Source organism: Coptis chinensis, chromosome 4 (assembly GCF_015680905.1).
Source record: "Coptis chinensis isolate HL-2020 chromosome 4, ASM1568090v1, whole genome shotgun sequence".
In the NCBI taxonomy this organism is placed as follows: domain Eukaryota; kingdom Viridiplantae; phylum Streptophyta; class Magnoliopsida; order Ranunculales; family Ranunculaceae; genus Coptis; species Coptis chinensis.
This window is the reverse complement of record NC_141459.1, coordinates 68781295-68925473: the sequence shown is the minus strand read 5'-3', so window position 1 is coordinate 68925473 and position 144179 is coordinate 68781295. Positions and strand designations below refer to the sequence as shown.

Below are 144179 nucleotides of genomic sequence, written 5' to 3'. Positions count from 1 at the left end.
GTAACTTGGTGATTATTTCTCCAACTGAAGTTGGGATTTTGTCTCCATGGGGCATTAGGAATAGGATAGCTATTAATGGAGCAAACATTATCTGGTTGTGATGGTTGTTGTTCATAGGCGAGAGGACAATAGGAGTAGGGATGCTCACGACTCAAACATAAATTACATGGAATAGAGTTGACATTCATGACAGGGGTAGGCTTTTGTTGAACAGAAATAGCTTCTACCTTTTTTGTGAGGGATTCAATTAGAGTTTTAAGCTCAGGATCAGATTTAACCTCAAGCATACTGGCAGCCTTAACTGTTGAAGAAGAACTAGCGGAGCGGGGGATATCGCCACTACCCCCAGTTATTATTACACTTTCTTTGATCTTCTAAAAACCTATAAGCCTCTGAGGCTCCTTTACTGAGAAAACTACCCCTATTCATTATATCAAGGACCTCTTTGTGATGGTGTAAAAGCCCCTTGAAAAAGGCACAAACTAACGTGTCTTTCGCAAGGTTATGATGTGGACACTCTATAAGAAAATCATTGAAACGATTCCAGACCTCTGAAAAGGATTCATGAGGATTCTAGAGGAAAAAATGAATCTTGGAAAGCATTTCATCTGTCTTCAGTGGTGGGTAAAAATGTTCCATAAACAATTGAACAAGTTTGGCCCATGAGTCCACAGAATTCGGCGCTTGGGCAGTTAACCAAGATGCTGCCTTATCGGCTAGGGTGAAAGGAAACACCCTCAGTTTAATTTGTTCCACACCTACCGTAGGATAATGGAATGTGGTAAGAACTTGTTCAATCCTACGCATATGCTGATAAGGTTTTTCATGGTCTAACCCATGAAAAACTAGTAACAAATTAAATATATTCGGAGGGATTCAGAAATCCACCACTGGGTCTGCAAGAACGATGCAAGATTTCGGGCTATCGTTTAGGGCTTTGTAAAAGTTAGAGAGAGGAGTCTCTCTTTCTTCAGCCATTATTTCAGGTGTAGTGTGTGGTATACTAGATAGGTGTGTGTGTTGAAGATCACGATAGATTATGTTAGTCATTTTTTCTCTACCTGACCTTAATCTCATGCAAGGCTAAGTCCAATATTAATGAAACATGACAACAGTCAAAACAACCCTGATATGCTAGAATAAATCCTCTAACAGGAGATGCGAGGAGTGGAAGAAGAAGTACCTGAATGCCTCCTTGATTCGCTTATGAATAGCGTCTTGTATACGCGAGCTTAGTGTCTTTAACAAGTTCGAAACACTGAATAACTTGAACAAATAGAAGTTTGTACTAACTTGTGATAATCAGGCTATTCAAAAGAAGGCGTGTGGTGCGTTGAGATTTTGCCTTTCAAGGGCGCGTGTCGCGCTCTTGCCTGACTTAAAGTCCACGCACTTTAGCGCGGGGTACGCTTCAAATTTGTCTAACAAGGGCGCGTGGCACGCTCTTTGCCTTGGATGATGTCCAAGCACTTTAGCGCGTGGCGCGCTGCAAAAATAGGCCAATGAGGCGTGGGGCGCACTCAGTGTATTTCTGTGAAAAAAATCAGTTCTGAAGCAAACAACCACAGTTAGAACCAAACAAGGGTGGGTAGGTTTAATGGGATTTTGGTAGGATTAACACTACTATAGGAAATGAAACTAAACACAACTAAGATGGCAGTGGTGCCATTTGATAATAGGAAAAATGATAGTTTTACCTACGAATAAGTAATTAAACTCAAATGTAAATAAAACTAAAACTGATTTGTGCTTAATATCAAAGTTATCTACTCTCGTTATCAATGTAATATGTTTGGAGTAGAGAATTCGTTCCACTCCTAGTTTGTTTAGATGTGAAGTTTCCTAGTTCGTGTAAGCTAACAAAATCGTGAGAGTAATGGAATTGAATTTAACTATGATGGTGAATTAACAAATCAAGATGTGATAAATGAAATGACAGCAATTCAATACTAAACTGACAATATGAGAATGAATTAGGGGAATTTGATTCCACCTTGATTGGACTTAATAAACTAGCATAGAATACGTTGTAATCTTAATCTTTATGTTTTCACGTAAGGGTTGGGTATTTCTAATCCCTCATTATTCATGGTAATCTCTACCAACTAATAACTAGTATGTGAAGTAATCAAACCCATTCTCATGGTGAACAAATTACTTTCTAGAGTAGAATAGAACATTACAACTATATCTATGCTAACCAAAATCAAGTCATCATCAAAGCTTCCTCAAACCCCTCTAATGGAGGTTTTAGCCTTGATTCATTAAACTATCATTTCTAGAACAAGTCATTATTGAATAAATAACAATTACTTTATTAATCTAATTTGAATGATAGTCTAATGATTCAAAATGAATTAAAATGGGATTAAGACTAATTTAGAACTAAGATTATGAATAACTAATTATGAATTTAAAACAAACTAAAGCTAAATAAGTATTGAATTAGAAACTAAGTAACTTGAAATATAAACCAAGTATTTGATTCTAAAAACTAATTCTATGAATATCTCTAAGTAACTTAAGAGCTAAGCCTTAGTCTCTTTATATACAAGAGGCTAGATCCACAATTTCGTGCATGGGCTTAGGAGCCATGTTTTTTGCCCGAAAATTGAGCCCAAAACCTCATTACTTCAGTTCACAAAGGGGCTTTCAGTTAGAAATAACTTCAACAGCGTTTTTGTCCACTTTTGCTCCTCTGATTGGGTCTATGTTTAGACCATTAGAAAGCTCGTTTCGATCCGGTCATTTTGACATAAGGTAGGCCCAATTCCGAGGTCTGAGTCCAAAGATACAATCTTCGGAAGTTTTGCTAACTTTTGTGCGCTATTTCTGCCCACGTTGACTTTGACTTTTCAGCTTTGACTGGGCATTAAAAAGGATTTTTCTCCTTGAATCTTGGCCTTTAATCATAGAACTTCTTAGCAACCAAGCTTTAGTCCTTTATATTGCAAAAGTGACATGTTTCTTAACATATTCGACTCCAATGCCTGAAATACACAAGAACACTATAACAATACTAACTCTTACTTATTAATCACATAATTGGTCAAAAAGTAATATTGTTAAAGGGTTAAAACTACAGTTTTGGGCTCTTATCAAGTACCTTCTTTGGAAAACTCTCATGAGGCCTTAAACCACTAGGGAATTCTAGTGGTTTAAGGCCTTGTTGCATATGGTCAATGCAATCGCACTCCGCAAAACGAGATTAGTATAATGAATAAGAAATCACTCATTTGTAATCTTAGTTTTTTCTCTCATCTTTGCTTGAGGACAAACAAATTGCTATTTAGGGGTGGTGATCAGCTCCCAAATGTGCATTTTATTACCCTTATATTACTGCATTACAGCCCTTTTTACGTATAATGAAAAGACAACTCATAGCTTTTATTATATTTTTTAGGTTACAAAGTAATTCAGACCACTTATCATAAAAGCTACATCTTAGCACCAAAAATAGTCTTATTTACGCTTATTATGAAGACTCGGAGCTGCTATGAAAAAGTGTTGAAAAATTCAAAGTTACAAGTCAAATGTCAAAGACTTAAAACCAGAGAGCTGAAAGTCAAGTCCTTAACTAAGAAGACTAGAGATAGATGTCCTTGATACAAAAGAAGGTTTTCTCTAAATCTAGTTTGATCAAGAAGAAATGAAAAAGCAAAAGGAAAAACCAAAAAGGAAAAGCATAAAGCAACCTTGGTGAGGTGTCTTGATTGTAGAGAGATAGCGCAAATCAGTCTTTTGTAAAATTAGGGGTATAAGAACTCAAAAGTAGAATTAGAGAATGCACCTTGACTTATTCTAGTGTCATGTAGGAGTAGTGTAGGATTTAATTTTCAAGTCATTTACATTTAAGTTGTTTTACTTTTTGTTATTCATTTCAATCAAGTTATTTCTTTCAAGTTTGTTCTTCATTTCAATCAAGTCACTACAACAATGAGCCTTTTTGTGACATTTATAAGCGTAGCAATAGAAACCAAAAGCATTGCAAACGATCATTAGCAACGGTTTAGAAAGCGTCGATGCTTTGATGTGTCGTTGCAATTGATGCAAACAATCATATAGTACATCATGCGATAAAATTCAATTCTTCCGGGTTCTTGTTGAGTCTCTGCATTAACCTATAACAAGCTTAGAAAGATACATCAATATGTTGATACAAAATCTTGAAGTAGAAAAAGTAACAGATGAAAAGAAGGCTACTAAAAAATAATAAATGATTTATACTACCTTATCTGCTTGGGGATTTAGAAAGGACCTTGAACCACCACGGTGATTAACCTTCTTCTGCCCACGATTTGCCTTGTTTTTTGTTCTGAGTTTCTACCATAGGAAATATTTAGTTAGAAATACAATAAAAGATAATTACAAAAAATCATATAAAAGCATCTTTTTAATTTACTTTGAATTTTTCTGTTTCAAACCAATCACAAAGCAATTCCCAATCCCCTTGCACAACCCTCATATGGCTTCCGTCTACGTTGGTCATTTGGGAGACCCTTGTAATATTTGTGTAACCTGCACCTGTATTCTTTGAGGCGTTGTCCTAGATACTTATTAACAACCCTTTCTACATGTGACAGATGGATATCAATGTCAAAGCTCCTCTACAAACAAGTTATGCATGCAATACAATGTTAAAAAAAATAAATAAATAAACAATATAACTAGTAATGATATTTTATTACCATTATATGATCGTGCATCGTATTAACTTTTGACTTGAACTCCTTCTTCACCTTTCTCCAGTTAAGTGCTAGAGGTGCATACTTGCGGCAAATTATGCCAACTTCATAAGCAAATTGTTCACTCCAACTCCGTACAGGTTTTGACCTCCCTGGTGGAATCTCAATTCTCGGTTTTTTGACTTGTCCTTGCTTTATGATTGATTAAAGTTGTGTTCTTTGCTTTACCTCTTTTTTTTAGTGGGGAGTAACGGTGTTGAAGCTGTTTATAAGAAAAAATAAATAAATAAATAAATAACTCTGTCTGCCGCAAAAAGCTAAAAGTTTTACTTCTTATTTGCTTTACCTCTTCCATTTGTGCTATTTGTATGGAAAAAAAATTGTCTTACCAACACCAGGCCCGCTAGACGATCCTGCAGAAACATTGGGCCTAGACCGAGGCAGTGTACTAGAACTTGCGGTACGACCACCAGGTTCCATGACTACAAAATAATATACATGGAGAGAAAAGTTTGAAGTCACTCAATATAACCTATAATTTAGATGGACTAAAAACAAAGATGCCAATAAAAATTGATATCATACCACCAAGAGAAGCATCTGCTGATTGGGAGCTTGGCATAAACTGAGGATGAGGCTGTGCATTAGAGCTTATAGTGGTTCTTCCACTTGGGCCCATATGACTGTACAAGAAATATATACTTACCAGCAGAAAATTAAAAAATTCTTATTGAACAGAAATCATTTTTCAAGTGTAAATAGCTACATTCAATTCTCCCAAGTGTGGCCAAACAATAAAAATAAAAAAAACAATAAACAAAAAACCAAATACAAACAAGTAGATAGCAAGTCGCTACTGACATTACTGACAAGGATTTCAAAACATATAGAACACTTTAGAGAACACATAGACAATCACATTTAAACTTAATCTATGTCAGTATCATCATCAATTGATATGACTTTATCTTCTTCAGAACTACAATAGTTTAAGAGCGTATCATCTTCTTCATCAAATTCGTCATCAACAATGAAATGATCATCCATCCAGGTTCTATTTATATTGGTCAAGACCACATCCACATCAACTTCAGTTGGGATCAAATCATCCCTATTCAAAAGTACAGGTGCAAGTCCTTCCATTTGAATATTATCATTGTTACTTTCTTCAAGTGTTTGATCGTGTTGGACAATGCCATCCACTACATTCTACTCCTCTTCTTGAAATGCGACACCATGCCCTGCTACAATCTCTTCCTCTCTCAGCAACGTCATACACATTTCTAGGCTTTGCCTTCTGGACAACTTGCCAACTACCACACAGTTTAGTATCACTCACATAAAAGACTTGACCTGCTTGGGTAGCTAGCACAAATCGGTCGTCTTTGTACCAAGTTCGTGAGACATTAACACTAGTAACATGGCCATCTGTTTGTATTCCACTCCTTTCGTTGCCAACATCCCACTAATCACACTAGAAAAGATAAACTTTCTTGGAAGATAAATAGTTTAAGACTATGACATCAGTTAAAACACCATAGAAATCAATATCTTTTGATTGGTGACACCCCTCGACAACAACACCACTATTTTGTGTTTGAAGATTTACTTCTCTATCCTTCGTGTGAAACCTGATCCCATTCACACTACAACCACTATATCAAATTGCACGAGGATCAAGCCCACAAGCTAATGAATATAACTCATCAGTAGCTTCTGCTTCTGGGGAATTCTGAGATCGCAATTCATGCATCTATCAACAAAATGAACAACAATCAATAGAAAATATAATAATAATGAAAAACAGCAAGGAGGTATTTCCTGTGAAAACTTACTCGTCGTTTAAACCATTCAGGAAAATATATTTCCTGCCTCTCTTCCAAATTATGTGGACTTTGCCTAATAAGCTCTGCCCTATGTTCACTACATATAGAAAATGTTGTATATATAAGAAAATATGTTAATAATGTGTATATATTGTGTCTTACTAAAAGATGTACTTACTCAAGGTATGGTAATACTTCTTCAGAATTATTTAACACATAATAACGGGCCTTGTCATAATCTTTTAAGCTTAGGCTGATAACTTTAAAAGCCCCCAATGGTCGCACATTTTGTGAGAAAACAAGCAGCCCCGTGGGTTGTTTCTCTTGTCCACCATCAAAATTCCGTTCTTCACTGTTGAAGCGTGTTTCAATATCTTGGAGATACATGGAACAAAAAGTGAGGCATTCGTTATCAATGTATGCTTCCACAATTGAACCTTCTGGACGCGCCTTGTTTTGGACATAATGTTTTAAAGTGTGTAAAAACCTGTTTAACAAATTATATTAATTGAAGGCAAAACAAAGTATATATTAAAAGTTACAAATGATATACATGTTACCTTTCAATGGGATACATCCACCGATACTGTACAGGTCTGCCAAGTAGTGCCTCGTGTGGTAAGTGAACAACCAAGTGAACCATTACATCAAAAAATGTCGTTGAAAATATTTGTTAGAGTTTACAAAGTATCACGGTAATATCCTTCTCCATATTCTCGAGCACTTCTAACATCAGTGTCTTGCAACACAACTTTTGGAAAAAAAACACCCAACTCTATCAATGCAATTGCTACATCACTACACAAAAAACCACGTACCGTAGCTGGAAGAAGACGGTGTAAAAGCACATGGCAGTCATGGCTTTTCATTCCTGATACTTTACCCTCATTGGCATTCACACATTGAGGTATATTTGATGCATAAGCATCTGGAAATTTCACAGATTTCAGCCATTCGCAGAATGCCTTTTTATCGGTAGATGACATTGTATAGGATGTAGCCTGCATGATATACTTATTACCATTCGGAATTAGATGCAACTCCTTTCTAATAGCCAATTCAGCCAAATCTAGTCCAGCTTTAAATGAATCTTTTGTTTTACCATCAATGTTCCCAACACATTCTCACAAATGTTCTTTTCAATATGCATCAAATCAAGATTATGACGCAACTCAAGGGATGGCCAATATAGTAAATCAAAAAATACACTCTTCTTTGTCCAATTTAACTCAAACTCAGTATGCTTCCTCTTCTTGTTAATCGGATTCTTTCCAAGTTTTTGTTCCTCGACCAAATCAACTTGTGATAACATATCAACCCCATCCAAATCCTTTGGTTTTGGTCTGTTTTCAACCTTCCCGTCGAACAGATTTTTACCACGTCTTCGCCAAGAATGTCGTGGTGGCAAGAAATGACGATTGGCCATATAGCATAACTTGTGGCCATTTTTTAAATACATAGAGGCCATGTCTTTGTCACAACCTTTGGTGCTCTATTTTGCCTTTGGTGCTCCAACCAGACAAGTTTCGAAATGCAAGAAAGTCATTTATGGTCCACAATAACGCAGCATGCAACTTAAATGTTTGCTTGGTCACAACATCGTATGTCTCCACGCCATTGTCCCACAAATCTCTTAATTTATGTATTAGAGGCTGTAAATACACATCAATGTCATTTCATGGGGATTTGGGACCAGGAATAAGAAGCGACATGAAAAGGAAAGGATCTTTCATACATTTCCGAGGAGGTAAATTATAAGGCACAAGCATTACTGGCCACATGCTATAAGAGGTACTCATGTTACCAAAAGGGTTGAACCCATCACTTGCAAGGTCGAGGTGGATGATAAGAGCCCAAAACTGTAGTTTTAACCCTGTAACAGTCATACTTTTAGACCAATTATGTGAGTAATAATTAAGAGTTAACACTGATTACGTGTTTTTATGCATTTCAGGTTTCAAAGTCCATTATGTGCAGAAATGTGCCACTTTAGCGAGATAAAGGAGCAAAGGTCAGTTACTAAGTACTTCCATGATTAAAGGCCAAGATTCAAGAAGACAAAGCCTTCCTAAAGCCCGGTCAAAAGCTGAAAAGTCGACACGGGCAGAAACAGCACACAAGTCAGCAGAACTTCCGAAGGCCGTATCTTTAGACTCAGACCTCAGAATGGGGCCTACCTTATGTCAAAACGACCAGATCGGAAAGAGCTTTCCAATGGTCTAAGCCTTGATCCAATCAGAGGAGCAGAAGTGGACGAAAAGTCTGTTGAAGCCAACTGCAGCTGAAGAGACCTTTTTGGACTGAAAGAATTGGGTTTTGGGCCTGATTCTCTGGCCCAAAGCATGGCTCCAAGCCCATGCATGATTTTTGGATCTGAAAGTATAAAAACCAAAGCTTAGCTCTTTGTTAATGGTAGCTAGTTAGACCTATAACAATATAGATAATTCTAGATCTAGTTTTCAGTAGATTAATTAAGTTTTAGTTCCATTTTCAATTCTTGTTTTAGATTAAGTCTTTGAATCATTGTTCTTGATTGATTAGATAAATAAAATAGTTATTTTGTCAATTTCTATTCTTGTCATTTACATTGTGTTAGATTTGATTTCATTTATTACTTGGTATTCAATTCTTAGTTATTAATTCGATTTTAATTATTGTTTAATTTAGATTAGTAAATTTCAATTCTTTATATCATGTTTAGTTTTAATTTAATCGGAAATGATTGCGTAATGATTCTCGGCTAACCCTCCATTAGAGGGGGTTGAGAAGCCTTTATGAAAGCTTGATTCCGATTATCGTAGAGTCGTCGTAATTTCCCTTCCACTCTAGAAACGATTAGTTCACCATGAGAATGGGTTTGATCGTTCACATGCTAGTTATGAATTGGTAGGAATGCCATGTGTCATTAGGGATTAGGAAGAACCAATTGTTCTGTGAAACAGTTCAATTTGGATTACGACGATTCGTCGTTAATAGGATTAAGTCGAGTTACGGTGGAATCAATCCCCCTCTAACTCCTTATCATCGAATCAACGTAGCATTCCCATAGTTGTTCTGATAATTGACTAGTTGCATCTTGTGGGTAGTTGTATCGTAGTCTAGTTGCCCTTTTCGTAAATCTCTTATTAGACTTAGAGTAGAGTAATTAGACTTGAAAACACAACATGCGGAAGGACTAGGAGTGGAACGAATCACTCTACTCCACTATATCTCATAGGATTGAGAGTAGAATCTTTGATAAAAAATAGACTCGTAAATAAGTTTTAGTTTACTTACATTTTGAGTTCATCATTCATTTCGTAGGTAGACTATTCAATTTTATCTTTTATCAGTGGACATTGTGAGGATCATTGGAAAACCACTCATACTCCTTATCGAAATCTTTCCATGTTTTAGAATCCGCTAGGTGCTTGAATACATTCTCTTCTGGGACTCATTTTTCTTTGTGCCACCTCATATCTACAGCAGTCATCCTTGACTTAAACAACCTTTGAAGCCTTGGTTTAAGTGGGAAATAGCGTAAAACCTTATGTGGTATTTTCTTACACTTGCCTTCAAGAGCTTTATACCTCGGTTCACCATATACCGGACAACTTTGAAGATCTTTGTATTTGTCCCAGAAAAGAGCACAATCGTATTTGCATGCATGTATAGCAATATACCCAAGTCCTAGTTCTCCCATTAATGTCTTAGCCTCGTGATAGGACTTTGGCAGCATCTCACCCACAGGCAATGCAGCTTTAATCAATTCAATAATCATATCAAATGATTTGTTACTCCAACGATTAATCAATATTGCATGTCTAGTACAGAATTATCCATAGGAGTCAGTCCTCTTAAATCTTGAAGCAAGTCTTCCAACCCATCAAAACGAACTCCTTCATCACTACCAGCATCATCATAATCGTCATCGTCATCAACAAGGTGCTCTTTATAACCTTCACCATGATGGAGCCAACAAGTGTAATGCTTCTCCATTCCATGTTCAAGCAAATGATCTCTTACTTCACTAATTTTCTTGTAGTACCTATTATTGTAGATTTTACAAGGGCAAAGAGTCCTACCAGCGCTGTCTGCATGATTAGTAGCAACCACAATGAATGCCTCAACGCCTTCATTAAATTGAGTGTCAAACTGATCTGGCAGATTCATCCAACTCTTGTCCATATTTACGTGCAATAGCTATATATTGTAAGTGAAAACAATATGTTAATAGCAGTACACACACGTAAGTGGCTTCTCTCAAGAACCTTGAATTGAAAAAGACTACTTGTAAGGGACCCCCGACTCTCTAAAGGCACTAAGGTACACTAACAATTTCAATTCAGAAGGTGTTCACATCCAAAACTAGCTAAACAAAAGTCAACCAAACAAGCCAAAGGGTTCAAACAGACTAACAAATCATACAAAGTATTTATAAGTTTATCCCATTATCTCGTGTTAGCCATATAGATGATACTATCAGACGTTATCAAGTTTGATGGTGCTAAGAATATAATAATCCTAGATCAATTAACATTTCATGAGTTTGTCACAAAAAGAATGCTCAATCTTATTGTAAACATGGTAAAAAAGAAGAAAAAAAATTATAAAGTGGACCAAACTTAAGTTCATAATCAAATACTTAGATTACTTCTACACTTGCAAAATGGACAAAAAAAGTAGCAATGTCAAATTACAAATCTAGTTTTTGTCCACCAATTTAAACAATATTTTAAAAGAAAACACTAACATTCACTTCTTATTATTGCTATATATTCCAATTTATCGATACAATATGCACATACAATTATACACTCAAAAAAGGTTGTCAATAAAGTATGCACTAAATTTCCTGATTAAGTGCATATAATTCTTCTATAATACTAGGCTAAAACCACACACCCCTTCTTTTCACTCAAGCTTGATGGTGGTAAGAAAATAATAAATCCAGGTCAATTAATAATTCAAGAGATTGTCCCATATAACATGGCAAAGAAGAAGAACCCCTCCCCTTTCACTCAAGCTTGATGGTGCTAAGAAAATAATAATTCCAAGTCAATTAATAATTCAAGAGATTGCCCCATAATATGGCAAAGAAGAAGAAACACCCCTCTCTTTTCACTCAAGCTTGATGATGCTAAGAAAATAATAATTCCAGCAAGTTAATTAATAATTCAAGAGATTGTCCCAGAACATGGCAAAGAAGAAGAGAAAAAATTATAGAGTGGACCAAACTTAACTTCATAATCAAATACTTATACTACTTCTACACTTTCAAAGAGGACAAAAAAAATAGCATTGCCAAATTACATATCTAGTTTTTGTCCACCAAATTATAGACCGTAACCTTCAAGACAAGTTTCCTGAGTTGTCCCTTTATAACATATTTAACTAAAATGGTCATTTATATCGCTTCTAGATACCAATATATATTTATTATGCTTATAGATATATATATATATATTTTTTTAATTTTAAGTGAGCAAGAGTTTGCATTAATATTCAAACAAAGAATCTACCCAATTTTTTTTTTTTTTTTATAAAGTGAAGTGAATATAACTTCAAGTCTAAACTCAAAAAAATGCATTGGTCAACTAAATTCGGCTTTGATAGTAATAGGAACCCCCTACATGCACTTAATCAAATAACACATTCACAAATTTCAGGCAATGTTAAGTATCTAGCAATGGATTCTACAACACAGTTCATTTCAACAGTACAACGATATTTCTGAAAGAATAGTCAATAGCACATCAAACAAGATAACCCAAAAAATAACTTCTGGCGTGATTAGAACAAAAACCCCAAAAGTACCTTAGCTTTTCCACTAAAGAACTGTTTCATCAGTGAATTTTTCAGTTGCAACAAAGCCTTAGCTTTTCTACCTAAAGTATCTAAACAAAGTAGTATTCAGTAGACAAATAGAGCAATTGAAGTATAAACTTGAAAGTTTTTATTTTTAGATTATTGAAGAAAAAAAAAACCCAAAATTAACCAAACCCCATCTAAACAAACTCCATTAAAACAAACCCCACATTATAGCAAAATGAAGCAAACAATTCACATTAGAAAGGTCTAAATTTTCACTACCCTTTATAGATCATATTGTAGGAATCGTTATGGTTGCATCGAATGATTTACAAATCGTGAAAACCCATGCGCAGTGGAATAAAGGGTGTTCACGATTTTGTTTAGAATCATACCTTTGATCAACTATGATAACTCTGAGAATCCAAGCTCTACGAATCAGCAACCTCTTGATCTTCTATTGTATTCCTATCCTTAGAATGGATGTTGTGTGGGCAACGATCTACCAGCTCTTTCTTTCTCTCTTTGCCTCTCTTGAGCAATCACTCAATCTATATTTCGGCCAAGAGAAAAAAGGTTTCTTTATATAGGCTACAACAAGGACCATGAGGAGAAATTAGGGTTAGGTCTCCTGATGGGCTTGGGCTTCCCATGTTCGCCCAGAACACACTGCCCAAGTCTATCAACAAATGGCTTATTATACTAAAGGCCATTGTTGCACTACCACCCTAATCCCAAATTTCGTGTATTACGATTATGGGCTCCATATTATATGCTCGTTGATCTCCCGGTGTTAAGATATCGAATGCCCATTGATTAAGTCAAGTTACTGACAACTACATTAATCAACTTCTTATGTCCTTGAGTAGTACCACTCAACCTCATTGTCATGTCGGATTAAATCCACCTGCAGGATTTACATGACAATCCTTATGAGCTCCTCAAAGGGACATCATCAACCCGATTTCTTGTGGGTCACGGATTCCTTCTATAATCAACATCACACCTTAGATACAATGTCAGTACCCAATCTATCGAGTTTGTTGATTCACAAATGAATCTCACTCATTGATGATTTAAAGCAATGTACAATGCATGTAAGTGCCCGTTATTATATCCGGATTAAGAGGACAAGAATCCATAATAACAAAGGTGTTTGTTCTCTTATATAGTCAGTATAAAGAGAAACAACCTCACTTGGTCCTGTTCAATACACACAAAGAGTACTAGTGTAATCCTGTAGTCAAGACAGACTAATACCAGATTATACTACAACCGTACCAATGGTTTGTCCAAATCCATCTAGGTTGTGAATGTTTACTTATACTTTATAAGGTACTAATGATATGATCTTCTGTGTGTCACCACACACCATATCATCTACAACATAAAGTATTAGACGCATGTATATAACTAATAACATATATAATATGCATAACATTTGCCCATATGATTCTCATTCAAAATATGAAGAATTAGAGTTAATACAAAAGTAATACTTTTAGTATATAACCCTATCACATATAACCAACACTAAGAGAACAAAAAAAAAAAAAAAATAAAAAATTTAAACACCCCAAAACTGAAAACACCCAAAGCATAATTTACACTATAGCAAAACCCTAGAAGCCATAATTTGCACTATAACAAAACCCAAAATTAGTAACATTTAAAGTCATAATCAAATAATTAAAATACCTGCCAACAGGATTTCCGAGATAAAAATTGAAGAAATTTCGAGATACTTGAGCAACAATATGGAAATTTGGATAAACCTGCCAACAGGAAGAGGAGGATATTCATAAATACATAAGTTCTCAATGGAGAGAGAGAGAGAGAGAGAGAGAGAGAGAGAGAGAGAGAGAGAGACTTACTAGTGGTGTGAGACAGACTGGAAATCACAAGTTGCAACCTTTTTTTTTTTTTTTTGGTTTTTGTAGTGGTGGCGTGAGACAAACTGAAGTTTTGGTTTTGTGTTGTTTTCTTTTTCAACTTTCCTGAAAACATAAGCGCGAAATAGCTGAAAAATTAGGCGCGTTTAGTGAAAAGTTAGCGGCCAAATAACTAAAAGGGGGTCAAAAAAAGATGACAACATCTATCACCACTTACCTACAGAAGACCAGCGACATATACGAAAGCGTAGCCGATATTATAGTTGTTGCTACTCTTTATAGTGTTGCTGATAATTATTATCATTGTCGATGCTTAAAAGCGTAGTTAAATGTGGGGCCAAAAGAAAATGAAAGCATCTATAAACAATTACCTAGAGAACACCAGCGACGTATACAAGAGCGTAGCCGATGTTATAGCTGTTGCTACTCTTTATAGAGTTGCTGATAAATATTATCATTATCGATGCTTAAAAGCGTAGCTATTGAACTTTAACAAAATATAAACTATTTTCTTTAGAAAATAAAACATAGAATATCTTTACCAACCATTAAAAGCGTGGCAATTAGTCCCCCAACCACTACCAAAATTTATTTGCTACCATTAAAAGCGTCGCAGATGCTATATATCAGCAACCGTTTGAAAGCGTTGGTAATAATATGGTCGCAAAAGGTCCCATCTCTTGTAGTGAGTTATTTCTTTCAAGTTTGTGTTTCAATCATTCAATCAACAAAGTCTTTTCTAATGTTTTTCAATAAAACTAGAGTTAACAAAACAAGTCCTAAAAGCTAAGAAACCTACCCTTCTTCCTTCAAACTCCCATTCATACAAGCTCTAAACAATTTATGGCCTGGTGAACCTCAATCAAATAAACTTTGAACTTACCACAACTACAGATTCACTTTCTTTTTCAGCTTCTGTTTGTGGGCGATCTTTAGGCATAATCACTTTGTTATCAACTACTCTCCCTAAACGAAGGGTAGTGACTGCTTGTAGGTCCCTTGGTTTATATTACCATTACACCGAATACTATTTACTTCGAAGGTAGTGTTTGTTGACTTAGGATTAGGCACTACTTGACCTGGAAACATGCCTGTTTGGTTATTATTTTGGTTAGGAGACATGTCAATAACCTTTTGGTACAAAGACTGCATCATTTGCATCGTTTGTTGTAGCATGTTAGAGTTTTGATCATGCTGATCTTTCATCAAGTTGGAGTTTTGTTGCATAATTTGATTGTGTTTTTCCAACAAGGTCACTACTACTTCGTCTGTAAATGGTTTGACTGGTGGAATGGTCATAGGAGGAGGGACTAGAACTAAGGTTTGTTGAGTGCCTATGTCTTTAGGTTGATAGTTATGGGTCACGGGCACTAAACCTTTGTTCTAGTCACCTAAATCTCCTTGTCCTAGATGTTGGTTAAATTGGTGGAAGTTTGTAGTAGGTCTAATATTTTGATAATTAAAACATGGAGGTGTAGGTTGTTGTTGTTGATTATAATTAGTGTTCTGCCTCCATTGTGTGTTAGGGTTGGTGAAAGCATAATTATCTACGAGTTGTGGTAGAGGTGAACCGTAGAGTAAGGGACAAAAGAAATCGGTATGGTTGGGATTAAAACAGACATTACATGGACCAGTGTTTACGTTCATGACTGGATTGGGTTTCAGTTCTTGTTTGTTAACAGAGAGGGCATTGACCTTTCGAGCGATGGATTCAACGAGGGAGTCAAGAAATACATATCATGACACTTTCTGATTAAAAAATTAGCCGTCATTATTGGGGGTGTCATAAAAAGTCAACCAACCCGTCATTAAAGTTATGACAGGGAGTTCATAAAAGGCGTCTTAAAAGTTCCTCCCATTATGACATATATTAGTCTTTAAAACGTTATAGTAGGTAAATTTTATTATGACACCTCATATGTAACCGTCATAAATTATAGTTAGAACGGTCAAGAAATTCACAATATTTTCTAACATTTCACCTCAAAACCATCAAAAATGCCCATTGACTAGTGTGGAACCATCATTTTATGGAAGAAAAAAATCGTCAACAAATAGTTTATACTATGACAGTTCTTCTAAAACCGTTATCTAATTTTTATTTTTTTAAAAAAAAAATAATATTATTTATATTATTTTTCCTGCCAAAAATATTGCATAATAACTTGTAATTCAATTCCTAACCTGTAAACTTATTTCACCAATAAAACAACTATAAAATTCTCAAAAATAAAATTAGAACATCCACATTAACTTCAACCCCATATATTTTCAAACCATTCGAAAATACTTATTCCTTACATCAATTTATTCAACAAGAAAAAATAACAAGTTATTATCATTTATCCAACATCATTGAAAAATATTCGATATATTTCTTTGATAGCACATTCAACCAAACTAAAAATCATTATAATCAACTCCAACATCAACAAATTAAGTATTATCCATCGATCGATCGAACGTTATCAAACCTAAGAAACGAAGTAAAGAAGCATTATTAGTAAATTTGTTACTAAAAGCATGCTATTTTATATATGACATGAGAGGAACAATGCGATGGGACCTAGTTCTCACAACGGAAGGAAAAATAAATGAAAATACCTACAATGCAAATGGATTGTGGTTCAAGATATACACTAATACATTTATATATAGTACATAGTTGTCAGAGAGCTGAAAACAAAAAAGACTGACAAATGCAAGAGTCATAGCACAAATCTTTCGTAAAGCCATCCATACCTCAAGGCAAACAAAAGAAAAACAAAATACTATTTTTGTAATACATACACATACCTTTGGCTTGGCGAGATAAATCGTTTGATAAAATCAACAAACATATACGAATTTCAATAAGCTCAGCAGTGGTATAGGTGATAGTGTTGGCCAGCTCCATTAGCTACACGAGTACATTAAGTCAACAAAGAATTTAGTATGATCTACGTTTACAAGAAAGGATTACATAGATATTTTATGTCTACTACCCATTATTTTCTGCATAGACAATTTCATATATAGAATATAATAGCCATGTACTTTCCCAACAAAGGAGATCATCCCAACCTTATGAAAACTTGAAAAGAAAAATGAAAGGCCCACAATTTCTGAGCTATTAGAACACCTTACAAACAAGAGCTCTTGCTTTCTGTAAAGCATATTGCTTACTAATGAAGTAACCAAGAAATAACACAAAATAAAAATGCCGCTAGGCATCATTTTAGTTGAACACCGAAGAGAAAAAACATAGATATATGTGAAATAATGGAAATTTACAAATGGTGCAGTGCATATTGATACCTAGTGAGAACCCTAACATGAATACCAAGCTAATATGAAGCCTGCAAGCTTTACAACATTGCTTCGGCGATCTAATATTAGATTATGATGCTTCAGATATCAATGGAGACTTCTGAGAATGGCAGTAAACAATACCATGGATAATTTGATATACAAATTTCTGATGAAACAAAATCATGCTGTTAGTTACGAGGCAGTGAATAGACCTATAACATCATCCATACCAGAGTTTACTTCACTATGAAGAGACTTTACTTAACCTGTCTACCCGCACGAAATAATATTGTAAATCACATACAGCAGCATCAAAACTACAAAACAGCTAGAGTGGATATACATCTTTCAGACAATGCAATCACCATAAGAAACACTCACCTAGGAATCAACATGCCTACACAATGCAATCACCATAAGAACAATACCAAAACTGCTCAACACAAAAATAATTCATCAATCCTTCAAACACAACAATAATTTATCAATCCTTCAAACATAACAACACCAACAAATTGAACACATCGTCAATCTATTTTCATCATTTTAGAAGCAACCTTTATGATTTTACATCAAATTCAAGCAATAGATCTAAATGAGTAGCATACATCCTCATAATATAATGACATTCAAAATGATGAACTTGTCTTGCTCAAAGACTAGCTGTACCACTGGCAAGATTTTCACATCTTGAACATCGATGAGAACACTATAATGTAATTTTTTTGAAGTCACCACCATTTCTCATTTTGAAAAACAAACAATAAAACAAACATCAAACAAACTTTTATCAGTGAATCTAGTTCAACTCATTAAACTAATACACGCATAACTTACCAAATCAAGAGTCTATCTTCCGCTTTCCCACACATCACTCATAAACTATGGCATAAAAATGCTGAATTTGCTTCAAAGTCCTTACACCACCTATGGATACAAGCTGTGACCTAGTATCAGGGATAATTGTATAAATGTTTAAATTGAACCCATCCCATCATTTGGACTAGTTCTTGAAAATTTTAAAGCCAAATATCTGCAAAATAGATAACTATATCCAAATAACTTATGAACACGTTTAGTACAAAGTTTCCCTATCCATCCCCAAGTTAGGCAATTTACCCTTCCCACATTTCAACTTTTCCCAAGCCATTCACAAGGTTAACACTTTCCCATGAATATCTAACCTAAGTTGATAACACACCCGCCTCAATTGATAACTATCATACACACAAGAAACCCCAAAAAATCTAATACCAACTATAGAAACAAATCAGAGATTAGAGTTGGTGTTACAAACCGGTTCGTCATATACAAAAGAAACCAAAAAGAATATTATAATTGCAAAAGCATCAACAAGTAAACTAAAAAATAATTCAATAACTAATAATAGATACAATAATTTCATTTTTCTAAAAATCTTGACAAAGGCCACACTCTCATAGAAACAATGACATGTTATTGAACAAAACTATTCCTCTCTTTCATCCCCAAATTAAAACTACCAAAAAATCATTGAACTAAATTAAAAAAAGTAGTGTAAATTCAACGGCAATAGTAGCTAAATCATAGATTTGGGGAAAATGGGGCACCTTTAATTCAAGAAGGAGACAAGAGAAGTATGTGCAAGTCGATATCAAATAAGTCGTGACACTCCAAAATCACCATTTGTAACATGATTCCATTCCCTATGCCCTTGGATCTTTAAAAGAATCCAGCTACATAACTCTCGGTATCCTCTTTAACTACATGGTTATAGCACCCCATGAAACCAATAAACCATCAAGATGGCACCCCAAACCAACTTGAAAATGTATTGAAGCAAGTAATAGATTTAAAGAAATTGAGATAGAGATGCATACCTTGATCAATCCAACTTGAATTTTGTTCAATCCGATAAACATGTGCAATCCCGCCCATTTTAAACCGAGACCTTTCGTTGTTGCCCCCTTCGATTTCGAGAAGAAAAGGCTTCGATCCATTTTGATTCGATTCCTTAGTGTGGTGAGATCTAATCCATTGAAGAGTGCAGAGATCGAGATTTGGGAAGAAGATAGGAAGAGAACTGATCAAAGGTTTTCAAGAAGAAGACAAATGGATTAAGACTTTCTCTATTTTTTGTTTGGTTTGGTTTTTAACCGATTAAGGGTTTTCTTGACTAGGACCCGAAACCTTGAGTTGTTGACGTTTCAATTCGATTAAACACACCAACATACCCGTATGTCGCCTTGACCACTCTTGACGCTTGACTATAAAATAGAAACACTAATTTAAGGGTCCTTGAATAAAATGTTAACCAGCCAATTGTATTGACAGTTTAGAAACTATGGGAGTTATCGCGTGTGCTAGAACTGTCAAAATAATCCTTGATGCCTTTCTTACTCTCATAAAAAATAGAACTATATCAATTAATGGTTTTTTAGTAGTGAGAATTAATTAAATACCGGTTTCGCTAGAAGGAAAAAGTTAAACAATTTTTGACTTGACGTTTGCGAGAAAGAACTCATAAATTAGACACCAAACATGATACATTGATAAAAAACGTCATAGATATTTATGAAGGCTAGCCTATAACAGTCAACATTAACATCATGCGTCATAAAGTGAACGGTAAGTATACAATTGTTAGTCACAAATTTGACACATTGATAAAAAACGTCAAAGATATTTATGACGGTTAACCTATAACCGTCAATATCGAGCGTCATAAGAGTAATGGTGAGATAAAAATAATGGTGGCTTATATGGAAGTCGTCAAATAGAAAAGAAATAGTCGTCATAAAAAACCCTTTTTTTAGTAGTGATTAAAAACAATAACTAAGATTAAACAATCATAATCCTCACATAGGCTTCCACTACTAAAAAAAGGACATATTATGACAGTTGTTTTTCTTTCTATATTGACGGCTTTGTTAAAAACCGTCAAGATAAGTTTCCTAGTGAAATTATTATGACAACTATGTAAGATTATGTCGAGTATGATAGAAGTGTCAAGAAAATATGATGATTTTATGACAAATTTTCTAAAACCGTCAAGTTGACTTCTTTGTTATGACGGCTTTAGAAATTTATGACTTCACTAAGACAAGCTTCAAGAAATTTATGACACAGTTTAGGTTAACCGTCAGTAGGGGTTTGAACCCGTCGAGTTATTTGCTTTTGGGAGTCAAGCGGTCAAGCCTCTCACAGTCTCACCAGAAAAGAAAAGATAAAACACAAAAGTGCATAAAAGAATAGAATTCCCATGCACTGTGACCTCTCTTCTTGAAACCAATTTTAGTCCCTCGCCTCTGCTAGTCTCTCGAAACCCTGGATAAGCTTCCTCTACCGTATCTTTTTCTTTTCTCTTCAATGTTCGAAACCGCTTCCTAAGCCACTGGGAGTTCGCTTTTTAACCATCGGACTTGTTTTGAAAGTCATGGGAGAAGATTTTTGCTTTGCACATTTTGAGAAGAAAAATTCGATATTTCTTGAACTTATGGTAACCATGTGGGTACTTTTATTTTCATCTCTTCATCTTTGCAATCTGTTACTTAACACATTTCGATCTAAAAAGGTTTGTTTTTTGGAAGTTTTTATCAGAAATAGTTGGTCTTTTTATTGAAAATCTAGTTTCACATAAAATGTTTTGTTTCTAGTTTCAAATAAAATGTTTTGTTGCATTGTATTTGTACATGCTTAAATCAGCCATCGCGATTTTGATTCTCTGTAGTAGTTGTTGAAATGTTTTGTGGATGTGGGGGTTATGTTCTTTGCATATTAGATGTTTGATAAAAGGCTAGATGGGGTTAGATTATTTGAGAAGCACGCGTTTACTAGGTCTAGACTCTAGAGTATGTTGCACATTTACCTAATGCCTTATTTTTTGTCACATTCGCGTAAACAACGAAAGTACAATATAGTAGGCGACTTTTTTTTGATGCCGACTCAATGCTTTGGCATGCTTCAACTCTTGATAGAAGTTCGCAAAAAGAAAACTAATTTCGATAAGGCAACGCAGTAGTTATTTTATTGAAAATTATATGTTCTTGGAACCCCAAATATACATCGTTTGATCGGATATATCGAATCACACGTTTATCTTATTTGTTGGCGAGTGGTACTGAAAATCTGGAGAGTGATGTTGCTATTCCTAGTGTAGCGATGCACTTTCAGAAAAATCTGCAAAGTTAATCACAAGCAATGGTGACACCGAGATGCATAATGTTTCGTCCTTGGTAGTGATTCTCCCAAGAAGGGGAAGCATTTTCTCGATCTACCAAGAATGCATCTCATGATGGATCAATAAAGGTTGCTTCTTCTCGTCCCCAAGTCGAGAATCCTCGATGTAAGTCTTGGAAAAAGGGGTCGACCAAGAAATATCAAGTGAGAACGTTTTTTGTGAAAAACAACCCGCTTCAATCATTTTGTGATTAGTAAGTTTTTTTTTCATGTGTGGTCTTCCTTTTGTTGCATATGGCTGAGTTGTTGCACTTAATTATCCATGCTATACTTTGATTGGTTTATCATATGCCTTAAGTCTTCGCTTGCTTGATTTGACCACAAAATGCGTCAAGTCCGATCTTTTCTTGTTTTTCCGAATGTGCTGCACTGATCTTAGATAGTTAAAGTGGTCTTTATGGGGTTTGCTTAAGTTAAGGATGCATTCCAGATTCTGTAGTGGATTCAAATTTTATAGTATTGCATTAAGAGCCATTTATTCGTATGCAACTTGACTTTTGTGACTCTTATTTATGGTACTATGGCTAAACTAATAATAGTGTAAAAAAATAATCGATTGCAATTTTGATATGTGATCTTGTGAAGTAGACTAGGATATATATAGTTTATGTTTGTTGGCTATGTATACAAATGGTAGTAAATAATGTAAGTGATAAAGATGTAAAGTAGTTAACTTGGTTTCTAAAAGTTTATGATCCTTTTTCCTGAACTCCATTTAACTTCTTATTTTGTTCTAGTGGTGCCTTTTGCCAATAGTCCAAGACCACAGATCGAAGACCCCTTATACTAAAGTATATAAATAAAATATATGTGCTACACATGTTAACATAAGGACATTGTGCTTTATAAAGTGGAGGGCCCCATGAGTGTTTATCTCATGTTTAAGTAAGTTACTACACACTTACACACTTGGTGCTATTTATTCTTGCACTTAGATCCTTGTAAATTTACTTTGTTTTTTCATCCAGTGCAAGTTGGAACATAGTTAGCAAAAAAATTAAAATTGTGATCTGCTCTCATTACCTTTAGGGTGAGTTGTATTCCATTTTGCATATTCATTTCGAAGTAGTTCCAGTTAGGCATAAGAACGGATTCCATGTTTAGAAACACATTTAGGCATTTGTTTCCTTAAACTGTATTCTAAATTCCAAGGAATGGGATAACCAATCTGCAATAGTGCAATTTTAAGTGAAGATGATCAAATAGTTTGTCGTCAACATTGCTTTAAGGGTTAATTACCATGCATGGTAGCATTATTTGCATTGATGATTTTTCAATTATTTTTTTTCAGGTTTTTACTTATTCTACATATTATATAATTGATTAATTGGTTACTCTTTTTTTTCTTATAAAAACAAACTAACCCATTTGTTCCTAACTTTGTTTGTTTTAGATTCGATTGAAAGAGTCAGGCCGTGGAAAGCTTATTTAGATTCGATTGAAAGAGTCAAATGGTGGAAAACTTCTTTTGTTAGTAAGACTATGGAAAGCTCTATTTTTTTTAGTTCAGCATGTACTTTTATTTAGGATATATACATGTGGACAAATGTAATTGAATTTTAGTCATTTTTTTACTGTTATGCTATTGATAAATTCAGAAATGGAAAAGTTTTATGTCATGTTTTGGTTTAAATTATTTGCAATGCAATTCCTGGCAAATTGATTATATGAAATTTGGTAATAATATTTTTTTTAATTTTTTTTTTTTTTGAAAAATCAAGAAATTTTCATGACGTTTTTGTCATACAAGTCATAAGACAAGCTATATCTTGATGCTTTTTACCACTAACTTTTGACTGCTTTATGATAACCGTCATAAATACTTTCCATCTTATGATGGTTTTTGAGGTAATTTTTGACATTAAAAATTGATTTTTCTTAACACTTCCACTAAAACTGTCTTGGAGTTTATGACGGTTTTGGTAGACTTTTTATGACACCCCAAAGAATGACGACTATTTTTTCAATTAGAAAGTGTCATTATACATATTTCATGATGACTTAAAAGCTGTCATCAAATGTCCTTTTTTTAGTAGTGTTCATAAATCTATTTGGGAGATTTAGTCTTGTGTCATCGGATTTTCTATACTACAATAATGAAACAAAGACATAATAATAAAAGGAATTGAATTGAATTAAAAAACTAAGCTTTTATTGAGAGGTATTAATGGATGCTACACTACTAAATCTTAATTACTTAACTAAACCTAAACTAAACTAATGAGGGAGAGAGAGAGAGAGACCTAAATTATCACTAAACTAATGAGGGAGTAGCCAAGTTAGGTTTAGCCTTAATCCTCTTTATATTGGGGAAGATTAGGGTTATATTTTCGTGCATAGACTTAAAAAGGGAACTTTGGGCCTCTAATGTGAGCCCAAAGTCCATTAGGTTAAGTCTAAAGAAGCCAATGTTGCTAGAAATTACTTCAATGCCCTTTCGTCCACTTTTGCAACTTTGATCGGGGCAAGACTAGACCTATTAGAAATTTTGTTCCGAAATGGTCGTTTTGACATAATGTAGGCCTAATTCGGGCCGAGTCCAAAGATAGCTCTTTTGAAGTTCTGATAGCTTTTTGTCTTTTTTCTACCTGAATTGACTTTGACTTTCCAGGTTTGATTGGGATTGAAAATGTTTTTTTCTTTTTGATTCTTTGGCTTTAAAAACATAGAACTCTTCTAGTAATAATCTTGACTCGTTTTCCATACAAAATGACGTCTTTAAGCACATAAAAACAAACTTCAAGACACGAAATACACAAAAACACGTAAACAATACAAACTCTTATTTATTTTAAACATAATTAGCCTAAACTTAATACTATTAAGGGGTTTAAACTACAGTTTTGAGTGCTTATCATTTAGCACCCAATAATGAACCATAAACATTTACATCGAAGACTCTCTTGAAACCTTCGCTTGTGCAGTTCATGACACTTTGACCAAATTCGCCACTTATGCCAACAGTGTTGAACAAGATATCAAGTTCCCCATGTTTAGCAATGGTGGTATCAATGGCATTTCTGACATCATTTTCTTCAATAACCCCATGTTTAGCAATGGTGTTATCAATGGCATTTCTGACATCGTTTTCTTCAATAACGCCACAATGAATGAACGATACATTTTCACCCAAGCCTATCTCCTTGCAGAGTGAGTGCCCAAGGTTGTCTAAAATGTCTGCAATGGCTACTTTAGCACCATGGCTAACAAACAATCGCACTGTCTTCTCACCAATTGCCCTAGAACCACCAGTTATTAGTGTTACCTTACCTTCTAATCTGCAAAACAAGAATTCCTAGCTTTATTAGTTCTTTTTATTTAACCTTGATTTTGCAAAAAAAAACTGAAAATGCTCTATAAGCTTGCTAGCTAAAATTCATTTACACCTCACCTTTTCGCTAAGGGTGCTTGCTTTGAAATACATGCCATCTTCACCTCAATCTAGCAAGTGAAGGGGGTCTGGGCTTTGGACCAGCTCAAATGGTCTTGCATGTGTCGAGATTAGATATGGGAAATGTGTAGAAATGTGTCACTTTGGCAAGATAAAGGAGCAAGGGTTGGTTGCTAAGAAGTTATGTGATTAAAGGCCAAGATTCAAGGAGAAAAAGCCTTTATAAAGCCCGGTCAAAGCTGAAAAGTCAAAGTCAACGCGGGTAGAAACAACACACAAAAGTCAGCAGAACTTCCGAAGGCCATATCTTTGGACTCAGACCTCGGAATTGGGCCTACCTTATGTCAAAACGACCGGCTCGGAAAGATATTTCCAATGGTCCAAGCCTTGACTCAATCCAAGGAACAAAAGTGGACGAAAAGTTTGCTGAAGTCAAATCTGATTAGGAAGGGGTGGGGATTGGATTTGAAGAATTGGGTTTTGGGCTCGATTTTTTCAAAACCCCAAAACATGGCTCCTCAGCCCATGCATGAAAATGTGGATCCTGTCTCCTCCATTTCAACACACAAGACTTAACTCTTAAGCATAAATTAGTTTTAGGTAGCAAGTAGCCATGAGAGATAGTTTTTTAGATCTAGATTTAGACTCTATTAATTAATTAGTTTTTATTTACCTTGTTTTTAATTTAGTTTTTGAATCAATTGTTATTTCTTCATTAGATTAATAAAGTTAGTAGTCATTCATAATTTAGTTTCATTTCCCATTAAATCATTGTAGTTTCAATTCATAGATTTAGTTATTTATCATTATTAGTTTCAATTAAATCTTGCATGAGTAGATTTCCATTTAGTTCAAATAAGTAAAGTTAGAATCTTTATACCATGTCTTACTTAAATTTGATAAGAAATGATAGTTTAATGACTCTAGGCTAAACCTCCATTAGAGGGGGTTGAAGAAGCCTTGATGAAAACTTGATTTCGATTAGCGTAAAATAGTCGTAATTTCCATTCCATTCTAAAAAACAATTAGTTCACCATGAGAATGGGTTTGATTGTTTCACATGCTAGATGTTAGTTGGTAGAGATTACCATGAACAACTAGGGATTAGGAAGAACCAATTGTTATGCTAAAGCAGTTCAATTCGGATTACGACGATTCTTCGTTTGTAAATTAAGTCGAATTAAGGTGGAATCAATCCCCCCTTATTCTTTATCGAGTATCAATTTAATATTCCGTAGTCGTATAAAATCATATCTTGTTAGTATAATTTCCATCGTAATATAAATTTCGTAAAACTCTCATTAACTTTGGGGAGACCGATAGTCGTAGAAAACATAGAATACTAAGGAACTAGGAGTGGAACGAATCTTTTACTCCAACTCTATTTCGATAGAATCGAGAGTAGAAATATTTTGAAAATAGTTTTAGTTTTACTTGTGTTGAGTTTCGTAGCTTATGTGTAGGTAAAACTATCATTTTACTGTTATCATGCATCATCACCCATAAATGAGAAAACTCTGGCAGAAGAAACTCAAGAGCATGTATTGGACTCGACACATTTGGAAAATGGCATTGAGAAAATTTATGAAGATCTAGGCAGAGAGGACAAAGAAAATGAAGTGCTTGGAAGAAAGGGAATAAAATCTATGGTGGAAAGTGGATTTCAATTTAGTTTGGTTATTCAAGACTTATCGATGGAACAAATTTGTGACATCCTTACTATTACATACATGAACCACAATCTTGTCAAAATGTCAAAACTAGATGAAGAATTTTCTGAGTCCTTAAGATCATGTGAAGAACCACCACCCAACCATCACCATCCCAAATTAACACCTCTTGAAATCCAACCTCCATTCATAAAAAATCTACCAATTTCTGAGACTGCACCATGAAACCATTTCAAAGAAACCTTAAATTTGCACTTAAGACAATTGCCTTTGAGATCATTCATAACTTTCTAAACCTTCCCAGTAAAGAGACGTTGCCCAATACACAAACACAAGAGTCCATCAATTCAGTAGTTGAGAAACCTAGTATATCCTATTCCACATCAGTTGAGCCTCATGAAGGACATCTAGTACCAACCTCTCACTCTTTTGAACAATTCAACTATAACGGGTTATTGCATAAGTTCCATGATGGGTTATACAAACATTCTCTTATCATTATGCATCTTACTCTCCAACTACATCATTTCATTCTGTTTGGGGGTGTATACTTTTATATATTTTTCTATAAAGATCTCCAACTATTTAGAATATTAGTATATAGCTAATAACATATCACCCATCATATGCATATAGTATTGGGGAATCTGACTTAAAATGACCCCACATATATAGTCTCAAGTATCTAACTATAAAAGACTCGTCGTGTTTTCTCGATGCATCCCATAGAAGTGCATCATTAAGGTAACCGGACCACTCCAATTGGAGTGTGTGGTTGTAAGTGCTGGAATCTTAGTCCACGTATATCTCGCATTTTCTTTGTAAAACATTTTTTACTCGTTGTTTGAGTAAGTGTGATCCTATGGAGCGAGTATACAATTTTTCATTTCTTTATTTTACATTCTTTTTCAAAATAGTTATTTTTCTTCATTCTCATAATAGAAGGTTCTCAATACACCAAGAGTTATGTGATTTAAAAAAAAAAAAAAAAAAAAAAAAAAAAAAAAACAATGGATTCCACATAGACCAACCATTAGAAGTACACAATCTCCATTCAGTTATGTGTTACCCATATCACTATGTGCTTTCTGTTCCAGCTTAAACCACATAGATACCAATTGTACCTTGCTCACCAACATATCATCACGTCAACCACCAAATACATTCAGACAAGGACAAGGTACCAACAACAACAATCGAGAAAAAGAGCATCTGTTCCATCCCATTTTAACTAGAGCTACCAAAATCAACCAAACAGACCTAATTCCACCACCCACTAGTGTCCAATCAGCTAAATCCTTGCATTATATCTTGCGCAATAAATCCCCCAACACACATAACTGAAGCCACAGTCTTACAGAATTGGGTCCAATAATAAGCCGACATGAAAGTTGCCTAAGATCACCTGTTTTATTTTTAAACTTAGAAATCATAGATTTTGAGTATGAGTATCTTAAAATATCTCTCCATAGGTTTCAAAACTAGAGGATATAAATATGAAAATTATACGGCCCAGAGTAACCAAAATGATACCGGATCAACGTATAATTTTGTCAAAACCTCTATAAGGTTAGAGATACCTTTAGATTGAGAAGAACAATTAACTTTCAAAAAAAAAACCACACACACACACATTTCATATGTGTCTGTATAGATAGTTGTTTACATACTTTATGTTTCATAGTGTAATAATAATCATGCATGCATGTTAGACTTTCTGCATTTTCATATGTTTTAAAAAATACAAAAACCCAAAAAGATTTTATAGTAAAATAAATATCCCTAGTATAATAAACCATGTACTTCTCGTTCTATATCAGACAACCTATGCCCCAAACTTATTTGGGGGTGGCGTATTTTTATCATGAAGAACAGAATACAGGTGCCTCGCCATTTTTGCTCATGTTTCTATAGTAATCTCTTTCCTTATCTCTCCATACTTTGAGGACAAAGTATAGTTCTATTTAGGGGTGGTATAGTAACATTTTGCAAAAACTAGGTATTTTCTATATAGTAGATATAATATTATATTTCTTCCTTTCTAAAAAAAAAAATTTAAAAGACCAAAAATATTTTTATGTTTAGTACTAAATAGTCTTGTTTACTTTTTCTATATGATGAATAAAAAGTTTAGAAGTCTCATTATAGCAATAAAGTAAGGACTTGTTCTTCGTACTTAGACTAATATACGTATAATAGTTTCTACATCTTTTCATGAATGACATGCATCAGCATTTGTTTGTATATAGCAGTGAGTTTCCGAAGCTAAGGTTAGAACAATTAAGTTCCATATCCTGTGAGAATCTAGCCAAAAGCCTCATCTGAATGATTATTGAGTGATGACACAAAGGATGTCCAGATAGAAAGACCACACGTCCACTTGCTTGATCATCACGCCATATCCTAAGAGAGAATTTAGGCCATTTTTGGATCAATATAGCCAAATAAACGTTAAAAAACCAAAAAAATAGTTTTCCTCTAGTCACCCCTCTTGAGCCTTCACCCTTTCTAAAAGTCTTTTTATTCTTCACCAAAAATTCCTAACCCGTTACCACACACAATAAAAAGCTTACCCAGCTGACAAGTTAAGAACTGGAACGATATCAGAAAAAGAGAAGAGAAGACCTTGTACAAAAATATAATAGTTATTTGCTTCAAAAAGAAAAGAAAAGAAAGACCCATGCATCAAAAATAAAAACTCCCAAATAAATGAAAGGAGTCAAAAAAATCGAATCTCCCAAAAGTTCAAAAATCAAAAGGAGATGATATTAGAAACAAAAAGAAACAAAAGCAATGTTAGAACTCCCAAAATTCAAAATCATATGGAGTCACAAAGCCAGAAGGCTAAAAGAATGTATCATAATTCGGAAGCAAAAGAACAAAAAAAGGTTCTTCTCTGGTTACAAGTATCTTGAAGACCCAGTTTCTCGACTTATTAGATTTTGCTTTTCCTTTCCTTTTTTTTTTCTAAACCATCACCCTAGCCCTATAACTCCTAAAACAAGACCTCTAGCTCAGTTAGGAATAGGATGGTGCGATAGTAAGTGGCAAGTGTGATCAATCGACCCGGGTTTCTTTGGACATCATTTGAGTATGCGAGGAATATAAGTGCCTACTACACTTAAGAGAACGAACCTTGAGTGAATCTATCAGAGAGTTGTGATTGCAACACACCCCTGTGAGAACCCACCTTAAGGAAGCTCTCCAAAAGCCTCGAAAACAACTTTGCTTTTGCATTTCATTGCTAATGTTTTCCACATTTATCTTTAGATGATTAAATTAAGGTATATATGTTATTCTAAGTTCAAAGGAGCTTGTCCTTATTCACCGCTAATGAGATGTATGAACTTCTGAGAATAAATAAGGAAAAAACTCCCTTTGTACTAAATAGAAAAAAAAAGTTTCGAAAGTACCTTTTCATGGAACATCAGAACGAGGGCTTAAAGCTCGTCCACTAGGGAATTCCTAGTGGCGTAAGGCCTTGTTACATATGGTCAATGTAATCGCACTCAGTGAAACGAGATTAGTATAACTTATAATAAATCACTCATTTGCGATCTTAGTTTTTTCTCTCATCCTTGCTTGAGGACAAGCAAGATGCTATTTGGAGGTGGTGATCAGCTCCCAAATGTGTGTTTTATTACCTGTATATTGCCGCATTACAGCCTTTCTTACGCTTAACGAAAAGACAACTCATAGCTTTTATTGCCTTTTTCAGGTTATGGAGTTCCAGACCATTTATCATAAAAGCTGGGTCTGAACACCAAAAGGAGCCTTAATCACACTTATTATGAAGACCAGAAGCTGCTATGGAAAAGTGTTAAAAAAGTTAAAGTCAACGGTCAAAGTCAAAGGTCAAGGTCAAAAGTCAAAGCCCTCAACTGAGAAGACCAGAGATAGAGGCCCTTATCTCAAAATATGACATTCTCCCAAAACCTACCTTGGTCATGAAGAAACCAAAAAGCAAAAGCAAAAATGAATTGTGAGGTGTCTCATTTGTAATGGAGAAGGACAAATCTATAAAAGGAAAAAGTATGGGTATATAATCCAAAAGTAGGGGAGAGAGAAAGCATCCATTGTCTTAGGATCCAAACCATTTGGTTTGTTTAATTTCTTGTCTTGTTTTTCAATTCATGTTTTTACTTTCTTGTTGTTTATTTCCTTTCAATCAACTTGTTATTTACTTGTTTTTATTTCCTTTCAATCAATGCTATTTACTTATTTTTATTTCAATCTTCCTTTCATCTTGTTATTCTTATTTCAAGTTTTAATCACTCTTTCCTTCTATATTTTCAAGTAATTTCAATCACAACAATCAAAGCTTTCAAGTTTTCATTAGCTTAGAACCATTCTAATCCATACAAATGTCTACCTTTCTTCTTCACATCTCCCTCACTTAAACTCAAAACAATTTAGGACGAATCTTACTTCTAAAAACAAATTCTTTTGAAGTTACTACCACTATTTAAAGCTTCAAACAATGTGAGTCGTATACAAGATGGAGGCCCATCTTGCAACGGTGTATAGAAGTTTGAGAGAGGCTCTTCAGCTTGCACTACTTCGTCAGCCATCTTATGAGATGGAGGACTAGAAATAGGAGATTGTCTAGGGCGACGAACTCTCCTACGTGAGTAAGTTTTATTTTTGCTAATACTAGAAGTGCCATAACGCAGTATCATACACTTTTAGCAAGACCCCAAAACTATCCTAACATGCGCAAACGGTGAAATATATGCTCAAGAATTCGAAATTCGTTTTTGCAAGTATGGAGTTTCAAATTTTTTCTTTTGGTCTATATTTTATTATGCCCTGTTCAGAGGAACAATTAGGCAGGAGACTAGGATGGCTCTACATCACCAAGAGTAGGCAGTCACTTCACCAAGAGGTGTGCTACCAAGAATCTCACTCACGATGAATCTGGGGGAAGGGAGTGAAGAAGGTATGATAAGAGCCCAAAACTGTAGTTTTAACCCCCTAACAATAATACTTTTAGACCAATTATGCGAGTAATAAATAAGAGTTAATGCTTATTACATGCTTTTATATATTTCAGGCATTGGAGTCGATTATGTGCAGAAATGTGTCCCTTTTGCGAGATAAAGGAGCAAGGGTTGATTGCTAAGAAGTTATGTGATTAAAGGCCAAGATTCAAGGAGAAAAATCTTTTTTAATGCCCGGTCAAAGTTGAAAAGTCAAAGTCAACGCGGATAGAAACAACACACAAAAGTCAGTAGAATTTTCGAAGACCGTATTGTTTGACTCAGAGCTCGTAATTGGGCCTACCTTATGTCAAAATGGCCGGCTCGGAAAGAGCTTTCCAATGGTCCAAACCTTGACCCAATCAAAGGAGCAGAAGTGGACGAAAAGTCTGTTAAAGCAAAATCCAGCTGAAAAGGCCTCTGTGGACTGAAGAAATTTGGTTCTGGGCTCTATTTTCCGGCCCAAAACAAGGTTCCTCAGCCTATGCACGAAAAAGTGGATCTTGTCTCCTCCATTTCAAGACACAAGACTTAGCTCTTAAGCAATCTAGTTTTTAGGAAGCCATTAGCCAATAATTTTAGATCTAGTTTTATATTCCATTAATTAGTTTTAGAACAAAGTAGATTATTATTTTAGAATCATGTTTAGTTTTATAATAAAGTATTAGTTTTCATTTCCATTTAGTTATTGCTTTAATTCTTATTTAGAATTAGTTTGTCTTCATTGATAATTAGTATTCATGATCTTAGTGCTAATTTTGTTTCAATTCTTGTTTAATTCGATTGAAATCATTAGTATTGTTGTTCAAATTAGATTTATAAGTTAATCATTTATATCAATAATGGGTTGTTCTATGAGTTCTTGTTTGAGAAATGATAGCGTAATGATTTAAGGCTAAAACCTCCATTAGAGGGGGTTGAAGAAGTCTTGATGAAGCTTGATTTTTGTTAGCGTATAATAGTTTTACTCCATTAGCGTAGAATCTTCTACTCCACTTAGTGCAATAACATCGAGAGTGTAGAAAACTTTGATAACCAATCATAAAAATAGTTTGAGTTTCATCGCTTATTCGTAGGTAAAACTATCGTTTTCCCTTTTATCAAACGGCGCCGCTGCCATCTTAGTTCCCTTTAGTATTATTTTCTTTAGTATTGTTAGTCTTCCCAAAGTCCCATTAAACCCACCCACCCTTGTTTGTTTCTAACAGCAATTCTTTGGTTCAGAAACTTAAAATTTTCAAAGATCAAGCCTGAGCGCTCCCCGCGCCCTTACAAGGGTAACTTCGAGCGCCCCTTGCGCTGAAGTGCCTGGAACTCGACTTGGTGACCCGCGCCCTACCAAGGCAAAGTTCGAGCGCCCCCCATGCTGAAGCACTTGGAACTCGAATTGGACTTGAGCACGACCCGCGCCCTTCCAAGGCAAAGTTCGAGCGCCCCCCGTGCTGAAGCGCCTGGAACTCGAGTTGGACCTGAGCGCGACCCGCACCCTTTTCTTGAACCGCCCGATTTTCACTGGTTAGTTCAAACTTCTATTACTTCAAGTTATTCAGTGTTTTTAACTCGTTATACACACTGAGCTCGTATATACAAGACGCTATTCATAAGCAAGGAGGCATTTATGTACTTCTTCCTTCCACTCCTCGCATCTCTTGTTAGAGTTCTTATACTAGCATATCAGGGTTGTTTTGATTGTTGTCGTGTTTCTTCAATATTCGACTTAGCCTTGCATGAGATTAAGGTCAGGTAGAGAAAAAATGGCTAATGTAATCTATCATGAACGCGTCAACACACACACCTATCTAGTATACCCACACACCACACCGAAATAATGGGTGAAGAAAGAGAGTCTCTCTCTCGACTTTTACAAAGCCTTGAACGATAGCCCAAAATCTTGCATCGTTCTTGCAAACCCAGTGGGGGATTTCCGAATCCCCCCAAATATATTTAATTTGTTACCCGTTTTTCATGGGTTAGACTATGAAAAACCTTATCAGCACATTCGTAGGATTGAACAAGTCCTTACTACATTCCACCATCTTACGGTTGGTGCTAAACAAATTAAACTAAGGCTGTTTCCTTTCACTTTAGCTGATAAGGCAGCGTCTTGGTTAACTGCCCAAGCTCCTAATTCTGTGGACTCATGGGCCAAACTTGTTCAATTATTTATGGAACATTTTTGCCCACCATGAAAAACGGATGAATTGCTTTCAAGATTCATTTCTTTTTTGATGTAATCCTCATGAATCATTTTCGAGGCTTGGAATCATTTCACCGATCTTCTTATAGAGTGTCCACACCATAACCTCAAAAAAAATACACGTTAGTTCGTGCCTTTTCAAGGGACTGTTACACCACTACAAAAAGATGCTTGACATAATGAATGGGGTAGTTTCCTCGAAAAAGGAGCCTCGAGGCTTATAAATTTTAGAAGATCAAACAAAGCGTAATAATAACTAGGGGTAGTGACGATATCCCCATGAATGCTAGTTCTTCTTCAACAGTTAAAGGCTACTAGTATGTTTGAGGTTAAATCTGATTCTAAGCTTAAAACTCTAATTGAATCCCCTCACTAAAAAGGTAGAAGCTATTTACGTTCAACAAAAGCCTACCCCCGTCATGAATGTCAACTCCAATCCATGTAATTTCTGTTTGAGTCCCGAGCATCCCGACTCTATATGTCCCCTAAACATGAACAACAAACATCACAACAAGATAACGTTTGCTCAATTAATAGTTATCCTATTCCTAATGCCCCTTGGAGACAACATCCTAACTTCAGTTGGAGAAATAATCAACAATTAACACCTCCAGGATTTAATAACCAAAATGTTAGGCAAGCAAACAACTACAATCAAGCTCCACCATGACAAGGACAAGGTCAGGATAATTATAATAATTATAACAATAATAATTATAATGCTAATAGAGGTATCTTTCCGGTTAATAATAACTATTACAACCTACCCATTAATAATCAACGTGACATAGTTCATATCACACAACCTATAGCTAACACTCCTCTACAACCGGATCTTTTCGATGCCTTTATACAATCCCAACAACAGATTTTACAAGCCTTCCAACTTTCTTTACAGCAGTTAGCATAAGAGAAAGTACAACCCAAAGGTGTGTTTCCAAGTCAAACGATACCTAATTTTAAAACAATAAACACAGCCTTTGAGGTAAATGGTAATACTAGTACGGACAATGCAAACGTAGGGGAGCTAAATGCCATCACCACTGCATTACGGTAGAGTGGTTGATAATGCCGTAACTATGCATATAGTTACCCCACCAAGAGTCCCAATCAATATCGAACTAGATGCGAAATGATAAGCGAAGATCCTACCCCTGTAGAGGTACCAATTAAACCACAACCTAAGAAACATAAAGGCAAGGTTAAACATCCTGTTGATCCATATGCTAAATATAGAGAGAAACCACCATTTTCTCAGAGATTATCTATGTTAAATAAGGATACAAATTTTGACCAGATTAGGAAAGTTTTTAAAAATCTAACGATAAACTTACCTTTTCTTGAAGCGATAAAAAAATTACATTATCATGCTAAGTTTCTTAAAGAGTTGTGTACTACTAGGCGTAAGACAAATATTCCTAAAGACGCCTTTTTAACTGAACAGTTTCCAACTTTAACCGAACACAATGGAATCATTAAGTACAAGGACCCTAGTTGTCCTACTGTACAATGCACCTTAGGGGATACTCACACGACCACTGCTTTACTAGACCTGGGGGCGAGTGTTAACTTACTCCCTTATTATTTATATAAACAAATAGGTCTACAGAAGATGCAACCTACAAATATGACGTTATAATTTGCTGATAGGTCTATCAAGTATCCTAAGGGTGTAGTGAAAAACGTGCTTGTTAAGGTTAAGGATTTCTACTATCCTGCTGATTTCGTTATCCTCGATACAGAAGTCGCCAACGACTCTGTTCCGATCATTTTAGGGCATCCTTTCTTGGCTACTGCCAACGTGCTTATAAACTACCACGATGGTTCGATGTCCTTATCCTTTGGCCATCTTTCTATTGAGGTCAATGTTTTTAAAACGATAAAATAGTTTCTTGATATGAAAATCGATAGAGAAGTTCGCATGATAAAGAGCTTAGCTCAAGAGTATTTTAACAACACGTTTCCTGAAAATCAGATGCACCAATTCATTTCTTTCAAAAGTTCTAATTTTGATAAGGACTCCCTAGACGTAGATGAAATTGAGGTAGATTTCCTCCAACTCTTTTGCAACTCTTCTTTACCACCTTGCGAGTCCCCACTTATTAACATTCATTCATCCCTCGACTCCATGACAGAAAAAGAATTTTTCACCCTCTATCACAGTGATTCTTCTAACCCACCTATTGAGGAATGTCTTGCATATTTAAACGATTCTAATGATATAGACCTGATGGCATTAGGTGAGTGCCATTTACCTACCTCATATCATCTTGTTACTCATTCACCTTCCATCAATGTTCCCCGCCCTCCACCTTTTTAATGGAACCTTGAGTTTGCGCTTGACCCTCTTACTTCTTCTGTACTTAATGATTTTCTAAATCCTCCTAATACGAAAATAACTCCCAAGGGAAAAACACTTGACACCTTCATTTTTAGAATTGAGACAGCTCCTACCTACACCATGAATGAGTTTTGTGCTAAACCCACATCCTCATTTCTTCCATTCCTTACTTCTAAAACTAATCCATATCCAACATATCTTCCACAAATATCCATTTTCTCACGATCATTCACTTGGACACCCTCTCGTTCAAAGATGAAGATGAAGGTGCATTCTCGGTTATGTTCTAGATCTATCAGACTTCGTTTTTATTTCACTAAGTTGCGTCGTAGAAAATCTTGGTGCTTGATTCTATTTGGAGGTGTATTCCATGTTATTTATTTATGGAAAGACTCACAACTCTTTAAGTTGTTGATATATGGTAAATTGCATGTTCGTTATATACATATGTTTTAAATATAGTCTTGAGTATCTGACTATAAAAGACTTATTTTGATGTTTGGTATACTTCCTTTCACTTCCATATATTAGTAAGTGCACCATTTAGATAACCGGGCCCTCCCTATGGAGTGTGTGGCTATATGTACCGGATCATAAGTCCACGTTTAACATAATTCACGTCTCCACTCTAGCATGTTTTCTCGATTTTTGAGTAATATTCCTCTATAGTGTGAATTATGTCTTTATTGTTTTTCGTTTTTCTTATATTAAATCTTATTAATAAAAAAAAATCAAAACCATAAATAGTAATTTAGGAAGTCTCGGAAATCTGACTTTAAAAGACCCACATTTAAAACAAATTTTCTAAACTCTATTGTCTAAAATTTGGGGTGTCGGTTTTTCCATCTGTGATTGCTCAACTGTCCATTTTGTTGCTTATGTCGTTTAATTGTATTTTGATTCAGGTTGACATTATCTATGAATTTAGATTTCATTCGTTCGCATAACCTACGTCACGCACGTACTCCGAGATATTTTCCACCTTCTTATATGTCACCCACGGTTGGAATAGAGTGTTTTATGGGTCATTGGATTGGAAATTCTCTACTGATCGTTTCCATATCTCATTCAAAAAAATCAGACCGGTAACGAATCAGCAATTTTAGTTTGAAGTTGTGCAAAAAATCGAAAAATTTCGAAAATCGAATTGGGCTTGGGCCCAAATCTCGCACGCACGCACAACGCACGTGCGTCTCCTTCCTTCGTGCGTCTCCTTCCTTCAAAAAAAACAGATCGCAAGTTTTTATTCTCACTTCCGCCATTACCAAACTTTAAACCCTAACCAAAAATTAAAAAAAAAAAATAGAAAATCTAAATACAACCACGGCAAAAGTTTAAACCCACACCAAAAACTTCTCCAAACATCCCACTACCAATTCCGACCTTTTGCACCAGCAAAACATACAAAAATTCACAAAAATTTGAACCACCACCGCGCCACCTACCAAATATTTAGTGAGTTTTCTTCAAACTCGTCTCCTCCATCTTATTCAAACCCATAAATAGTTTCAAAACTTCAATGGCTCTAAGATGACGAATTTTTTCGGAACAAGCTTTTACTGTTGAACACTTTGAGCCGTTTTACAGTGAGGAGATGACTCATAGGGATTGGAGGCATTTGTGGTATTCGTTGAACGATTGTTATCACGAAGATTTGGTCCGACAATTTTATAGGACGAGGGAGTTGGATGGGAATAAGATTTTTATGAAGGTGAATAAAGTAAGGAGAGAAGTAGATAGAAATTTGTTGGCTCGTATCTTTGGTATGGAGGAAGGACGCACTCTAGTAGCGACATTGCAGGAATCCCAAGTTAGTGGGATCATGCCTTTGATGAACGAGACGGTTTTAGAAGGTAACTACAATGTGAGTTCACATTGTATTTGCCAGTCGTCTCTGCGAACCAACCAGTTGGCTGTAGCTCAGTGGATTGGTAGGAATGTCATTGGAAAGGAGAAAGTCAGTGACATCAGCCTGAATTGTCTTCACGTTCTATAGATACTCCAGGAGAGGAAGTATGCATTCTGTATCCTCGAGTTTTTGATAACTATGATTAGAGGAGTTGGTAAGAGTATTGCACCTCTCCCTATTTTGATAACAAAGATCATGATGAGATTGAGAGCGACTCCGAAGTTTGATCGGATTTAACTGAAAAGGCACTCAAATCATACTATTTATATGGAGTGTATCCAGAAGACGTGGAGGTTGCCTGGAGAAAGGGTAGTTTAAGAGACTGAGTCGGAGGATGAGGAGGACACGGCATGTTTTGATGTCGATGCCTTGGAGAGGTGTACGTCTGATGCGGAACGCATGTCGGTGCTTCATCGTGACATGCGTTCCCTTAATACTATTTGTGAAGATCTCCGGACTAGCCAAACTACCATACATCATAACTACGAGACTCGTGCCCAGCGCAACGATAAGCGTTGGGAAGAGATGAAAACCGAGATGGAAGTACAGTGCAAGTTCCCACCCCATGGGGGTTCTTCTGAGGAGGAGGCGTCTGTGAGGCACGAGCGTCATCGGCGAAGGACGGATGGCTCTGGCCCATCCGAAACTCAGGCCTAATCTTCATCTCATCTTCCATCTTCAACCAGTAGTGCGTGGTTTAGGGAGTTTATTGATTGATGTGTTTTTATTGTTTTTATTAGTTCGGATGTTAAGATTTTGAATTCAGTAGTTAAATTTGAATTCGGTAGTTAATTGTATTTGAATTTGAATTTTAATATAATTTGGTTCTTTTCAAATTATGCGTTGATTTTAGTGTTAATCCTACATTCCCAAATTGTTTGGGGTTGGTATTATTTCTTTTAGCATGTTTTTTTATATGATCCAAAATTTATTATGTAATTTTGCGATGATTGTTGGGAATGTTGCCGATATTGGCATGGCTATGAGTAGATATTGTGGTAGGATGAAATCTCAATGAGTTAGGCAGTTACTATCCTAAATTCAACCTAAAAGATATTAGGTTTGCTTTGGAATAAAGAATATGGGTTGTTTCCATTTTCGGTTTTTGAAATATTTTGTTTCCGACAATTGCCTTAAAGCTTTTTGGCAACTTGCCGATTCTTTTTGGAAACTCAAAGCCTATATAAACTTCCTTCATTCTCCACACAAACCCACATATCTCACTTTCATCTCTTACCGTTCACTCCCAAACAATTTCCTCTTTTATTCTTCACTTCAAAGACTCGGACTACCCTCGAGCGCGACTGCGCTTCAGTTTGAGCCACCTGCCTTTCGAACCACCCGTAACTTCGATTCAATGAGGGAGCGACTGCTGCCCTACCGGACACCAAATCGAAAATTCCTCCCAGCGCGCCCAAAACAACAGAACTTCGAAATTCACAAAAGTGTGACCAGCCCTACCAAGACCAAATCTGAGTAAGTTTTGTGATGATATCTCACATCTGTAGGCACAAAAATTCCGATTTTCTGTGTGTGTGAGTTGTTCGAGGATTTTTCTACAATAATATTATTCTAGATAGTAGTTTTGTGATGATATCTCCTATCATACCGAGCAGTCTTTCAAAGACTTATTTGGAATATTTAGACTACGGAGGTTGGTCATTTTGACAAGGATCTTGCAGTTAGGATGACGACATCTACTGGTAAGTGATGACAACTCGTATTCACCTCATCTTACTGCATTTTTCTACAATAAACCACAAATCCTTTAACCTTTTACAAAACAAAATAAAATAAAAAATCAGCCTACCTATTCTTTGAATGAGTCTGAGAATAGAGATGAAGAATAGAAAAGAGAAAGACATTTGAAATCAAGAATTTGTTAGTCGCTTCAAATAAGAAAAGAAAGTTTTTATCCAAATAAAAAATAATAATAATAAATAAATAAATAAAAGAAAATAAAGAGTTAGAACTCCAAAAATAGAATCAAAGGAGTCAAAAACCAAAGAAAAAGAAAAAAATATGGCTAAGGATGGAAACAAAGTGTAGATGCAAAAGAACAAGGGTTTCTCCAGTTACGTAATATGAAGACCCTATTATCTCAGACTTGTCTTTTTTGAATATCTATTTCCTTCCTTCTTAAACCATCTCCTAATCCCCGCAACACCTAATAAAGACCTCTAGCTCAATTAGGAATAGGTTAGTGTGATAGTAAGTGGTAGATGTGTTTGATCGAATCCGGCTTCCTTGTGTGTTATTGAGATTGTAAGGTAAAGTGTGTCCACTGTGCACTGGAGTAGCGAAACTTGAGTGGAAAAATCAGAGTGGTTTTTGCTTTGACATTTATGTGAGGACCTACTTAAGGACGCTATTCCGAGTTTTCAGAAACGGACTGCTAGTGCATTTCATAATATTACTCATTGTATAAATGTTTATTTGTAGATGATTGATTATTATGCATATATTAGCTTAGGTTTCAACTTGATTATTCTGTATTCATTGCTAAGTGAGATGTATAGATAGTTGAGGCATAAATAAAGAAACAATAGTTTTATTTCTTAGTCATTGTAGTATAGATGAAGTTTGTGAGTACCTTCATTGGAAAACTCTCACGAGGCTATAACTCGTCCACTAGGAAATTCCTAGTGGTTTAAGGCCTTGTTGCATACGGTCAATGCAATCGACTTAATCTAAACGAGAGTAGTTAGAACTCCATTTTTGGTCACTTATTCTAATTTCTCATATTTGCTTGAGGACAAACATAATGATGTTTGGGGGTGGTTTGATAAGAGCCTAAAACTGTAGTTTTAACCCCCTAACAATAATACTTTTAGACCAATTATGCGAGTAATAACTAAGAGTTAATGTTGATTACGTGCTTTTATGTATTTCAGGCATTGGAGTCGATTATGTGCATAAATGTGTCACTTTTGCGAGATAAATGAGCAAGGATTAGTTGCTAAGAAGTTCTGTGATTAAAGGCCAAGATTCAAGGAGAAAAAGCCTTTTAAAGTCTGGTCAAAGCTGAAAAGTCAAAGTCAACGCGAGCAGAAACAGCGCACAAAAGTCAGCAGAACGTCCAAAGACAGTATCTTTTGACTCAGACCTTGGAATTGGGCCTACCTTATGTCAAAACGACCGTATTGGAAAAAGCTTTCCAATGGTCCAAACATTGATCCAATCAGAGGTGTAGAAGTGGATCAAAAGTCTGTTGAAGCAAAATCTAGCTGAAAAAGCCCTTGTGGATTGAAGAAATTGGGTTTTGGGCTTGATTTTCCGGCCCAAAACATGGCTCCTCACCCCATGCACGAAAAAGTGGATCTTGTCTCCTCCATTTTAAGACACAAGACTTAGCTCTTAAGTAATTGAGTTTTTAGGTAGCCATTAGCCAATAATTTTAGATCTAGTTTTACATTCCATTCATTAGTTTTAGAACAAAGTAGATTATTATTTTAGAGTCATATTTAGTTTTATAATAATGTGTTAGTTTTCATTTTCCATTTAGTTATTGATTTAATTCTTATTTAGAATTAGTTTGTCTTCATTGATAATTAGTATTCATGATCTTAGTGCTAATTTAGTTTCAATTCTTGTTTAATCCGATTGAAATCATTACTATTGTTGTTCAAATTAGATTTATAAGTTAATCATTTATATCAATAATGGGTTGTTTTATGAGTTCTTGTTTGAGAAAACAAAGCGTAATGATTCAAGGCTAAACCTCCATTAGAGGGGTTTGAGGAAGCCTTGATGAAAACTTGATTGTGTAGTATAGAAATAGTTGTAAAATTCTATTCCACTCTAGAAGGTAGTTGATTCGTCATGAGAATGGGTTGAACTTCATCACATACTAGTCATTAGTTGGTAGAGATTACAATGAATGATTAGGGATTAGAACGACCAATTCTTATCGTAAGAATGGAAGAATTGGATTACAACAATCTATGCTAGTTTATTAAGTTAAATTAAAGGTGGAATAAAATTCCCCTAATTCTTTTTCTAGATTCAAATTTTAGTATTTGAATTCTTTCATTTCATTATTCGTATTTTGTTTAGTATTTGAATTAACATCGTACTCTCATTGACTTTGGATAGATGGATAATCTTAGTCAATGTTAATTTTAAAGAACTAGGACTGGAACGAATCTTCTACTCCACTTAGTGGAATAGCATCGAGAGTGTAGAAAACATTGATAACCAAGCATAAAAATAGTTTTAGTTTTACTTACATTTGAGTTTCGTCGCTTATTTGTAGGTAAAACTATCGTTTTCCCTTTTATCAAATGGCGCCACTGCAAGGGATCGAACCCGGGTCACCCGCGTGACAGGCGGGGAATACTCACCACTATAATGGTCCAAACAATAGTTTTATTTCTTAGTCATTATACTATAGATGAAGTTTGTGAGTACCTTCACTGGAAAACTCTCACGAGGCTATAACTCATCTATTAGGGAATTCCTAGTGGTTTAAGGCCTTGTTGCATATGGTCGTCGATAATCGACGACTCGCAAAAGAGAGTAGTTAGAACTCCATTTTTAGTTACTTATTCTAATTTTTCATATTTGCTTGAGGACAAGCAAAACACTATTTTGAGGTGGTTTGATAAGAGCTCAAAACTGTAGTTTTAACCCCCTAACAATAATACTTTTGGACCAATTATGCGAGTAATAAATAAAAGTTAATATTGATTACATGCTTTTATATATTTCAGGTATTGGAGTCGATTATATGCAGAAATGTGTTACTTTTGCGAGATAAAGGAGCAAGGGTTGGTTGCTAAGAAGTTCTGTGATTAAAGGCCAAGATTCAAGAAGAAAAAACTTTTTTAAAGTCCGGTCAAAGCTGAAAAGTCAAAGTCAACACGGGCAGAAACAGCGCACAAAAGTTAGCAGAACTTCCAAAGACCATATCTTTTGACTTGAACCTCGGAATTGGGACTACCTTATTTCAAAACGACCGTATTGGAAAGAGTTTTCCAATGGTCAAAACCTTGACCCAATCAGAGGAGTAGAAGTAGACGAAAAGTCTATTGACACGAAATCCAAATGAAAAGGCCTCTGTGGATTGAAGAAATTGGGTTTTGGGCTCGATTTTCTGGCCCAAAACATGGCTCCTTAGCCCATGCACGAAAAAGTGGATCTTGTCTCCTCCATTTCAAGACACAAGACTTAGCTCTTAAGCAATCTAGTTTTTAGGTAGCCATTAGCCAATAATTTTAGATCTAGTTTTACATTCCATTAATTAGTTTTAGAACAAAGTAGATTATTATTTTAGAATCATATTTAGTTTTATAATAAAGTATTAGTTTTTATTTCCATTTAGTTATTGATTTAATTCTTATTTAGAATTAGTTTGCCTTCATTGATAATTAGTATTCATGATCTTAGTGCTAATTTAGTTTCAATTCTTGTTTAATTCGATTGAAATCATTACTATTGTTGTTCAAATTAGATTTATAAGTTAATCATTTATATCAATAATAGGTTGTTCTATGAGTTCTTGTTTGAGAAATGATAGCGTAATTATTCAAGGCTAAAACCTCCATTAGAGGGGGTTGAAGAAGTCTTGTTGAAGCTTGATTTTTGTTAGCGTAGAATAGTTCGTGATTTTCCATTCCATTCTAGAAAACAATTAGTTCACCATGAGAATGGGTTTGATTGTTTCACATGCTAGTTGTTAGTTGGTAGAGAATACCATAAACAACTAGGGATTAGGAAGACTCAATTGTTATGCGAAAACATTTCAATTCGGATTACGACAATTCTTCGTTAGTAAATTAAGTCGAGTTAAGGTTGAATCAATCCTCCCTAATTCCTTATCATAATATCAATTTAGTATTAGTTTGATTGAATTATCATATCTTGTTATTATAATTTCCGTGTTACTCTCATTGACTTTGGTAGAACCGATAATCTTAGTTAACGCGAATTCTAAAGAACTAGGAGTGGAACAAATCTTCTACTCCATTTAGTGCAATAGCATCGAGAGTGTAGAAAACTTTGATAACCAAGCATAAAAATAGTTTTAGTTTTAGTTATACTTGAGTTTCGTCGCTTATTCGTAGGTAAAACTATCGTTTTCCCTTTTATCAAGGTAGTTGGTCCACCGGAATCTGGTAACTGATTACTCTAAATCCTCGTGGCTATATTTTTGTCTTTTTTTGGAGGAGTGTGACTACTTTGGGCTCTAGTTAATTGATTTTAATTCATTTCTTTTTTGGTCTAGGGCTTTCAAGAATCAAGCAACGTCCAATTTACCTACATTGGGTAATGACTTCCCAATGGTTGTTATGTGGCTCGAGGTTCAGCCTTATGCGCGAATGTAAATTGCAGTGCAGAAATTAAATTTCAAACAATCACGTAAGCATGCTTGAACACATAAGGTATTCTCTTACTTGGGCTTCGAGGAGGTTTAGAATTTACCTCTCAAGCCATGCTTACATGCTGCTTGAGGAGAAGGTGACGTTGGCTGGCGCGTGATCTGAGAATCAGGCCTAACCTTTCGAGTTTTACCCTATTTTAAGTTAAAATAAAGGCCTACTTAAAAAGCCCACAAGTTGGGTTTTTGATAATTTATATAACTTTTCCTTCAAGGGCCCAAACTTAAAACTAAACCAATATTATACTAATCTAATAGATTAACTAGTTTTAGATTGATAATCTATATTAACTAGAGTCAAATGGGCTTAGAGTGTTGATTACCAAGTTGATTCAAAGTGTGTGAGCTATGATTTACAACTTTCCTCGCACACTTGAACTTCCAAAAGCAATTAAAACTTTAATCCCTTGGTAAGTATAAAATTTAAACCAAGTTTAACTCATGTTCATCCACACAAATCAATCAAAAACCTATTTTTTCTAATTTTTTTTGTTTTTCTTTTTATCTCTAACTATTACAATCAAGTTCCCCTTATTTATCCTACTTTATTATAAAATCTAGGCTCTGAGTGCAACTATTAATCAAAAACCAATTGAGCTGCCAAAAAACTGGACCCACGTGCGGAGGTGGTATGCGGTTGCCCCTAGCTAGCTTCATGGCCGCATGCCGCCACCGGTAAAGTTAGATTAGATCTTCCTTCTTTGTATCTTGACTCCTCTCCACCTTGTTGGTCCCGCACCCTGATTTCCAAGAATGTAGATTAGTACTGAAAAACAATAAAATAAAATGACAAAAAATTGAAAAAAAATAGAAATGGAAAGATGAGAATGGTGCTTCCTTCTTCGATTCTCAACTAAGCACTGTTGCTCCTTCAATCCATGACGGTGGCGCCATTTGAAGTGTTAGTTTAGTGGTGTGTAACTTCAAAGAGTATTGTAAGAAGTGATGTTCATCCTAAATTGTTTAGAGTTTGAGTGTGGGAGTTGTGAAGAAGAAAGGTAGACTGTTTTAAGCTAATGAAAACATGAAAGCTTTAGTTGTTGATAATGAAATGACATAAACACATTGAAAGGAAGGTTGATTGAAGATTGAAATAAGAACAACAAGATAAGATTGAAGATTGAAATAAAAATAACAAGATATGATTGAAGATTGAAATAAGAACAAAGGAAAATAACAAATTTAATTAAAAGGAAATGAAGAACAATAAAGTAAAGGGTTTTTTAGACTTTGGTCCTACACATAGCTGGTTTATTAGACTTTGGTCTAGAAAAGCTTGAATATTAAACTTTAGTCCTAGTTCTGTTTGTTCACCGTTAGTCAACTAACAGTCAACTCAGTCGTATGAAAGCAGATTGACCACATTGAGTGTTAGTTAATTGAGTTGACTAACGGTGAATAAACAAAACTAGGACTAAAGTCTAATATTCAAGTTTTTATGGACCAAGTCTAATAAACCAACTATGCGTAGGACCAAAGTTTAAAAAACCCTAAAGTAAAGGACTTGAATTGAAAAACTAGACAAAAAATTAAACAAGCCAAATAGTTTGGACCCTAAAACAATGAATGCTTTCTCTCTCCCTAACTTTTGGATTATATACCCCTATTTTTGCTTTCTACATATTTGTCCTTCTCCATTACAAATGAGACACCTCACACTTCACTTTTGCTTTTTGATTTCTTTTTGACCAAGGTAGGTTTTGGGAGAATGTCATATTTTGAGATAAGGGCCTCTATCTCTGGTTTTCTCAGTTGATGGCTTTGACCATTGACCTTGACCTTTGACTTTGACCGTTGACTTTGACTTTTTCAGCACTTTTCCATAGCAGCTTCTGGTCTTCATAATAAGTGTGATTAGGGCTCATTTTGGTGCTAAAACGTAGCTTTTATGATAAGTGGTCTGAAATACTCCATAACCTGAAAAAGGCAATAAAAGATATGAGTTGTCTTTTCGTTAAACGTAAAAAAATGTTGTAATGTAGCAATATACGGGTAATAAAACGCACATTTAGGAGCTGATCAATGACCTAAGTATTTTCCTATCAATGCTAAGCCTACCTAAAGAGACACATGTACAACTTATTAAAAATAGGTGTATTCAAACAAATACACAAAACAAATTTATGTAAACTATGTAGTATAACAATTCAAGATTATTAAACAAGATATTTCAACAAAAAAAATCATTCAAAAACCCTTACAGATAGTTTCAAGCATAGAAATACATTAAAGAGAAAACAATCATAACTAACAAGAACCCGCAACCCTTAAACCAGTCCAAAACTTATAGCCTACTATACAGAGCAATTTATATTATTTGGGTATTAATGCATCAAATATAAGTTAAGTTTCAAGCAGATTTGGCAATTAGAATAGGTTTGAGCTAGACAATGGAAATGTAGCTAGCTACTTCAAGTTTAATTGATGCAAGTCATATTAGAATTCATTGAAAAGAAAAGAAAATTGAACAATGCAAACAACCAGTTTAAGATTAAAATATTGGAAATGCTGATGGATTGATGGTGTTTCTATAAGTCAAGAAAACAATATAGCAATTGCGGCCAAGTTGACCGAGCAAAGGAGTTCACCAACAACATCATTAGTGTCTTCTTCAGCGTGTTTCACTGACTCGATACCATGAAAACCATAACATAACCTAAAACTCATATTAGAAACCCTTGTCATAAACAATATAAATCAAACTACATGAAAATTAAAACCAAAAGACTACGTTGTTTAGCGTAAAATCATCAGCCCTCATGGCGATGCTTTCATTCATCACAGAATGTCTGACACTCTGAGTGAAACATCGGCACCCGCACCTCCAAACTAATATTACCAAAATTTTGACACACCCCCCGCCCCAAATGCCAAGAGTTGTTTTTTGTCATTTTTATTTACGGAGTTAGTGCCAAGGGGTATAGCACATTAGCACAGACCAAATGTTGACGTCTCAAACTCTAACAAAACTTCTGGTTTCTATTCCGGTATAATGGCCTCTTCTATTTCCATTTTAAGCGGGAGACACAAAACTTTTGGCATCGTATCCCGCCCATGATTCTAACTTTCTAAGTGATATAAGATGTTTTCAAAGGGCCTGAGTTTTACAACTACATGTTAACACAACACTTAGTTACTTAACGATATAAAATATAGCTAATTATTCTTATCGGAATCTATTTTGTGATATGAAATGCCTGAACTAATATATCGGTTACACTATACACGATATCTTAAAACTTTAACCGATATTATAAAACTTGAACCTATATAAGATATTTTGGAGGAGGGTATAATATCGCCCATAGTGAGGGATTTTATAACCGATATAAAATTACCGTTTTTTAGTAGTGTCGCGGCGCTACCACAGCATGCTTTGACATAGTATACGCATGCGTATGCCTCCAGCTATAACCCAAGCAACACTAGTTGTGAAGATTATGCTTCCCTTCTTTGCTGGGATTATCACTCTTGCAGCATGTATACTCAAAGATTACAACCTATAAACTCACTAGTATTAAACTCTTACTCTTCTCTCTTTATATTTTCTTTCTCCTTTTTCTCCTCTTTCTTTTCACCCCTTTCTTTCTTTATATCTCTTTCTCTAACCTCCTCTTGTGGTCTGTTGATCCTCTTTCTATCTAGGGTCCTCTGTCTCCCCACATGTCGCGGCAGTTTTCATGCAGTTAGGTTACTGCGGATTTGATCCCCTGCTGCAGGTCTTGTCTCTCCTATATCGCATCGGCCCACTTGCCCCACTAACCTCTCATGTCATGGATATGCCCTATACATATGCCCCTCTCGGTTCGGTTGGCATTCGGCGGCCCTGTTTATGGTCAGCGGAACCGAGAACCACTCTCCTCTCCCATTTCCGTTCTTGGCACGTGCTTTGTCATAATTCACACGTGTTCAAAATGCACGTGTACTGACCCTATCTTTCCGATTTTCGAGGACCCACGTGTCACCTTCCCCCTGGTCCTTTTTCTCTGGAGATTATCCCTTTGCCCCTGTCTCTTAGAATCCCGCTCAAACATCTCTCCTCCCTCAAAACCCCCACTCTAATATTTCATTCTCACTTCATCTTGTAGCTTCTTCCTTCCCTTTGCTGTTCTCCATTTTCGTGGGCTCTCTAGCTTCGTTCAAGTCTTCCTTCCACCTCGCTTTGTTACCCCCTACTGCCTTGCATCTCAGGTTTGTCTCCCTCCTTTCTATCCCCATCAATTGTTGTCTGGTTATATTCATTTGCGCTACTGTTCCGCCTTTTTCCCTTCTTACCTTGTTCTCTCCATTGTTGCTTCAGTTGTGTTCCTCCCTTTATTTATTCCGTCATGTCGGAATCTGAATCGGTGAGCACCTCAGCCACTAGATCCACTGGAACGGAGTCCTCTACTCCCAGATCTAGCGGTCATACTGCGGCTAGATCTAAATCCCCGGCCTCGGGCTCTGCCAACCCAGGCGCTGAACCGTCTGCTTCGAGAAGGAAAACCACTTTTCCTCCCCCACCCTCGTACCACTGTAGACCTAAGTTAGATGCAGTTAAAGCTGCTTATGGTATCCCGGCCGTCGTGGTACTTGAGCACGTGCCCAGCATTACCCAGTTCCCTCATTTGGTAAAGCCCGGCCAGGTTGCCTTATCGCTACCATAGGCCAGATCACGGCTCGCTTGCACTTTCCATTAACCCTTCTTGATGTCGAGGTATTCAACCACTTCAACATTCCACCATGCCAAGGCATAGGTAACTTCTGGTGTATCCTATATGCTGTGAATCATTACAATGAAACCCATTCTCCGAAAATCCAACTCCGTGATATGATAGCTCACTATTATATAGAAAAGAGCACCAAACTTGGTAGTATAGGGTACCAATCTTTCTGTACGCATCTGCAGAAAAAGTTCTTTGTCCTCCACATCACCACTTCTGATAAGGTCTGGCACTACTATCCTTTGTATGTGTCGGGTAGTTTTATCTTTGATAAACCGTAAAAACTCGACTAGATTACTCTAACTTCATTCTTACGATATCAATTATTTATTTCCTACTCTCACTTATATATTCATGCAATATATAGAGTACGGAATCGTTCCACTCTTAACTCTCTACAGAGTTAAATGAATTCAATTAATCAAAACACAAAGAAACAATGGTGAGAGTAATATTATGTTGTAATTTATTTAAACTAAAACTAATTATAAATTAAACAAATTTAACTAAGCAATTAAAAGGTGAATTTAATAAATTGGAAGAACATAGAGGGACGGAAATTCCACAATGCAATTCGATTGGCTATTAGTTAGTCATCGAATCGAATATTGATCCCTAGTGAATACCAAGTCCTCTCGAATCAAGGTTCCACTAGCATGAGAGTTTAGCTCCACCACAAATCTCTTTGATGGTGGTTTCTAACACTAGTTCATCATTATAAGGTTTATCTCTAAACACTCATAATAATGAACTTGAAATTCTATTCTAAATAACAACTATTCTAACAAGCAATCATCATTACATGGCTTCTTTAACCTCCTCTAATGGAGTTTTTAGACTAGTTTCATTGGATGAACAATATCAAAACAATAAGATGAAGACATTAAATTAAAGAGACAAGAATTGAATATTAAACTAAGGGTTTTTATTGAAGGATTTAATGGAGACTACAAACTAAATTATTCTAACCTAAACTAAACTACATAAGGAGAAAGAGAGAAAGAGAACCCTAAATTATTCTAAACTAAAGAGGGAGTTCTCTTTGTTTTGGCCTTAACCCTCTTTATATAGGAGAGGGTTAGGTTACAATTTCGTGCATGGGTTTTTAGGCTAGGTTATGGACCCATAAATCAAGTCCATAACCTAATTGGGTAAATCCAAGACTTCCAATTCTAGTCGTGTTACTGTAGCACGTGATTTCACCAACTTATACTACTATGATCGAGTCAAAGCCTAGACCATTGGAAAGAGCTTTCTGAGCCGGTCATTTTGATATAAAATGGGCCTAATTCCAAGGCCTGAGTCCAAAGGTATGGCCTTTTGAAGTTATATTGACTTTTCTTCAGCTTTCTAATCCGGTTTGACTTTCACTTAACAGCTTTGACTTAGGCTTTTTAAGGGTTTTTTCTCCATGAAACTTGGGCTTTCTTCATAAAACTTTCATAGCAATCACTTTAACTCCTTTTTAAGCCTACTTAGTAAAGCGAATTGACATTTATTCAACTCTCAAGCACGAAAATACACAAAAGCACGACTTGATTACTAACTCTTACTTATTAATCACATAATTGGTCTAAAGCAATATTGTTTTTTTTTTTCCAAATAAGCTAGGGTTAGGCAGACCCCCACCTGCATTAAATTAACTTTTCCTTACATAGATATTACCACTCGCATCCTCTTTTACAATTTCCTGCACAAGAAAATCTAATGGATGTGCAAAGTGAACCATAGAAAATTCACCATTTCCATGCAAACTAGCAAAATAATCCTCTACCCTATTCACTTCACGAAACACATGAGTAAAGGTTATGAATCTGAATCCATCTTTCTTCCTTTCAATCGCTGCCATCACATCTCGACAGTACCAAGGTGGTTTCTCTAATTTATTTATCGCTCTGATGGCTCTTAAGGAGTCTGATTCAATTTCAACTTCTAAAAAGCCTTTACGCCAAACATCTCTATACATACCTCTATCGCTTTTAGTTCTTGGAATAAAACTGACGCAAGTCCTCCACTTCCACAGAACGCAGCCAATACCCTTCCTTCATTATTTCTAATGACACCTCCATGACCTGGACCATTGTCATCTAAAGCACCATCTGTGTTAGCTTTCAACCTATTACCCGTGGGGAATCCATGAACGGTTTGTATGTACCTTTGTTTGAAAAGAGTAGTAATACCTAGTCGACAAACGGGCGTCTTCCACTTGCAATCATTCATCGATTTCGGTCTAGTAACTTGAAGATAATTTCTCAAATCACGCATTTTGACTTATTAAATACCACCTCAACTGGTTTCGCATTGTGCTTAAATCTTCTTGCATTGCGTTCTTTCCAAATACTATCCACCGAAGCACAAATGAATACCTTCAAAATCTCTCCCACATCTGAGTTTTTACAGCTTCGGATAATAGAGACCCATTCTTTGTTTCTTTGCTCACATCAGTAAAGATACCAAGGAGTTGTTTTACTCTATCAAATAGATCCCTTGAATAGGGACATTCAAAGAAAAGATGAGCTGAATATTCTCTGCTGCTTTCGCATAGACAACATGAAGATTGGTGCAGAATTTTTTTTTTAACTAACCTGTCTTGAGTCGGCATACTATTAGAGAATAGTTGCCATGTTGTAAATGAGTGCCGCGGCAATACCAACCTTCCCCATACCAAACCGTACCAGGGTTTCTTCTCCCTTTTCCTCGACAAAGCTTCATATGCGCTCTTGGAATTGAACCTACCACTCTGATGAGGAGTCCATATAATGAAATCACTGTCTAGATGAGAGTTAATTTGCACCTCCAAAATGTGTCACGCTTCAAAACTGCATCTTGCATACCGTGTACTTCTTCATTCCATCTGCCATTCGAAATAAGCACCTCTACTGTAGCATTCAGCTGAAAATCCCAAGCTGCTCTCGCCTCTGCGTCCTCAATCAAAGGAGAACGAGCACACCATATGTCGTGCCATAATAGAGTGTCTGCCCCATTTGCTATTTCATATCTGATAAATCTTTTAGCCTCCTTTCGAGCCGCCAAAATATTTCTCCAATTCCATGAGCAGTCTTTTGGTATACTCATGGTCCAGAAGAATTTGTCTTTGATATGCTGCTTCCATGTCTAGTCAACCCATATCGTATCTTCTCTCGTGACCAATTTAAAAATCAGTCCACAAAAGGCACTAGTATTCCACCGTTGTAAATTCATTACCCCCAGTCCTCCCTCCTCTTTCGAAAGACAAACAGTACTCCAACTCGCTTGATGGTGTCCTTTCTTTACTATAGATCCAGTCCACAAGAATTGTGCACAAATCTATTGCACATGTTCAAGAACTGTGGAAGGTAAAATGAAGGTTCTAGACCAATAAGTATGAAAAGCATTTGAGTTTATGACTTGTAGTCTTCCTGCATGAGACAGCAACTTTGATTTCCAATTCGAAATCTTGCTAGTAACCTTCTCTATTAATGGTTGACATTCCCTTATTCCCAGTCTTGCCAAAATGAGAGGAAGCCCAAGATATCTCACTGGAGGTCTAATCAATTCAATCCCCATAATCTCAGCTAAAGCTTTAGCATCCTACTCGATTAAGACCTCCTGCTAACAAGGAAGTCTTATGATTATTAATCCTTAGCCCAGTTGCCTCTCCAAATCCTTGTAGACAGTCTTTAATAGCTTGAACTGAAGCCGTATCGCCTTTACAAAACATTAACACATCATCAGCAAATGCTAAGTGTGTCAATCTCACCTTGCTGCATTTGGAATGGAACATAATGCTTTTGTTATTGATGCTCGCATGAGAAGCCCGAGAATTTCCATTATCATCACAAACAGATCACGGTGATAAAGGATCACCTTGGCGAATGCCCTTTTGCTGCAATAAAACCGGGGCGCCATTGATGAGAATGGAATACGATGGAGTAGAAATGCACATCTCGATCCATTTATACATAGCTTCAGGGAATTTAAACACTCTGATCATGGCTAAGATAGATTCACAGCTCACCGTGTCATAAGCTTTCCTTATATCAAGCTTTATCGAACATCTGGGGCTACCATACTTCCTGTCATAACCTCTGAGAAGTTCATGAGACAAAAGTATATTATCTTGTATTGATCTATCAGGAATGAAAGCCGACTGATTAGCATGAATAATATCATTGATGACCATCTTTATTCTATTTGCTATGATTTTAGAAATGCACTTATACATTGTGTTACATAGCGCAATAGGATGAAAATCTTCAACCTTAGAAGGATTGTTAACCTTAGGAATGAGGCATATAAATGTGGCATTAACCCCTCTAGGAAATTTGAAGAATTTAAAAGCATTAAGTATAGCATTAGTGAAGTCATGCCCAACAATGGCCCAACATCTCCTGAAGAAATACGGAGTGAACCCATCAGGACCCGGAGCTGCATTCTCATTCATGCCAAAAAGAGCTTCCTTAACTTCTTCAGTCGATATCTCCATTTCCATCTGTGCTTGCATGGCAGGTGATAGATAGGATTTGACTTGTAAGCAATTGAAGAAATCCTCTCCACTTATCTCTCCTGCTTCAGTTCCCAAAATCTCACCATAATACTCAACAAAAGCTTTAATTACATCAGCTTGTCCCAGAATATTGCCTCCATTAAGCGTGATTTCAAGACACCATATACCACTCTTTTGCCTTCTTTTCCTCAATCGGCTTTGAAGCAATATTGTTGAAGGGGTTAAAACTACAGTTTTGGGTTCTTATCAATCTCCGCAGACCTTCCCTCTGAAGTTTCTTTGAGGAATCTCAGTTTTCTTAAACGTGGTACGTGAAATCATTTGATCCGCGATGCTATTTTCTAACCTTGATTTTAATTTGTCTTTCTTTTCTGATTCAGGTTGGAGACCCGACTCGTGATCCCAAATTTACACAGGCATATCATCTAAAATCTTTCAAAGACTCCGCGATTTGGGAAGTGTCCGGTGTGAAGTTCTTGGCATCGATCCAGAGAAAGGCAGACCCTCTTCTTCTCGATCCCTCATTGTAAAACATTGGTAAATATCAAGGACCCCTATATCGCCCACCACCTCCCCAAGAAAAACATCCCAAATCCTCCCCACTCCCTAAGAGAAGTCCTTCAAGTACACTACCAAGATATACCACTCCCAAGTTGTTGCCCGACGAGCCGCCGCTCAATCCTATCCAGCTGTCCTAGATATCGCCTCCCCCTCTACTATTCCTGGCCCTGCCATGGCCTCCAACAAGCTAAAATTGTGGGACAGCAACTCTGAGAGTGATGAACCTACCGAAGTTGCGCCTAAAAGCCTCCCAGCCAAGAAGGCTCGGACCACGCCATCAAACCCTGCTGAACCCCCTGTTTCCCAGGTACGGCCCAGTGTTCCCACACGTCGTCATGGGAAAGACCCCCACCCATCGGGGCCCCAATCTTCCGGTGCAGCTGACGTCTGGCAACCTCAGTTCAAGGCTAGAGATCATGCTACTACTATTCGGGACTCGGCCTTGGAGAACCCTGCCGTCGCAGCATCCCTCTTCTTCAGCTCTCATCTTCCCAAGCATCAAGCCTACGGTGACTCTGGCTCACTGGCCTCTCATACAGCATCTATCTACCATGGCTGGGAAAAGGTTTTCTTTTCATCTTCTTCCCTATCCATTCCATTATACATTTTTTTTTTAACAAGTTTTATTTTCAGCTGAGTCTAGATGTCGGCTATATGTTGCGTGGCCTCACAAGCACCCTAGAATCTCTGGAGGTTGCGAAGCAGGAAATTCAGGGGCCTGATGGTTGGAAATCTAGGTATGCCAAATTGGAGAAGGACCGTGACGATCTTCGTATCGTAGCTGTGAAGGCCCAAAAAGCTATCCAGCAAGCTGAAGACAAGCACCGCGATTATGTAGCGGGTGTTGCTTCCAAAATGGAGAGCCAAAAGAAGGCGGATAAGCTTGCCATCCAGGCTGCTGTGGACCAGGCCGTGAAGGGTGCCGCGGATAGCTTCCGAAGGCTAGCTGAGAAGAAGATTGCCCATGAACATAAACAGCAGCTTGAAGATCTCACCGCTGCCGCCCGTCTTATTCCAGCTCCAACTCCAGTACTTGAAACTCACATCTCAGCTCCCACTCCGGTCACTTCCCCAATAGAAGTTGCTACACCCGTGCTACCCCTACCCACTCCCAATGCAGCTACCTCACCTATTTCTGTGGGTGACGATAAGTGCGCAAAAAGTGTTATTTAACCCTCGATTATGCCTCTTGTTTAGCCATCTTAGTAGACTAATAGTGTTTGTAAGTTATGTTTTATAATTCTACAGGTGAAAGAGAGAGTTTTGTAGAATATTAGAGAAAAAGGGGTAAAATTGAGCAATTCGGAGCATTAAGGATCACATGGGAAGCCCGTGGACAATCATGGAGAAGGCCAAAGAATTAGAGCTATTAAAGATGCGACTTGGACCTATTTTAAAGCCTATTTGGAAGCTGATAAGAGCCCAAAACTGTAGTTTTAACCCTTTAACAGTCATACTTTTGGACCAATTATGTGAGTAATAATTAAGAGTTAACACTGATTACGTGTTTTTATGCATTTCGGGCTTCAAAGTCCATTATGTGCAGAAATGTGCCACTTTAGTGAGATAAAGGAGAAAAGGTCAGTTACTAAGGAGTTCCGTGATTAAAGGCCAAGATTCAAGAAGATAAAGCCTTCCTAAAGCCCGGTCAAAAGCTGAAAAGTCGACGGCTGAAGCTGGCCAAAACAAAGACACAAGTCGTGAGAACTTCCAAAAGCCGTATCTTTGGACTCGGACACCGAATTGGGCCTACCTTATGTCAAAACGACCGGCTCGGAAAGAGCTTTCCAATGGTCTAAGCCTTGACCCAATCAGAGGAGCAGAAGTGGACGAAAAGTCTGTGGAAGCCAACTGCAGCTGAAGAGGCCTTTTTGGACTGAAAGAATTGGGTTTTGGGCCTGATTCTCTGGCCCAAAACATGGCTCCAAGCCCATGCACGATTTTGGATCTGAAAGTATAAAAACCAAAGTTTAGCTCTTTGTTAAGGGTAGATAGTTAGACCTAGAAATAGATTAGATTAGTAGCCACCATTAATGAATTCTAGATCTAGTTTTTCATGTAGATTAATTAAGTTTAGTTCCATTTCAATTATTGTATTAGATTAAACCTTTGAATCATTGTTCTTGATTGATTAGATAAATAAAATAGTTGTTTTCTCAATTTCAAATTGTGTTATTTCAATTTATAGATCTGATTTTAATTCTTGTTGATTATCATTCCGTAGTTTAAATAGATTGAACCATTGTTAGTTAATTTAGTTAAGTTAGAATTTTTAATATGATGTGTAGTTATAATGAAATGGGAAATGATGGTTTGATGACTCAAGGCTAAAACCTCCATTAGAGGGGTTGATGAAGCCTTGATGAAAATTTAGTGGTATAGTGTAGAAACATTGTAGAATCTATTCCAATCTAGAAGGTCGTGATTCACCATGAAAGTGGGTGGACGACCTCACATGCTAGTTAGTACTCGGTAGAAATGCCATGAACACTAGGGATTAGAACTCGAATTTCTTGCCGTAAGAACGTAAGAATCGAGATACAAGAATCTATGTTAGGCTATTAAGTTGGATTCGAGGTGGATTCAATTCCCCTCTAATCCTTTATCTAGATTCAAAACAATCATATTGTCATAGCATTAGTAGTTTAAAAGTCAAGTAATCAAATTCAGTAAGTATCGTAGCATATCACCTTCGTAAAGCTCTCATTGACTTAAGACCGACTAATTAGATTAGAAAACAATTACATGCTAAAGCACTAGGAGTGGAACGAACTTCCTACTCCACTATATCTCATAGGATTGAGAGTAGAGAAATCTTTGATAAATATAAGCATCAGAATTTAGTTTTAGTTTTACTTACGTTTAGAGTTTCATCGCTTTATTCATTAGTAAAACTATTCATTCATTCGTTTATCAAATGGCGCCGCTGCCATCTTAGTTGCACTTTAGCATTGTTTTCATAGTAGAATTAGTCATTTTAAAGTCCCATTAAACCCACCCACCCTTGTTTGATTCATACTGTGGTTATTCGTTTTAAAGCGTTGAAAAATTAGGGAAAAATTTACGGGTAGCGATGACGCTATAAGGAGGCGGCGCTGCGCCTATAGTCTGGACTTTGACCAGCGACTTTGACCGCCCCTCACTTCTTGGACTCGGCGTGACCGCCCTCTTACCAAAAGCGCGACCACGCTCCGCGTCTTTGGACTAGGAGCGACGACCGACGGCGCCTCTCCGAAGCGCACTGCGCCCCTAAGCAAAAATTTTGCGGATTTTCTGAGTTTGTTTGAATTTCGATTTTTAAAGTTTTTCGGTGTTCTAACTTGTTATTTACACTGAACAGCGTAAACAAGACGCTATTCATAAAAGCGAAGCAAGGGCGCTTTTAGGTATTCCTTTCTTCCATACCTCGCATCTCGGTTAGATGTTCATACTAATATATCAAGATTGTTTGGGTTGTTTTCGTGTTTAGACTTAGACTTGCATGAGATTAAGGTGCAGTGGGAGAAAAACACCGAAGCGTAATTAACCGTCAACAAACAAACATATCGAGTATACCAATCATAACACCTCTAACTACTATCCCACCAACCATACCGACATAATGGGTGAAGAAAAGAGACTCCTCTCTCCGACTTCTACAAAGCTTTGGCGATAGCCCTAAATCTTGCATCGTTCTAGCGGACCGATTGGGGATTTTGAATCCCCTAACATATTTAATTTGTTACCCGTTTTCCATGGTTTAGGCCATGAAAAACCTTACCAACACATCGTAGGATTGAACAAGTCCTTACAACATTCCATCATCCTACGGTTGGTGTGGAACAAATTAAACGAGGGTATTTCCCTTCACCTTAGCCCGATAAGGCGGCGTCTTGGTTAGCGCCCAAGCGCTAACTCTGTGGACTCGTGGGCTAAACTTGTTCAGCTATTTATGGAACATTTTACCCACCCCTAAAAAGACGGATGAAATGCTTTCCAAGATTCATTTCTTCCGGCCATAACCCTCATGAATCATTTTCTAAGGCTTGGAATCGTTTCACCCGATCGCTAATAGAGTGTCCACACCATAACCTAGCAAAAGACACGTTAGTTCGTGCCTTTTTCAAGGGACTTCAACATCACCATAAAGAAGTCCTTGACATAATGAATGGGGGTAGTTTCCTAAGTAAAGGAGCCTTGGAGGCTTATAAATTTTAGAAGAACAAACTAAACGCAATAACAATTGGGAGTGATGATATCCCCGCTCGCTGGTTCGTCTTCAACGGTTAAAGGCCGCCCGGTATGTTTGAGATGAAACCCGATCCAGAACTTAAAAATTTAATCGAATCTCTAACTAAAAAAGTAGAGGCTATTTCTATTCATCAAAAGCCTATTCCCGTCATGAATGTCAACTCCAACCCATGTAATTTCTGTTTGAGTCCACGAGCACCCGACTCCTATTGTCCCTCTGCCTATGAACAACAACAATTAGAGCAAGATAATGTTTGCTCCATTAATAACTATCCTATTCCTAATGCCCCATGGAGACAACATCCCAACTTTAGTTGGCGAAACAATCAACAAGTTACAACTCGGGGTTTAATAACCAAAATGTTAGGCAAACAAACAACTATAATCAAGCTCCACCTAGGCAAGGGCGGGGACAAGGTCGAGGGAAATTATAATAATTATAACAACCAAGCGCTAAACCACGACAAGGTGTAGCACAAGGTCGAGAATAATTATAATAGTTATAATACCAATAGAGGTATCGTTTAGGTTAACAATAGTAACTATCAAAACCCATCCATAAATAATCAGCGTGAGATAGTTCGGTCGCACCACACGTGACTACTACACCTACACAACCGGACCGTATCGGCGCCTTTATCTGAGGTTACCCAACAACTTTTCCAATCAATGACTCAATCAAACCAACAGATATTACAATCCATAAATCGGGGCATACAACAGTTAGCCCAAGAGAAAACCCAACCAAAAGCGTGTTTCGGGACAAGCGATACCAAACCCTAAAACAACAAACACGACCTTTGAGGTAAGCGGTAATACTAGTGCGGAAAGCGACAATAGTAGGTGACTGAATGCCATCACCACTCTCCGCTCACGAAAGGTGGTTGATAACAAAGTAACTATGCCTATAGTTACCCCATGATACTCCACCGGATATCGAACTAGATCTTTGAAATAGAAACCAAAATGGAAACATTAAAGCGTTGCAAATAGAGGCGCCGGTAAAGTGTTGGAAATATTTGCAACGGTTTTGCCGTTGCAAACCAAATTTTCAACGGTTATTAACCGTTGCAAAGTGACAATTACTAACGGTTAAAAAGCGTTGCAAAGCAAATTTTCCAACGGTTATTAACCGTTGCAGAGTGACAATTACTAACGGTTAAAAAGCGTTGCAAAGCAAGCGTTGCAAACCAAATTTTCCAACGGTTATTAACCGTTGCAGAGTGACAATTAGTAACGGTTAAAAAGCGTTGCGTAGTTTGATTTGTAACGATTATTGATGATGCTTTAATTTTTTTTGCTTTGCAACGGTTTAAAACTGTTACTAATGTGTTGATATTGTAAAAAAAATTATTTTTATTTTTTTCTTGCCCTAAATTTGAACCTCCTGGTTTCATATAGAAACAAAGAAAATTACCAATGCTTTTGCAAATAGGACGAAAGGAATTAATCAAAACAGGAGCATTTGTATTATGGTTTGATGACTAAATCTCAAAAGATAGTGAAAGAGATAAAAGAAACTACCTCATCTATACAGCAACCAAATAAAAAATACAATTCTATACTCCCAAGCAAAGTTTTGTACATCCTGACAACTTCAGCTTCCTATCAAAGATCACAACAATAATCCACAATCCTTAAATTGCCAAATGAAGTCATAGTGCAACATGAAGATGAACAAGAGCTGCGAGAAGAAAAACAAACCTTCTCATATACCTGTAGTCAGAAAATAAGAAACCTTTTAGGCCTCATTATAACTTTTTAGTAAGGAAATACACAATGGAACTATATGTATATATAGGAGGGATAAAGAGTAAGACTCATAGTCTTTGTATGGTCCATAATAGACCCATATGAGGAGTCATAGCCAATCATGGAGTTGCACAACATCAGCCAACACATTTCAATACATCGAATCGGCAAAGACACAATCACCGGATCAATAGTAAAATCACAAAAGAGAACAACAACTAAGCAACATACGAAAATGCTGATTTTCACTAATACCCAATAGAAAAGCTAATCAGAAGGTCCTATTGCTCGTGAAATCACTTACGGCAATTTCACGCATCAAGTCGGCCGGACCTCGGCAATAAGGCCACGAGATTCCTTGATCTTCGCCAGTTTTTTATCAATCGTGCACTCTCGAGTTCAACATAAATCTACGAGGAGAAACAAAAAGTGCCCAACACAACTCATTAGTAACCTTCCAAGAGAAATTACTTGTTAAAAGAGAAAATAGCTTTGCAATTTATTAATTCACGCTTACCTTCCCAGCCAGATACTGCTTGTTTAAGCGTTTTGATTAATTCTACACGAGCTTCAATATCGCGTGTCATCTATATATTGCATAGCTTCTTTGGACCATAGATACTTGACTGTTTAACACCAAATAACAACATGGAACTAGATTTGAGATTTATATTATATTAAATCAATCGAAAAAAAAAAAATGTATCGCTTAAGCCGGGCCTCTTCGTTTGGACAATATGAGGATCCGTTCATTAAGAGTTTTTCAAGCACGTGCTCGTAACGAGAGTTGAATGATATCAATGGCGGCTTTCTTAGTAGCGAAACATTCTCAAGCAAGTCTACTTTGTTTCTCTACATTCAATAAAGATTCAATTTGTGCATCCAAATTATCCCTCCTTCTGCCGCAGACAAAGAAACAATAGTAAAAAATGAGAAAGCCGAAATCTAGAAATAAATTGAGATCTATAACGAACAAACTTACCATTGAATCGAAAGTTTGAATAGTAGATTTGAGAGAGAATAAAACCCTAGCTGCTGATGACAAGAAAAGGAACACTAATAAAAGAGTTACGTGGGCTTTTCTTGTGGACCACGAAGGTAAGCCCAATTAATGGCCCAATGTTAGTTTTCCAACTGACTACGACCCTCCTCATCGCGGCATCGTCTGCCTTTGCTTAAAAGGCTCCAACTTTCCAACCCAACACATTGGCCTAAAATGTTATGTGTAAGGCACTAAATAAACTAAAGAGTAGCCAAAGACCAATAAAAACAACCACACCCATACATAAAAATATAGTGAGTTAATAGTGATGTGGATGAACTATATGATAACTAGACAATTTGGATAAATGAAACAGTCCCTAATAATATAATGATGTAGGTAATAGCTAAAACCTAATAAATGTATCGTGGTAGTTTTCCTAAGACATAAGAAATGTGGTTTATTTAAAAAAACTGGGAGTACCTTGACAGTCAAGAGAACTAGAGTGGCATGCCTCTCTTGCCACTCTGTGAGATCCTGCCGCACATTTGAAAGTGTAGGAATTTCAGATATCTCTGGTCCATCTGTAGACAAGAGGACATTAATTGTATCAATATCAAAATTGCCCATATTGAATAACAAATTTTTTTGGTTAAATTTGAAATTTGTTGAAGCTACTGGTGCTCATTTGGTCCAGAGAATTACGGAGAGGGTAGTACTATACTATACAGCAGGAGATATCGGTTGAATACTAGAAACAGGGCAGCTAGACCACAATCCATGAGGGGTTGTACTTGTCATTTTGCTGTGAAGCGCATGTATGCCCGTCCATCAGTTGCCCTCCTTATATATAATAACAGACGGCAACATGTAAATGAGTCTGGTTCTATATGCCATGGGCCACTAGACAGAGATGCAATAGGCCCCGGGGCCAAGAAGTTTCTTTACCATTGTGATGAGGTTAATCAAACGGCAATGTCAATGATCTATGTTGGCATGCCTGAGGAAAACGTTAAGCAGAGATACATAGAAGGGATTCAACGTTATTGTGGGCCAAACCCAAAAGTTAATAGCCATGCATCCCAGTTTGTGCAGAAACTAGGAATGATTATCCAAAGATCGACACATGAGTTGGATCTGGATGATCAGGCTAGCATATGGTTATGGGTTGCGCGGAATAACAAGATGAAGTTTTTCTATCAGGATGCCTCGGAAAATAATGCTTTTATACTGGGGATTCAAACGGAGTGGCAGTTACAACAAATGATTCGTTTTGGCCACCAGAGTCTCATGGCAGCTCATTCAACCTTTGGCATTAAGAAACTCAAGGTAAGTAGCACATTGTGTTAGATGTTTAGACAAGAGTACAGGAATGGTTTTACTGAATACTGCAATATCACTGTATGTTTTAATTGTAGTATCCTGTGAGCACAATTCTCGTTTTTGACTCTCACCAACATGCACTCCCTGTTGCATGGGTCATAATTCGTGAATAAGCAAATACATTTCCAAAGCTATGTATTGGAATTTTTTTTGTTCCCATGCATTATGCAACAATGCAAGTTAATCTCAACACTAAATCGATCACTACACCTGCTATACAATGTTGTTCTGTGTTTCATGTTTTCTTGCCATAGAATGTTTTTGACATTTGGATGATACAAACAATATATTTGATCGTATGATACTCTCTCTCTCTATTATACAACACTACACGAGCCAAGAACACGACAATGTATGAAACAAAATTTGAGTAAAATAATATAACAGAGATAAGTCAAGTCAAGGAGTTGGCCTTTTTGGTCATATATGCAACTCCATCTCGTGAAGAGAATAAAATGCAAGTATAAAATTGTAACATAAGTGAATTATTAGATAATGAGTACAATATATTAAACTAAAAAGAAAACATAGAGAAGAGTCAACAGTGTTTTGCTTTATCTTTTAAAACCAACAAACAAAGCAAAATAACGCATCTCCATAGAAAATCTTAAGAAAGAGAAAAAGAAGAAGGAAGAAAAGCAAAAGCTGCCATAAGAACCCTTTTATTCTAACAAAAAAAAATGGTGGACGTGGGTTTTGCAATTTTCATAGCTAAACTAACCCATCCATGCAAAAGAAAAAGCAGAAAAGCAGGCTTTCATTTCATGTGTGCCTATGTATATAGAAAAGACAATGTATAAAAATATTATAGAATGAGAAAGAAAGAGGAAAAGAAGATGGGATAGTGTTACCTTGAAGAGTTACTCCAAAGAGTAGTATTACTTGAAGAAGCATAATCCACTTCTTGGTTCATAGGCACATCTGACGACACCCTTTGATCCATAAACCGGCCAAGATTCAGGTCATTTACCCCCACTGACGCCCCTCCTGAGAAATCTTCTTCTCCAGATCCATCAGATTGGCCTAATGTCATAAATTTGAGGAGACATTTTGGTTATAACTCATGTGTTTCTATGTGGAACAAAGTTCTAAATGTTCGAGGACCACATTTGATTTTGTGAACACTGAACCATTGTTGTCACGGGAGAACATTGTTTTGGTAGACACATTGTGATTTGGCAATGGAAATAGTAAAGAAATTAATGAGAGTTTGGGGTAAGGGAAGAAATGGATTTTATTTGTAAATGGTTACTGAAAATTGGAATAAAGTTGAACTGCTAAAAAGAAAGGTATTGAACTGTGAAGTTTAAGCTATACAAATCACCTGAGGAAGCTGCAGGTTTGTCAGTTGTCTTCACAGTCCTATACATCTGCAAAGGCAAAGAAAACAAGGACAATAAAGATAAAGAAGATGAAAAAAAAAAGAGACCACAAAGAAAATTTTAAAAAATAAACAAGCACTAGAAAGGAAATGTGCTGTACAATTCATATACTAACTAATGTACCATTGTCAAAGCGTGTGGATCGTCGGATGGATGTTGGGATATGCATGATATTGTAATGTATTTGTACCTTATGCTGGTATCAATGTTATCCACATTCCAAACCAAATTGAATTAAAAAGAAAACAAAACAAAAAAATGAAAGATTTCTGATGGCCTCCTTTTTCTAAATTTCTGGGAATTTCTTGTTTTGCTTCATTAATATTTACAAAACCGAAAAGTAAGAAACCTGTGGAAATTGAGAACAGCGAAGCCTTGAAACGTTAGCTATCGGCTTAACTGGACGACTCCCCATGTCCGATGAAAATTCCTGTAAGTTGTGAAAGAGTTTTGCAGATTTAAAATCTCAAAATGAAATCATCTAAGCATCCTTCTATCACTAATTGACGTAAGAAAGGAGGATGAGGGATTACCCGATCACGGAAGACAAGTGAGGCCTTCCTTTAGGCCGAATTTGGAACCATCCACTGACATGTCACTCTACAGCAAGATGGAGCGAAACTATTTACCAAGATTCGGCTGGATCTATACTTATTAAGTGCCACGAGGAATCCGTTAATATTGTAAGAAATCCGTTTGATTTCCATAAGCGATGTCTGTAAAAGTACCGATCACCTACCTACATTAGAACCACATATAAGTCATGTGGCAACAAAACATGAGAAGATTAGTAACTTATAGATATCTACCATGATAAGCGGTGAGGCTTCACAACCAAAGTATTTTTCAATGTCTTCACCGATGATCCACGGCTTCTTCACCCCTGAAGTTTATACATGACTAAGTTAAGTTTAAAAGCGTATGATGCCAATTCTAATACATGGAGAAAACAAGGCGTGGCTTGCCTAACTTGACAACATTGGTGAGTTAATCACAAAGCAATCCAAATGCAAGTAACTAGAAATGCTATTCAATAGTAAATCATTCAAGGTCAACAAAGTGACTTACCGTGTCTAATGACATGAATTCCAATTGATTGCTTTCGAAAGCGTTCGAGCTTTGGAACCATTAGCATCATATTGGCTTAATCCTAGCATAAAAAATCAAACATAAACATTAGTCCACAAGTATGAAACAAGATATTTATCACGGACTAGGCAATGCCAACTTACCGCCAGAGAGTTGCTAAAACAGCAACATTATCACCAAAAACAGATTTACAAGAATCCAAGGACGATTCAAGAGGAGGCCAAAGCGCAAGCGAATAAGGCAACGTAAGTGTATTATCTTTATCAAAAACCACACCTTTAAACCCTCTTTTTTCTAACTCTACCCAATCAATCCACCTAATATCTTTCACAGAAATATGAGGTACAGCAAGATGATTGTCTTTAGTCATCACTGCCAATGCCGATGATATCCCTTTGAAGTTAAAACGTGCCTATTCTTACCATGACAGCAACACTCATTCCAAAGTTCCACCATTCTCCCTCCTCCTTTATCCGGGCTTGGGACCGGCAGCGCAAAGACTTTCATTACTTTGCACTGGCGGAGTTAAAAACGGGGTTATCTCTTCAACCTGCAAAAAACATAAAAACTTTCATAATATAACATTCAGACAATAAACATTCTTATAAACCATCATACCATCATAACAAGCTATAGTGCACAAATTCGTTATGTCATTCTTACATCTTGCAAAAGGCTCTTACCATTACTTACAAAAACATACTCAAAAACCAAAATAGATGAAGTTTGCATATCCCACACAATAGATTACTCATCTGCAACCTTGATTCAAGCCAAATCAAAGGCCCCCTTCAAAAAAAAATCACTAAGGTCCGAAAGCCAAATTGAGGTCCATCATAAATAAGAGCATTGGGAACCAAGACTTCCTCGATGTAGATCTTTTTTCCCCTCTAAGGACGGTTACGCCATGGCAAATATTAGGGGTGGTTGTCATAACATATCCCCAGCAACGGAACACCATCTCTACCTAATAGGGTAACCTTAAGAGGTGGACTCAACATTTCAGCAGGAGGGTTCACAGGCGGGTTCCGGGGAGGGTTCGCGGGGAGGGTTCACGGGAGGGTTCGCGGGAGGAGGTTCACGGGAGGGTTCATAGATTCAAACATATTCATTAAATTCTGTTGAGGCGGACGGAACCCGAGTTGGAGCCAACATCGGTTCGGTGTTGTATCCCCATGTGGCGGTTGACTATTCGACATTCCATTGTTGGTTACAAGCTTAAGCATATCCTGACAAAATGAATGACAAAACTAAGAATTATATATATGATGAAAACAATAAGTTTTTATTTAAGGCAAACTCACCATCAACACACCCTCAACTCTAGCTATGGAAGACTTCATCTCACTCATTTCACCCTTAAATTCAGAATTTGATGAAGACCTTGCTTGTGCTAACATCACCTTCGCAATACTTGTATGCTTTAATTGCTTCTTAGAGAGGTTAGAGCTGATTCCACGAGTCCTACTCTTTTTGTCCGCTCCTAAGACTTGGTCAATTTCGTCATTATCAAAATCAAGATGAGTTGCCTTTGCCCTCTCCACTTGAAGTTGCACTTTTTCTTTTCTTTTGAGCAGCCTCCACCAATTCCTATAGTGTTTTCCATGGAAATTAGTTCAAAACTAACAAGTTAGTACAAACTTAAGGTAAATCAGTCGAGAAAAAATTGTCTATAATAACAAAGTAACGAACTAATAGCCTGCACACTAGTTCGTGCATCATTTACAAAGAGAAATACTATGTCAAAGACTTAACAAAATTATAGTTGGAACTCAAGTGAAATGCAAACTCACATAACGGGCTCGGCTCTCCAAAAACAGTTCCATTACGGACGTTCATGTCCTGCTTTCCACCTGTCTACCCGTCCGTGTATCTTGTCAGGATTTTGTTTATTCTACATGTACATTGGTAAACAATTGTTAGCATATCATAATAAAAATTCAAAAGTTTATGGAAAGACACCTACCATTTTATGCAACGTGTTGGCATACGTATCCCGCCCAAATGTATGTCGAGAATCATTCAATTTTATATTCTCACCATTCTTCACATTTCTTGCCATCACCTCAGAAGTGTTCTCATATATTACAAACTGTTCCCAATGATTTGGATCAATGCCAGCTGGGCATGCGGCGACTTGTTCTTCCAAGGTCTCAAACTTATTCAATATATCTTTTCTCAAGACCCATTTTCCATATCTAAACTTAGTAGAAAAGTTTTTTTCTGCATGTGAACGAGCTAGTGCTTGGTCGACATTTGTAACTTAAAATTCACGCTATAAAACACAAGTTATATAGTAATGTGAATGAAGCTAGAACTCAAAATGTCTAGAATGCATTAAAAAAAAAAATCAGAGGTAAACCTTACCATTAAGGCATTCCAAACCTTATCCTTGAATTCAGAATGTACAAGCCTCCAATCAGTGTAACTAACTGGGATACGAGCTCGAATGAGACTACCAAAGACGCAGTATTCCATCACGGAGGCATTATCACCAACGACAACACCATCAATATCAATCAATATAGGTAACTTCCTAACATTTTTCTGATTCTTGCGCGTCACCGAAGGCTGAGATGGATGTGAAACTTAAGTAGAAGGCTGTGATGCATGTGAGGCGAACGGAAGGTTGAGATGCACTAGGTGTGGTTGACGATACCATTTCAAATGAAATCCTAACATATATTGCAAAATAGTCTATTAGTAGTCGGTACTGAAAAATATAATCATGAAAAGGTGAGAAAGAAGAATAAATAAAAGCATATACGATTCAATCCAAACAAAAGTATTTCATTACATTATCATAGTTTGGAAACTACAACAATTACAATCAGGTTAAGCACTTCATCAAAGGCTTCAAATTAGGTTGGTCCTCAAGGGTAGATTGGAAAACAGTTGGTACATCTAGTGAGTCAACTCCACACGTCAATCGCCTCGGTGAATGGATGACTACCGACCAATTAGGATTTTTCAAGTCCTTCGAATAAAACACTTGACTAGCTTCGGAAGCGAGAATGACCGGCTCATCAAAATATTGATCAACACTTTTCATCTTATTAAGATTGACCAACACCAAATTAGAGTCTGGACAGAGCTTGTAGCCATTGGTCTTGTCTTCCACCTTCACCCAATTGCAATAAAAGACTACTTGTTGAAAGTCTGTATAGTCCAGCTCTAATATTTGTTCAATAACCCCATACCACCGTCGATGCATCTCTATGGATTTTTGTCTTTCCTACTTGGCGTAAGCGAAGTGATGGCCTCCATGCAAACACCACTATCTTGTGTGACAACTGTTTAGATCATGCGACCTAGTAGAAAAAGACAAAACCATTGATCGCGATACTTTCTATACGTTTTAGCTTGGTGTAATGGTCCTTCAACTAATCGCCATAAGTCATTCTTGGTGTCGCGTTTGCAGCCAATAACTGTAAAAGGCGATAGTTAGAAAGCTAATATTACTAACTTCAGATTTCCTATTTAACTAATGGATGAATTAAACAATACCTTGTTATATAACCCGACAATGAAATCTGTTTGTATGCGCGACCGACTTTGCAACCCCTTTTCCTCTACCCGCGAGATTGTAAGGAGCGGTATTCACTACAAATCGTTCATGCAATTACGCATGAGTATTTTCATGTAGAGTACTAGAGTAGGTTTAGAAACCAAATGTGTCAAAAAGCACACCTGTAGTAATCATCAAGCTTTTCGACGTCTAGTCGAAATAGGACCCATCTACGTATTTGAATCCATTGTTTAACACTTAGAGTCACAGTTTTACCATCGAGCAAAGGCCCTTCATCACTATACTCGCCATCTTCATCTAGAAAGGCTACACGCCGATTTATGATTTCCGTCCCGAATTGGGCATATACTCCATAGCATACCTAGCTGACTTCGAGAAATAATATCACGACTCTGCAATGGACCCTTCAACATATCGTTTATTCTTTGGGAATATTTTTACACTCTTTCAACATACCCCTATTAGAACAAGAAATTTAAGTATACACTTTCAATTTTAAAATCCAATTATAGAAAAAGCTAGAGAAGATATTAAGGTAAAAGTAATTTACATACCGTTCAAATGGAAACATCCACCTTTGATGCATAGTTCCACAAAGTAGCTTCATCGACCAAATGCACCATGAGGTGGATCGATATAAAAAACGATGGTGGAAAATATTTTTCAAGCATGCACAATGCTTCTGCAACCATGTACTTGGCCTCTTGGATATGTTGCGAACTAAGACCTTAGAGCACAACAAGTTGAAGAATAAGCTTATCGATGAATAGCTCTTCTCGAGATCCGATGTTTAGGAAAAGCATGTTGAAGCAATACAGGTAGCAAATAACACATAATGACATGATAGTCATGTGATTTCATTTACGAGCAAACTAGGTGGATTTAAAGCGACAATGTTGCTCAGATTTGATGAGAAACCAGAAGGAAGCTTCAAGTCCTTCAAAATTTTGCAGAAGTTTAACTTCTCGTCTTTAGTTAAGACAAATGGAGCCTTCGGTTTTATTGGTTTCCACGTATTTGGATCGGTCGATTGCATCCACTGACCACTATGAATTCGCATCTTCCTCATATCTTCTCGCGCACCTACTGTATCCTTTGACTTGTCTTTCTTGTCTAGGATGTAATTTAGTAGATGTTCCGCAACATTTTTCTCAGTATGCATCACATCAACAACATGTCGGGATTTATGAGTGGGCCAATAGGGCATATCCCAAAAATAGACCTTTTATACCAAGCCTCTGTAACTTGAACATCTTCATCATCTACACTATCATCCAAATTCACATCAGATGTGCTTCTTTTGCTACCTGTTTGGATTTTACCCGGCTTATACTTGATATGACTCACCTGCTTTGCATAACTTTTTCTCCACTTAACCTTTGTGGAGCAATGTTCAACTCTTGATCTTAAGTCCCAAGTATTTTTCGACCGAAGCGGGTGACCTAACGGAAGAAAGGGGGCGATAGTTTGTGTAAACAATCTTCTTTGCATGCTCAAGATATATCGATTGAGTGTTATCCGAACAAATCGGACATGCTTTGTAACCATGTGTTATGCAACCCGCTAAGTTTCCAAGAGCGGGGAAAATCATGAATACCCCACACTAGCATAGCTCTCAAGGTAAAATGCTGTTTTTTATGCATGTCATAAGCCAGCACCCCTTCCTTCCACAACTGTTCCAACTCCTCATACAATGGCTGAAGAAAAACGTCGATATCTTGACCCGGTGCCTTCCGCCCAGGTATCAGCAAACACATCATTTGGAACTCTGGCTTCATACATAAATAAGGGGGGAGATTATAAGGTACCAAGTAAACAGGCCAACAACTATAGCTAGTGGATTGTATTCCACGGGGATTGAAACCATCAGTTGCAATTCCAAGCCAAACATTGCGCCCTTCCTGAGCAAAATCAGGCCAACTCTTTTTATATGTTTTCCACTGGATTGAGTCGATGGGATGTCGCATATGATCCCAAGAAGGTGTAGCTCGGTCGTGCCATGTCATTTCGTTCGCTATCCATGGGATAGTGTACAACCTCTTGAGCCTTGGAATCAAGGGAAAATGTCTCAAAACTTTATTCGGCTCTTTTGTTTCTTTCTTACCCATCTTTCCTTCTTTCACTTTGTATCTGGGTGCTTTACAATCGGCGACACATTCCGTTAACTTAGCATCATCTTTCCAAGTATAACATTCAATTGTTCTCACATGCATGGATACTTATGGCTTTCATTCCTAGATCTTTCAAAGCATTGCTTTCATTCTGTGGTACTTTGATGGCAAAGTGATTCCTTCCGGGAACCATATCCTCAAAAGGGACAAAAGTGCGGACACACTAGTTCCCGACCAACCATATTTCTTCTTCAAGTTATGAAGGTCAACAATTGCGAAAGTGTTGTAGCGGGAGCCTCACATGAAGGGTATAGCTTTTGTTTACGCCATTTTCTTGTATTAGTTGTACCTCTTCCCCAAATCGGGTTCAAGAACGGTGGTGGTTCAAAATCCCCATATGATTTTCTTCATCCTCATTCAAATCACATGCAACTACTTCATGAACTCCATAAGAAGCATCAACAAAATTCCCCATCCCAAGCCCTTCAGCCTCAGTGTTTTCTTCTTCAATCACTGGCTCCACCACCGGATCCGTACATGGGTTCTCACCATGTAAAACCCATACACGATAATTCTTATCCATCCCGTACCTAATCAAATGTCTAGAGATTGTATCAAACACAAAGCTTTTTCCATTTCGACATTCTCTACAAGGACAAGGACACGTGGTCAAGCCGCGGTTGTTCACAATCGCAAATTGAATGAAATAAGCCACCCCTTGTTTGTACACATCTCCAAGTCTGTCCAATTCATTCATCCACTCTTTCTGAATTGGCCGAGACACTCTGCAAAATTAGACATGTGGGGGGTTGAACAAGCACATTGTGTAATCTATCGATTTGATACAACATAATACACAATCAAACCTTGAATATAGACACAGAGTACTAAGGCTTTTGTGTAAGTCGTTGAATCCTAAACTCGACTTCAACTACATCAAAAGTAAGCTCTAAGTCGGTCCAGCGCGGTGGCCTAGGTAGGTAAAAGCAAGCACTAGTATTCTCGAATTCTAGCTAAGTCTATGATATTAAAGGAATAGCTATAAATAGAATTAACAAAGAATATTAACAAAGAAAAATTGATTTAATCTGCCGTAACATTGGGCTATACTACCACCATAGGCACGCCGTCGCCGACCCTCGATCAACAACATATCTTTATCTAAGCAACCACATATACTTCATCATTGTTTCACCCTGAACATAAGAAAACTTCAAACAACAAAGCATCTATCAATACTCGGTCGGCGTCAAATTGTGATACTTGCTCGGTTCTTATATAGAGTTGTTATTCGTGGATTGCTTTGTTACTACACAATTGCGTGAGGTCTTTGCATAACGTTATTACGTGGACTCGATAAACCAACACCTCAACCTTTTCTAATTTTGTCTAAAATAGTTTCTATCTTAGCTAGTCCACAAAAAAATTTGCATTGAGATTGATTGAGACAAACAATTGACACCTCGATCATACACAATATTTACATATCCCAAAGAACCGTTACAAGTCATTGTTGATTTAGATCCGAGATTCGTGTGTGCACCAAGATCTGTGTGTGCGAGATCCGTGAATCGAAACAATCCAACGACAACTAGTAATGGTTGTTGGAATTTGATCGAACCGGTTCTTGTGTAGCCGGACTCAAAGGAAAATCTGATGCATTCCTCTTGTGTGTTTAACAACTTCGGTTCTTTGGCCTAGGGAACAAAAAGTCCTTTAAAGAATTTTTGTAATCTATGGAGAAACCACTTCATCAAAAAGGAATAATAATAATACATTCCAAAGTCAATTGAATTTTCTTTGACAAACTTTCAAAGTAGTTACATGGAAAAGAAAATACTTGAATCTGAGATTAAATTATGAAGTCAAATGGAATTCTCTTTTTACTAAACTTTCAATATGAAATTGCAATTTGCTATTGTTATTATTATTTTTTCCGATGAAGAGAAATTGCACTACTAATTTCTCATTGTTTTCCACGTAATAGTTGTTTACATGTGTACTTCATTTCTTGTTCCCACGCAAAGAAGACCCCTCACTCCAAATCTCTTTCATGTGATGCCCCAATATCGCCCAAGGTTATATGAAACGGTCGGGTGTTGGTTTGGGACTTGGTTTCCCCCCCGAGTTTTTGGCGGGGAGAATTAATTCACCTATTTTTCCAAGAGCTGTAATTTGCGGTGAGCGGTCGAAACAACGCCACCCTCAATTGTGTGCTTAAAAAAGCCTTATCATTTGTGGTTCAAGTGTGATACTTGCTCGAAGTCTTATATAGAGTGAAATATCGATTATAATATTCATTTAAGTGAGCAGACCACATTGTAATTCAAATAAAGCAATATAATGCCAACACCGACTGATCAAATCCTTTTTTCTTGGCAGATTCTAGAAAAGTGAGCGTAAACTGTTAAGAGAGGCAGTCATTAGGAGAGAAGCCTAGCAAGTCAAAGGCATATACAGATTTCCTGCTAGTATTCTAAATAACATACTAGAATAAATGCCAACAAATCAAACCTAATCTACATATTCGAGCACCACGAGAGAAATTATCATATCAAAACCACAACTACATACTAAAAACTAAGCTTGCATATATGTATGAATCAAGTAGTTCTTGCTAATAGAGAGACTTCAATAAGAAACAGTAGAAGCTAGAAAGGATAAAGGAAAGAGAGAAATTTCAGAAGCTTTAAACTCACGCTTCTTCTAAATCAATAACTTTAATAGCAACATCTCTGTTAAGCTCCTTATCAAATCTGCAGAACGATTGAATGTAACAATGCATATTAAGTCAACGTGTAGGAAACCAACAACTCAGGATTTATGTGAAAATCTTACTTCTCAAATGAATTGAATAAGATATATCCTAGACGGATGTAAAGCGCTTTTGATATAGACTAAACAAAACCGCTTAAGTGCAAAAAGAGCGTCTAGGAGTATAGCAAATCGGTCTCGTGGAACCAAGCGGTAAGTATGAGAACCTCACATTATAATAGTTTTTAAATCCATACAAATCTTATTAATACTTTTTCTCCAAAGATGTAACAAACTAGAAAGAAACTGAAAAAAATTATTATCTCAAACTGCAAGAAATGGATTGTGTCAAGCGTTGCAAAAGAATTCACAAATTCACAAATTTACTTGCAAAAGAATTCAGAACTTTCGGGAAAGAGTTCTGATTTCAAGCGTTGGGGATTAACTTTCATGATCACAAATTCACAACATGCTTCGATCACGGTCATAAGATAGATAATTGTAAATTGTGATTACAGACTAATGAAGAGAAAAGTTTGAGGAGAAAAGAGTGTATGGCTTAATTAGTTTTGGCCTTCTCTCACACTTGTTTATATAGGAAAAATAGTTGGTTACTGATAAAGAAGCCTATTTAATGTCTCGGCTTAGACACTAACATATAATTAAGGTAGATATATAGCCAAATATAACATTTGCTACTTACTAAATATCATTGACGATTGTGGTATGGATCACCAGTTAGCATTTACTCAACACTAATATCTGATATTATCATGTAAACGTAGTTTGGTTTCTTTAGTCAGTAATAAGTTAATGACCTAATAAATAAGATTTATACATTATATGATTGTAGTCCGTAGTAGTCTTAATATGTATTTTCCCCATATTTCCAGGTACCAAAAAGTTTATTAAGAGTTGAAGAGTGTACAAGACTTAGAAACCTTACGTAATAATACAAGAAAAACTCTAATACTATGCTCAACCAACTATATGTGAAGTTATCAAACCTGAAGCGCTACACACTTCTAGAATCTAGCAAAAGCACCCCAAAGGTTTTTCATGCTTGCGATAATTTGGTCAAGATATGAGAAGTGCTTTTACTTTCTAGTTGTTGTTTCTTTCCAACCAAATTGGGCCAGGACACTGTATGAGGGAGCAATTCCACAAAACATACGGCCGAGTTTTGTCAATTTGTTACACATTCTTATTGTACTAGTTACATATTACACTATTACCTGACTATCTAAGCATATTCATAAATATTTTCAGCTCTCTATTTTACATGAATGAATGAGTAATACGCTTGAGCAGGTGATGCCAAGCCCAGATAAAGCAAATAGCATCATGTTAAGTGAATGGTTGCTCATAGTTAGTGACAAATCCCAAACCAACTTTATGATCTTACAGTTAATATGTTCATCAGATAGGTGATTGAATTATAATGACCATTATTTATATATTTAAGTTTAAGGAGTCACTAGTCATGCTAATAACAGCTGTGGTGAACACATGCTAATAACAGCTAGTAAAATGGTTAAGCACATACCTGCAGATGTCCCAGAGCATTTTGTGCACGTGGCTCTGCCATAGATGCTTCAAAATCAATGTAGAAAAGGTAATCAAAGTACCTGTCATCATAAAGGATTCACTTATGAAAGATACCAGGATTTTTAGGAAATCATGAAAATGGCTTGTTTCCGTTTTCGGTTTTGGGAATTTTCCTATTTCCGGAAATTGCCTTCAAACAAATAGGGAACTTCCCGATTCGTTTTGGAAGCTCATAACCTATTTAAACTCCCTTCTTTCTACACTAACAAACCATAATACATTCCACCATCATCCCGCACCATCCACTCCAAGTTTTACTTTCTTTTTCATCTAAACTCCGGTTTGATTACTACGGCGCTGCTTTGTCGAGGCGCTGCGCCTTTACTTTTTTTTGAAAAATTTTGTCAGAGCGCGACCCGCCCTCAGCTACAGGACCTAGAGCGCGACCCGCCCTCATACCAAGCGCAACCCGCGCCATAACACTGTAATCGCATTTACATAAGAGCGCGACCGTGTTTCTGTGAACGCGGAAATTTCCAATTTTCAGACGGTCATTCCAGGATTTTTGTGGAACTGTTCAAAGAGTTATTGTGATGACATCTCCTATAGTCATACCTAAACAGTCTTTCGAAGATGTGTTGGGCACCGAGACCTATGGACACTGGTTCCGATACAGGATCCTGCAGTTAGGATGGCGTCATCTACTGGTAAGTGATGACGACTCATATTCACCACAACTTACTGCTTATTTCTATGACCACGTTAAATTCTATTGTAATCAGGATGGAGATCAAGAATTCTCCGTCGTAGTCGATGACACGACACATGAATTCAATAAAAATTTGGTCGCTTTAGTTTTAGGAATACCAATACCTGATCCTGTTCACACATGGGCATATATGATTGATAATGTATATCTTTATGATTATACATATTTCCATGATTATTATGGGGGAGGGTATTTCGAGTAATGGACCAGGGGCGATATAGCATTGCCCTTGGTAGCCTTTCCTTAAACGTAGGCACCACCATGTTATTTATCGATGAATATTTTGGGGAATGGCGGTCACTTAAACAAAGATCGCTGGGTGGTGACATTTTCCTCGCTTTAGCTGAGGGACGTCGCCACTATGACATTCCCCGAGTTTTGGTCACTAGTCTTAAGAGAGCCCAAGCCATGAGGCGTAAGTATCTTCTTATGCCTGTGTTGGTAAGCCGCATCATGCGTAGTTGTTTACCTGTATTCTGTGCATAATTCACAGATTGGAAAAGGGTTGAAGTCATGAGACCCACCAATAGGGTGGTTCGCTCATTGCGAATAATGACTTGGCTGGGATGGCAGGTGCAGCCTCATTTGGTCGCCCCGTACATCCCATCAGACATAATAACACTTAACAGGTTATCATTAGTAGATGATAAATGGTGGCAAGCTTGGCAAGTTATAATGAACTGGTAGGATGCGAAGGAACCTCATATCTTTAATGAGGAGGAGGATGCTTAAGCGGGAGATAAGGTAAGTTTTTAGTTTTTTTTGGTGTCTGCTTATGTCCCAAGCAATTTCAATTTTGTTAACCCCATAATGGGTGGAACTCGTATAGAGTTGCGTCAGTTTATTTCCTATAGTAGTACGTTCTAACTTTGTTTTGCAGATGTTCCTGAATTTCACACGTTTCAATGGTATTTTTCCTACCCTCTTTATTTACAATACTTTGAGGACAAAGCATGATTCTTGTTTGGGGGCATAGAAACACGTGTAATTGAGGCATCTGTTAGGATATAGATATGTATAATATGCATTTGTTTTCTAGTTAAAATTAAAAAAAAAAAAAAATTCAAAAATATAAATAAATAAGTTATGCTATACACTTAGGAATATTGGAATTGTTTTCTTTCTCTATGCTCTTAACAATCTAGAAGTCTCACATAGCTTTTGCATCAGAATAATTGTTAGAAACTTAGGTTAATATGTAGGTAATAATCTTTGCATCTATCTATAAATATATTACATGAGTATCTATGATTGTTAGCGATAAGTTTCAAATCTAGGCTAGAGTACTTATTCTACAAATCCTGTGAGAATATAGCCTAAAAGCCTTATATGAGCGAAACATTTGAGAAATGACACAAGGGAGAAGTAAAATCCGGATAGAGATATCACACGTCCACTTGTTTGATCACTATGCCATATCCTAAGCAAGAATTTAGGCCCTCTTTGGATCGATATAGCCAGAAATTCAAACCTATGAATTATTTTCCGCTAGTCGCCCCTCTGAGCCTTTCTTTAGCCTTCCATAAACCACAATTCCTTTACCCTGTTACAAAAACAAAATAAATCAACCTACCCAATTTAGAATAAGTCTGAGAATAGAATGAGTGAAGAAAGAAGAAGAGAAAAACCTGTGTAAACAAAAATTAGTTAGTTACTTCAGAAAAAGAAAAGAAGTTTCAATCCAAGGAAAAGAAAAAAAATATAGAAATAAATAAAAACTCCAAAACTAGAATAAAAGGGAGTCAAAAGGCAAAGAAAAGAAAAAGAAAAATATGGCTAAGGATGGAAACAAAGTATAGAAGAAAAAGAAAATAATAAGGTTTTCTCTAAGTTACATAATATGAAGACTCTATTATCTCAGACTTGTCCTTTTGAATATCCATTTCCTTCCTTCTTAAACCATCTCCTAATCCCCGCAACACCTAATAAAGACCTCTAGCTCAATTAGGAATAGGTTAGTGTGATAGTAAGTGGCAGATGTGTTTGATCGACTCCGGCTTCCTTGTTGTCATTGAGATTGTAAGGTAAAGTGTGCCCATCGCATTAATGGAGTAGAAAACTTGAGTGGAAAAATCAGAGTGGTTTTTGTCTTGACATTTATGTGAGGACCTACTTAAGGACGCTATTCCGAGTTTTCAGAAATGAACCTGCTAGGCATTTCATAGTATTACTCATAATATATATATTTGTATCATAGATGATTGATTATTATGCATATATTAGCTTAGGTTTTTGACTTGGTTATTCTTATTCATTTGCTAGTGAGATGTATAGATAGTTGGGACATGAATGAGGAAACAATAGTTTTATTTCTTAGTCGTTGTAGTATAGTTGAAGTTTGTGAGTACCTTCATTGGAAAACTCTCACGAGGCTATAACTCGTCCACTAGGGAATTCCTAGTGGTTTAAGGCCTTGTTGCATATGGTCAATGCAATCGCGACTCAAAAAAAGCGAGTAGATAGAACTCCATTTTTGGTCACTTATTCTAATTTCTCATCTTTGCTTGAGGACAAGCAAAATGCTGTTTGGGGGTGGTTTGATAAGAGCCCAAAACTGTAGTTTTAACCCTTTAACAGTCATACTTTTGGTCCAATTATGTGAGTAATAATTAAGAGTTAATACTGATTACGTGTTTTTATGCATTTCAGGCTTCAAAATCTATTATGTGCAGAAATGTGCCACTTTAGTGAGATAAAGGAGAAAAGGTCGGTTACTAAGGAGTTCTGTGATTAAAGGTCAAGATTCAAGAAGATAAAGCCTTCCTAAAGCCCGGTCAAAAGCTGAAAAGTCGACACGGGCTGAAACAGCACACAAGTCAGTAGAACTTCCAAAAGCCGTATCTTTGGACTCAGATCTCAGAATTGGGCCTACCTTATGTCAAAACGACCAGCTCGGAAAGAGCTTTCCAATGGTCTAAGCCTTGACCCAATCAGAGGAGCAGAAGTGGACGAAAAGTCTGTGGAATCCAACTGCAGCTGAAGAGGCCTTTTTGGACTGAAAGAATTGGGTTTTGGGCCTGATTCTCTGGCCCAAAACATGGCTCCAAGCCCATGCACGATTTTGGATCTGAAAGTATAAAAACCAAAGTTTAGCTCTTTGTTAAGGGTAGATAGTTAGACCTAGAAATAGATTAGATTAGTAGCCACCATTAATGAATTCTAGATCTAGTTTTTCATGTAGATTAATTAAGTTTAGTTCCATTTCAATTATTGTATTAGATTAAACCTTTGAATCATTGTTCTTGATTGATTAGATAAATAAAATAGTTGTTTTCTCAATTTCGAATTGTGTTATTTCAATTTATAGATCTGATTTTAATTCTTGTTGATTATCATTCAGTAGTTTAAATAGATTGAACCATTGTTAGTTAATTTAGTTAAGTTAGAATTTTTAATATGATGTGTAGTTATAATGAAATGGGAAATGATGGTTTGATGACTCAAGGCTAAAACCTCCATTAGAGGGGTTGATGAAGCCTTGATGAAAACTTAGTGGTATAGTGTAGAAACATTGTAGAATCTATTCCAATCTAGAAGGTGATTAAGCCATGAGAGTGGGTGGAGGACCTCCTCACATGCTAGTTAGTACTCGGTAGAAATGTCATGAACACTAGGGATTAGAACTTCGAATTTCTTTGTCGTGAAGAACGTAAGAATCGAGATACAAGAATCTATGTTAGGCTATTAAGTTGGATTCGAGGTGGATTCAATTCCCTCTAATCCTTTATCTAGATTCAAAACAATCATATTGTCATAGCATTAGTAGTTTAAAAGTCAAGTAATCAAATTCAGTAAGTATCGTAGCATATCACCTTCGTAAAGCTCTCATTGACTTAAGACCGACTAATTAGATTAGAAAACAATTACATGCTAGAGCACTAGGAGTGGAACGAACTTCCTACTCCACTATATCTCATAGGATTGAGAGTAGAGAAATCTTTGATAAATATAAGCATCAGAATTTAGTTTTAGTTTTACTTACGTTTAGAGTTTCATCGCTTTATTCATTAGTAAAACTATTCATTCATTCGTTTATCAGAAGCCCAAGGCCAAAGGATTCGTTGCTTGAACCAAATCCCGCAAAAGAGGATAGAAGGATAGAGCAGAAGAGACAAAATAGGCTTACGCGTCTGGGACGCATGGATCGAGCGTCCAGACACATTGATCACATCTGAGATGCATGAATAGTGCGTCTAGACGCATGGATCGACACTGTAGCCAATTCCTTCTCAGTTTTGGAGACAAAGTTGGACTCTGGAAGAAGTCTATTTGTATTAGGAAACAAATGACGGTTTGGAATGCTTCTAGAGCTCATTGTAACCTCTATAAATAGAGGACCTAAGTGCCTCATGTAATTTGCCAATTCACTTATATTCTTGTCTCCAGAACTTGAGCCAGAGAGAGATTAATAATAAAAGATTGGTTTTAACTAGCTGAGTCTTAATAAATTAGTCTTTCTAGTCTTATGTTCGTCGACTCTTCTTCTTCTCGTTCTTCGTGTTCTTCCTTCTTTATGGAAGGCTAATCTTCTCCTTCAAGGAAGGAGATGAAGCCGATGCTGAAGGTTTAATGATTCTTCTGGTTCATGGTGGTCTTCAATCAGGTTAGTTCGTTATGTTTTTAGTTATTAGTTCCATTGCCCACACCAGGGGATGGAAGTATAGAATAGGGTTTATGTTTTGCAATATTAATATCATGCTAGTGTTCTTTACTTTTCTTCTAGTAGTATAGTTCTTTAGAGTTAGGGAAGTATTCTTTGTGTTGCCTTAGAAGGGGTAGCTCAGGGAGTGGCTGCCTAGGGGTAGTATTCTTTGTGTTTGCCTTAAGTGGTGATTCATTGAATGGCCGCCCTATTAGGAAGTACTCCTTGATGTTGCTCTTGGTAATACATTGAATGGCTTCGAGCTTACATAAATGGAAAGAAGATATTAATAGCATAAATATAGGAACAACCTTAAGTAGAGTTAATTGTTAACGATGTTTCGTCCAAGAGGGCATCAACACTCGCTCGATTGCCTAATTGTAGTCTACTTGTAAGAGCAATCATGAAGCAAAAGGTCATAGATTAAAAGTATTGGTGGATTCTAATATCTTGAATTCCCTCTCTTATAAATTCTCAATAGTTTAGTTAATTCAGTTTAGTTTAGCATTAGAATCTAAAATATCTACAATCATAGTTTTTAATCCCTTAAACCCTCTTTCCAGTCATGTCCTTCACATAACAGACACTTAAAAGTGGAACAATATCTTACTCATCCTTTACTTATTGGGGGATAATTAGGTTTTGATACGCTTTTGTTTTGTTCAATGACCATACACCATCTTCATACACAAAAAGAGTGCGGGTCAAATGGCGCCACTGTCGTTTTAAGTTGTTTATGTTTAACGTTTTCTTTCAAGATTAGAAGTTTGGATCTTGAGATAATTTTAGCCGTATCATCCATCCTTTTGAGAAAGAGAGAAGCTTGAAGGACATCTCGAAGACAAGATCTACCATCCAGGTTAGTCGAATCTTCATTCTTTTTATTGCTTTCTTAGTATAGTTTCATCGTAGTTTAGTTTTATTGCTTTCTAGTATAATTGCATTTAGGACCTTTTCAATAATTGAAGTTGTAAGCCAAAACACAGCGAAACATTAAACTCTAGTGTTTCTTGTCTGAGTCTTGACAAACGGACTATCGTCTGTGGGCAGTGGTACTTAAGCAATCCAAGTGATTCACCATAACCCTAGAAGAGACAGCTTTAGACAACGGGCGAGATACTAGCTACAAAGCCCAACCCAGTTGAAGGAAAGTAGTTTTACATTTTAGTATAACTTAGAATAATTGCATACTATTCAAGCATTGTAGGATAGTTTTTCGTCATTTTCATAGCATTTTCTAGTGTATGCCCCGTCGTCCATATCATCATCCGGTAAGAACACAATAGTGGACAAGGTTTAACAACCGACTCACAAGAATACTAGACGAGATTGATACAATGGCCGCACGCAATGATGGAGGTGTTTTGGACACCAATAATCCTGAAGCTATCTCACCCATGCAAGCACAACAGAGGAAGAAGCTGAGTGATTTCTATTCACCAATCATTGGAGACCCACCAAGCAGTATTGTTTTTTTAGAGACAGAAGCTAACCAGTTTGAACTTAGAGCATCAGTAATCTCTATGCTTCTAAAGTTCATTGGTTCAAACAATGTTCAGCCTTATGTTCACATGAACAAATTTCTATCAGTCCTCATAACTTTCAAGAACCAGAATATTAGGGTTGAGAGTATCAAGTTAATTCTTTTTCCACTCTCACTCGAAGGTAAAGCATCCAAATGGTTAACTACACAGCCGATCAATTCAATCAACAACTAGGAGAAGTTGAGAACAAAGTTTATGAACAAGTTCTACCCACCCCAGAAGACAGATGTCATGCAGCAATCCATCAGCAATTTCAAAGGGAAGGTAACTGAAGAATATCATCAAAGCTGGGAGAAATTCAATAATCTGCTAGTCTCATGTCCACATCATGGTTATGATAAGAGCACACTGGCTCATTTTTTATTTCGAGGACTTTCTACTATGAACAAGCAGATGATATAGTCAATGCATCAAGGTAAGTTTACATTATTGAATGGAGAGGAAGCCTACAACTTTCTCGAGAATTTAGTTGAAGACACTCAACAATGGAGTACTAGTAATGAGGACGTAGCTAGAGTGGAGGAGGTGCCGAAGCAATTTGGCAACCAAATTCAAGAAGACCCAAATCAAGCGATGATATCAATTATGGCAATCCTATCAACAGGACCTGAAACTCTGAACAAGAAGTTTGATCAGTTCTCTATGAATCCTCTAAAAGCAAACAATTTCCAAGCTAAACCTCAGCCAACCAAGCCTTGTTATGCCATTTGTGAGTTATGTTCTGATGAAGGCCACACCACTAAAGAGTGTTCGTACTATCTAGATACTAATGCAGAGGCATGTAGTATCAACTCTTTAGGAAGAAATAACCAGTTCAATCAGGGACAGAATTATTGGAAGCTACAAAATACAAATCAAAGGAATTTTCCTCCAGGATTTCAAAATCAATCAAATCAGTTCCAGAATAACCAGTATCAGTTCCAAGACCGCTAGCAACCATACAAAAATCAACAGTCATACCAGAACAAGCAATACCAAGCCAACACAAATAGAGAGTTAGTACTAGATCTTATGAGTGGATATATTGCCCCTACGCCTCAGTCGAGCAAAACAGTTATCCCACATTTGGAAGAAGCTATCACCACCATTGTTAATGAGCTGAAATAGACAAATCAAAGAACCCAGAAGTTGGAGAGTAACTTTAGTGTCATTGAAGGCCAGATAGGGCAAATCGCACGCCCTTTGACGAGAAGATCAAAAGGAGCATTACCAAGCCAGCCGAAGCCAAATCCGAAAGGAAGAGGTGTCTTGCAGGTAGATAACCTGGAGATTACTCATGACCAAGTTAATTATGTCACCACTTTGAGGTCAGGCAAGAAAGTTGATAACAAGATTGTCTATGAACCAGGGAAAGATTCTGCCAAGCTTGAGGTAACTTATGTTCCCACCATCCCACCCAGCTCTAACACTCCAGATATATCTAGTGTTGTGCCCTATTTGAAGAACTATTGCAAAAGAAGTTAAAGGAACTACTGTGGAAGTAGGTATGAAGAAGCCATCATGAGTGACTTCACATGTCACTCCACTATCTGTTACCAAGCCAACCAAAGCTGAACGAAGAGAACCGATATTGAAGAATCCGCCAGCACCGTTTCCTTTGAAACTAGTGAATACTAGAAAGGATGACCAGTACAAGGAGATTTGCGATGTATTTCAGAAAGATCTAGTGAAGAAGAAGACCAACATTCCGAAAGAAGCTTTTATCGCTCAAAGATGTTCATCGTACCTACAGAATCTAGCGGTTGTGAAACTGAAAGATCCTGGAGTCCAACTATTACATGCAGAATTAGAGATTCCTTGGAGGAGCAAGCTTTATTAGATTTGGGTGCCAGTGTGAATCTTCTACCATATTTCATCTACGAGAAGTTAGGCTTGAATGATCTTAAACCGACTGATGTTACTTTACAGTTTGCAGATAGATCAGTAAAGATACCTAAAGGAATCATTGAAGATGTCATAGTCAAGATCGAAGATTTCTATTATCCGGTTGATTTCATAGTACTCGACACAACACCTACATCTGGTAGGCAGATACCAATAATTCTAGGCAGACCATTCTTGGCCACTGCAAATGCACTCATCAACTGTCGAAATGGTAATATGACGTTATCCTTTGGTAATATGAGAGTCGAAACCAATATTTTCCATACGTTACAGCAAAAATAGGAGGTGTGTGTTGTGAACGAGGTATGCATGATTGAAGCATTATCATAGGATTATCTGACTCATTTATATTCTACTAACGAGTTGTTAAAAGCTTAGACAGACTCAGACTATGAGGAACTTAGTGTCGAGGAAATCAATGCAATTTTGGATTCATCACCTGTCATGGATGACAGTAAGTTCAAAGAAAAGTTTGAATCGCTTATGTCTGATGGACCATCTAAAGAGCTTAAGAAGGAGCCGCCTAAGCTAGAAATAAAGCCTTTGCCGTCTACACTCAAGTATGTTTTATTGGGAGATTTGGGAACCTACCCAGTAGTCATTGCATCAGATTTGACTGAGGAGTAGGAATCCAGGTTAGTAGCACTTTTAAAGGAACACAAGTCAGCTATAGGTTAGACAATTGATGATATCAAGGGGATCAGCCCTATGATAGTTCAACATAGGATTTATTTGGAAGAGGACTCCAAGACTTCTAAGCAAGAGGTCGTCAAACTCCTTGACGCCGGCATTATCTACCCCATTTCTGATAGTCAATAGGTTAGTCCAGTTCAAGTTGTGCTGAAGAAGTTCGGAACCACAGTGATCGAGAACGAGAACAATGAGTTGATTCCAACCAGGATTCAGACTGGATGGAGAGTTTGCATCGATTACAGGAAGCTGAATAACGCATCAAGGAAAGACCATTTTCCATTTCCATTCATCGATCAGATGTTAGAAAGATTAGCTAGACAAGCTTACTACTGCTTTCTTGATGGTTACTTAGGATATTTTCAAATCCATATTCACCCTGAGGACCAAGAGAAGACCACATTCACATGTCCATTCGGAACATTCGCCTACTATAGTATATCTTTTGGTCTATGCAATGCATCGGCCACTTTTCAGCGATGCATGATGAGTATTTTTGACGACATGGTGGAGAAATACATGGAAGTTTTTATGGATGATTTTTCAGTTTTTGGATAATCTTTTGAGGATTGCCTACACAATCTCTCCTTAGTCCTTAAACGCTGTTTCGATACCAACTTAGTTCTGAACTGGGAAAAGTGCCACTTCATGGTAAAGGAAGGGATAGTGTTGGGTCACCAAGTTTCAAAGGAAGGAATTCTAGTAGATCAAGCGAAAATGTCTATAGGAAGTAAGCTAGGTTGATGTAAGAATTGCCATTCTGAAACTTGTCCTGGGTTACAGCCATTAAGAGAAAATTGTTGGTACAAGGTATACTTTTGTCAATCACAAGCTGAGAGAGATCAGAAGAATTCCTACAAAGTGGAACCTAGTGGGTGGGAATACTAGTCTTGAGGATTTGACTATAAAGGACTCAAAAGTCTTGAGGATCTGACTATAAAAGACTCAAAAGTCTTGAGAATCTGACTTTAAAAGACTCACATTACGTCTTGGGGATCTGACGTAAAAAGACCTAAAAATTTGTTTCTTGAACTAATTCTGATATTCGGCATCAATGGTAATATCCTACCTTTTTCTCATCCATTTCATTTACTTATTTATACATTGAGGTCAATGCATGCATAAGTAGGGGGAGGGTGTACTTGAGAAATGAATTTCAAAAATTAGTTTTCAAAACGAAATATATTTTTGTTTCTATATCAGTAGCATGAGAAAAATGAATTTTAATGACGAGTCTTGGATATATATTCTATACTTCTTAGTGTTGAGTTTGATAGATAGTTGATATTATTGATTTCATTACCGCTTAGACTATTTATTATGCTCGGACATAGTTCTTGTTGATAGAATTCTTTATCAAGGCACCACCATAATACTTGGTCAGTTTTGTGTACTTTTGCTAGAAGAGATATTTAAACCCCTAGTAAACTGGAAGTATAATTTTTTTACTTAGCCCATGAGACTTGAGCTTTATACCCATTCTTTGGAGAGTTCTTACGAAAAATCCGAGTCTTAGTGACTCAACATCTTTCAGTTCTTTATGTCGTTGTAATATAGTTTCATTATTTGTTGATTTGATTAATCACGAAGTTACATCAACTGGGGAGATAGCCATTAGGTCTTGTAGTCTATTCGAAATAGAGTATCATACTGATAAGTCAAGTAGTGAACCTATTCACCTTTATCCCACCTAGCAGGACCATCATGTTAAACCATTTTGAGCCTTACAATAATCCATTTTCTTTCATAAAACCATTTACCTTTTACCTAACTCCAGACAAGGAGTATAGCCAAAATCTTTATCCGCCATACCCATATGTTTTGAGAATCTGAGGGGGCAAAGCGAAGAAAAATAGCACAAAAGGAAGATTACAAGGAAATACCAGAGAGATACAATGAAGACCATCATTCAGTTCTAAGTGAAAGAAGCTAGTGGAAAACAAGGATATACCATTGAGTTAAAAAAAAAAAAAAAAAAAAAAAAAAAAAAAAAAGTTGAACAGAATGGATGGAAAAGCTAAGACAAAGGAAGAACTTTCTTTGCAATACAGAATTTGAAGAAATCTTCCAAAGAATGAAGGAAAACCTTTAGTGTTTTCAGAAACAACCTTAGAATCCTTTTTACCTTTCCTTCAAAAACCAATACCCAAGCCAAGTTACAACCCATGACTTATCACTACAGTATGGTACAAAGTATAGAATAGGTGAGAGGATGCTAAAGTGAAGGACCCGACACTTCATATGTGATTGACATTTTTTCCATGAGACTATTGTCATCTAGAAGTCTATTTCTCAAGGTAGTATGTGGGATGTTCATATGCATTATTCTTTTCCCCACATACATGAGGTAAAATAGTATAACATCTTTAAGATATTCTTTTATGAGAGTATGACCAGTGAGGATTGAAAGTCGAGATTATCTGTCTAAAGGTAAACTAGCGATTCTGTTTCTTGGATAGGAGAGTATAGGAGATTGACTAAGTACACACATAAGCCTTGATTGAGAATTTTGTCAATTTTTACTATCTCCCATCATAATCTATGAGTCTTTGCAGCAATGTACTTAGCAATGGAGACCGTCTGTTGGAGTAAGCACTAAATGGGTAAGGAATTTCTCTCTCTGAAAAATGCTATCATTCTTGAACATGCTATTGATTGATTTTGTGGGTATATCACCTGAAAACCCTCACGAGACTATAACTCGTCCTTTTTGGGGAACTTAAAGGTTTAAAGCCTTGTTGCATATGGTAAATGCAATCGCGATGCCTGCGAAAATGAGTTAGGATTTTATTTTTGTTATTAGGATGTGAATTTTGATCACTTATCTATTTTTTTTATCTTATTTGCTAAGAGACTAGCAAAAGGTTAGTTGGGAGTTATGATAAGTGCTCAAAAGTGCTATTTAACCCTCGATTATGCCTCTTGTTTAGCCATCTTTAGTGGACTAATAGTGTTTGTAAGTTATGTTTTATGATTCTACAGGTGAAAAGAGAGTTTTGTGGAATATTAGAGAAAAAGGGGTAAAATTGAGCAATTCGAGCATTAAGGATCACATGGGAAGCCTGTGGACAATTATGGAGAAGGCCAAGGAATTGGAGCTATTAAATATCGACTTGGACCTATTTTAAAGCCTATTTGGATGCCCAAGGCCAAAGGATTAGTTGCTTGGACCAAAGCCATAAAAAAGAGGATAGAAGGATAGGCATAAGAGACAAAATAGGCTTAAGCATCCGGGGACGCGATGGATAGAAGCGCCCGAGGCATTGATCGTGTTTGAGATGCATGAATAGTGCGTCCAGACGCATGGATCGACACTGTAGACAATTCCTTCTTAGTTTTGGAGACAAAATTGGACTCTGAAAGAAGTCTATTGTATTAGGAAACAAATGATGGTTTGGAATGCTTCTAGAGCTCATTGTAACCTTTATAAAAGAATACCTAAGTGCCTCATGTAATTGGCCAATTCATTTATATTCTTGTCTACAGAACTTGAGGCAGAGAGAGATTAATAATAAATGATCGGTTTTAACTAGCTGAGTCTTAATAAATTAGTCTTTCTAGTTTTATGTTCTTCGACTCTTCTTCTTCTCGTTCTTCATGTTCTTCCTTCTTTATGGAAGGCTAATCTTCTCCTTCAAAGGAGGAGATGAAGCCGATGCTTAAGGTTTAATGATTCTTCTGGTTCATGGTGTTCTTCAATCAGGTTATTTCTTTATGTTTTTAGTTATTAGTTCCATTGCCCACACCAGGGGATGGAAGTATAGAATAGGGTTTATGTTTTGCAATATTAATATCATGCTAGTGTTCTTTACTTTTCTTCTAGTAATATAGTTCTTTAGAGTTAGGGAAGTATTCTTTGTGTTGCCTTAGAAGGGTAGCTCAGGGAGTGGCTGCTTAGGGGAAATATTCTTTGTGTTTGGCTTAAGTGGTGATTCATTGAATGGCTTCCCTATTAGGAAGTACTTCTTGATGTTGCTCTCGGTAATACATTGAATGGCTGCCTGAGCTTACATAAAAGGAAAGAAGATATTAATAGCATAAACATAGGAACAACCTTAAGTAGAGTTAATTGTTAACGATGTTTCATCCAAAAGGGCATCGACACTCGCTCGATTGCCTAATTATAGTCTACTTGTAAGAACAACCATGAAGCAGAAGGTCATAGATTAAAAGTATTGGTGGATTCTAATCTCTTGAATTCCTTCTATTATAAATTCTCAATAGTTTAGTTAATTTAGTTTAGTTTAGCATTAGAATCTAAAATATCTACAATCATAGTTTTTAATCCCTTAAACCCCCTTTCCAGTCATGTCCTTTACATAACATACACTTAAAAGTGGAACGATATCCTACTCATCCTTTACTTATTGAGGGATAATTAGGTTTTGATACGCTTCTGTTTTGTTCAATGCACATACACCATCTACATACACAAAAAGAGGCAAGGTCAGGTGATGATCCTGCTTCCGCTGTGGATGTGGATGAAGTTTCCTCTTAGCAAGACGCGGTTGAAGAATAATAGTGACATGGCTAAATAGTTTAAATGTAGTTTTGCCTTTGTATTTTCCTACTTTTGCAATCCACATACTCTGTTTGATGGTATTTTTGTACCGGTGTACATGTTTTTTGCCTGGATTTCTGGGTATGGCCAACAGGTCCTCAATCGAACATGTTTGTCTTGGTTCCGTTTTCTCATTATGTGCAATTGTAATTTCTTAATGAAGCCTAATTTCAATTGAATTTACTTCTGAGGTTATGTTGAGTTCTGAAGCACGTTTAGTGCCGTTCAATTTGTTCCCCACTTGGAATGATTCATCCGCTGTCTTTGGACGGCTGTGAAGCCTGATGCCGCACTCGTCTGCCCCCATGTTTGATTCGGATACGTGGTCTGCAAAGGGCTCGTTCCCACCGCTGTCTTCGGGCAGCTGTGAAGCCTGGTGGGGTAACTCAGTTTGCCCCCATGTTTGATTCGGACATGTGGTCCGTGGAAGCTCTTCCATTTGTCTTGGTTTGTGAAGCCCTGATGGGGCAACTTCGGTTTGCCCCCATGTTTGATCGGACATGTGACATGTGGTGTGAAGGCTCTCGCCCCCCCCCGCTGTCGGCGGCTGTGGACGATGGGGCAACTTCGGTTTGCCCCATGTTTGACTTCGGACCGTGTTCCCACGAAGGGCTCGTCCCCCCCTGCATTGGGTGGGCTGTGAAGCCTGATGGGGCAACTCGGTTTGCCCCCATGTTTGGTCGGACCTATGGTCCATGAAGGGCTCGTCGTCCCCGCTGCCTTAGATGGTTGTGAAGCCCGATAAAGGCAACTTCGGTTTGCCCCCCCATGTTTGATTCAGACCTATGGTCCGCAAAAGGCTCTCGTCCCCTATCTTCGGGCATTTGTGAAGCCTGATGGGGCAACTCAGTTTGCCCCCATGTTTGATTCGGACATGTGGTCTGCGAAGGGCTCGTCCCCCCCTCTGTCTTCAGGTGGTTGTGAAGCCTGATGGGGCAACTCAGTTTGCCCCCATGTTTGATTCGGACATGTGGTCTGCGAAGGATCTAACGCCCTCCGCTTTATCTGGGCTGCTGTGAAGCCTGGCGGGGCAACTCAATTTGCCCCTAAGTTTGATTTTCTTTACTTTCTTTACCAATACACATGAATGGCTTGTATTCTTTATTTCATCGACAAAATAATCTTTAACATGAAACATCATTTCTCGGTCCACATAACTGTTACTATGATACTCTGTGTTTAAAAGACTTGATAACCTACACTACTCATGGAACTTTTTCAATAGCCTAATGTTCCACGGCTTGTCTATCTTGTTCCCAGTTGTAGTTTGCAACCCATACATTCCAGAATTCCCCTTCTCGAGGATGACATAAGGTCCCTCCCAGTTTGGACCTAACTTTCCTTCGTTTTCCTTCTTGGTGGCTGGGGTAACCCTCCTCAGCACATAGTCACCCACCTTGAAAGATCGCGGCTTAACCCGTTTATTATACTGTCTCTGAATGCGGGCCATTTCTCTTCTTTCTTCAATCAAATGCAAATCCATTGCTAATATCCTCTCATTCACTCTGAATTCCACAGCATGTGTCCTAGTCATGGACACTATCATCTCAACTAGTATGACTGCCTCTACTCCATATGCCATTGTGAACGGTGATTCCTTAGTGGATGTTCGCGGTGTAGTACAATAAGCCCATAACACGTGATTCAACTCATCCTCCCATGCGCCTTTTCGCTCCTCCAATTTTCTTTTCAAATTATACATTATGATTTTGTTCGATGCCTCAACTTGTCCATTTCCCTCTGGATTGTAAGGGGCTAAGAACCCCCCGCTTCACCTTAAGCGCTGAAGAAACTCTCGTGACCTTTCCCCTATAAATTAAGTTCCATTATCTGCGATGATTGTATGCGGCAGCCCAAACCTACAGATGATATTCTCCCATAAGAACTTCTTCACGTTCTCTTCCTTAACTTGTTGCAAAGCCACACCCTTCACCCATTTAGTGAAATAATCAGTCGTGGCCAACATAAACCTCCTTTTTCTACTTGCCATGGGTAGAGGCCCTACAATATCCAAATCCCCACATGGCAAGCGGCCAAAAATTTGAACACATTATGTAAGGGCTCGGTGGGAATGTATGAAAGGTGCAAACCTTTGGCATTTCTCACATTTCTTGGCGTTACTCCGTGGCATCTCTCTTCATATGGGGCCAGAAATACACGTGATATGAACTGTGTTGGAAGTTGTTCACCCTCATGGAATGACTCCGCGAATCACCTTCGTGTACCTCGGGAGGAACTTCTTGAGGCTTGTCGCGGACTTATACATTTTAGCAATGGTCCGCGCTAAATTTTTCTGTAGAGGTCATCCCCCAACATTGTGTACCTTTGACTCAAATTTGTTCCATTTTAGCCTCTCCTACTTATTTTCAATCTCTACTCCTTTCAAGAAAGTTTTTATCAGCTCCATCCAACCTTAATCCTTCTTAGTGGTGAGCCAAACCCCCACTCCTCCTCAAGTATTTGGCTTGCTCAAAACCCTAACTTTAATAGCTCGACCACCGGAACCGGGAAGAAACCGCCACATAAGCCAAAGCATCGACATGTCTATTCTCTCCGCGGCCTAAGTAGGACCTCAAGGTATCTCGCCATCCTTGAGCGATGAGCGCGAAAACCCTCCATTCACGACAAATTACCAAATTGGAATCTGAGAAAAACCGACAATTCATTCACCCCGGATGTTTGGCCAAGTCTAGTCCGGCTATCACCGCTTCATACTTAAACTCATTATTTGAAGCCGCTTGAACCCAAGTTTCATAGAAAGCTCAATCCGAGTGTTTTCGTGGAGTCACTAGTAGTGCGACCCTATTCCATTTCATGTATCGAAGTAGCTGAATCAGCGCGAACACTCTCCACCCATTGCAAATATCCTAAGGATGCAAAGGATCGCGACTAACCTCCCTTCAGATTCCATCACCATTTCCTCTCCCCAAGGTCCCTCGCGGAAATTGGCCGGAAACTCCGCCATGGCTTGCACCTTTTTGTCGTCCTTATTTAATATGTAATCTCATAAGAACTGAGTAATGCCGCCCATTTCAGCATTGCGACTTCTCGGTCTTCAACGCTTGCTTGAGAGGCAAATTTGTTACTACCACCACAGAATGAGCTTCGGAGTAAGGCTTCAACTCAAGAGCTGAAAATATCAAGGCCAAAGCATACTTCTCAATCCTACTGTCCGGGTCTCTGCGTCCAGTAAGGTTTTTCTTTGAAAGTAAACAAGCTTTTCTATCTTGTCGATCACCCTCACCAGAACTGAACTTATCGCGTACTCGCTAACACCTAGATACAAGTGCAACTTTTCTCTCTGCTCCGGCCGCGATAGCAAGGGTGCTTTCCCTAAATATTCTTTCAACTCTTGGAAGGCTCCCTCACATTCCTCGGTCCAATGGAAATCAGGTGTTTTTCTCAGCAAGCGGTATAGAGGTTGACATTTATCCGATGACTTGGAAATGAATCTATTAAGTGTCGCGACTCTCCCGCCGACCTATGTACTTCCTTTACATTCTCAGCGGGGCGACATTTCAATCAACGATCGAATTTTCTCTGGATTAAGCCTCTATTCTAGCGATTGGGTGACTATGTAGCCCGAAACTTCCCCGACAAGCGTTACCCCCAAATGTGCATTTCGGGGTTGAGTTTCAACTTTATGCTGCGCGAGTATGCCAAAAGTCTCATGGAGGCCTTCTAAGTGCTCTTTTTCCGTCATACCTTTTTCCACCATGTCGCCAATGTATATCTCGATCCCCCTTTCGAATCTTGCCTTTAAACATCTTTTCTCCCAACCGGCGAAAGGTAGCCCCCATTTTTTTTAAGACGAAGGGCATCCCGGTGTAACAATAGGTACCACCTTCCACCACAAAGGTGGTTTTCTCTCGATCCGCCCGAACATTGCTACCTGATTGTATCCCATCGATGCATCCATGAAGGAAAATACATTGAAACCTGCTTTTCTATCTACTAACTCATCCACCCGGGGCATAGGGTAAAAATCTTTTGGGCATTCCTTGTTTACATCTGTAAAGTCGACACACATTCTAACCTTGCCATTATTTTTCGGTACCGCGACCACATTTGACAACCATTACGTGAACTCAACTTCCCCGATAATCCCGCCCCTTTAGTCATATCACCTCTTCGCGAATTCCTTCAACGTATTTGGGCCTTATGATTTTCATCCTTTGACTTATCGGCTTAGCATCTTCATTCATATGCAAATGATGACACGCATACTCTGGGTCCAATCCCGTGATATCCTCAATTACCCATGCAAATATATCGACATTTTCTGTTAAAAACTGCACCAGCTTACACTTCCATTCCTTTGGCAATTCAGCTCCCAACCGAGGTAAACTTTTCCTCATCTCCTACCCCAAGGTTCACTACCTCCAGCTCATCCAATGTTTTAGGTCTCGGCGAAGGCTCACACCCTTCTGCTGCCACTGCCTCCTGTAATTGCTATGCTGATCCTGGTTCACGTGACGACCCCTCCTCCTTAGTGTTGCGGACCATACCCTTTACTGTAACCTGATGGATGTTTTGCGCTGCCACTTGATCCCCCCTTATCTTATACGTCCCCCCATTTGTAGGGAAGCGGATCACTTGATAAAAGGTCAATTGAATAGCTTTCATTTCATGGATCCATCTTCTCCCTAGAATGGCATTGTACTGAGAACTAGAATCTACCACCATAAATCTAGTGAACACCGTTGTCGGGCCTGCTGTAACTGGTAATACCAATTCTCCCATGGGCTCTGTCATATTGCCATTGAACCTATACAAGTTGGTTTGAGGATTTTTGAACTGATCTTTACCGATGTTCATCTCCTCCATGGCCCCCTTAAACAACAAGTCCACTAAACTTCCGCAGTCTATCAACACCCTCTGTACCAGATAATTCCCCATCGCTATAGTAATCACTAATGCATCCTTGTGTGGGGAAATTATTGACTCTAACTCTTTTGGGGTGAACATTATGCTTTCCTCATCTCTTGCGGTTCCTCGAACTAACCGCGGTATGCTCACCACCTTATTCACCTGTTGTAGGCTCACTGTCTTTCTCATTTTTTCTCTGTGTGCATTTCTTCCCAGGGTTTCTCGGTTGAAGATTACATTGATGGTACCTAAAATTCTAGCTGGAGTTGGCACCCTCCGGCAATGAACCTCGTGACAAACTCCCTGAGCATCCCCTTTTCGATCATTCTCTCCACCAACCACATCAAGGCGTAACATTCATTAGTGGCATGATTCCTGATTTGATGTTATGCGCAGAATGGTTTCCCTTCTACTTCCACTGGTGTATTCTGCGGACCCTCGAAATATTGTTGCCCCTTATTTAGAGGCAAGATTTCCTCTAGAGGCCTATTTAGTGGAGTCTGTTCAATTTCGCGATATGGTTTCCTTTCTCGGATATCCCTTCTACCTCGGTCCCCCGTCCTCTCTGGACCTCGGCTTTCCCCTCTATACGCTCCTCTCTCTCTTTCCTCTACCTTACTTTTTCCCTTTCGGTCATCTCTATCAATAGCCTGCACTGCCTTCCCTGGTCTCTTCTATTCCTTCGCATTCCTCTGCATTATATTCTCATATCGTATGTATTTCTCTACCTTTGGATACAAAGCATGCAAAGAAGTGATTTCGATCTTGGACACTGACTCATGAACTCTAGTTCCCGATCTCAAGCCGTGCTGGAAAGCTATGACCGTTATGTGTTCATCCAAGTTTTCCACTCGCAGTGTCTCCTCTGTGAAACTACACAAAAACTCTCTTAGTGACTCCGCGGACCTTTGTTTTATGTTAAACAGAGCCGCGATATCAACCACCCTTCTTTTCTGATGTATGAAGTGGTCAACAAATGTGCTCTCCAACTCTTCGAACTTTTTGATGCTCCATGAAGCCAACCTGTAATACCAATATGAGGCTCCCCTTAAAGGTGGCGGGGAACATAATGCTTGGCGTAGCCCATCATACATATTCTCCGCCATAGCGGCATCTATTGCGGAAATGGTGCAAGTGATCGATTAGGTCTCCCTTCCCATCATACCTCTCAAATCTGGACTGGGAGAACCTCTTAGGCACTTTCGAGTTCCATATCAAATCTGCCCGGATTCTTGGCGAGGCTTGCAACCTCTTACGTGCGGTGCTTTCGGTTCACTTTCTGCTCACGTGGTTCACTTTCTGTCCTTCTTAATCATTGCATGTACCACCTCCAGTGTGATACCGGCAGTTGGTTCCACGCCTAGTGGTGGGGGTTCCTCAGTCTCCCCTTCTATTTCGCTGGCTTGGTGATCTGCTTTGTCCATTTCCCACTGTGTGGTTTCCCTTTCCTTTCTTAGCCCATCATTCTCATTTCTCAACCTAACAATCTCCTCTTGAAGAAGCCTGGTGGTGTCTGCCGCCATATCTGACACCTCTTCCTCCCCTACTCCTTCAACCTCGACACTCTTTGTTTCCTCTGCAACCTCCCTAACTGCTGCCTTCTTTGGTCTTCCCACTCCTCTTTTTGCTACGGTGGCAATTTTCTCTTCGATCCCTACAGACGGCACCAAATGTATACTCAAAGATTACAACCTATGAACTCACTAGTATTAAACTCTTACTCTTCTCTCTTTCTATTTTCTCTCTTCTTTTTCTCCTCCTTCTTTTTACCCCTCTCTTTCTTTATATCTCTTTCTCTTTCTCTAACCTCCTCTTGTGGTCCGTTGATCCTCTTTCTATCTAGCGTCCTCTGTCTCCCCACATGTCGCGGTGGTTTTCATGTAGTTAGGTTACCGCGGATCCGATCCCCTGCTGCAGGTCTTGTCTCTCCTATATCGCATCGGCCCACTTGCCCCACTAACCTTTCATATCATGGATATTCCCTATACACGGCATGTTCAGTGATAACTATAGTTTTGATAATGTGAAAACAGTGTTTCTATAGTACTAACATCATGTTCTCAATGATAAGAGCAATAGTGTTTGATCCACTCTTGTTTGCATATACTTGAATGTGAATCTAGACTAAATAAAACTATTTCACTAGTGAGAGAGTAATATGATATGAAAACAGTAATTTAAATATGCTAATTAATAAATTAAATTGATGTGAAAGATAATATAGAGGGGTTAATCCACCTACATGATTCAAACAACCATTTAACCTAATCAGTGATTTAGTTTTATTGATCCCTAGTGAACACCAAGTTATCTCTAATCATGGCTTCACTAGCATGAGAGATTAGCACCTCCACAAATCTCTTTGATGGAGTTTCTAATCTCTAGTTCAATTCTTATGACTTTTATCTCTAAAATTCATAAGAACCAAACTTGAAGAACTTGATTAAAAATAACAACTAAGATTAAACAATCATAATCCTCACATAAGCTTCATAAAACACCCTCTATTTGGGAGGTTTAGCCTTATGTCATCAGATTTTCTATACTAAAACAATGAAACAAAAACATAATAATAAAAGGATTTGAATTTAATTGAAAAACTAAGCTTTTATTGAGAGGTATTAATGGAGGCTGCACTACTAAACCATAATTACTTAACTAAACCTAAAGTAAACTAATGAGAGAGAGAGGGAGAGATACCTAAATTATCATTAAACTAATTAGGGAGTAGCTAAGTTAGGTTTAGCATTAATCATCTTTATATAGGAGAGGATTAGGGTTATATTTTAATGCATAGACTTGAAAAGGGGACTTTGGGCCTCTAATGTGAGCTCAAAGTCCATTAGGTTAAGTCTAAAGGAGCCAATGTTGCTGAAAATTACTTTAGTACCATTGTCATTGACTTTTACAGCTTTGATAGTGGCAAGGCCGGGTCTAGTGGAAATTTTTTTCTGAGCCGGTCGTTTTGACATAAAATAGGCCCTATTCCAATGCTCGAGTCCAAAGATACGCCCTTTTGAAGTTTTGATGGCTTTTTGTCATTTTTCTACCTGAATTGACTGCCTTGAAAAGTCTTTTTCTTCTTGATTTTTAGGCTTTAAATATAGAACTCTTCTAGCAATCATCTTGACTCGTTTTCCATGCAAAATGGCGTCTTTAAGCACATAAACAACTTCTAGACCTGAAATACACAAAAACACGTAAACAATACTAACTCTTATTTATCATAAACATAATTGGCCTAAATATAATACTATTAAGGGGTTTAAACTACAATTTTGGGTGCTTATCACACCACCCCCAAACAGCATTTTGCTTGTCATCAAACAAAGATGAGAAATAAAACGGATAAGTGTCCAAAATGTGGTCCTAACTAATCACTTTTCAGAGAGTCGCGATTGCATTGTCCATATGCAATAAAAGTCTTAAACCACTAGGAATTCCCTAGTGGATGAGTTATAGCCTCGTGAGAGTTTTTCGGAGAAGATACTCACAAACTTCATTTATACTACAATGACTAAGAAATAAAAGAAATTGTCCCCTAATTTTATCTCAGAATCTATACATCTCACTAGCATTTAAACAAGGATCATCAATATAACTCCTAAATTAATACATGCATAATAATCAAATCATCTTAAAATAAACAACTATATAATGAACTATGCTATGTGATATAATAAAAATAATGTTTTTACTTCTACTTACGCTAATTAAACTAGGCAGAAGTAAAAACTACTTATTCTTTTTAATCAAATGTCTACTCTCGATTATCATATTATAAAACTAGTGAGAATTGTTCCACTCCTAATTGCTTAAAACATAACTAATTCTACTAGTGATTAACAATTCGACAACTTGAGAGTAATTATTCTAAATATAACTAATATGGCAATAACTATGATTGAATATATTCTAAATTGAACTATGACAATTAAATAATAATATGTGAATATAAGAAGGAATTAGGGAGATTTAAAATCCACCTTGATTAATCCCTAACATGTTAGTATGGAGTTTGTTGCAACCCTAATCTTTATGTTTTCACACAAGGTTTAACATAAAGGTTAGGTTTTTTTATCCCTAATTATTCATGGCATCTCTAACCAACTAATAATTAGCATGATGGAGGAAGTTGAAACCCATTCTCATGGTGAATGAACTACCCTCTAGAATTGAAGCTTTTTAATACAAGTATTCTATACTAACACATCAAGTCTTCATCAAAGCTTCAATCAAACCCCTCTAATGGAGGCTAAGTTATGGTCCATTAGACTATCATGGAATAAATAATAAGAAGAAGAAGACATAATTTAAAGGAATATTTGTATTGAAAAATAACTTGAATTGTATTAATAGTGGCTAGGCTAATAAAATATAAAACTAGGTTTAGACTAAATTAAATAACTAATGGGAGAGAGAAAGAAGTTCCTTAGAGTTTTGCCTTAGTCCTCTTTATATTTAGGAGAGGGCTAGGTTTACAATTTCGTGCATGGGCTTTGGAGCTATGTTTTGGGCCACTAAATCAAGCCCAAAACCTAATTTCTTTAGTCCAAAAAGGATTTCTCTGCTAGAAATTACTGCAATAGTCTTTTTGTCCACTTTTACTCCTCTGATTGGATCAAGGCTTGGACCATTAGAAATATCTTTCCGAGCCAGTCGTTTTGACATATAGTAAGCCCAATTCTGAGGTCTGAGTCTAAAGATACGGTCTGCGGGGAGACTAGAATTTCTGGTTATATATATCAATCCAAAGAGGGCCTAAATTCTCGCTTAGGAAATGGTATGATGATCAAGCAAGTGGATGTGTGATTTCTCCACTCGGATTTGACTACTCCCTTGTGTCATCACTCAGATATTTCACTCTTATGAGGCTTTTTAGGCTAGATGCTCACATGATATGTATTAAATACTCTAACCTATGTCTCAAAAAATACTGCAAAGTACAATCATAGATGCTCATGCAAGATGTTCATGAAAAGATGCAATGATTATTACCTACATATTAATTTAAGTTTCAAAAATTAAATCCTAATTCAAGTGCTACATTGAGATTTCTAGACTAATATCATCATGGAGAAGGGAACAATACCATTATCACTAAGTGCATAGTATATACTATTTTTATGATTTTTATACTTTTCTAATTTTTATACGACAAATAATACGTAATATACAATCTAATATATGCTTAAACATTTACAACATGTTTCTATACCACCCCCAAAACATAATCATGTTTTGTCCCCAAAGTATGGAATGAAAATTAAGGATAGAGAGTACCATATAAACGTGTTTGTAAATGGGAGCACTTGTAAAAGAAGGTTAATCTATACTAATATAAAAAAAATAAAAACATACACAACTCCTATATGAGTTCCACTAGTTATGGGGATAACATGAGATAATAAATAGCGTTTAGGACATAAGAAGACTATAACATAAATAAAATAATATCATATGTTCAGAATTCAAGCATGCGCATATCGTGGCTCCTATAGGATTAGCTTTCAAAATTCCATGAAATAAGAAAATTTTACGAAATTAAGGTACTTAATTACATTATGCATCCCAATTAAATCAACAAGGCCTATTAGTTCTATATTTTGATATTTATACATGCAATTTAATACGTGAGCGTACAATGTGCTAAAATTAAAAATATCACCCCCAAACAATTAGGGAGAATGGGTTCATGAAATAATTTAATAACACAATTAAATTACGTAACTAACTAAGCTAGACTGTACTGGAGTAAACATGACAGGCAAAAGGGTGGCAAAAAGTTTTGAAAAGAAAGACCAAAACACGCCACCCCCAAACAAAATTTGAAAACTCTTTTTAAGTTTGAAAATTTTTGTAGCCTATACTCTATTAAGGTGGTATTTTACAAAAACATGGGTTGTTTAAAGTCAGATCCCCTGACTGTCTATCTAATTTATTTTTATGGGGTTTTTTTTTCAAAAAAAAAATTATAGGTCTTATTTTGGAAAAACAAAATTACAATGAAGAAATAAAAATGGAACTCACTCCATAGAGAAACACTACTAAAACAACGAGAAAAAAATGCAAGAATTGAATGCTTGAGTCACATGAAATGTGGACTAAGGATCCAACACTTACAACCATTCACTCTAAAAGGAAGGTCCGGTTACCTTAATGGTGCACTCCCATAATATAAGATTGGAATAAAGTACAACGAAGAATAAAATAAGTCTTTTATAGTCGGATACTTTCGAGACTTTATCTAATACATCTATTAACATGGGTTTACCATATATCAACAACCTAAAGAGTTGTGGGTCTTTCCATAAATAATTAACACGGAATGCACCCCCAAATAGAATTAGGCACCAAGATTTCCTATGATGTGGCTTAGTGGAATGAGAGTGAAGTCTAATGGACTTAGAACCTAATCGAGCATGCAATTTCTTCTTTTTCCTTGAACGAAAGGGTCTCCAAGTGAATGATCGTCAGAAAAAAGATGGTTGTGAAAAATACTTGGAATGTAGATAAGTGGTAGAGGGAAGGGGTGGCAAGAATGAGAAAGTGGGTTTAGCACAAAACTCATTGAAAGGGTATGGTTGTACTGTCTCATATCTGAAAATGAAGGGATCGGGGGCTTGTCCTTGGGTATTATTTCCTCACCAGATGGGTGTAGAAAGGCATGAAGCACAGGAGAAGCAAAAAGGTCAAGTGCAAATTTAGGGTTCCATTGAAAAGGCAGAGGGAGGGGAATCGAGATGATGGTAAATGATTAGATTTTAAAAGGGATCAGCTCAGGTGGATGATGGTCGGTTGGTGCTCTAGGTAGTTCTTGAGAGGGTGAATCATCACAGGCTCTTAGAAACTCGTCAAACTCCTTATCTAGGTTGTTCGTATCCACATAATTGTGGTATTCATCTGTATCTTTGAGAAAGAAATCAATCTTGTCCATTGTGAGATTGACTCCATCTCCCATAGAGTTAGAAGGTAGGTTGGAAAATTATTCCTCTATTTCAGTTATGTTCAGGAAGTCAAAATTGTGATCTTTGTCTTTTTCCCTAAGAGGGGTATCTACTAGTGTGGGGACGAGGTCGGCCGCACTAACATAAGAGAAAAAACTCTCAATGGACTTCACTTCTCCTTCTACAGGCAAGCCTAGTTATCCATGCTTGAGTTTAAACATGTTAACTTCCACAGAAAGATTTCCAAATGAAAGATTCATTGATCCATCCTGGTAATTGATTTGGACATTGGCGGTTGCCAAGAAAGGACGCCCTAAGATGATGAGAATAGAATCATGAGCAACTTCTGTGTCAAGAATAACGAAGTCAGCTGGGTAGTAAAAATCCTGAACTTTAATGAGAATATTTTCAACTACACCCTTGGGATACTTAATAGAACGATGGGCTAACTGAAAAGTCATTTTGGTTGGTCGAAGTTTTGTTAGACTTAGTTGTTTATATAAATAAAAAATGTAGTAACTTAACACTCGCCCCGAGGTCTAATAGTGCAGTTGTTATGAAGTAATCTCCCAAGGTGCATTATCTGATGGGGGGCGACCGGGTCCTTATACTTAATGATTCCGTTATGTTCAGATAAAGAGGGATATTGTTTAGTTAAGAAGGTTTCTTTGGGTATGATGGTTTTCCTCTTCGTGGTGCACAACTATTTTAGAAACTTATATCGTGTCTAGGTAGACTTTTTTTATAGCATCTAAAAAGGTAGGTTTATAGTCAGATTTTTAAACACTTCCCTAATCTCAATAAAATTCTCGTCCATTTTAGACACAACTAGTCTATAGGGAAACGGTGGTTTTTCTCTATACTTAGCATAAGTGTCAACATATTTATGAATCGTTATTTTATCTTTTGGTGAATTCCTTTTTGGTTGTGTTTTAACTGGTACTTCTACAGTTGTAGGATCTTAAGTTTCTATGACAGTATTAGGTATGGTTTATGATCAGCTCCCAAATGTGCATTTTATTACCCTTATATTCTTGCATTACAACCCTTTTTAGGTATAATAAAAGACAATTCATAGCTTTTATTACCTTTTTCAAATTAGAGAGCAATTCAGACCACTTATTATAAAAGTTGCATCTTAGCATCAAAAGAAACCTTATTTACGCTTATTATGAAGACTCGAATTTGCTATGAAAAAGTCTTTGAAAAAGTTAAACTCAAAGTCAAATGTCAAAGGTCATGGACTCAAAACTAGATAGCTAAAAGTCAAGTCTTTAACTTAGAAGACCAGAGATAGATGTCCTTGATACAAAAGAAGGCTTTCTCTAAACCTAGCTAGCTTGATCAAGAAGAAATGAAAAAGCAAAAGGAAAAAGAAAGCAAAAAGAAAAAAATATAAAGCAACTTTGGTGAGGTGTCTTGATTGTAGAGGAGAAGGTAAATCAGTCTTTTTGTAAAAGTAGGGTTATAAGAACTCAAAAAAGATAGGATGAGAGAATGTACCTAGACTTATTCTATTGTCATGTAGGAGTAGTGTAGGATTTAATTTTCAAGGCATTTACATTAAAGTTGTTTTACTTTTTGTTCTTCATTTTAATCAAGTTATTTCTATCAAGTTTGTTCTTCATTTCAATCAAGTTATTTCTTTCAAGTTTGTGTTTCAATCCTTCAATCAACAAAGTCTTTTCTAATGTTGTTCAATACAACTAGAGTTTGAGAACAAGTACTAAAAGCTAAGAAACCTACCTTTCTTCCTTCAAACTCTCCTTCATTCAAGCTCTAAACAATTTATAGTGAACCTCAATCAAATAAACTTTGAACTTACCACAACTACAAATTCAAATGGCACCGCCGTCATGGATTAAAGGTGAATGGATGCTTGGTTGAGCACCTAAGGAGGGAAGCATCACTCTTACCATTTCATTTCTTGTTTTTTTTTTTTTTTTTAATTTTTGTTCATATTTTTCGTTATTTTTTAGTACTGGTCTATTTTATTTCAAATTCAAGTTCAACATTCAACTGCTGGAGAGGAGCTAAAGGCATTCTTTGGAAAACGAGCACCTTAATTGAACCCGACCCGGCGACCGCCTTGACCACCTCAAACCAATGGTGTCTCATTTTTTCACAGTTCATTCAGTTTTGATTCGTGGTTGTAACTAAAGATCCAGATTTTGTAATAGAGTAGTATAAATTAGTGAACTTTGTTATAATAGATAGAGATAAAAACAAAAAAAAAAAAAAAAAATGAAAAAAAAAATGAGTTTTTGATTGATTATGTGGATGAACATAAGTTGAGAACTTGGTTGAAGTTGTGAAACTTACCAAGACTTAGAGTTTTCATTATCTTGGGAAGTTCAAGTGTGCGAGGCGAGTCGTGAATCATATGCTCGCGCACTTTGAATCAACTTGGTAATCAATACTGTAATTATGATTAACTTTAGTTAATCTAGATAATCTATCCAATCTAGTTAATCTATTAGCCTTAGTAGTAGTGTTAGTTTACTTTTATGTTTTGGGCCCTTGAAGACAAAGTTGTTTAATTATTAAAAACCAGGATTGTGGGCTTTTTAAGTGGACCTTTTTTGTAACCTAAAATAGGGAACACTTGAATAGTTGGGCCTGATTCTCAGATCACGCGCCAACCAACATCGCCTTCTCCTTAGCGGTGTGTAAGCGCGGCTTGAGAGGTAAATTCTAAACCTCCTCAAAACCCATGTAAAAGGATACCTTGTGTGTTCAAGCATGCTTACGTGATTGTTTGAATTTTAATTTCCGCGACTACAATTTCAATTCAAGTATATAAAATTTGAACCGAGCCACATAACAACCATTGGGAAGTCATTCCCCAATGTAGATAAATCGAGGCGTTCTTTGGATTCTTCAAACACTAGACCAAACAAACAAATTAAAATCAATCAACTAGAGCCTAAAGTAGTCACGCTCCTCCAGAAAAGGACAAAAATATAGCCACGAGGATTTAGAGTAATCATTTACCAGATTTCGGTGGACCAACTACCTTCCTCACTCCCCTCTCCCAAATTCATCTTGAGTGAGATTCTTGGTAGCACACCACTTGGTGAAGTGATTGCTTACTCTTCTGAGCCGTGTAGTACATCCATCCTAGTCTCGCGCCTAATTGTTCCCTTGAACAACGCATAGTAAATTATAGACCAACAAAGATTTTCAAAACTCCATGAACATGCATCGTTTGTGCATGTTAGGGTAGTTTTGCTGTCTTCCTAAAACTGCATGATACTGCTTTGAGGCACTACAAGTATTAGCGAGAATAAAACTTACTCATGTAGGAGAGCACGTTGTCCTAGACAATTTCCAATTTCTCATCCTCCACCTTCTAAGATGGTCGACGAAATAGTGCAAGTTGAAGAGCCTCTCTCCAACTTCTACACACCATTGGAAGATGGACCTCCATCTTGTATAAGACTCACACTGCTTACGAGTGATTTTCGCATTCCCCCAAACGTGTTCAATCTTCTGCCCATCTTCCACGAGTTTGAACACGAGTTACTGTATGAACATCTACACCGGATACATTAAGTATGCAATATTTTTCACCATCCGAGCGTCACCGATGATCAAGTGAAGCTACGAGTGTTTCTTTTCACTCTAGCTGGTAAGAGTCAAGCATGGCTTCTTTCTCATAAGCCCGATTCTTTCAATACATGGGAAAAAGTTGTGTTCTCCTTCATGAAGAAGTACTTTCCACGAAGAAAAAGAAAAGATAAGAAATAAGATCTGAGTTCTTCAAATAGAGCCCGAGTGAGACAATTTCATAAGCATGTGATAGATTCTCCGACCTACTCCATTCATGTCCTCACCATAAACTAGAAAAATTCACTCTTGTCCAATGTTTCTCCAAGAACACAAAGTAAACTTCAACATCATGAGTAATGGTAATTTTTTGGATACAGGTGCAACCCGAAGCTTTAACCTTTCTTGAAAACCAAGCTAAAAAAAGTACCCATTGGGGTGATATAAACAATTCTAGAACAATCCAACCCTATACATCTAAGGCTAGTGGTATTTTTTAGGTGAAATCCGATCCTGAAATCAAAACTTTAATCGAAACCCTCACAGGAAAGATAGATGCCCTCACAACCAAACAAAAAAATCAAACTCCTCATCCTATCATGAACATAAATACCTCACCATGCAATTTCTTTTTAAGCTTAAATCACATAGATGCCGCATGTCCCATGATCACAAACCTATCATCACTTTAACTAAAAGAAGTATGTGCTTTCATTGTACCAAATGTACCATGGAGACAACATCCAAACTTCGCATGTACTAATAATCCACAAACCCAACCACCTCCAGGTTTCAATAAACCACCAAATACATTCAAACAAGGACAAGGTACATATAACAATCAGAACAGGGCATTGGTTCCATCCCAGTTTAACAAGAACTACCAAAACCCACCTATCAATAATCAAAGAGACCTAGTTCCAGTTACACCATCAACTAGTGTCCAAACAGATAAGCCCACCGAGACAATGCTATCTGTCATGAAATAACAAACCCAAATTCTAGCCTCCATGCAACAATCTCTAAACTTCGTAGCCTAAGACAAAACCCAGAAAGGTGTGTTCCTAGGACAACTTATTCCAAACCCTAAACTAACAAACACAGGCATTGTAGCAACAAGTGATGTGAACGAAGCTAAAGCGCTAAAATTTCTTCATGACCAACCTATCTACAAGGATTAAATCTTCTTTTCCTCGATGAATTCCTTACCCATTCCATTCCACCTATTGCTTTAAAGGGAATACATCAATAAGGTAACCGTACCCTCTATTTGGAGTGTGTAGTTGTAAGTGTCGGAGCCTTGTGTCAGCGTATATCTTGCATATTCTTTGTAAAACACTTTTTACTCGTTGTTTGAGTAAGTGTGACCCTATGGAGCAAGTATACAATTTTTCTATTCTTTATTTTACATTATTTTTCAAAATAATTTTCTTTCCTTGTTTTATATCTTACATAAGTTCTTTCCTTCAATCTTCACTATTGATGCTTGAGTAGTCTTTCCTCTATAAAGAAGAGATGTGAAACAAAGCATAGGTGAGATGGTGATTGAGTGGAGGTGTCTTACGGTTGCTTTTTTCATGGTTGTTTTGCATGCTTCGTCTTATATGGGCATGCCAAACCATGGGATGGTTGGCAATTGTAGCCCTTTTAATTCAAAAATATTTTCCTTCTGTGGGCAATTTTTAGTTGTTTTGAGTTTCGTCTTACAATCTAGTTAGAATGACTTTAATATGGCTAACTAGAGAGTAGGAGAGGAGAGACTAGATTATCTAGAAATAGAGCTAGTCCTCTTCACTAGATTTGCCTACTTGCAAAACAAGAGGTGGAAAATCTAGGGAGGCTAAACCATGGGATGGTTTGCAATTTGAGTCTCCTAAATTCAAAAATATCTTCCTTCTATTGGGTGGATCACTCTCTTCAAAGTGATTTTCTTAATTGTTTTATCTTTTTCTATTATTGTTTTAAGTAATTTAGGAACAAAAAGCCAAAAAAACCAAAACAAAAAAAAACAAAAACCTTCTCTTACCCTTTCATAAATGTTTGTTTTCTTCCTTCTATTAATGTTAGATTCTCAATACATCAATAGTTATGTGATTTTCCAAAAAACAAAATGGGCAATGGATTTTACACAGACCAACCCCTAGAACAACAATATCTAGGGGCGGTTTGAGATCAGTTTTGCTTACTAAGGGTCGTCTATATCACCACCCTATCGCACGGGTCAGGACATTCCATGTCTTGTGCAGTAAATCCCCCAACTCACGTAGTTGAAGCTCTGTCTATCTAGATTGGGTTGCCCCAGAGTCGACACGAAAGTTGCTTGAGATTATCTGTTATGGTTTGTTTTCAAATATTAGCGTGTTTAGAATCACAACTTTTTGAGTACTAGTATCATAAAACATCTCTCCATAGTTTTCAAAACTAGAGGATACAAAAATGAAATTATACGCCCCAGAGTAACCAAAATGATACCGGATTCACGTATAATTTTATCTTCTTGTCAAACCCTCTATATGGTTAGAGATTTTAAAAAAAAACAAGGCGTCTCCAAAGAGAAATAAACAAATAGAGTAACCCAAAGTGACACTATTCTCTTTTTAATTCTATCTTTTGCCTCCACCTCTATATTTGTCTTGAGAATCTGACATTAAATACTCAAACTTGTACAAATTTTCAAAAGTTCTTATTTCCCCTTCTAAAAATATTTCCCCTTCTCAATCTCTCTCTTTCTCAAAACCTTCAAAAATTTTCAAAAATGTCTTCTGTTACGAACAAAAACCCTCCACCTAGCAAGACTAGATGGATCAATTTCAATGATCGTGTGGAAGCACTTCCTAGAGAACTGCAGTTGAAGATATGGACACATATACCAAAAACCATTCCTGGTTTGGGTAAGAGTTCATGCGCACGTAAGAGAAGAGCTATGAGAGAAGGCTGGTGCTTGAACTGTCAAACACCAACTTATCTCAGTCTTCAACCTTATAGTGAAAATTCAGTTTTCAAGGTTTTCATGTGCCAGCCACCTACACACCGAGCATAGCTGAAGATAGTAATCTAACCATCTGGTTGAGATTGACTCAAGTTTTCAAAAACTTCAATGTCTTGGGAATTTGACTTAAAACAACCCACCTTTTAAATTTTCAATCCAAAATTATTCAAAACCTAAAAAAATTAATTAAAAATTTTCCTTCTTTTGTTTGTATATATTTACCTTCAGTTCTTTTCCATTCTTCCATTTATTTGTTTTTTATCCACCGTTGGATGTGAGTGTACCCTATACCGTTGCGTAGCATTTTCGATGTTGATCATTTGGTACCTCACGGGTCAGGATTGGACAAGTAACGAAGCGCAGATCGGATTTTGAATTTGGCAAGGTACTTAGGACATGATCGAAATTACCTAATTTCATTTGGGCTTGGGCCAAAATTTCAAATAACTTAAAAAGGCATGTGCCTTCATCAAACCTATTTAAGCCGCGCAACCGCCCAACTAACATCATCGTCCCTAACCTTCCAAAACCCTAGCCGCACCAAGTCAACTCGCATTATCCCATTATAAGCTCGCGACCGCCCACCCACCTATACACACCACCACTCCAAATTTTTACATCAAGCTTCATTTTCCACCCCCATTCCAACTAAAAAGCCCAATTTCATCAATCCTTACTCTAAATGGCTCAAGTTCTAAAAATCGTGGAGGAGCAAAATTTTCAAAACCTCTTCAATTCTGATCTGTTTGAAGTGTACTTCAAGGCTCAGATTAGAAGAAGAGGATGGGAATCTTTGGTGTTGTTGGAAGGTGCAAGTTATTCTCCCTCTCTCACTCTTTCGTTTTATAACCACATGCAACGAAAGGAGGATGACCGCATCATGGTTGTCAGGGATGGCCCCATGTTTGAGCTCACTAAGGAGGTCGTGAGTGAAGCTCTAGGGATTCCTCTGAAGGTCTATACTCAGATGGAATAGTCCCCCAAACAACAAGACCATCGATGTGATGATGGCAGAAATGCTTTCGAGGGTAGGAAAAACCCCACGTCACACTGCGCGTTCCAAAACTCGTTGCGAAGGAATCAGTTGGCGGTATCTCAGTGGACATCCTTCAACTTGATATGCTCGGCTAAGCCCCGATATCGATAAGGTGATGCTCCATATCCTTTGGATTCTCGGGGGAGCGGAAGAACGGCTTCTACATAGTCACCTTCATTTAGGAGCAACTCTACAAACCGGGGAGGTCTACCACCCCTCTACCGATCTTTGGTCACGGGATCATGAAGCACTAGGGGTTCAATGCTACAGACGTTTTAGTGGAGGTAAGAGATGCTACTATAGGTCCTATCTATGCCCACTGCATCCGAAACTTTGGCCTCCACGTAGCGAGCCGCCCGAGCAAAAGCGCCCTACCGAGCGGTGGATTACCATTTGAAAAGGGCCACTCGATAGTTCACTCATCCCATGGGGAATTCACTTCCTCCATGAGGGCAAGAGGATTCTGCACTAGCACATCCACCACCTCGGGCAAGGTTAGCAAGTTATCGGGGCGGCTCAACGAGAACCTCGAGAGAGAGCAAACAATCTTTCAGCCGGGGGGCAACAGCGTTTTCAACCGGTGTCACAAGAACACAAAGAGCATTAGAGATGCGCTCTCGTGTAGCGATAGACACCCTCGGACCCGACGTCATCCAAGAGAAAGATATTTTCGATATCGTGACGAGTCACGCACGGATTCTGACTAGGAAGTTCCCTAGTGTCCGTATAGTTGGATGTTTTCTTTTTATTGTATTTTCTGCTGTTTAATTTTCCTTTTTTATATAACGTTAGTATAATATTAATTCTATATATGCTTGTTTTATTTGTTTCTCTTGTGGAATTTGGTATATGAGTAGAAGGTAATACAAGTACATCATGCCAAAATTTTCCATTTTTCTTTTTTGCATTTCATATGTTTTCAAAAATAGAGAAACTCAAAAAGTTCATACTAGAATAATTATCCCTAGTACAATAAACATTGTATTTCTCGTTCTATATCAAACAACCCACACCCCAAACTTATTTAGGGGTGGCATACTTTCATCATGAATAACAGAATACAGCTGTATCGCCATTTTTTCTCATGTTTATATGGTAATCTCTTTCCTTATCTCTTCATACTTTGAGGACAAAACATATTTCTATTTGGAGGTGGTATAGTAACATTTTGCAAAAACTATGCATTTTCTATATTAGATATAATAGTATATTTCTTCCTTTCTAAAAAAAAATTGAAAAAGACCAAAAATATTTTTCTATTTAGTATTAAAAGTCTTGTTTCCTTTTTCCATAATGAATAAGAAGTTTAGAAGTCTCATTATAGCAATAGAGTAAGGATTTGTTCTTCGAACCTAGACTAATATACGTACAATAGTTCCTACATTTTTCATGAATAGCAGACATAAGCATTTGATTTTGTATAAAATAGTGAGTTTCCAAGACCAAGGTTAGAACAATTAAGTTCCATATCCTGTGAGAATCTAGCCAAAAGCTTCATCTGAATGATTATTGAGTGATGCTACAAAGGATGTCCGGATAGAAAGATTACACGTCCACTTGCTTGATTACCACACCATATCCTATGAGAGAATTTAGGCCCTTTTCTAGATCGATATAGCTAAATAAATGTTAAAATCCAAAAGATAGTTTTTCTCTAGTTACCCCTCTTGAGCCTTCACTAATTTCTAAAAGCTTTTTATTCTTCACCATAAATCCTTAACCCGCTACAACACACAATAAAAAGTTTACCCAGTTGACGAGTTGAGAATTGGATGGATATCAGAAAAGAGAAGAGAAGACCTTGTACAAAAACAGATCAGTTAGTTGCTTCGAAAAGAAAAGAAAGAGAAGATAAGAAAGACCCATCAAAAACCAGAACTCCAAAAAAATCAAAGGAGTAAAAATTCGGATCTCCCAAAAGTTCCAAATCAAAAGAAGACAATATCATAAACAAAAGCAAAAAGAAACAATAGCAAGTTAGAACTCCCAAAATTTCACAGTTATATGGAGCCACAAAGCCAAAGGGATAAATAATCACAATTCGGAAACAAAGAACAAAACTAGGTTATTTTCTAGTTACAAGTATCTTGAAGACCCAATTTCTCAACTTATCAGATATTTGTTTTTCCCTTCTTTTTTCTTTCTAAACCATCACCCTAGTCCTATAACTCCTAATAAAAGATCTCTAGCTCAATTAGGAATAAGATGATGTGATAGTAAGTTGCAAGTGTGATCAATCAACCCCGGTTTTCTTTGGACGTCATTCGTGTTTGTGAGGAATATAAATGCCCGCTGCATTTGAGAGAATGAAACTTGAGTGAATCTATCAGAGAGTTTGTATTTTAACACATCCCTGTGAGAACCCACCTTAAGGATGCTCTCTAAAAGTTTCGAAAACAACTCTGCTTCTGCATTTCATTGCTTATGTTTGCACATTTATATTTAGATGATTAAATTACTGTATATATGTTATTCAAAGTTCAAAGGAGCTTGTCCTTATTCCCCGCTAATGAGATGTATAAACTTCTAAGAATAAATAAGAAAACAAGACCTTTGTACTAGATAAAAGAAGTTTGTGAGTACTGATAATAGGAAAAACGATAGTTTTACCTACGAATAAGTAATTAAACTCAAATATAAGTAAAACTAAAACTAAAACTGATTCGTGCTTAATATCAAAGTTATCTACTCTCGTTATCAATGCAATATGTTTGGAATAGAGAATTCGTTCCACTCCTAGTTCGTTTAGATGTGAAGTTTCTTAGTTCGTGAAAGCTAACAAAATTATGAGAGTAATGGAATTGAATTACGATTATGGGCTCCATATTATATGCTCGTTGATCTCCCGGTGTTAAGATATCGAATGCCCATTGATTAAGTCAAGTTACTGACAACTACATTAATCAACTTCTTATGTCCTTGAGTAGTACCACTCAACCTCATTGTCATGTCGGATTAAATCCACCTGCAGGATTTACATGACAATCCTTATGAGCTCCTCAAAGGGACATCATCAACCCAATTTCTTGTGGGTCACGGATTCCTTCTATAATCAACATCACACCTTAGATACAATGTCAGTACCCAATCTATCGAGTTTGTTGATTCACAAATGAATCTCACTCATTGATGATTTAAAGCAATGTACAATGCATGTAAGTGCCTGTTATTATATCCAGATTAAGAGGACAAGAATCCATAATAACAAAGGTGTTTGTTCTCTTATATAGTCAGTATAAAGAGAAACAACCTCACTTGGTCCTATTCAATACACACAAAGAGTACTAGTGTAATCCTGTAGTCAAGACAGACTAATACCAGATTATACTACAACCATACCAATGGTTTGTCCAAATCCATCTAGGTTGTGAATGTTTACTTATACTTTATAAGGTACTAATGATGATCTTCTGTGTGTCACCACACACCATATCATCTACAACATAAAGTATTAGACGCATGTATATAACTAATAATATATATAATATGCATAACATTTGCCCATATGATTCTCATTCAAAATATGAAGAATTAGAGTTAATACAAAAGTAATGCTTTTAGTATATAACCCTATCACATATAACCAACACTAAGAGAACAAAAAAAAAAAATCAAAAATTTAAACACCCCAAACCCCAAAACTGAAAACACCCAAAGCATAATTTACACTATAGCAAAACCCTAGAAGCCATAATTTGCACTATAACAAAACCCAAAATTAGTAACAATTAAAGTCATAATCAAATAATTAAAATACCTGCCAACAGGATTTCCGAGATAAAAATTGAAGAAATTTCGAGATACTTGAGCAACAATATGGAAATTTGGATAAACCTGCCAACAGGAAGAGGAGGATATTCATAAATACATAAGTTCTCAATTGAGAGAGAGAGAGACTTACTAGTGGTGTGAGACAGACTGGAAATCACAAGTTGCAACCTTTTTTTTTTGTTTTTGGTTTTTTAGTGGTGGTGGTGGTGAGACAAACTGAAGTTTTGGTTTTGTGTTGTTTTCTTTTCAACTTTCACGAAAACATAAGCGAAATAAATGAAAAAAATTGGCGTTTAGTGAAAAGTTAGCGGCCAAATAACTAAAAGGGGGGGGGGGGGTCAAAAAAAGATGACAACATCTATCACCACTTACCTACAGAAGACCAGCGACATATACGAAAGCGTAGCCGATATTATAGTTGTTGCTACTCTTTATAGCGTTGCTGATAATTATTATCATTGTCGATGCTTAAAAGCATAGTTAAATGTGGGGCCAAAAGAAAATGAAAGCATCTATAAACAATTACCTAGAGAACACCAGCGATGTATACAAGAGCGTAGCCGATGTTATAGCTGTTGCTACTCTTTATAGAGTTGCTGATAAATATTATCATTATCGATGCTTAAAAGCGTAGCTATTGAACTTTAACAAAATATAAACTATTTTCTTTAGAAAATAAAACATAGAATATCTTTACCAACCATTAAAAGCGTGGCAATTAGTCCCCCAACCACTACCAAAATTTATTTGCTACCATTAAAAGCGTCGTATATGCTATATATCAGCAACCGTTTGAAAGCGTTGGTAATAATATGGTCGCAAAAGGTCCCATCTCTTGTAGTGAGTTATTTCTTTCAAGTTTGTGTTTCAATCATTCAATCAACAAAGTCTTTTGTAATGTTTTTCAATAAAACTAGAGTTAACAAAACAAGTCCTAAAAGCTAAGAAACCTACCTTTCTTCCTTCAAACTCCCATTCATACAAGCTCTAAACAATTTATGGCCTGGTGAACCTCAATCAAATAAACTTTGAACTTACCACAACTACTGATTCACTTTTTTTTTTCAGCTACGTTTTGGGCGATCTTTAGGCATAATCACTTTGTTATCAACTACTCTCCCTAAACGAAGGGTAGTGACTGCTTGTAGGTCCCTTGGTTTATATTACCATTACACCGAATACTATTTACTTTGAAGGTAGTGTTTGTTGACTTAGGATTAGGCACTACTTGACCTGGAAACATGCCTGTTTGGTTATTATTTTGGTTAGGAGACATGTCAATAACCTTTTGGTACAAAGACTGCATCATTTGCATCGTTTGTTGTAGCATGTTAGAGTTTTGATCATGCTGATCTTTCATCAAGTTGGAGTTTTGTTGCATAATTTGATTGTGTTTTTCCAACAAGGTCACTACTACTTCGTCTGTAAATGGTTTGACTGGTGGAATGGTCATAGGAGGAGGGACTAGAACTAAGGTTTGTTGAGTGCCTATGTCTTTAGGTTGATAGTTATGGGTCACGGGCACTAAACCTTTGTTCTAGTCACCTAAATCTCCTTGTCCTAGATGTTGGTTAAATTGGTGGAAGTTTGTAGTAGGTCTAATATTTTGATAATTAAAACATGGAGGTGTAGGTTGTTGTTGTTGATTATAATTAGTGTTCTGCCTCCATTGTGTGTTAGGGTTGGTGAAAGCATAATTATCTACGAGTTGTGGTAGAGGTGAACCGTAGAGTAAGGGACAAAAGAAATCGGTATGGTTGGGATTAAAACAGACATTACATGGACCAGTGTTTACGTTCATGACTGGATTGGGTTTCAGTTCTTGTTTGTTAACAGAGAGGGCATTGACCTTTCGAGCGATGGATTCAACGAGGGAGTCAAGAAATACATATCATGACACTTTCTGATTAAAAAATTAGCCGTCATTATTGGGGGTGTCATAAAAAGTCAACCAAACCGTCATTAAAGTTATGACAGTTCATAAAAAGGCGTCTTAAAAGTTCCTCCCATTATGACATATATTAGTCTTTAAAACGTTATAGTAGGTAAATTTTATTATGACACCTCATATGTAACCGTCATAAATTATAGTTAGAACGGTCAAGAAATTCACAATATTTTCTAACATTTCACCTCAAAACCATCAAAAAATGCCCATTGACTAGTGTGGAACCATCATTTTATGGAAGAAAAATACGTCAACAAATAGTTTATACTATGACAGTTCTTCTAAAACCGTTATCTAATTTTTATTTTTTTAAAAAAAAATAATATTATTTATATTATTTTTCCTGCCAAAAATATTGCATAATAACTTGTAATTCAATTCCTAACCTGTAAACTTATTTCACCAATAAAACAACTATAAAATTCTCAAAAATAAAATTAGAACATCCACATTAACTTCAACCCCATATATTTTCAAACCATTCGAAAATACTTATTCCTTACATCAATTTATTCAACAAGAAAAAATAACAAGTTATTATCATTTATCCAACATCATTGAAAAATATTCGAAATATTTCTTTGATAGCACATTCAACCAAACTAAAAATCATTATAATCAACTCCAACATCAACAAATTAAGTATTATCCATCGATCGATCGAACGTTATCAAACCTAAGAAACGAAGTAAAGAAGCATTATTAGTAAATTTGTTACTAAAAGCATGCTATTTTATATATGACATGAGAGGAACAATGCGATGGGACCTAATTCTCACAACGGAAGGAAAAATAAATGAAAATACCTACAATGCAAATGGATTGTGGTTCAAGATATACACTAATACATTTATATATAGTACATAGTTGTCAGAGAGCTGAAAACAAAAAAGACTGACAAATGCAAGAGTCATAGCACAAATCTTTCGTAAAGCCATCCATACCTCAAGGCAAACAAAAGAAAAACAAAATACTATTTTTGTAATACATACACATACCTTTGGCTTGGCGAGATAAATCGTTTGATAAAATCAACAAACATATACGAATTTCAATAAGCTCAGCAGTGGTATAGGTGATAGTGTTGGCCAGCTCCATTAGCTACACAAGTACATTAAGTCAACAAAGAATTTAGTATGATCTACGTTTACAAGAAAGGATTACATAGATATTTTATGTCTACTACCCATTATTTTCTGCATAGACAATTTCATATATAGAATATAATAGCCATGTACTTTCCCAACAAAGGAGATCATCCCAACCTTATTAAAACTTGAAAAGAAAAATGAAAGGCCCACAATTTCTGAGCTATTAGAACACCTTACAAACAAGAGCTCTTGCTTTCTGTAAAGCATATTGCTTACTAATGAAGTAACCAAGAAATAACACAAAATAAAAATGCCGCTAGGCATCATTTTAGTTGAACACCGAAGAGAAAAAACATAGATATATGTGAAATAATGGAAATTTACAAATGGTGCAGTGCATATTGATACCTGGTGAGAACCCCAACATGAATACCAAGCTAATATGAAGCCTGCAAGCTTTACAACATTGCTTCGGCGATCTAATATTAGATTATGATGCTTCAGATATCAATGGAGACTTCTGAGAATGGCAGTAAACAATACCATGGATAATTTGATATACAAATTTCTGATGAAACAAAATCATGCTGTTAGTTACGAGGCAGTGAATAGACCTATAACATCATCCATACCAGAGTTTACTTCACTATGAAGAGACTTTACTTAACCTGTCTACCCGCACGAAATAATATTGTAAATCACATACAGCAGCATCAAAACTACAAAACAGCTAGAGTGGATATACATCTTTCAGACAATGCAATCACCATAAGAAACACTCACCTAGGAATCAACATGCCTACACAATGCAATCACCATAAGAACAATACCAAAACTGCTCAACACAAAAATAATTCATCAATCCTTCAAACACAACAATAATTTATCAATCCTTCAAACATAACAACACCAACAAATTGAACATATCGTCAATCTATTTTCATCATTTTAGAAGCAACCTTTATGATTTTACATCAAATTCAAGCAATAGATCTAAATGAGTAGCATACATCCTCATAATATAATGACATTCAAAATGATGAACTTGTCTTGCTCAAAGACTAGCTGTACCACTGGCAAGATTTTCACATCTTGAACATCGATGAGAACACTATAATGTAATTTTTTTGAAGTCACCACCATTTCTCATTTTGAAAAACAAACAATAAAAACAAACATCAAACAAACTTTTATCAGTGAATCTAGTTCAACTCATTAAACTAATACACGCATAACTTACCAAATCAAGAGTCTATCTTCCGCTTTCCCACACATCACTCATAAACTATGGCATAAAAATGCTGAATTTGCTTCAAAGTCCTTACACCACCTATGGATACAAGCTGTGACCTAGTATCAGGGATAATTGAATAAATGTTTAAATTGAACCCATCCCATCATTTGGACTAGTTCTTGAAAATTTTAAAGCCAAATATCTGCAAAATAGATAACTATATCCAAATAACTTATGAACACGTTAGTACAAAGTTTCCCTATCCATCCCCAGTTAGGCAATTTACCCTTCCCACATTTCAACTTTTCCCAAGCCATTCACAAGGTTAACACTTTCCCATGAATATCTAACCTAAGTTGATAACACACCCGCCTCAATTGATAACTATCATACACACAAGAAACCCCGAAAAATCTAATACCAACTATAGAAACAAATCAGAGATTAGAGTTGGTGTTACAAACCGGTTCGTCATATACAAAAGAAACCAAAAAGAATATTATAATTGCAAAAGCATCAACAAGTAAACTAAAAAATAATTCAATAACTAATAATAGATACAATAATTTCATTTTTCTAAAAATCTTGACAAAGGCCACACTCTCATAGAAACAATGACATGTTATTGAACAAAACTATTCCTCTCTTTCATCCCCAAATTAAAACTACCAAAAAATCATTGAACTAAATTAAAAAAAGTAGTGTAAATTCAACGACAATAGTAGCTAAATCATAGATTTTGGGAAAATGGGGCACCTTTAATCGCTTCTGAAGGAGAGACAAGAGAAGTATGTGCAAGTCGATATCAAATAAGTCGTGACACTCCAAAATCACCATTTGTAACATGATTCCATTCCCCTATGCCCTTGGATCTTTAAAAGAATCCAGCTACATAACTCTCAGTATCCTCTTTAACTACATGGTTATAGCACCCCATGAAACCAATAAACCATCAAGATGGCACCCCAGTCAACTTGAAAATGTATTGAAGCAGTAATAGATTTAAAGAAATTGAGATAGAGATGCATACCTTGATCAATCCAACTTGAATTTTGTTCAATCCGCATAAACATGTGCAATCCGGCCCATTTTAAACCGAGACCACTCGTTGTTGCCCCGCTCGATTTCGAGAAGAAAAGGCTTCGATCCATTTTGATTCGATTCCTTAGTGTGGTGAGATCTAATCCATTGAAGAGTGCAGAGATCGAGATTTGGGAAGAAGATAGGAAGAGAACTGATCAAAGGTTTTCAAGAAGAAGACAGCGGATTAAGACTTTCTCTATTTTTTTGTTTGGTTTGGTTTTTAACTGATTAAGGGTTTTCTTCAGCTAGGACCCGAAACCTTGAGTTGTTGACGTTTCAATTCGATTAAACACACCAACATACCCGTATGTCGCCTTGACCACTCTTGACGCTTGACTATAAAATAGAAACACTAATTTAAGGGTCCTTGAATAAAATGTTAACCAGCCAATTATATTGACAGTTTAGAAACTATGGGAGTTATCGCGTGTGCTAGAACTGTCAAAATAATCCTTGATGCCTTTCATACTCTCATAAAAAATAGAACTATATCAATTAATGGTTTTTTAGTAGTGAGAATTAATTAAATACCGGTTTCGCTAGAAGGAAAAAGTTAAACAATTTTTGACTTGACGTTTGCGAGAAAGAACTCATAAATTAGACACCAAACATGATACATTGATAAAAAACGTCATAGATATTTATGAAGGATAGCCTATAACAGTCAACATTAACATCATGCGTCATAAAGTGAACGGTAAGTATACAATTGTTAGTCACAAATTTGACACATTGATAAAAAACGTCAAAGATATTTATGACGGTTAACCTATAACCGTCAATATCGAGCGTCATAAGAGTAATGGTGAGATAAAAATAATGGCGGCTTATATGGAAGTCGTCAAATAGAAAAGAAATAGTCGTCATAAAAAACCCTTTTTTTAGTAGTGATTAAAAACAATAACTAAGATTAAACAATCATAATCCTCACATAGGCTTCCACTACTAAAAAAAGGACATATTATGACAGTTGTTTTTCTTTCTATATTGACGGCTTTGTTAAAAACCGTCAAGATAAGTTTCCTAGTGAAATTATTATGACAACTATGTAAGATTATGTCGAGTATGATAGAAGTGTCAAGAAAATATGATGATTTTATGACAAATTTTCTAGAACCGTCAAGTTGACTTCTTTGTTATGACGGCTTTAGAAATTTATGACTTCACTAAGACAAGCTTCAAGAAATTTATGACACAGTTTAGGTTAACCGTCAGTAGGGGTTTGAACCCGTCGAGTTATTTGCTTTTGGGAGTCAAGCGGTCAAGCCTCTCACAGTCTCACCAGAAAAGAAAAGATAAAACACAAAAGTGCATAAAAGAATAGAATTCCCATGCACTGTGACCTCTCTTCTTGAAACCAATTTTAGTCCCTCGCCTCTGCTAGTCTCTCGAAACCCTGGATAAGCTTCCTCTACCGTATCTTTTTCTTTTCTCTTCAATGTTCGAAACCGCTTCCTAAGCCACTGGGAGTTCGCTTAACCACTGGACTTGTTTTGAAAGTCATGGGAGAAGATTTTTGCTGCACATTTTGAGAAGAAAAATTCGATATTTGCTGAACTTATGGTAACCATGTGGGTACTTTTATTTTCATCTCTTCATCTTTGCAATCCTGTTACTTAACATTTCGATCTAAAAAGGTTTGTTTTTTTGGAAGTTTTTTATCAGAAATAGTTGGTCTTTTTTATTGAAAATCTAGTTTCACATAAAATGTTTTGTTTCTAGTTTCAAATAAAATGTTTTGTTGCATTGTATTTGTACATGCTTAAATCAGCTAATCGCGATTTTGATTCTCTATAGTAGTTGTTGAAATGTTTTGTGGATGTGGGGGTTATGTTCTTTGCATATTAGATGTTTGATAAAAGGCTAGATGGGGTTGTTATTTGAGAAGTACATTTACTAGGTCTAGATTTGAGTATGTTGCACATTTACCCTTGCTTTGATTTTTGTCACATTGCGTAAAAAACAACGAAGTACAATATAGTAGGCTTAATGTTTTGACTCATTGCTTTGGCGTGCTTCCGTGCTACTTGATAGAAGTTCGCAAAAAGAAAACTAATTCTGATAAGGCAACGCAGGTAGTTATTTTTATTGAAAATTATATGTTCTTGGAACCCCAAATATACATCGTTTGATCAGATATATCGAATCACACGTTTATCTTATTTGTTGGCCAGGGTACTGAAAATCTGGAGAGTGATGTTGCTATTCCTAGTGTAGGCGATGCACTTTCAAAAAAATCTGCAAAGTTAATCACAAGCAATGGTGACACTGAGATGCATAATGTTTCTGTCCTTGGTAGTGATTCTCCCAAGAAGGGGGAAGCATTTTCTCAGTCTACCAAGAATGCATCTCATGATGGATCAGTAAAGGTTGCTTTCTCGTCCCCAAGTCAATCCCTCGATGTAAGTCTTGGAAAAAGGGGTCGACCAAGAAATATCAAGTGAGAACGTTTTGTGAAAAACAACCCGCTTCAATCATTTTGTGATTAGTTTTTTTTTTTTTCATGTGTGGTCTTCCTTTTTTGTTGCATATGGCTGAGTTGTTGCACTTAATTATCCATGCTATACTTTGATTGGTTTATCATATGCCTTAAGTAACCGCTTTTGCTTGATTTGACCACAAGTACGCCCTCAAGTCCGATCTTTTCTTGTTTTTCCGAATGTGCTGCATTGATCTTAGATAGTTAAAGTGGTCTTTATGGGGTCTGCTTAAGTTAAGGATGCATTCCAGATTCTGTAGTGGATTCAAATTTTATAGTATTGCATTAAGAGCCATTTATTCGTATGCAACTTGACTTTTGTGACTCTTATTTATGGTACTGTGGCTAAACTAATAATAGTGTAAAAAAATAATCGATTGCAATTTTGATATGTGATCTTGTGAAGTAGACTAGGATATATATAGTTTATGTTTGTTGGCTATGTATACAAATGGTAGTAAATAATGTAAGTGATAAAGATGTAAAGTAGTTAACTTGGTTTTTGAAAGTTTATGATCCTTTTTCCTGAACTCCATTTAACTTCTTATTTTGTTCTAGTGGTGCCTTTTGCCAATAGTCCAAGACCACAGATCGAAGACCCCTTATACTAAAGTATATAAATAAAATATATGTGCTACACATGTTAACATAAGGACATTGTGCTTTATAAAGTGGAGGGCCCCATGAGTGTTTATCTCATGTTTAAGTAAGTTACTACACACTTACACACTTGGTGCTATTTATTCTTGCACTTAGATCCTTGTAAATTTACTTTGTTTTTTCATCCAGTGCAAGTTGGAACATAGTTAGCAAAAAAATTAAAATTGTGATCTGCTCTCATTACCTTTAGGGTGAGCTGTATTCCATTTTCCATATTCAGTTCAGAAGTAGTTCCCAGTTAGGCATAAGAACGGATTCCATGTTTAGAAACACATTTAGGCATTTGTTTCCTTAAACTGTATTCCAAATTCCAAGGAATGGGATAACCAATCTGCAATAGTGCAATTTTAAGTGAAGATGATCAAATAGTTTGTCGTCAACATTGCTTTAAGGGTTAATTACCATGCATGGTAGCATTATTTGCATTGATGATTTTTCAATTATTTTTTCAGGTTTTTACTTATTCTACATATTATATAATTGATTAATTGGTTACTCTTTTTTTTCTTATAAAAACAAACTAACCCATTTGTTCCTAACTTTGTTTGTTTTAGATTCGGTTGAAAGAGTCAGGCCGTGGAAAGCTTATTTAGATTCGATTGAAAGAGTCAAATGGTGGAAAACTTCTTTTGTTAGTAAGACTATGGAAAGCTCTATTTTTTTTAGTTCAGCATGTACTTTTATTTAGGATATATACATGTGGACAAATGTAATTGAATTTTAGTCATTTTTTTACTGTTATGCTATTGATAAATTCAGAAATGGAAAAGTTTTATGTCATGTTTTGGTTTAAATTATTTGCAATGCAATTCCTGGCAAATTGATTATATGATAAATTTGGTAATAATATTTTTTTTTAATTTTTTTTTTTTTTGAAAAATCAAGAAATTTTCATGACGTTTTTGTCATACAAGTCATAAGCCAAGCTATATCTTGATGCTTTTTACCACTAACTTTTGACTGCTTTATGATAACCGTCATAAATACTTTCCATCTTATGATGGTTTTTGAGGTAATTTTTGACATTAAAAATTGATTTTTCTTAACACTTCCACTAAAACTGTCTTGGAGTTTATGACGGTTTTGGTAGACTTTTTATGACACCCCCAGTAATGACGACTATTTTTTCAATTAGAAAGTGTCATTATACATATTTCATGACAGCTAAAAGCTGTCATCAAATGTCCTTTTTTTAGTAGTGTTCATAAATCTATTTGGGAGATTTAGTCTTGTGTCATCGGATTTTCTATACTACAATAATGAAACAAAGACATAATAATAAAAGGAATTGAATTGAATTAAAAAACTAAGCTTTTATTGAGAGGTATTAATGGATGCTACACTACTAAATCTTAATTACTTAACTAAACCTAAACTAAACTAATGAGGGAGAGAGAGAGAGAGACCTAAATTATCACTAAACTAATGAGGGAGTAGCCAAGTTAGGTTTAGCCTTAATCCTCTTTATATTGGGGAAGATTAGGGTTATATTTTCGTGCATAGACTTAAAAAGGGAACTTTGGGCCTCTAATGTGAGCCCAAAGTCCATTAGGTTAAGTCTAAAGAAGCTAATGTTGCTAGAAATTACTTCAATGCCCTTTCGTCCACTTTTGCAGCTTTGATCGGGGCAAGACTAGACCTATTAGAAATTTTGTTCCGAGCCGGTCGTTTTGACATAATGTAGGCCTAATTCCGAGGCCAGAGTCCAAAGATACGCTCTTTTGAAGTTCTGATAGCTTTTTGTCTTTTTTCTACCTGAATTGACTTTGACTTTCCAGGTTTGATTGGGATTGAAAATATTTTTTCTTTTTGATTCTTTGGCTTTAAAAACATAGAACTCTTCTAGTAATAATCTTGACTCGTTTTCCATACAAAATGGCGTCTTTAAGCACATAAACAACTTCAAGACCTGAAATACACAAAAACACGTAAACAATACAAACTCTTATTTATTTTAAACATAATTAGCCTAAACTTAATACTATTAAGGGGTTTAAACTACAGTTTTGAGTGCTTATCATTTAGCACCCAATAATGAACCATAAACATTTACATCGAATACTCTCTTGAAACCTTCGCTTGTGCAGTTCACGACACTTTGACCAAATTCGCCACTTATGCCAACAGTGTTGAACAAGATATCAAGTTCCCCATGTTTAGCAATGGTGGTATCAATGGCATTTCTGACATCATTTTCTTCAATAACCCCATGTTTAGCAATGGTGTTATCAATGGCATTTCTGACATCGTTTTCTTCAATAACGCCACAATGAATGAACGATACATTTTCACCCAAGCCTATCTCCTTGCAGAGTGAGTGCCCAAGGTTGTCTAAAATGTTCCGCAATGGCTACTTTAGCACCATGGCTAACAAACAATCGCGACTGGGTTTTCTTCACCAATTGCCCTAGAACCACCGGTTATTAGTGTTACCTTACCTTCTAATCTGCAAAACAAGAATTCCTAGCTTTATTAGTTCTTTTTATTTAACCTTGATTTTGCGAAAAAAAACTGAAAATGCTCTATAAGCTTGCTAGCTAAAATTCCTTTACACCTCACCTTTTCGCTAAGGGTGCCTGCTTTGAAATACATGCCATCTTCACCTCAATCTAGCAAGTGAAGGGGGTCTGGGCTTTGGAGCAGCTCAAATGGTCTTGCATGTGTCGAGATTAGATATGGGAATATATAACAAAAGGCAAATAGTAACAGGTGCTATGATGACGAAAAACATATACATTATTTCTTACATATAGTGGCTCTCAAGTACAAATCACTCTCAAAACCATTTTTTTTTTAATCACTCACAACGACCGGATAGATTATAGGCATGCACAATTTGGTCGAGATAGTGGTCAAGATTTTTGAAATTTATCATCAACTAACCCGAAAAAAACTGCAGAATTTGAATTATACTGTTGTCATGTCATGTTACATGATTGATGATTGCCAAATAATGTACCTTTTTATTAGAAAAATATGATTCTTCAGACTAAACAAAATAATATCAAACTTACATGTCAGCAAAATGAAAACGAGAAAGTGAAACATTGAAAATTCAACACATTTGTCCAATATTAAATCAATAGGAGTTTAGATGAACCTTACTACAACCCTCGATTACAAATAACATATACTCGTTTCATGAGAAATACAATAGGAGAGTAGCTAGGTGACTTCACAGTATATACCATAAAATTAGATACATAGGTGACAGTTTTGTTTTTGATTGAATATGCAAATATTATTTTGGACTCCATTGTTCCCTATACTGCAATCAAACACACGTATATACAATAATTATTGGTTTCCTCCAACATCTGAATTAACATCTTATACCATTTATGTCAGAAATAAACGAAGATTTTACGAGATTTACCGAAACTCTATGAACTAAGATAAGTAATTTATAATATGTATTTGTAATAACTCAAAGTCGTTAAAGATCACGACGCACATGTGAGGAGCTTTCGCACAGGTATTGTGCACGCATCAGAGGAAACTCAATCCTCATGCAAGAACCAAGAAGTATGATAATTGACTATCATATTGAGCATTAATTTTTGTTTCGATGATAAACTATCATATCGAGCATTGAAGAAACAAATTTATATGACCAATCCATGAGACCATAACGACCATTTGTGGACGTGAAACCAAATTTTCTGCTTAAAATGTGCATGCCTATAATCTATCCGATTGTTGTGAGTGATTAAAAAAAAAAAGTGGTTTTGAAAGTGATATACTTTTTCGTCCGATTTGTACTGGAGAGTCGCTCTATGTAAGAAATAATTGTTGGAATCTCTAAGTGTATTTCGAAATACTTGTGAGTGTGTGCAAAGTGGAGGAGATGAACCATATGTGTTCTCTCCACTTTAGTGCATAGTAGATAGTCCCACATTGGTTATCCACCACATCGAGTAGGGTTCGGGCTTGGGCTTGGGCTTACTGTTGTGGGTAGTGGTTAGACCAATAGCCTAAACTTGTTTTGCCTTTTTTCTTGAGCAGCAAGTTTTAGTGTTCTATTAGGAGTTGGTCTCTCTTTATCCTAACCTCTATAAATAGGACTGTGAGTCCATAGAGAGAATAGACTTGATCAGAAACTCAACTCAGAGAAACAGAAAACTCAAACCAGTCATTTTCTTCTTCTCTTCTTCTTGTCCGGCCGCCAGAGAGAGTTATATTGTTGTTCTAGAGGGTAGTCTGTTTCTAGTGCAAAGTCAGGCTGTGTTAACCATTGAATCCTGTGAGGAAGACGCCATCTTGTTGCCTTTCTCGCACCATTGGAAGGGCTTAAATCTTTCCTTAGGGGACGACCTAATCCAGCCTTGGTTATTCCCGCCATTCGATGTCCTTGTTTCTTCATTGCTCTTTGTTCCTTCTCGTTCTACTTTAGTTGCTGTGTTCATATAACTATTCTAACAATCTTAAGGAAAGAGTTTTGTAGTAGAACAAAGGAGAGTGCTTTAATCTGACAATCAAAAAGATAAGTCTTTTACTTTGAATTATTTTTGTGTTATTGTGTTATGACTTTAGAAATTTTCTAATAATTTTGTTTTTGTTAGAGAAACCAATTAAAGATTCAATATTTATTGATCTTTTGTGGTTTATCAAACCCTATATGGTTGTAGACCTTTCTCCTACATTTGTGGGAGTCAAATATGAGATTTCTATCAAGAAAAACGTCAAAGTTCGTCTTTTTGACAGCTGCGTCACTCGTTACGGAAACTGCTATAACTTTCAGCTCAGAGCTCGGTTTTGCAATCCGCTTCTTGTGTTGGATAGCTGATTCAAAGAGCTTTCCAGTGGTATAAGGCTTGATACCCAATTCGTCCTGAGCTGGTTCAGAATTACAGTTCTTTTGAACTGTTTTTTCTAGGAGGAAAATATGGTAATCCGATTTTTCAATCGGTTAGGTATCGTATTCTTTCACTCTTTGCAATTCTTTTGGTTTGATTATATGGTGATATTCTTGCCTTGAGTTGCATGCTAGTTTTTCTTAGGAGGGAAATCCCTAAGCTTAAACTTCTTTAATAACCTAGTCAACAAATTATACGTGTTTATCACTGAGAAATTAATTGGTTTGACTAGAAGTAGTTTGATATTAATTTTCTTTGTACATATGTAGATGTATGTAGATGGTCTAAGAGAGACCTTAAGATAGTTAATATCAACCACACTCAAATCTTGGATAGTAATTATAATGTATTCAATGCATAATTGCTTATCTTTATTGAGTGAACGTGTTGTTAGACGATGGTTATAATTGTACTGTTGTGAAAATACATGTTAGATGAAGTAACTTGTAGCTTATATCCAATATAGCATATGTTAAAGTTGTGTAGCATGCTAGTTTTGGATATTAATCATCGTGGATTTACTTTAAACTTGATAATAGTTTATTGGTAAATTTTTCTAGTTGAAGACATTAATGGATTGAGCCATTAGATGTTGTGGTAGTACTTGAGGTCTTGTTGATAGGGTATTCTATCTTACTTGAGCTCATATAAAAAGAGGATGTGGAGTCCTCAGTTATTTTGCATATTCAGTGGCTAGATTTGCTTAAATATCATATACTTTTTGTTGTGAGGGGTACAGTTAAAATTTACTTTTTCTGAACCTATGATATGATATTTACCATGTTTGGCATGAATGCATTATTTAACATTGACATGAAGTTTAACCATGTCATATATTATTAAGTAATGAGCATCGTTGTCTATGAGAGGAAACAATATGAGAAACAATCATATCCTCCTAAACCTAATTTAGTCAAGGAGATGTAAGGTTATGGATTGTCTTCTTAGACAATATCCTCCAGTGACTATTTTAGACAAGGAGATGTAACGCTTGTGGATTGTCTTATTAGGCATTATCCTCCTATGACTATGGATAAATAGCCAAGGTGATGTACAAAGTCGTGGATTGTCTCCCTATGACAGTTGGAATGTTGAATGATGAAAAGAAGGATGATAATGATATTATCTCGGGTAAAACCCTTTTCATCTAATTCTTCTATTCTTTAAGATTCATTAGAATCTTTTTTGGATTTCCTTTCATATAGATAACATGAACATAATATGACTATGTTTAATATGATCCAGAATCATAGACTTGAGTAAAGTATATTCTTGTCATAAGAGTGCATTTTATTGTTGTTGTTTCTTTTAGTGTTTGTAGCGGTATAATGTGTTTTGCATGTAAGTTTGATTAGGTTGAGTAACTATTGAACTGTGGGGGTGGTGACCCATATGCATAACATCTTTTTACCATAGTTCATCTCACAAGATAATTGGAAAGACAATCGAACTACAAAGTATGGAAAGGTCTTGGGCCTATCCAAAAATGTTTCAAAATGTGGGGGTGTCTTGCCAAGGCTATTGTGAATGAATCTAAAAAAGAAATATATATATATATATTTTTTAGACCTAGAATTATCAAGTAGATGTTCATTGGTGAAACTCATAATAGTGATGTTTGTTTTAGGTTGTCATGAGTGATAACAATTTTGTAGATACCACACTATTATTGAATGTCTTATATGCTAATTTTATTTGAGGTTGTGCTTTTCGAGAAATTGGCATAGAGTGGTTGAATGTTCATAATGAACTACATAAGATAATCCCATTATTTTCGCACAAGAAATTTGGAAGACTATCAATGAGTATTTCCACCATTCACGGATGATGATGTTTATATGTTTCTTGAGGAAGATTCATTAACCTATAAGGAAGTTGTAAATACATGAGAAGTGTCCTTTTTGAAGGATACAACTCCTCTAAACTGGACTCTTGATTTATTGGGGATCTATAGGTTGAATTGGATCTTCAAGAGAAAACTAAAACGTGATAGTTGTATTGCAAAATACAATGTTAATAATAATAATAGCCAAGGGGTTTCAATCGAGACAAAATTTATACTATTTTGAAACCTTGCTCATATAACTAGAATTTCTTCTACGAATTCTAAAGACTCTAGTTGAGTAGTTGTCTTGGAACTACAATACCAAGTAGTACCGTGTGATGAGTGAAGGTATACAATTTAGTTAAATCTTTGTATGAGTTGATTCAAGCGCCTATAAATGGCATGAGCAATTCAACAACATATTAGTGTCATATGGATGTCAAAGTACCGTTGTTGATAAAAAAAAAATGTGTACTTTCTTTAGAGCAAAGCAAGACATATGTGTTAATCTCTCTTTGTTTAGATGATTTAATATCATGAGTGCTAGCATTGAGAATGTGTATGAGACAGAGAAATTCCTATTTGAAACACGCCATAAACCCGTCATTGAAAATGATAGTTTATTATGTTGTTAAACTCATTTCTGTAACTGCTATATTTAGTTGTCAAGATGTTGACGTTTGAATATGGTTGAAGGCCACAGCGTACCTTAAACCAGACCGGCCGGATGGTATAGGGGAATTTTGGGCACTACAGAATTGAATGACTGGTGAATATAGGAATTAAAACTCATGTTGGTCTCATTATATTGTTATAGCACTTAGTAGAAATATTTTTCATTGAAAAGTATGGGTATTATGATAGTAAGCATGTGTTAACACATTTTGTGGCAAATATCCATCTTATGAAAAATAATCTCCTTATGTTTTCTCATACTAAATATGTCAATATCATTGGTAGCCAATTGTACTTGATGGATAATGTATGTGAGACATGACATTGCCTACATTAATGGCATACTGAGCTGATAACCCATTGTGTCCTTATAAGAAACTTTGATGTATATTGTCGATTATCCAAGTACTATAGCAGAGCCATTGATTATGGATGATATTTAGTAGATTTCCATCATTGTTAGAAGGGTAATATGTTATAAACCTGGATCCAAAGAATGTTTATGTGTTTACCTTTGGTGGAAATTGAGTGTCTTGGATATCATCCAAGCTAATCGCCTTTAGAAAAGGCATGTGATGATCTTTGAGTGGGTTAGCAACCTCTTGGCAAATCTTCCCATTGGCTCTAAACTTGACCTCGATGTGTATATGCTTTGCAACTATCTCATTGCAATATCTAAGACATGTTATCTTATGTGCAATGGGAAAAGAATACATGTAAGTTGAGATATAACTTAATCAAGCGGTTGCTAGAGATTATGTTAGGTTGGACTTAGTTTGGCCACATGTCTAACCGCACCACTTCTTTGGAGGCAAGTGGTTATCGTCGAGGGGATGGGACTTTTTCCTTAGATAGAGGGCTATACATCGACGGCAACCCCACCTATGTGATTGGAGATCCCATGAATTAGGTTCAAAGGGAAAAACAAGTCACCTCGCCGCTCCCGGTATGCTATTGTCTTTCTTTGAGACATCCCACCCTATGACTAGATAGCATTTTTTGTATACTTTGTATAACTTGAATTGCAATGAGTAAGGATGAGTTATTTTACTCTTATTAGAATCCATAGTCCATTTTATAATGAGATAGTGTATTTTAACTGCAATGTACACTTGATGGATATCCACCTACGTGAATGTAGAATTGGGTCGGTTCTTATGAGTATACGGGCAAATACTCTAGAGCATTCATGGAACATGGTGCGTATGAAGGGCCAAAAAGCAACACCATGAAGCGGGCATATAATGAAAGAGCAATGTGGGTGCATGTCCTCTATTTTACTACAAGGGAATGTTGGTTCAAAGATTTTTTAATCCACCACTTTCACGTATTATAAGACATGTTACCCTATGACTGGTTCAAGCCCGAAAAGCACCAGTATCTTATGCATTGTTTTTTCGATTCTCTCTGACATTTCGTTAACCCTTTTCTTTTGTAATATCTTATTCCAAAATAGTGGGGGATTGTTGGAATCTCTAAGTGTATTTCGAAATACTTGTGAGTGTGTGCAAAGTGGAGGAGATGAACCATATGTGTTCTCTCCACTTTAGTGCATAGTAGATAGTCCCACATTGGTTATCCACCACATCGGGTAGGGTTAGGGCTTGGGCTTGGGCTGGGCCTTGTTGTGGGTAGTGGTTAGACCAATAGCCTAAACTTGTTTTGCCTTTTTTCTTGAGCAGCAAGTTTTAGTGTTCTATTAGGAGTTGGTCTCTCTTTATCCTAACCTCTATAAATAGGATGTGAGTCCATAGAGAGAATAGACTTGATCGAAACTCAACTCGGAGAAACGTAAAACTCAAACCCGGTCATTTTTCTTCTTCTTCTTCTTCCCTTGAGAGAGAGAGTTATATTGTCGCATTCTAGAGGGTAGTCCGTTTCTAGTGCAAAGTCAGTCTTTGTTAACCATTGAATCCTGTGAGGAAGGCGCCATTGTTGCCTTTCTCGCACCATTGAAGGGGCTTAAATCTTTCCTTAAGGACTGCCCTAATCAGCGCCTTGGTTATTCCCGCCATCGATGTCCTTGTTTCTTCATTGCATCTTGTTCTTACATTTCTACTTTAGTTCTTTGTGTTCATACAACTATTCTAACAATAATGTATATGTTTTTCGTCATTGTCATAGCACCTATTACTATTTGCCTTTTGTTATATATTCCCATATCTAATCTCGACACATGCAAGACCATTTGAGCTGCTCCAAAGCCCAGACCCCCTTCACTTGCTAGATTGAGGTGAAGATGGCATGTATTTCTAAGCAGGCACCCTTAGCGAAAAGGTGAGGTGTATATGGATTTTAGCTTAAAGAGCCTTTTAGTTTTTTCGCAAAATCAAGATTAAATAAAAAGAACTAATAAAGCCAGGAATTCTTGTTTTGCAGGTTAGAAGGTAAGGTACGTAGCACTAATAACTGGTGGTTCTAGGGGCATGGGTGAGAAGACAGTGCGATTGTTTGTTAGCCATGGTGCTAAAGTAGTCATTGCAGACATTTTAGACAACCTTGGGCACTCACTCTGCAAGGAAATAGGCTTGGGTGAAAATGTATCGTTCATTCATTGCGACATTACTGAAGAAAATGATGTCAGAAATGCCACTGATACCACCGTACCGTTGCTAAACATGGTGAGGAGCATGATGAATGTTGAGGAAGACAGAGAGGTGGAGGAAGTATTTGTTCAGGCTGTAAATCTAAAAGGAGTACAACTGAAGGTGGATGATATTGCAGAGGCAGTGTTATATTTAGCTAGTGATGAGACTAAGTATGTGAGTGGCCTTAACCTTATTGTTGATGGGGGTTTCAGCACTACAAATCCTACTCTTTCCCAACCATGACACCATGATAAAATGTAAGAGTTGGTTTCTAGTTATGTTGTATGAATTTCTCTCTGAAACAACTACTTTGTATTTGTATTATGAATGCTTATTATTAAGAGGTTCTTGCATTAAATCTACCGTGGTTAAGTCGCTTAGTGTATTAGGTTCAAAATCCAAAAAAGTTTAGTAGGGGGAAATTGGGAAAATAAATTGGTAAAGAAATTTATCAAGTAACACTAAATGGGTTGTAGAAACCAAAGATTCGCAAATGAAAACACAGCGTTAGAAGTGAAAGGATGGGTTGCTTTGGTACTGGGTGCTCACTAGTTTTCAAAGGGAAAACCTACCGATTTAGATACCTTGCATTAGATTGGGCGAATGTAATTAATGCATATGATCTGTACCGGTAGGTTTATTATTGAGTAAGGATTTGTAGTTTCTTTTCTTTGTTTCATTTTCAAGTGAGGATCTCACTCACCAGTTGTAGTTTTTGTGTTTTATACATCTTCTGAGCATATATTACTTATCCTAAAAAAAAAATGAACCAAAAATTTGCAAATCCAAAATTATGTGGATCCAATCACCATCTTAGAATCTTCAACTAAGAACAAGGGATCTTCTTCAATCAATCATTCAATCCCTTGTCATTTGAATAATTGAGTTTGCATTTTTGAGAGCGATAGGGAGAGAAGTATTTGAAATCATGTAAACCTACATGCAAAAGTACGAACCGGGCCGATTTAAGTCCAACCAGTATGTAAATTAGGCTGGACTTTAACACAAACAGCCCATGAAACCCAACACAAGCACCGATATAAACAACATAACCCTAAACCTCCTTTTCTCTTCTCACCCGAGCCCTAGCCTTGTTCACTCTCCCTCTTCCAGATCTGTCCTCGTTTCTGAATCTCATCAAACATGGGCCGCGTACGTACTAAGACAGTGAAAAAGTCATCACGTCAAGTGATAGAGCGTTACTATTCTCGAATGACACTTGATTTCCATACAAACAAGAAAATCTTGGAAGAAGTTGCAATCATACCATCAAAGCGTCTTCGTAACAAAATAGCTGGGTTTTCAACTCACTTGATGAAACGTATCCAACGTGGACCAGTTCGTGGGATATCTTTGAAACTTCAAGAAGAAGAGAGAGAAAGGAGGATGGATTTTGTTCCTGAAGAATCTGCTATTAAAGTTGAGACTATTGAAGTTGATAAGGAGACTATGGATATGCTTGCTGCTCTTGGTATGGCTGATTTAGAAGGTGTTACTAGGCAAGCTGAACCTGAGAGGAATGTTCCTTTTCTTGGTGGCTATGGTGGTGGCCGTGGTGCTGGTGCTGGTGGTCGTGGTGGCGGTGAAAGGAGGTACTAGGAAAGGTAGTGTTTTTTGGGCATACTTTAATTTGACGTTTCACTGGTAATTGTGTTGGTTTATGTGTTAGAAATTTTTGTTCAATAGTTGTATTGGTCTTGAGACTATAGTTTCAATGGCTGCTATTATAGATTTGAATAGGGATATTTTCTTTTAGTGAAATCTATAACTATGTAAATGTTTTTTATAATGTGCTTTGGTTTGCTTCAGTTCTGGTGGTGCTGCTGCGCTTGGCTGAGGTTTCTGAGAGCTGAGGATTTTAAATGCGTAGTTTAATGTTGGTTTCGTTCTATTGGAACTGTTTTTGTTTCATGTTTTCCTGTTGTTTTCATTTCAAGATAATGATGGCTTAAGACTTGAAATTTAAGTGATTACTATTACCTGTTTCAATGGAGATATTTGATAACTGCATTACTTAATTTTTGTTAGGATACAAGGAATTTTGCATTTATGGATTGGGGTTTGGTAATACACTAAGTTTGTTGGCATGGATCTGAATCTACCTGGATTGTGATTTTTTTAATTTGTGTACTCTAGCTTGTACGGTCATCCTATAGCTTGTATTCCTAGTAGCTCTTTTAGTTATTGAATGAGTTCCTGACATTAACATAGAAACAAGTCGTATTGTTGGCATGGTACATTAAAATTTATGTGTTACTTTTGTATATTTACAATGCTTACAGATTATAGTTATGATTGCTAGATGGTCATTCAGAGTTGTATCAGTTCGTGGTTTGGTAATTTGCAGAGTCTGGTCAATTTATCTAAAATGGTGCATTTTGGATGACAAGGCTTTCTTGTTGTTGTACCACTGGTCCTGACTTAGGGTTTATCCTCAAGCTAACTCGAGTTATATTAATACCTGGGGAATGAAAACCTTAGGGGTAATCAATTATGCATGTATTTCCTGTAATTATGTATTTATTTTTTACCCATTTTCCTTTTAATTTTCGTGCTAGAATGGAGAATGGAGAATGGAGTATCTTTTATACCCTAGGTCTATGAAACACCGATACGTCCCTAAGGGTGAAGTATCTGTGTCCGACACGGATACGCCCTGATACGCGTCCGATACGTGTTGGATACACGATTTGGAGTATCCGATTTTATAATTAAGTTTTTATTTTCTGACACGCGGGGGATACGCACGAGACATGTGGGGGACAATAATCTCACACATACAAGAAATTTTTATGGAACTTCAACAAAAAAAAACAAGTGAAATAAAATCCAAGTTAAGAAGAGATGCAAGAGAAGAAAGATGAAGTGAATCCAAGTTATACATGTAAGTTGCTGTTTAATGTGTTTGAAACTTTGAATTGGTTATTATATGAAGTAGAATTGCCATTTTAATTTGAATTTGGTGAAAAATGCTCAATTATATAATATATATATATATATATTATTCAAATGTGCCCATGACGTATCCGTGTCCTATATTTTTGAAAAATGCCGAATCCGTGTTGCGTATCGGTATCCGTGTTTTCTAACCCTAGGACCCCTAGCTAAATCAAATATACTTCTGAATTAAAGTTTAGAACACCCATCCGAGCTGATGGTTCCTTTATTTTATGACAAGAACTTCTGCAGACATGGGTTGTTACTTCCAGTAGCTTGTCTGCGGTAGAAAATGGATGGTTGACCCGTAGGGTGGCTTCAGAGCATATTAGGTTTCGTTCAGTAGAGTCTTGTTGAATAACATTTGACGTATTTGAATCTTAACCATGTTTAATTGGTCTGCTTTTTGTCGAGCTTTCGATGCATTAAATAGGTGATTAGGGAAATTTGGTTAGAAACTGCGACAAGGATCTGATACTGATTGCTAGAAAGCAACATCTAACAACTATCATGGTTAAGTCACATTAGTTGGCAATGAGTGGGCGGCCTTAGAGTGTTATATGGTATGGTGCAAGTTTATAAATGCCTGGCTATCTCAACATATATATGTACTTCGATCCTCATGTGCTTCATAATCGTTCATGGAAACTGCTTCAAAATTGTATTCCGATTTCTGTTTCAGCTCAACTTTTGTTTCTAAGAAGCTATACAAAGCGTAACTTCATCTCTTTTACATGGTGCGTAGCCATTTCCAAAGTTTAACGGAGAAGCATAATTCGTCCCAAGGAAAACGTTACTTGTTTTTTTGTTATATTGTGCGTATTGAGGAATGAGGAACGGCCGCCAACCCAGATGTTAACTCAGTATTGGATTTGGAAGTTGGAACACCCTGTCTGATCCGGAAGGAGTAAACGACATTTTGGTTCTAGATTGCACTAGATTAACAAACTAATAAAACAAGAGTACAGTCTTTATAGCTTTCAGCCCAATCATTTATAGTGCAGCAATAAGATTACAGGCACTCTGGCAGTATTTGAGTTCTCTTTCCTTGGTGATTTAAGTAGCGAATTTTCGTTTATAGTCTTTATAATATTTTATGGTAAGATTAGATCAGATCATGGCTATAATCAAGCATTCAATTTTGTAAATTGTGATTTCATCATTCTACCTGAAAATGATGAAGTGAACTGGTGAATGAAGTCCTAGAACAAATACTCTGGAATACAAGTAAACTTCAAAATACAGTAATAGGCTACCGAAAATCATAAAAGTTGGAGCTACATTCAACCATTTCTATCCAAGTTAACGAAAATCATATCATCCCAGCTGATCATTGCATGAGCAGTCATAAGATCAGGGCCTTTCCAGAGAAAATTCTTGCAAAGTCTGTTTAGGTCCTCAATTGTCTTCATAGGCAGCTTGAAGGAAGCAGTCCAGTAGATGCTAAGGTTGTTGAGTACTGCTTTGACGAATTGCAATCTGTCGGCATAGGAGAGTGATTTGCCCTTCCAACTTTGGATTCTTCTCCACTTTGTCATACAATGGTGAGCAATCTGATGAGGACAGTCTTTTAGAAGTCAAAGGCAGCCCCAGATCTACACGGGTAAATCACCAACTGGAAACTGCAATGTATTGTGAATTGCATCACAAAGTGCCTGATCCATTCCAGCATTGTATACTTGGCTTTTGTTAACATTCACTTCAAGCCCCGAACATTGCTTAAATTTTTCCAAATTTTGCTTTAAACATAAGGTTGTATTCTCTTCCCCATGCATGACTGCAAGTAAATCATCTGCAAATGAAAGGTGAGTAATGATGGGATCATGACATGTATAGTGTAACTTGTACCTTCCATCCTCCACACTTTGCATCATAAGATCAGTGAATAAATTCATTACAAGCACAAATAGATAGGGTGACATGGGGTCTCCTTGCCTAATTCCTCTTGTACTTTTGAAATGCCCATAAGGGAGCCATTCAACATAATGGAGTAACTTGCTATCCCCATACATTCTTTCACCCAACAAATGAACTTATCTGGAACCCCAATTCTCTTGAGTGCAAAAAGGACAGTTTCCCATCTTACACAGTCATATGCCTTCCTTAGCCATGCATCTTGGTGGCCTAGTTCAAGGTGATAATTATGAACCAGCTCATGTGAGAGGAGTATGTTATCTTGTATACTTCTTTCGACAATAAAAGCAGATTGGTTTTGATGAATGACTCTAGGAGTAAAGTACTTCATTCTGCATGTAAGTATCTTAGTGATGTATTTGTAAACAATAGAGCAGCATGCAATAGGTTTGTAATCACTGAGAGATAGAGGGCATTGCATTTTAGGTACTAAAGTAATGCATGTGATATTTACCTCAGAGAGCATTCTTCCAGACCTGAAGAAAATTGTGATGGCTTTAACAAAGTCATCCCCCACAATTCTCCAACATGCCTTAAAAAATAAAGAACTGAACCCATCAATGCCAGGAGCTTTATCATTCTTTATGTTTGCCAGTGCTTCAACAATCTCATCTCTTGTCACATTACCTTGTAGCTGATCTTGATCCTCTTGTGTTAAACTCTCTCTCGGCTGGATGGTTTCAAACTCATTGAAACTAATCTCTTGCAAATCTGAAGGGCTAAACAACAGCTTATAGTATTTGACACACTCATCCCCTATGTCATTTAGGTCTTCAAGGGCATTGCCACTCCCATCTTTCAAGGAAGTAATTATGTTAGTGCTTCTTCTAGCCTTAATAAACTTGAAAAAGTACTCTGTGTTATTATACCCCAATACGATGACTTGATCTCTTGATTTTTGCTTGTGTAGAGACTCTTCTGAGATGGTTGCTTTGACATACTCTCGTATTGCTTTCCTTTCCTCTGTGAGTAGTACTTGATTTATCGGATCCACTTGTAACTCTATTTCTACCCTATCCATAGTCCTCTTAGTAACCTCAGCTATGCTTTGTACTTTCCCCACTCTCACTCTATTCCATGTTATCAATTCTACCTTTGCTTGTTTCAATCTTCTCATGAATGCATCTATAGGGTTCCATATGGCCTCCATTGCCCATGCCTTTGCAACTGTATCCATGAACCCTTCCTCATCTACCCAAAAGTTAAAAAATCTAAATGTTTTCTTCTTTTGGTTTCTCTATGCAAGTGAATAAACCACCATAGGTGTGTGGTCTGAGGTTGCTCCTGGGTTCAAGAACTCTACTTTAGAGTCCCCAAATTCACTTATCCACTCGACATTTACTAACACCCTATCCAGTTTCCTCCATAGTTTATCTCTTTGTTTATTGTTCCATGTGAAGAAATGTTCTTTAAATCGCAAATCCACCAATCCAGCTAATGTAATGCATTCTAAAAGGTCTTGAAAGTGGACATGCCTTGTAACACCCCCCCGGATTCTTTCTTGAGCATTAAGAACAGAATTGAAGTCTCCTAACACTATCCATGGCAGAGAAGTATCAGATATATCTACAAGATTATTCCATACCTCTCTTCTGGTGTTCATATCATTCGTGCCATAGATCACAGTAAGTAGAAATTTCTTTCCATTGTTTGAGGTACCCTCAATCGTAATGCTTTGTCTATTCTTCAACACCACTTGCATAGTGACCATCTGAGTATTCTATACCACCCATATTCTGCCCAATGTATTTTCACTGTAGTTATGCTCCCATGACCATCCACTACACACTTTTGTAAGAACTGACTCCATATTTTCCTCATTAACTATTGTTTCCAATAGTCCCATCACTCCTAGATCATATTTCCTAATAAGTTCCTGACAAACCCTTCTCAATGATGTAAGATCATAAAAGATCATATTCACTGACAAACCCGAGCGTAACTTGTTCATTTATGATCTTTTGTTGGTTTGTCAGTGAATAATGGATTTCCTATGACACTTCCCACTTGACTAAACCTCATGATCTTCAGTATTTGATTTCTCATTTGCTTCTTTCCCTTTGCTCTCGTTACCATTCGTTTCCTCTCTATTCGCCCTCTCGAGCTCTTTAGTAGCTTCAGCACTGCTATCACTCTGGACTCGATATTTACAATTGTGCTTTTTTGAAGGAGTTTGCCATCCTTCTTCCTCTTCCACATTATGCACTTATTGAATCTCTGGTTCTAAAGCTTGTTTGCCTTTTTCTTCTGCATGTTTGTCCTTTTTTATCTCGATTTTAGATTTACCTTGAGGTTTCACTTTCTTCACTGCTACCTTTGCACAATGACTCACTGTATGTCCAAAGATATTACAATGAGTACAACAAGGGGGCATCCAATTATACTCAAAGCCTATCTTTATAGCTCTTCTTCTGTCAATCACAATAGTTAAGTCTTTTGGGTAGTTACAGTCAGTTTTTACCGCAACACAAACCCGAGCGTAACTTGTTCATTTATGATCTTTTGTTGGTTTGTCAGTGAATAATGGATTTCCTATGACACTTCCCACTTGACTAAACCACTCTTCATCCCATAGTTCCATTGGATACTTTTTCGTGATCACCCAAATGGGTATTGTCTACAAAGCTGCTGTATCATCATCCTCCATGAACAACTTCCATGGTCCTATAACAACTAGCTGGCTCACGATATGAAAGGATCCGATATCTAGAACTTTTCTTCTATCCTCTTCATCTTCAAACTTGAAAGTGTACATTGTATCTCCATAAGGTAGCATAGTAAATCCTTGCTTAAGCATCCATGTCCTACTGACTATCTCCTACACATACCCAAAATTTGTCCTTTTCCTCACAAAGCTCCATACTACTAGCAGCTCGTACTTTTTATACAAATGGGAGAACATTGATGATTCCACATGAAGGATGGGTTTACCATTGACAATGGTTGGTGGTACATACTTCAAGTTCTTTTTCCCCACGTTCGACCTACTTATTACATCCGCCCACGATGATTTGGCTTATGTTTCTTCCTTTCCTTCATGTATTGTAGGTCCAGTAGTGCTCACCTTCAGGCCTGCTTCCTTTATTCCATCAGTATTTTCTTGCTGCAAGTCTTCATTTATTTGCTTTTCCAGTGAAGGAACTTGCTGCTGTTGCAACACTCCTTCTTGCGATTCTATAGACCTAGTTTCCTTTTCCGAAGCTTCTTTGTTGTTCAATATCAACTCCAATGTTGTTTCCCAATGGAAGCGAGCTTCTTTTAAGATTGCATCAGTAGTAACAACTTCATCTAGCTCAAGCTTCTTCTTAAACCTTTCTAGAGATCCAACCACATATTTTTTCATAAGTAAAGACTTGAGAAATTCCATATCTCCATCCTCATTACTTGAGGGTGGAGTTTTTTGGTCTGAATCATCTTCCTCAATGCAAACTGATATATCTAAAAACAGATGTTTACTCCTACTTATGCTAATTTAACTAGGCAGAAGTAAAAACAAGCTTTAGTCTATTTTTATCAAAGTTCTACTATCGTTTATCATGCAATAACTTGAGTAAGAATTCATTCCACTCCTAGTTGCTTAGAACGTAACAATTTCACTAATTTAAACAATTCAACAATATGATGAAAGTAATAATTCTAATAGAACTAATATGGTGAGAACTAATTAAAGATATTCTAAATTAAACTATGGCAATTTAATACGAAGATGTGAATATAAAGAAGGAATTAGGGAGATTAGATATCCACCTTGATTAATCCATAACATGCTAGTATAGATTTTTATTGCAACCCTAATCTTTATGTTTTCACACAAGGTTCAACATAAAGGTTAGGTCTTTTTATCCCTAATTATTTATGACATCTCTAACCAACTAATAATTAGCATGAAAGGAAGTTGAAACCCATTCTCATGGTGAATGAACTACCCTCTAGAATTAAAGCTCTTAAATACAACTAATCTATACTAACACATCAAGTCTTCATCAATGCTTCAATCAAGCCCCTCTAATGGATGTTTAGCTATGGTTCATTAGACTATCATGGAATAAATTATAAGAAGAAGAAGACATGATTTAAAGGAATACTTGTATTGAAAATTGACTTGTATTGTATTAATTGTGGCTAGGCTAATAAAACATAAAATTAGGTTTAGACTAAAAAGAATAACTAATGAGAGAGAGAAATAAAGCTAAATTATTCTAATTATTGGAAGGGTGAGATCATTGAATTTGGCCTTAGTCCTCTTTATCTAGAGGGTTAGGTTTACAATTTCGTGCATGGGCTTTGGAGCTATGTTTTGGGCTATTAAATCAAGCCCAAAACCTAAATACTTAAGTCCAAAAAAGGGTTTCTCTGCTGGAAATGATTGCAACAACCTTTTCATCTACTTTCACTTCTCTAATTGGATCAAGGTCTAAACCATTAGAAATATTTTTCCGAGCCGGTCGTTTTGACATATAGTAGTCCCAATTCTGAGTTATGAGTCCAAAGATACGGCCTATGGAAGTTCTGTTGACTTTTGTGTTCTATTTCTGCCCGCGTTGACTTTGACTTTTCAGCTTTTACTGGGTTTTAAAAATGTTTTTTCTCCTTGAAACTTGGGCTTTAACTATAGAACTTCTTAGCAACCAACCTTTGTGTTGAACCTTGTGTGAAAACATAAAATATACCCTTAAAATATTTTTTGTTTTAGAACTTCTTAACAACCATAGAACTTCTTAACATCTATGCTGTTTTTTTGTTTTTCAATATTTTTGAGTGAAAAGACTTGATATACCCCTAAAATAAAAATCGCCTACAAGTTGCTGGAAAGTTAAACGATGATGGTTTCCAAAGCTTGTTTGGGAATGGGGTATGGAAACTAAGCAAATGTTCCTTTGTGGTAGCCAAAGGGAAGAAGAGTTATTCGCTTTACAAGACACAGGCTAGTTTATGTAAAACAAAGTTAAATACGGCACAAGAAGAAACTTCCACCGAAATATGGCATAAGATATTATGTCACAGGGGAGCTTTGTACTTCTTGACTTTCATTAATGATGTGTCAAGAAAGATATGGGCATATAATTTGAAGACCAAGGATGAGGTTCTTGGAGTGTTCAAGACTTTCCATAGCATGGTGGAAAGAGAGATAGGGAAACCATTCAAGTGTATCCATACAGACAATGGGGGAGAGTACATTGGGTTGTTTGGAAAGTATTGCAAAAGTCATGGGATTCATCATGAGCAAACAGTACCTAAGACACTGCAACACAATGGTATAGCCGAGAGGATGAACTGGACCATTGTAGAGAGGATGAGATGCATGTTGTCTCACTCTAAGTTACCAAGAAGTTACTTGGTAGAAGCAATGCGCACAACCATACATGTGATCAACCTTTCGCCTTCGAAGCCTCTGAATAATGATTATTCGGAGAGAGTATGGTTAGGCAGAGATGTTGATTATGGATACTTTAGGGTATTTGGGTGTAGATCATTTGTTCATATTCCTAAGGATGAGAGATCCAAACTTGATGACAAAGCCAAGCAGTGCATTTTTCTGGGTTATGGGGATGAGAAGTTTGGTTACAAACTTTATGATCCGATCAACAAAAAGGTAATCCGAAGTTGTGATGTTGTGCTCTTGGAAGATCAAACAATAGAAGACTTTGAGAATGGTGAGAAACTAGAAGCTTTTGTTGATGATCTTGTTGATTTAGAACTAGAAGTTCCTACTGTGGAACGAGTTGTAGGAGGCATTGAGAATGCAGAGAACCATGAGTTTGATGCTCATGACAATGATCCTATTGTTCATGATGGGATTGAACCTATTGAGATAGAAGATGCAGATGAAGTGCATGAACCACCACCTGATCAAGAAGAAGTGCATCTTCCTGAGCCACAAGAAGAATTACTATCTGATGGTGGAAAACCTATGTACTATCAAGAGGCTCTTGAAGGTACATACAAAGAGAAGTGGTTGAAGGTCATGCAAGATAAGATGGGTTCTTTACATAAGAATTACACTTATGACTTAAATGTAATACTATTAAGGGGTTTAAAAGACACTTTGGGGTACTTATCAATGGTATTCGGCATGAGCGACAAATTCTCAAGACTCCACAACACAATGGTGTTACGGAAAGGATGAACCGGACTATTGTTGAAAGAATTAGGTGTATGCTCTCACACGCAACGTTGCCAAGAAGCTATTAGGGGGAGGCAATGCGTTTGGCATGTTATTTGATTAATTTATCCCCTTAAGCACCTTTGAATAGAGAAGTTCAAAAAAAAGTATGGAGCGGCAAGGATGTTCACTATGAACATCAAAAGGTGTTTGGCTGCAGGGCATTTGTGCATATTCATAAAGACGAAAGGTTAAAACTTGATGAAAAAGCAATATAGTGCATTTTCTTGGGATATAGCGATGAGAAGTTCATGTACAGGCTATGGGATCCAACTAGTAAGAAGGTGATAAGGATCCGAGATGTGGTCTTTCTTGAAGACCAAACTATTGAGAATTTTGAGAAGCTCAAGAAGCTTGAACCCTTTGTCAATGATCTCATTGACTTGGATCCACTTGTTCCTCCTGTGGAAGAAGGAAATGATGGTGCTGGAGCTGTCCAAGGACATAAACAACATACAAGTGATAATGAGCAAGAAGTGGAGCTGCAAGTTGAATTGGAAGTTCAGCCCAATGCCAAACAAGAAGTGCAACCACCTCAAGAACCGCCAATTGAGGTGAGACAATCAATTAGAGGGAGTCAACCATCAAAAAGATATCCTCCGAATGAGTATGTCACACTCACAGAAGGAGGTGAGCCTGAATCTTATGAAGAAGATATTAGCGATGTGCACAAGACGGAGTGGCTGAAAGCTATGCAAGAAGAAATTGATTCCTTGCATGGGAACAACACTAAAGATCTAGTTGAGATGCCCAAAGGAAATAAAGTACTCCAGAACAGATGGATTTGCAAGATAAAATCAGAATAGTCGTGAAAGGTTTTGGCAAAAGGAAGGGTGTAGATTTTGATGACATATTTCACTGGTGGTGAAGATAACTTCAATCCGAGTTGTATTGGGATTGGCAGCAAGTTTGAACCTAGAAATTGAATAACTAGATGTTAAAACGACGTTCCTACATGGTGATCTTGAAGAAGATGTGTACATGGAACATATAACTGACCTTAAATGCTGGCCGCCTTGGTTATGTTTTCATGTAGCTAATCCCCAAACTGTTTCAGCATCATTTCTTTGATCATTTCCTTTGTTATTTGGGGTGGTATTGCCACTCCCTGTGTTTCCTTTACTGATGTAGCTGTAGGAACCGTTATGGTCGCAGTTTACAAACTGCGAAAACCATGTGCAGCGGAATAAAGGTTCTCACGATTTTGTTTAGAATCATACCTTTAGATCAGCTGTGATTTCTCTGAGAATCCGAATCAGCAACCTCTTGATCTTCTGTTGTATTCCTATCCTTAGAATGGACGTTATGTGGGCAACGATCTACCAACTCTTTCTCTATCTCTTTGCCTTTTTTTTTTAATCACATAAATTGATTAATTTCGGCCAAGAAGAAAGGTTTCTTTCTATAGGCTACTGATAAACGTAAAAAGAGTAGTTTACTACGAAATGAACGTTGATCACTCAAAATGCAAGAAAACTAAACTAAATTACGCGTTGCTATCAAAGATTTCTATACTCTCAATTTTATCGAAATAGAGTGGAGAAAAAAGTTCGTTCCACTCTTAATTCCTTAGTATTGAAGTTTTCTACAATTGACTAGTAATCCAAAGTTTAATGAGAGCAATGGTGGAGGTTTTATACTATGACGTGAATTGAAGCGACAAGATCACGAATAACTAAAATGACATATATAAAGATGTGAACTTTACTACTTTTAATTAATCAATACTTCAAATCTAATTAATGACTAAGAATTGAATAACAACAATGGAAATTAGATCTAATAAATTGAAATGACAAAAATTGACTATTTTATTTATCTAACTAAATGAAGAACAATGATTCAAAGGATTAATCTAAAACAATGAATTGAAACTAATTAATTTAACTAATTGAATTCAAATAAAACTAGATCTAGAAGCTATTTTAATGGCTATTTTTTTTACTCTAACCTATCTACCTCCTCCAACTTAAGAGCTAAGTCTTATTTTATACAAAGGAGGAGACTAGATCCACAATTTCGTGCATGGGATGAGGAGCCATGTTTTGGGCCGGAAAATCGAGCCTAAAGCCCAATTTCTTTAGTCCACAGAGCCCGTTTCAGCTGGCTTCGACTTCAGCAGACTTTTTGTCCACTTCTGCTCCTCTGATTGGGTCAAGGCTTATACTATTGGAAAGCTCTTTCCGAGCCGGTCGTTTTGACGTAGGATAGGCCCAAATCCGAGGCCTGAGTTCTAAGATATGGTCTTCCAAAAGTTCTGTTGACTTGTGCTCTGTTTCTGCCCGTGTTGACTTTTCAGCTTTTGACTGGGCTTTACAAAGGCTTTGTCTCCTTGGATCTTGGCCTTTATCTCAGAACTTCTTAGCAGCTAACCCTTGCTCCTTTATCTCGCCAAAG

General features: G+C 36.7%; 3 protein-coding genes, 1 long non-coding RNA gene and 3 pseudogenes across 6 annotated transcripts; 4 read left to right on the top strand and 3 right to left on the bottom strand.

Moving 5' to 3' along the window:
• Positions 1 to 24556: 24556 nt before the first annotated feature.
• Positions 24557 to 25131, bottom strand: LOC147504536 (short chain aldehyde dehydrogenase 1 pseudogene; annotated as a pseudogene).
• Positions 25132 to 47912: 22781 nt separating this feature from the next.
• On the bottom strand, positions 47913 to 123421 carry LOC147504532 (secoisolariciresinol dehydrogenase pseudogene; annotated as a pseudogene).
• LOC147504534 (transcription repressor KAN1-like) lies at positions 61283 to 75176 on the bottom strand. Of its 3 annotated transcripts, none has more exons than XM_086604068.1 (5): positions 75077 to 75176; positions 63990 to 64035; positions 63517 to 63688; positions 61766 to 61866; positions 61283 to 61511 (listed from the first exon to the last, which is right to left on the bottom strand). In XM_086604068.1, the coding sequence occupies exons 1-4, from the start codon at positions 75116 to 75118 to the stop codon at positions 61848 to 61850; spliced, it is 279 nt and encodes a 92-aa protein (XP_086460194.1). In that variant the 5' UTR covers positions 75119 to 75176; the 3' UTR covers positions 61283 to 61511; positions 61766 to 61847. The 3 variants fall into 3 exon arrangements, with proteins under 3 accessions (XP_086460194.1, XP_086460193.1, XP_086460195.1); XM_086604067.1 differs by lacking the exon at positions 75077 to 75176 and adding an exon at positions 64397 to 64474 and having other exon boundaries at positions 61371 to 61511; XM_086604069.1 differs by lacking the exon at positions 75077 to 75176 and adding an exon at positions 64171 to 64386 and having other exon boundaries at positions 61371 to 61511.
• On the top strand, positions 61955 to 62778 carry LOC147504535 (uncharacterized; the record flags this gene model as incomplete). Its single annotated transcript, XM_086603703.1, has 2 exons — positions 61955 to 62611; positions 62701 to 62778. Coding segments are annotated over 2 exons (735 nt in total), but the record flags the coding sequence as incomplete, so codon positions are not given.
• LOC147504533 (uncharacterized) lies at positions 120085 to 121604 on the top strand. The gene is made up of 2 exons (XR_015220417.1): positions 120085 to 120173; positions 121379 to 121604. It is a non-coding gene; the product is annotated as an uncharacterized LOC147504533 (long non-coding RNA).
• Positions 123422 to 130419: 6998 nt separating the features above from the next.
• Positions 130420 to 131011, top strand: LOC147504531 (short chain aldehyde dehydrogenase 1 pseudogene; annotated as a pseudogene).
• A 791-nt stretch (positions 131012 to 131802) lies between these two features.
• Positions 131803 to 132781, top strand: LOC147504530 (small ribosomal subunit protein eS17-like). The gene is made up of 2 exons (XM_086557359.1): positions 131803 to 132372; positions 132578 to 132781. The coding sequence occupies exon 1, from the start codon at positions 131912 to 131914 to the stop codon at positions 132365 to 132367; it is 456 nt and encodes a 151-aa protein (XP_086413485.1). The 5' UTR covers positions 131803 to 131911; the 3' UTR covers positions 132368 to 132372; positions 132578 to 132781.
• The last annotated feature ends 11398 nt before the right edge of the window (positions 132782 to 144179 follow it).

Bases quoted from the DNA above. Each gene is read 5' to 3' on its own strand.
- LOC147504534 (XM_086604067.1), bottom strand. From the start codon at position 64,462: ATGGGGAGTCGTCCAGTTAAGCCGATAGCTAACGTTTCAAGGCTTCGC. The intron at 64,036-64,396 runs GTTTCTTACTTT...TTGCCTTTGCAG, and splicing joins GCTGTTCTCAATTTCCACAG to ATGTATAGGACTGTGAAGAC. The intron at 63,689-63,989 runs GTGATTTGTATA...TTATGACATTAG, and splicing joins CAAACCTGCAGCTTCCTCAG to GCCAATCTGATGGATCTGGA.
- LOC147504530 (XM_086557359.1), top strand. From the start codon at position 131,912: ATGGGCCGCGTACGTACTAAGACAGTGAAAAAGTCATCACGTCAAGTG.